Genomic DNA, 144,179 nt, shown 5'->3' on the forward strand with positions numbered 1-144,179 from the left:
GCTTGCCCCAGCAGAACCAATGCATCCCCTGCTGCAGCATCCTCTGCTGTAAGTCGCGATAGGGTAGCGAGCCCCTACAAATCCATCGAACGTGCTCCATACTTCAAAAAAAGACACAACACAACTTATATGCTTCCACCAGCATGTTTTATTGCATGGCCGCAAATCAAGGCTCAATGCATTTCAGAGCTCCTGGCTCCTTGTTCTCGATAGCATTTTGTACTGTCATGAGCTACCACACATTCTCTCTCTACAACCTATGGTAGTTTGGGAATTAAATAACTTGTGTTTGTAAAGCGCACGTCTACCTGGGGATATCTTGGAATTATAGGAGATATCTTTTGTTACTCAACTCAATGGCACTCATTTTTGCACTGCCCGAGGATGAAAGGTTGAGCAGACCAGTGAGGATATTTGCCTATGAATGGGGTGCTATGTAAGGACAGATCACTGAAGTAGATATGTTAGACTACTGCCTTTAAGTACAATGCAAAGAGGATTACTCACTTTCTCTTTCTCTTTCCTTGTAGTCAAAAATGTTAATGTTACATAGCAGTGTATTCCAAACTTTTTTGAACCATGACCCAATTTTTAGAGGGCACGCAATTGAAACCCACCTACCTTTAATGGACATAAGGCAGTGTTTTTAGATATAATTGAAGCATTGTGTGGTAACGAACTGTCATTTACAGAGATCACATTTCCCTTTGAAGTGGACACTAAATTTACACAGATATATATGTTTACTGATAAAGCTATAGTGCACACAAATGATAATGTGTGTTTGGGTTTCTGTGGACATTTATAATTTGTGCATCACAGAGTAAAGGCTCTTGATTTATTTTTTACCCTGTTAAAAAATGTGTTTCCATTGCACTGCAAAATGAAATACAATGTGCTTTATTTTTGTTTTCCAAACTGCTGAATGTGTACAATTCATTTACAGGTATTTACATTTTGTTGTTCATTACAAATAACGACATACTATAGCCTTTTCTTTCACACTCCCTATACTACAGCAAGCTTGTCAAATAACTCATTTTATTTTACTTTCTCTGATGGGAAATCGACAGGAGTTTGTAAACACCAATCCCATGTTAAGGAGACATAGCCAGATATGTGACCTCTGTCTTTGATGCACAGCTAACGTGACAAAAGGAATACAGATTTTAAAGACATTTTCATTGACTGTGCTTTCATGACCCACCAAACATTAGCTGGTGACCCAACAGTGGGCCACAAATCACAGTTTGCGAAACACTGTTCTATAGTGAAAATTGTGTACATATTTGAGTATAACGAAAGAAAATAAATTGTCTTAATCCATTATAGGCCAAAACTATAAATCTGTGGTTTCTTTTTCTCCATTAGTTTTTATTCCAGAGGTCGGACGAAAAAATGGACATTGACGAGGTAAAGTAAAACCATTGCTCATTTATTAACTCTACTAATAAAAGCATATCAGCAAAAGAGTGATTTTTCCAGGTGGTTTTAAATGAATGTCACTATTGGACACAATAGATAACATTTGTTCGATCTCATAAAGCTGAAAAGAGGATGTGATGTTCTAGTGATATAATAACACAAGACTATGTCATCACTACATTTAAAAGAATGCTAAGACAGCTTTTTAAAATTATAGCATTTACCATGTTATGAAAGTCTGATTAATACTTAAAAATTCTCAATTAGTTTTAATCAAGAAACCATGTGAGAAATGATTTCCAAGTGTGGTTAATGGTATCTATCAGTACTCAAAGTATATTCTCTTTTACAATATTTTGTGTCATATGTGTGAACTGTTTCCAATTGACCAAAGTATCCATTCCACTATTACTGTCAATAAGAAACTGTATCCTCCAAGAAAAGCACACTGAAGGATGTGATATTTTACACAATGAATTATAACTAATGTAAGGATGGAGCACTGCATGTATGACTCTAAGAGGCAGCCATTGCCATGAACCTCAAGCACTTGCTAATATCCTACTTGTGTGAATGTAGTTTTAAGGAATTACTACCTCAAATCTAACTCTGCTTCTGGCAGCAGACTTCCATCTCACTTCAGAATTAAATAAAATGTGCTTCATTTTTGCTTTCCCAACCACTAAATGTGTACAGTTCATTAACAAGCGTTTACATTTTGTTGTGTAATACAAATAAATTACATACTACAGCCTTTTTTTCAAACTCCCTATACCCCGGCAAGATTTACAAATAATACATTTTATCTTTCTTTCTCTTATGGGAAATTGAGAGTAGTCTGTAACAAAATAAGCAGCTATTTATCAGAAGACATAGCCAAATATTTGAACTCATTCTTTGAAGGACAGCAAATGTGACAAAATGAATACATAATTAAATGGCATTTTTATTGGCTGTACTTTTTTGACCCACCAAACACCGCCTGGGGACCCACCAGAGCGTCAAGAACCACAGTTTGAGAAACACCGTTCTAAAGTGAAAATGTTACGACTGAAGAACCTCTGTACATTTTTTAGTATAACGGAGGAAACAAAATTATCATAAAGAATTAAAGGTCAAAATAATAAATCAATTTTTCCTGTTTCTTCATAATATTTATTTTAGAAATATTGTGATGACGTGGAAATGGAAGATCACAGTGACATGGTGAAGAAAAAAAATTTCTTGGACGGCTCATTTATTAACTTTACTACTAAAAGCATATCAGCCAAAGAGTGTTTTTTCCAGGTGGTTTTGAATGAATGTCACATTAAAATCAACAGCAACATTCTAGTTGTATAACTATTTGGAGATAGGGCACACAGTAGACAACATTTAATGCCATCTCATAATGACAAAAAGAGGGTCTGATGTTCTAGTGATATAGTAACACAAGACAACATCATCACTACATTTTTAAGGATGCTAAGATAGCATCTTAAGATTATAGCATTTACCTTGTTATGAAAGTCTGATTAATCAACACAAATTCTCAATTCGTTTTAGTCAAGAACCCATGTGAGAAAAGATTTCCAAATGTTGTTAGTGATATATTCCAGTACTCAAAGTACATTCTCTTTTACTTTATTCTGTGTCATACGTGTGAACAATTTTCAGTTGACAAAGCACCCATTTCTGTATTGTTGTCAATAAGAAAGTTTATCTTCCAAGAAAAACACACTGAAGGAAGTCATATTCAACGCAGTGAGCTATAACTTTAGTGTGAGACTGGAGCATTGTATGTCTCCAGAAGGCAGTCACTGCCATCAACCTCAAGCTGGTGCTGATATCCTACTTGACTGAAGTGTAGTTTTAAGGTATAACTACCTCAAATCGAAAACTGCTTCTGGCAGCCCACAATGAGAATTGCTGAAGCTCACTGTACTGTTAATACAACATTGTACTGATTTTGATATTTCCCTGAGGACAATACTTGGGACTACGACGCCTCTGAAGTATGAAGCACTCAGATAGGGATAATGTGCTGCATAAATAAGGATAATTAATTAAAAGTCCTATTTTAATAAATCTTATGTGAATGAATATCTTGATTAATGAACACCGAGAAATTATGTCTCTTTTCACTCAGTGTCAATGTCAAACAACTACAGACCCAGATTTACCTTTGCACGGGGTTTACGTAAGATTTTAGGTAATTCAGAAAGGTTTCTCAGTGTATATTTTGAAGTCAACAAAAGCTGCATGGAGAAGGGCCTAGTTAAAGCATCAAGCATTCTATACTCTCATGTATTGTTGAGCTGCCACACATTCTCTCTCTCCAGCATATGGTAGTTTGGGTGTCAAATAACATGCGTGTTTGTAAAGCGCACATCTACCTGTGAAGTTTTTTGGACTTATAGGAGATATTTTTTGTTGCTCAACTCAGTGGCACTCATTTTTGCACTGCCTGTGGATGAAAGGTTGAGTGTATCAGTGAGCATATTTGCCTATGAATTAGGTGCTAAGTAAGGACAGATCAATGCAGTAGATAAGTTAGAACAATGTGAAGAGGATCACCTACTTCGTCTTTCCTTTAAGTTAGTAATTTTAATGTTATAGAGCAGTGCTTTCCAAACATTTTAGAACCACAACCCAATTTTTAGAGGGCAAATATTGACAACCCACCTAGCTTTAATGGACATGAAATGCTGTTTATCAATATAATAGAAGCATTGTGTTGTTGCATACTGTCATTTACAGAAAGCACATTTTCCTTTGAAGTGGCCACTAATTTACACATGCATACAGCTTTACTGATAAAACGATATCGCACACAATTAATAATGTGTGGGCGGGTTTCAGTGCGTATTTATCATTCGTACATCACCAAGTAAAGGCTGGTGATTTGTTTTTATCTGATTAAAATATTTGTTTCTGTCGCACTTCAGAATGACAAAAAATTTGCTTTATTTTTGCTTTCCTAACTGCTCAATGTGTACAGTTCATTTACAGGTATTTACATTTTGTTGTGTACAAATAAATGACATATAACAGCCTTTTCTTTCAAACTTCCTTCTACGCCAGCAAACTGTCAAATAATTAATTTTACTTTTCTCTCTCTGGCGGGAAATATAGAGATGTCTATAAACACCAATCCCCAATGATAACAAATGAGCAGCAATTTGTCAGAAGACATAGACAAATATTTGACCTCTGTCTGTGATGCACAGCAAATGTGACAAAATGAATACAGAATTTAAAGGCATTTTTATAGCTTTTACTTTTATGACCCACCAAACACAAGGTGGCGAATCACCAGTGGGTCACGAACCACAGTTTGTGAAACACCTTTCTCCAGGGAAAATGGTGCTACTGCAGTACCTGAGTACATATTTGAGTGTAACAAAGGAAATGAAATTATCATAATCCATTATAGGCCCAAACAATAAATCCGTGTTTTCAGTTTCTCCATTATTTTTTATTTCAGACTTCTGAAGAGGACATGGACATCGACGAGGTTAAGCAAAACCATTGCTTGGATGGTTCGTTTATTAACTCTACTACTAAAAGCACATCAGCGAAAGAGTGATTTTTCCAGGTGGTTTTAAATGAATATCACACTAAAATCAACAGCAACTTTAACTATTTGGACATAGTGCACACAATACAATTCTTCTTCTTATTCTTCTTATTATTTTATTTATTGTTTTGGCTGACAGCCTTATAATATATTAAAAATGAAAAACATGCCATATAGGGACAATTAAAACATAGAGATGTCTATAAACACCAATCCCCAATGATAACAAATGAGCAGCAATTTGTCAGAAGACATAGCCAAATATTTGACCTCTGTCTGTGATGCACAGCAAATGTGACAAAATGAATACAGAATTTAAAGGCATTTTTATAGCTTTTACTTTTATGACCCACCAAACACAAGGTGGCGAATCACCAGTGGGTCACGAACCACAGTTTGTGAAACACCTTTCTCCAGGGAAAATGGTGCTACTGCAGTACCTGAGTACATATTTGAGTGTAACAAAGGAAATGAAATTATCATAATCCATTATAGGCCCAAACAATAAATCTGTGTTTTCAGTTTCTCCATTATTTTTTATTTCAGACTTCTGAAGAGGACATGGAGATCGACGAGGTTAAGCAAAACCATTGCTTGGATGGTTCGTTTATTAACTCTACTACTAAAAGCACATGAGCAAAAGAGTGATTTTTCCAGGTGGTTTTAAATGAATATCACACTAAAATCAAGAGCAACTTTAACTATTTGGACATAGTGCATACAATACAATTCTTCTTCTTATTCTTCTTCTTATTTTATTTACTGTTTTGGCTGACAGCCTTATAATATATTAAAAATACAAAACATGCCATATAGGGACAATTAAAACATAGAGATGTCTATAAACACCAATCCCCAATGATAACAAATGAGCAGCAATTTGTCAGAAGACATAGCCAAATATTTGACCTCTGTCTGTGATGCACAGCAAATGTGACAAAATGAATACAGAATTTAAAGGCATTTTTATAGCTTTTACTTTTATGACCCACCAAACACAAGGTGGCGAATCACCAGTGGGTCACGAACCACAGTTTGTGAAACACCTTTCTCCAGGGAAAATGGTGCTACTGCAGTACCTGAGTACATATTTGAGTGTAGCAAAGGAAATGAAATTATCATAATCCATTATAGGCCCAAACAATAAATCTGTGTTTTCAGTTTCTCCATTATTTTTTATTTCAGACTTCTGAAGAGGACATGGAGATCGACGAGGTTAAGCAAAACCATTGCTTGGATGGTTAGTTTATTAACTCTACTACTAAAAGCACATGAGCAAAAGAGTGATTTTTCCAGGTGGTTTTAAATGAATATCACACTAAAATCAAGAGCAACTTTAACTATTTGGACATAGTGCACACAATACAATTCTTCTTCTTATTCTTCTTATTATTTTATTTATTGTTTTGGCTGACAGCCTTATAATATATTAAAAATGAAAAACATGCCATATAGGGACAATTAAAACATAGAGATGTCTATAAACACCAATCCCCAATGATAACAAATGAGCAGCAATTTGTCAGAAGACATGGCCAAATATTTGACCTCTGTCTGTGATGCACAGCAAATGTGACAAAATGAATACAGACTTTAAAGGCATTTTTATAGCTTTTACTTTTATGACCCACCAAACACAAGGTGGCGAATCACCAGTGGGTCACGAACCACAGTTTGTGAAACACCTTTCTCCAGGGAAAATGGTGCTACTGCAGTACCTGAGTACATATTTGAGTGTAACAAAGGAAATTAAATTATCATAATCCATTATAGGCCCAAACAATAAATCTGTGTTTTCAGTTTCTCCATTATTTTTTATTTCAGACTTCTGAAGAGGACATGGAGATCGACGAGGTTAAGCAAAACCATTGCTTGGATGGTTCGTTTATTAACTCTACTACTAAAAGCACATGAGCAAAAGAGTGATTTTTCCAGGTGGTTTTAACCCCTTCGACGCTCATGACGGAACGGTTCCGTCATGAGCGTCGGTTGGGCTGTGCTCATGACGGAACCGTTCCGTCATGAGCCCGCCCGCGCAACGAACCTTCAGCGTGGCGCGGGAATCCGCGCCGCGCTGAAGGGGTTAAATGAATATCACACTAAAATCAACAGCAACTTTAACTATTTGGACATAGTGCACACAATACAATTCTTCTTCTTATTCTTCTTATTATTTTATTTATTGTTTTGGCTGACAGCCTTATAATATATTAAAAATGAAAAACATGCCATATAGGGACAATTAAAACATAGAGATGTCTATAAACACCAATCCCCAATGATAACAAATGAGCAGCAATTTGTCAGAAGACATAGCCAAATATTTGACCTCTGTCTGTGATGCACAGCAAATGTGACAAAATGAATACAGAATTTAAAGGCATTTTTATAGCTTTTACTTTTATGACCCACCAAACACAAGGTGGCGAATCACCAGTGGGTCACGAACCACAGTTTGTGAAACACCTTTCTCCAGGGAAAATGGTGCTACTGCAGTACCTGAGTACATATTTGAGTGTAGCAAAGGAAATGAAATTATCATAATCCATTATAGGCCCAAACTATATATCCGTGTTTTCAGTTTCTCCATTATTTTTTATTTCAGACTTCTGAAGAGGACATGGAGATCGACGAGGTTAAGCAAAACCATTGCTTGGATGGTTCGTTTATTAACTCTACTACTAAAAGCACATGAGCAAAAGAGTGATTTTTCCAGGTGGTTTTAAATGAATATCACACTAAAATCAACAGCAACTTTAACTATTTGGACATAGTGCACACAATACAATTCTTCTTCTTATTCTTCTTATTATTTTATTTATTGTTTTGGCTGACAGCCTTATAATATATTAAAAATGAAAAACATGCCATATAGGGACAATTAAAACACAGAGATGTCTATAAACACCAATCCCCAATGATAACAAATGAGCAGCAATATGTCAGAAGACATAGCCAAATATTTGACCTCTGTCTGTGATGCACAGCAAATGTGACAAAATGAATACAGAATTTAAAGGCATTTTTATAGCTTTTACTTTTATGACCCACCAAACACAAGGTGGCGAATCACCAGTGGGTCACGAACCACAGTTTGTGAAACACCTTTCTCCAGGGAAAATGGTGCTACTGCAGTACCTGAGTACATATTTGAGTGTAGCAAAGGAAATGAAATTGTCATAATCCATTATAGGCCCAAACAATAAATCTGTGTTTTCAGTTTCTCCATTATTTTTTATTTCAGACTTCTGAAGAGGACATGGAGATCGACGAGGTTAAGCAAAACCATTGCTTGGATGGTTAGTTTATTAACTCTACTACTAAAAGCACATGAGCAAAAGAGTGATTTTTCCAGGTGGTTTTAAATGAATATCACACTAAAATCAAGAGCAACTTTAACTATTTGGACATAGTGCACACAATACAATTCTTCTTCTTATTCTTCTTATTATTTTATTTATTGTTTTGGCTGACAGCCTTATAATATATTAAAAATGAAAAACATACCATATAGGGACAATTAAAACATAGAGATGTCTATAAACACCAATCCCCAATGATAACAAATAAGCAGCAATTTGTCAGAAGACATAGCCAAATATTTGACCTCTGTCTGTGATGCACAGCAAATGTGAGAAAATGAATACAGACTTTAAAGGCATTTTTATAGCTTTTACTTTTATGACCCACCAAACACAAGGTGGCGAATCACCAGTGGGTCACGAACCACAGTTTGTGAAACACCTTTCTCCAGGGAAAATGGTGCTACTGCAGTACCTGAGTACATATTTGAGTGTAACAAAGGAAATTAAATTATCATAATCCATTATAGGCCCAAACAATAAATCTGTGTTTTCAGTTTCTCCATTATTTTTTATTTCAGACTTCTGAAGAGGACATGGAGATCGACGAGGTTAAGCAAAACCATTGCTTGGATGGTTCGTTTATTAACTCTACTACTAAAAGCACATGAGCAAAAGAGTGATTTTTCCAGGTGGTTTTAACCCCTTCGACGCTCATGACGGAACGGTTCCGTCATGAGCGTCGGTTGGGCTGTGCTCATGACGGAACCGTTCCGTCATGAGCCCGCCCGCGCAACGAACCTTCAGCGTGGCGCGGGAATCCGCGCCGCGCTGAAGGGGTTAAATGAATATCACACTAAAATCAACAGCAACTTTAACTATTTGGACATAGTGCACACAATACAATTCTTCTTCTTATTCTTCTTATTATTTTATTTATTGTTTTGGCTGACAGCCTTATAATATATTAAAAATGAAAAACATGCCATATAGGGACAATTAAAACATAGAGATGTCTATAAACACCAATCCCCAATGATAACAAATGAGCAGCAATTTGTCAGAAGACATAGCCAAATATTTGACCTCTGTCTGTGATGCACAGCAAATGTGACAAAATGAATACAGAATTTAAAGGCATTTTTATAGCTTTTACTTTTATGACCCACCAAACACAAGGTGGCGAATCACCAGTGGGTCACGAACCACAGTTTGTGAAACACCTTTCTCCAGGGAAAATGGTGCTACTGCAGTACCTGAGTACATATTTGAGTGTAGCAAAGGAAATGAAATTATCATAATCCATTATAGGCCCAAACAATAAATCTGTGTTTTCAGTTTCTCCATTATTTTTTATTTCAGACTTCTGAAGAGGACATGGAGATCGACGAGGTTAAGCAAAACCATTGCTTGGATGGTTAGTTTATTAACTCTACTACTAAAAGCACATGAGCAAAAGAGTGATTATTCCAGGTGGTTTTAAATGAATATCACACTAAAATCAAGAGCAACTTTAACTATTTGGACATAGTGCACACAATACAATTCTTCTTCTTATTCTTCTTCTTATTTTATTTATTGTTTTGGCTGACAGCCTTATAATATATTAAAAATGAAAAACATGCCATATAGGGACAATTAAAACATAGAGATGTCTATAAACACCAATCCCCAATGATAACAAATGAGCAGCAATTTGTCAGAAGACATAGCCAAATATTTGACCTCTGTCTGTGATGCACAGCAAATGTGACAAAATGAATACAGACTTTAAAGGCATTTTTATAGCTTTTACTTTTATGACCCACCAAACACAAGGTGGCGAATCACCAGTGGGTCACGAACCACAGTTTGTGAAACACCTTTCTCCAGGGAAAATGGTGCTACTGCAGTACCTGAGTACATATTTGAGTGTAGCAAAGGAAATGAAATTATCATAATCCATTATAGGCCCAAACTATAAATCCGTGTTTTCAGTTTCTCCATTATTTTTTATTTCAGACTTCTGAAGAGGACATGGAGATCGACGAGGTTAAGCAAAACCATTGCTTGGATGGTTCGTTTATTAACTCTACTACTAAAAGCACATGAGCAAAAGAGTGATTTTTCCAGGTGGTTTTAACCCCTTCGACGCTCATGACGGAACGGTTCCGTCATGAGCGTCGGTTGGGCTGTGCTCATGACGGAACCGTTCCGTCATGAGCCCGCCCGCGCAACGAACCTTCAGCGTGGCGCGGGAATCCGCGCCGCGCTGAAGGGGTTAAATGAATATCACACTAAAATCAACAGCAACTTTAACTATTTGGACATAGTGCACACAATACAATTCTTCTTCTTATTCTTCTTATTATTTTATTTATTGTTTTGGCTGACAGCCTTATAATATATTAAAAATGAAAAACATGCCATATAGGGACAATTAAAACATAGAGATGTCTATAAACACCAATCCCCAATGATAACAAATGAGCAGCAATTTGTCAGAAGACATAGCCAAATATTTGACCTCTGTCTGTGATGCACAGCAAATGTGACAAAATGAATACAGAATTTAAAGGCATTTTTATAGCTTTTACTTTTATGACCCACCAAACACAAGGTGGCGAATCACCAGTGGGTCAGGAACCACAGTTTGTGAAACACCTTTCTCCAGGGAAAATGGTGCTACTGCAGTACCTGAGTACATATTTGAGTGTAGCAAAGGAAATGAAATTATCATAATCCATTATAGGCCCAAACTATAAATCCGTGTTTTCAGTTTCTCCATTATTTTTTATTTCAGACTTCTGAAGAGGACATGGAGATCGACGAGGTTAAGCAAAACCATTGCTTGGATGGTTCGTTTATTAACTCTACTACTAAAAGCACATGAGCAAAAGAGTGATTTTTCCAGGTGGTTTTAAATGAATATCACACTAAAATCAACAGCAACTTTAACTATTTGGACATAGTGCACACAATACAATTCTTCTTCTTATTCTTCTTATTATTTTATTTATTGTTTTGGCTGACAGCCTTATAATATATTAAAAATGAAAAACATGCCATATAGGGACAATTAAAACATAGAGATGTCTATAAACACCAATCCCCAATGATAACAAATGAGCAGCAATATGTCAGAAGACATAGCCAAATATTTGACCTCTGTCTGTGATGCACAGCAAATGTGACAAAATGAATACAGAATTTAAAGGCATTTTTATAGCTTTTACTTTTATGACCCACCAAACACAAGGTGGCGAATCACCAGTGGGTCACGAACCACAGTTTGTGAAACACCTTTCTCCAGGGAAAATGGTGCTACTGCAGTACCTGAGTACATATTTGAGTGTAGCAAAGGAAATGAAATTGTCATAATCCATTATAGGCCCAAACAATAAATCTGTGTTTTCAGTTTCTCCATTATTTTTTATTTCAGACTTCTGAAGAGGACATGGAGTTCGACGAGGTTAAGCAAAACCATTGCTTGGATGGTTCGTTTATTAACTCTACTACTAAAAGCACATGAGCAAAAGAGTGATTTTTCCAGGTGGTTTTAACCCCTTCGACGCTCATGACGGAACGGTTCCGTCATGAGCGTCGGTTGGGCTGTGCTCATGACGGAACTGTTCCGTCATGAGCCCGCCCGCGCAACGAACCTTCAGCGTGGCGCGGGAATCCGCGCCGCGCTGAAGGGGTTAAATGAATATCACACTAAAATCAACAGCAACTTTAACTATTTGGACATAGTGCACACAATACAATTCTTCTTCTTATTCTTCTTATTATTTTATTTATTGTTTTGGCTGACAGCCTTATAATATATTAAAAATGAAAAACATGCCATATAGGGACAATTAAAACATAGAGATGTCTATAAACACCAATCCCCAATGATAACAAATGAGCAGCAATTTGTCAGAAGACATAGCCAAATATTTGACCTCTGTCTGTGATGCACAGCAAATGTGACAAAATGAATACAGAATTTAAAGGCATTTTTATAGCTTTTACTTTTATGACCCACCAAACACAAGGTGGCGAATCACCAGTGGGTCACGAACCACAGTTTGTGAAACACCTTTCTCCAGGGAAAATGGTGCTACTGCAGTACCTGAGTACATATTTGAGTGTAGCAAAGGAAATGAAATTATCATAATCCATTATAGGCCCAAACAATAAATCTGTGTTTTCAGTTTCTCCATTATTTTTTATTTCAGACTTCTGAAGAGGACATGGAGATCGACGAGGTTAAGCAAAACCATTGCTTGGATGGTTAGTTTATTAACTCTACTACTAAAAGCACATGAGCAAAAGAGTGATTTTTCCAGGTGGTTTTAAATGAATATCACACTAAAATCAAGAGCAACTTTAACTATTTGGACATAGTGCACACAATACAATTCTTCTTCTTATTCTTCTTATTATTTTATTTATTGTTTTGGCTGACAGCCTTATAATATATTAAAAATGAAAAACATGCCATATAGGGACAATTAAAACATAGAGATGTCTATAAACACCAATCCCCAATGATAACAAATGAGCAGCAATTTGTCAGAAGACATAGCCAAATATTTGACCTCTGTCTGTGATGCACAGCAAATGTGACAAAATGAATACAGAATTTAAAGGCATTTTTATAGCTTTTACTTTTATGACCCACCAAACACAAGGTGGCGAATCACCAGTGGGTCACGAACCACAGTTTGTGAAACACCTTTCTCCAGGGAAAATGGTGCTACTGCAGTACCTGAGTACATATTTGAGTGTAGCAAAGGAAATGAAATTATCATAATCCATTATAGGCCCAAACAATAAATCTGTGTTTTCAGTTTCTCCATTATTTTTTATTTCAGACTTCTGAAGAGGACATGGAGATCGACGAGGTTAAGCAAAACCATTGCTTGGATGGTTAGTTTATTAACTCTACTACTAAAAGCACATGAGCAAAAGAGTGATTTTTCCAGGTGGTTTTAAATGAATATCACACTAAAATCAAGAGCAACTTTAACTATTTGGACATAGTGCACACAATACAATTCTTCTTCTTATTCTTCTTATTATTTTATTTATTGTTTTGGCTGACAGCCTTATAATATATTAAAAATGAAAAACATGCCATATAGGGACAATTAAAACATAGAGATGTCTATAAACACCAATCCCCAATGATAACAAATGAGCAGCAATTTGTCAGAAGACATAGCCAAATATTTGACCTCTGTCTGTGATGCACAGCAAATGTGACAAAATGAATACAGAATTTAAAGGCATTTTTATAGCTTTTACTTTTATGACCCACCAAACACAAGGTGGCGAATCACCAGTGGGTCACGAACCACAGTTTGTGAAACACCTTTCTCCAGGGAAAATGGTGCTACTGCAGTACCTGAGTACATATTTGAGTGTAGCAAAGGAAATGAAATTATCATAATCCATTATAGGCCCAAACAATAAATCTGTGTTTTCAGTTTCTCCATTATTTTTTATTTCAGACTTCTGAAGAGGACATGGAGATCGACGAGGTTAAGCAAAACCATTGCTTGGATGGTTAGTTTATTAACTCTACTACTAAAAGCACATGAGCAAAAGAGTGATTTTTCCAGGTGGTTTTAAATGAATATCACACTAAAATCAAGAGCAACTTTAACTATTTGGACATAGTGCACACAATACAATTCTTCTTCTTATTCTTCTTATTATTTTATTTATTGTTTTGGCTGACAGCCTTATAATATATTAAAAATGAAAAACATGCCATATAGGGACAATTAAAACATAGAGATGTCTATAAACACCAATCCCCAATGATAACAAATGAGCAGCAATTTGTCAGAAGACATAGCCAAATATTTGACCTCTGTCTGTGATGCACAGCAAATGTGACAAAATGAATACAGAATTTAAAGGCATTTTTATAGCTTTTACTTTTATGACCCACCAAACACAAGGTGGCGAATCACCAGTGGGTCACGAACCACAGTTTGTGAAACACCTTTCTCCAGGGAAAATGGTGCTACTGCAGTACCTGAGTACATATTTGAGTGTAGCAAAGGAAATGAAATTATCATAATCCATTATAGGCCCAAACTATAAATCCGTGTTTTCAGTTTCTCCATTATTTTTTATTTCAGACTTCTGAAGAGGACATGGAGATCGACGAGGTTAAGCAAAACCATTGCTTGGATGGTTCGTTTATTAACTCTACTACTAAAAGCACATGAGCAAAAGAGTGATTTTTCCAGGTGGTTTTAACCCCTTCGACGCTCATGACGGAACGGTTCCGTCATGAGCGTCGGTTGGGCTGTGCTCATGACGGAACCGTTCCGTCATGAGCCCGCCCGCGCAACGAACCTTCAGCGTGGCGCGGGAATCCGCGCCGCGCTGAAGGGGTTAAATGAATATCACACTAAAATCAACAGCAACTTTAACTATTTGGACATCGTGCACACAATACAATTCTTCTTCTTATTCTTCTTATTATTTTATTTATTGTTTTGGCTGACAGCCTTATAATATATTAAAAATGAAAAACATGCCATATAGGGACAATTAAAACATAGAGATGTCTATAAACACCAATCCCCAATGATAACAAATGAGCAGCAATTTGTCAGAAGACATAGCCAAATATTTGACCTCTGTCTGTGATGCACAGCAAATGTGACAAAATGAATACAGAATTTAAAGGCATTTTTATAGCTTTTACTTTTATGACCCACCAAACACAAGGTGGCGAATCACCAGTGGGTCACGAACCACAGTTTGTGAAACACCTTTCTCCAGGGAAAATGGTGCTACTGCAGTACCTGAGTACATATTTGAGTGTAGCAAAGTAAATGAAATTATCATAATCCATTATAGGCCCAAACTATAAATCCGTGTTTTCAGTTTCTCCATTATTTTTTATTTCAGACTTCTGAAGAGGACATGGAGATCGACGAGGTTAAGCAAAACCATTGCTTGGATGGTTCGTTTAGTAACTCTACTACTAAAAGCACATGAGCAAAAGAGTGATTTTTCCAGGTGGTTTTAAATGAATATCACACTAAAATCAACAGCAACTTTAACTATTTGGACATAGTGCACACAATACAATTCTTCTTCTTATTCTTCTTATTATTTTATTTATTGTTTTGGCTGACAGCCTTATAATATATTAAAAATGAAAAACATGCCATATAGGGACAATTAAAACATAGAGATGTCTATAAACACCAATCCCCAATGATAACAAATGAGCAGCAATATGTCAGAAGACATAGCCAAATATTTGACCTCTGTCTGTGATGCACAGCAAATGTGACAAAATGAATACAGAATTTAAAGGCATTTTTATAGCTTTTACTTTTATGACCCACCAAACACAAGGTGGCGAATCACCAGTGGGTCACGAACCACAGTTTGTGAAACACCTTTCTCCAGGGAAAATGGTGCTACTGCAGTACCTGAGTACATATTTGAGTGTAGCAAAGGAAATGAAATTGTCATAATCCATTATAGGCCCAAACAATAAATCTGTGTTTTCAGTTTCTCCATTATTTTTTATTTCAGACTTCTGAAGAGGACATGGAGATCGACGAGGTTAAGCAAAACCATTGCTTGGATGGTTAGTTTATTAACTCTACTACTAAAAGCACATGAGCAAAAGAGTGATTTTTCCAGGTGGTTTTAAATGAATATCACACTAAAATCAAGAGCAACTTTAACTATTTGGACATAGTGCACACAATACAATTCTTCTTCTTATTCTTCTTATTATTTTATTTATTGTTTTGGCTGACAGCCTTATAATATATTAAAAATGAAAAACATACCATATAGGGACAATTAAAACATAGAGATGTCTATAAACACCAATCCCCAATGATAACAAATGAGCAGCAATTTGTCAGAAGACATAGCCAAATATTTGACCTCTGTCTGTGATGCACAGCAAATGTGACAAAATGAATACAGACTTTAAAGGCATTTTTATAGCTTTTACTTTTATGACCCACCAAACACAAGGTGGCGAATCACCAGTGGGTCACGAACCACAGTTTGTGAAACACCTTTCTCCAGGGAAAATGGTGCTACTGCAGTACCTGAGTACATATTTGAGTGTAACAAAGGAAATGAAATTATCATAATCCATTATAGGCCCAAACAATAAATCTGTGTTTTCAGTTTCTCCATTATTTTTTATTTCAGACTTCTGAAGAGGACATGGAGATCGACGAGGTTAAGCAAAACCATTGCTTGGATGGTTCGTTTATTAACTCTACTACTAAAAGCACATGAGCAAAAGAGTGATTTTTCCAGGTGGTTTTAACCCCTTCGACACTCATGACGGAACGGTTCCGTCATGAGCGTCGGTTGGGCTGTGCTCATGACGGAACCGTTCCGTCATGAGCCCGCCCGCGCAACGAACCTTCAGCGTGGCGCGGGAATCCGCGCCGCGCTGAAGGGGTTAAATGAATATCACACTAAAATCAACAGCAACTTTAACTATTTGGACATAGTGCACACAATACAATTCTTCTTCTTATTCTTCTTATTATTTTATTTATTGTTTTGGCTGACAGCCTTATAATATATTAAAAATGAAAAACATGCCATATAGGGACAATTAAAACATAGAGATGTCTATAAACACCAATCCCCAATGATAACAAATGAGCAGCAATATGTCAGAAGACATAGCCAAATATTTGACCTCTGTCTGTGATGCACAGCAAATGTGACAAAATGAATACAGACTTTAAAGGCATTTTTATAGCTTTTACTTTTATGACCCACCAAACACAAGGTGGCGAATCACCAGTGGGTCACGAACCACAGTTTGTGAAACACCTTTCTCCAGGGAAAATGGTGCTACTGCAGTACCTGAGTACATATTTGAGTGTAGCAAAGGAAATGAAATTGTCATAATCCATTATAGGCCCAAACAATAAATCTGTGTTTTCAGTTTCTCCATTATTTTTTATTTCAGACTTCTGAAGAGGACATGGAGATCGACGAGGTTAAGCAAAACCATTGCTTGGATGGTTAGTTTATTAACTCTACTACTAAAAGCACATGAGCAAAAGAGTGATTTTTCCAGGTGGTTTTAAATGAATATCACACTAAAATCAAGAGCAACTTTAACTATTTGTACATAGTGCACACAATACAATTCTTCTTCTTATTCTTCTTATTATTTTATTTATTGTTTTGGCTGACAGCCTTATAATATATTAAAAATGAAAAACATACCATATAGGGACAATTAAAACATAGAGATGTCTATAAACACCAATCCCCAATGATAACAAATGAGCAGCAATTTGTCAGAAGACATAGCCAAATATTTGACCTCTGTCTGTGATGCACAGCAAATGTGACAAAATGAATACAGACTTTAAAGGCATTTTTATAGCTTTTACTTTTATGACCCACCAAACACAAGGTGGCGAATCACCAGTGGGTCACGAACCACAGTTTGTGAAACACCTTTCTCCAGGGAAAATGGTGCTACTGCAGTACCTGAGTACATATTTGAGTGTAACAAAGGAAATTAAATTATCATAATCCATTATAGGCCCAAACAATAAATCTGTGTTTTCAGTTTCTCCATTATTTTTTATTTCAGACTTCTGAAGAGGACATGGAGATCGACGAGGTTAAGCAAAACCATTGCTTGGATGGTTCGTTTATTAACTCTACTACTAAAAGCACATGAGCAAAAGAGTGATTTTTCCAGGTGGTTTTAACCCCTTCGACGCTCATGACGGAACGGTTCCATCATGAGCGTCGGTTGGGCTGTGCTCATGACGGAACCGTTCCGTCATGAGCCCGCCCGCGCAACGAACCTTCAGCGTGGCGCGGGAATCCGCGCCGCGCTGAAGGGGTTAAATGAATATCACACTAAAATCAACAGCAACTTTAACTATTTGGACATAGTGCACACAATACAATTCTTCTTCTTATTCTTCTTATTATTTTATTTATTGTTTTGGCTGACAGCCTTATAATATATTAAAAATGAAAAACATGCCATATAGGGACAATTAAAACATAGAGATGTCTATAAACACCAATCCCCAATGATAACAAATGAGCAGCAATTTGTCAGAAGACATAGCCAAATATTTGACCTCTGTCTGTGATGCACAGCAAATGTGACAAAATGAATACAGAATTTAAAGGCATTTTTATAGCTTTTACTTTTATGACCCACCAAACACAAGGTGGCGAATCACCAGTGGGTCACGAACCACAGTTTGTGAAACACCTTTCTCCAGGGAAAATGGTGCTACTGCAGTACCTGAGTACATATTTGAATGTAGCAAAGGAAATGAAATTATCATAATCCATTATAGGCCCAAACAATAAATCTGTGTTTTCAGTTTCTCCATTATTTTTTATTTCAGACTTCTGAAGAGGACATGGAGATCGACGAGGTTAAGCAAAACCATTGCTTGGATGGTTAGTTTATTAACTCTACTACTAAAAGCACATGAGCAAAAGAGTGATTTTTCCAGGTGGTTTTAAATGAATATCACACTAAAATCAAGAGCAACTTTAACTATTTGGACATAGTGCACACAATACAATTCTTCTTCTTATTCTTCTTATTATTTTATTTATTGTTTTGGCTGACAGCCTTATAATATATTAAAAATGAAAAACATGCCATATAGGGACAATTAAAACATAGAGATGTCTATAAACACCAATCCCCAATGATAACAAATGAGCAGCAATTTGTCAGAAGACATAGCCAAATATTTGACCTCTGTCTGTGATGCACAGCAAATGTGACAAAATGAATACAGAATTTAAAGGCATTTTTATAGCTTTTACTTTTATGACCCACCAAACACAAGGTGGCGAATCACCAGTGGGTCACGAACCACAGTTTGTGAAACACCTTTCTCCAGGGAAAATGGTGCTACTGCAGTACCTGAGTACATATTTGAGTGTAGCAAAGGAAATGAAATTATCATAATCCATTATAGGCCCAAACTATAAAACCGTGTTTTCGGTTTCTCCATTATTTTTTATTTCAGACTTCTGAAGAGGACATGGAGATCGACGAGGTTAAGCAAAACCATTGCTTGGATGGTTCGTTTATTAACTCTACTACTAAAAGCACATGAGCAAAAGAGTGATTTTTCCAGGTGGTTTTAAATGAATATCAAACTAAAATCAACAGCAACTTTAACTATTTGGACATAGTGCACACAATACAATTCTTCTTCTTATTCTTCTTATTATTTTATTTATTGTTTTGGCTGACAGCCTTATAATATATTAAAAATGAAAAACATGCCATATAGGGACAATTAAAACATAGAGATGTCTATAAACACCAATCCCCAATGATAACAAATGAGCAGCAATATGTCAGAAGACATAGCCAAATATTTGACCTCTGTCTGTGATGCACAGCAAATGTGACAAAATGAATACAGAATTTAAAGGCATTTTTATAGCTTTTACTTTTATGACCCACCAAACACAAGGTGGCGAATCACCAGTGGGTCACGAACCACAGTTTGTGAAACACCTTTCTCCAGGGAAAATGGTGCTACTGCAGTACCTGAGTACATATTTGAGTGTAGCAAAGGAAATGAAATTGTCATAATCCATTATAGGCCCAAACAATAAATCTGTGTTTTCAGTTTCTCCATTATTTTTTATTTCAGACTTCTGAAGAGGACATGGAGATCGACGAGGTTAAGCAAAACCATTGCTTGGATGGTTAGTTTATTAACTCTACTACTAAAAGCACATGAGCAAAAGAGTGATTTTTCCAGGTGGTTTTAAATGAATATCACACTAAAATCAAGAGCAACTTTAACTATTTGTACATAGTGCACACAATACAATTCTTCTTCTTATTCTTCTTATTATTTTATTTATTGTTTTGGCTGACAGCCTTATAATATATTAAAAATGAAAAACATACCATATAGGGACAATTAAAACATAGAGATGTCTATAAACACCAATCCCCAATGATAACAAATGAGCAGCAATTTGTCAGAAGACATAGCCAAATATTTGACCTCTGTCTGTGATGCACAGCAAATGTGACACAATGAATACAGACTTTAAAGGCATTTTTATAGCTTTTACTTTTATGACCCACCAAACACAAGGTGGCGAATCACCAGTGGGTCACGAACCACAGTTTGTGAAACACCTTTCTCCAGGGAAAATGGTGCTACTGCAGTACCTGAGTACATATTTGAGTGTAACAAAGGAAATTAAATTATCATAATCCATTATAGGCCCAAACAATAAATCTGTGTTTTCAGTTTCTCCATTATTTTTTATTTCAGACTTCTGAAGAGGACATGGAGATCGACGAGGTTAAGCAAAACCATTGCTTGGATGGTTCGTTTATTAACTCTACTACTAAAAGCACATGAGCAAAAGAGTGATTTTTCCAGGTGGTTTTAACCCCTTCGACGCTCATGACGGAACGGTTCCATCATGAGCGTCGGTTGGGCTGTGCTCATGACGGAACCGTTCCGTCATGAGCCCGCCCGCGCAACGAACCTTCAGCGTGGCGCGGGAATCCGCGCCGCGCTGAAGGGGTTAAATGAATATCACACTAAAATCAACAGCAACTTTAACTATTTGGACATAGTGCACACAATACAATTCTTCTTCTTATTCTTCTTATTATTTTATTTATTGTTTTGGCTGACAGCCTTATAATATATTAAAAATGAAAAACATGCCATATAGGGACAATTAAAACATAGAGATGTCTATAAACACCAATCCCCAATGATAACAAATGAGCAGCAATTTGTCAGAAGACATAGCCAAATATTTGACCTCTGTCTGTGATGCACAGCAAATGTGACAAAATGAATACAGAATTTAAAGGCATTTTTGTAGCTTTTACTTTTATGACCCACCAAACACAAGGTGGCGAATCACCAGTGGGTCACGAACCACAGTTTGTGAAACACCTTTCTCCAGGGAAAATGGTGCTACTGCAGTACCTGAGTACATATTTGAGTGTAGCAAAGGAAATGAAATTATCATAATCCATTATAGGCCCAAACAATAAATCTGTGTTTTCAGTTTCTCCATTATTTTTTATTTCAGACTTCTGAAGAGGACATGGAGATCGACGAGGTTAAGCAAAACCATTGCTTGGATGGTTAGTTTATTAACTCTACTACTAAAAGCACATGAGCAAAAGAGTGATTTTTCCAGGTGGTTTTAAATGAATATCACACTAAAATCAAGAGCAACTTTAACTATTTGGACATAGTGCACACAATACAATTCTTCTTCTTATTCTTCTTATTATTTTATTTATTGTTTTGGCTGACAGCCTTATAATATATTAAAAATGAAAAACATGCCATATAGGGACAATTAAAACATAGAGATGTCTATAAACACCAATCCCCAATGATAACAAATGAGCAGCAATTTGTCAGAAGACATAGCCAAATATTTGACCTCTGTCTGTGATGCACAGCAAATGTGACAAAATGAATACAGAATTTAAAGGCATTTTTATAGCTTTTACTTTTATGACCCACCAAACACAAGGTGGCGAATCACCAGTGGGTCACGAACCACAGTTTGTGAAACACCTTTCTCCAGGGAAAATGGTGCTACTGCAGTACCTGAGTACATATTTGAGTGTAGCAAAGGAAATGAAATTATCATAATCCATTATAGGCCCAAACTATAAAACCGTGTTTTCGGTTTCTCCATTATTTTTTATTTCAGACTTCTGAAGAGGACATGGAGATCGACGAGGTTAAGCAAAACCATTGCTTGGATGGTTCGTTTATTAACTCTACTACTAAAAGCACATGAGCAAAAGAGTGATTTTTCCAGGTGGTTTTAAATGAATATCAAACTAAAATCAACAGCAACTTTAACTATTTGGACATAGTGCACACAATACAATTCTTCTTCTTATTCTTCTTATTATTTTATTTATTGTTTTGGCTGACAGCCTTATAATATATTAAAAATGAAAAACATGCCATATAGGGACAATTAAAACATAGAGATGTCTATAAACACCAATCCCCAATGATAACAAATGAGCAGCAATATGTCAGAAGACATAGCCAAATATTTGACCTCTGTCTGTGATGCACAGCAAATGTGACAAAATGAATACAGAATTTAAAGGCATTTTTATAGCTTTTACTTTTATGACCCACCAAACACAAGGTGGCGAATCACCAGTGGGTCACGAACCACAGTTTGTGAAACACCTTTCTCCAGGGAAAATGGTGCTACTGCAGTACCTGAGTACATATTTGAGTGTAGCAAAGGAAATGAAATTGTCATAATCCATTATAGGCCCAAACAATAAATCTGTGTTTTCAGTTTCTCCATTATTTTTTATTTCAGACTTCTGAAGAGGACATGGAGATCGACGAGGTTAAGCAAAACCATTGCTTGGATGGTTAGTTTATTAACTCTACTACTAAAAGCACATGAGCAAAAGAGTGATTTTTCCAGGTGGTTTTAAATGAATATCACACTAAAATCAAGAGCAACTTTAACTATTTGGACATAGTGCACACAATACAATTCTTCTTCTTATTCTTCTTATTATTTTATTTATTGTTTTGGCTGACAGCCTTATAATATATTAAAAATGAAAAACATACCATATAGGGACAATTAAAACATGGAGATGTCTATAAACACCAATCCCCAATGATAACAAATGAGCAGCAATTTGTCAGAAGACATAGCCAAATATTTGACCTCTGTCTGTGATGCACAGCAAATGTGACAAAATGAATACAGACTTTAAAGGCATTTTTATAGCTTTTACTTTTATGACCCACCAAACACAAGGTGGCGAATCACCAGTGGGTCACGAACCACAGTTTGTGAAACACCTTTCTCCAGGGAAAATGGTGCTACTGCAGTACCTGGGTACATATTTGAGTGTAACAAAGGAAATTAAATTATCATAATCCATTATAGGCCCAAACAATAAATCTGTGTTTTCAGTTTCTCCATTATTTTTTATTTCAGACTTCTGAAGAGGACATGGAGATCGACGAGGTTAAGCAAAACCATTGCTTGGATGGTTCGTTTATTAACTCTACTACTAAAAGCACATGAGCAAAAGAGTGATTTTTCCAGGTGGTTTTAACCCCTTCGACGCTCATGACGGAACGGTTCCGTCATGAGCGTCGGTTGGGCTGTGCTCATGACGGAACCGTTCCGTCATGAGCCCGCCCGCGCAACGAACCTTCAGCGTGGCGCGGGAATCCGCGCCGCGCTGAAGGGGTTAAATGAATATCACACTAAAATCAACAGCAACTTTAACTATTTGGACATAGTGCACACAATACAATTCTTCTTCTTATTCTTCTTATTATTTTATTTATTGTTTTGGCTGACAGCCTTATAATATATTAAAAATGAAAAACATGCCATATAGGGACAATTAAAACATAGAGATGTCTATAAACACCAATCCCCAATGATAACAAATGAGCAGCAATTTGTCAGAAGACATAGCCAAATATTTGACCTCTGTCTGTGATGCACAGCAAATGTGACAAAATGAATACAGAATTTAAAGGCATTTTTATAGCTTTTACTTTTATGACCCACCAAACACAAGGTGGCGAATCACCAGTGGGTCACGAACCACAGTTTGTGAAACACCTTTCTCCAGGGAAAATGGTGCTACTGCAGTACCTGAGTACATATTTGAGTGTAGCAAAGGAAATGAAATTATCATAATCCATTATAGGCCCAAACTATAAATCCGTGTTTTCAGTTTCTACATTATTTTTTATTTCAGACTTCTGAAGAGGACATGGAGATCGACGAGGTTAAGCAAAACCATTGCTTGGATGGTTCGTTTATTAACTCTACTACTAAAAGCACATGAGCAAAAGAGTGATTTTTCCAGGTGGTTTTAAATGAATATCACACTAAAATCAACAGCAACTTTAACTATTTGGACATAGTGCACACAATACAATTCTTCTTCTTATTCTTCTTATTATTTTATTTATTGTTTTGGCTGACAGCCTTATAATATATTAAAAATGAAAAACATGCCATATAGGGACAATTAAAACATAGAGATGTCTATAAACACCAATCCCCAATGATAACAAATGAGCAGCAATATGTCAGAAGACATAGCCAAATATTTGACCTCTGTCTGTGATGCACAGCAAATGTGACAAAATGAATACAGAATTTAAAGGCATTTTTATAGCTTTTACTTTTATGACCCACCAAACACAAGGTGGCGAATCACCAGTGGGTCACGAACCACAGTTTGTGAAACACCTTTCTCCAGGGAAAATGGTGCTACTGCAGTACCTGAGTACATATTTGAGTGTAGCAAAGGAAATGAAATTGTCATAATCCATTATAGGCCCAAACAATAAATCTGTGTTTTCAGTTTCTCCATTATTTTTTATTTCAGACTTCTGAAGAGGACATGGAGATCGACGAGGTTAAGCAAAACCATTGCTTGGATGGTTAGTTTATTAACTCTACTACTAAAAGCACATGAGCAAAAGAGTGATTTTTCCAGGTGGTTTTAAATGAATATCACACTAAAATCAAGAGCAACTTTAACTATTTGGACATAGTGCACACAATACAATTCTTCTTATTCTTCTTCTTATTATTTTATTTATTGTTTTGGCTGACAGCCTTATAATATATTAAAAATGAAAAACATACCATATAGGGACAATTAAAACATAGAGATGTCTATAAACACCAATCCCCAATGATAACAAATGAGCAGCAATTTGTCAGAAGACATAGCCAAATATTTGACCTCTGTCTGTGATGCACAGCAAATGTGACAAAATGAATACAGACTTTAAAGGCATTTTTATAGCTTTTACTTTTATGACCCACCAAACACAAGGTGGCGAATCACCAGTGGGTCACGAACCACAGTTTGTGAAACACCTTTCTCCAGGGAAAATGGTGCTACTGCAGTACCTGAGTACATATTTGAGTGTAACAAAGGAAATTAAATTATCATAATCCATTATAGGCCCAAACAATAAATCTGTGTTTTCAGTTTCTCCATTATTTTTTATTTCAGACTTCTGAAGAGGACATGGAGATCGACGAGGTTAAGCAAAACCATTGCTTGGATGGTTCGTTTATTAACTCTACTACTAAAAGCACATGAGCAAAAGAGTGATTTTTCCAGGTGGTTTTAACCCCTTCGACGCTCATGACGGAACGGTTCCGTCATGAGCGTCGGTTGGGCTGTGCTCATGACGGAACCGTTCCGTCATGAGCCCGCACGCGCAACGAACCTTCAGCGTGGCGCGGGAATCCGCGCCGCGCTGAAGGGTTTAAATGAATATCACACTAAAATCAACAGCAACTTTAACTATTTGGACATAGTGCACACAATACAATTCTTCTTCTTATTCTTCTTATTATTTTATTTATTGTTTTGGCTGACAGCCTTATAATATATTAAAAATGAAAAACATGCCATATAGGGACAATTAAAACATAGAGATGTCTATAAACACCAATCCCCAATGATAACAAATGAGCAGCAATTTGTCAGAAGACATAGCCAAATATTTGACCTCTGTCTGTGATGCACAGCAAATGTGACAAAATGAATACAGACTTTAAAGGCATTTTTATAGCTTTTACTTTTATGACCCACCAAACACAAGGTGGCGAATCACCAGTGGGTCACGAACCACAGTTTGTGAAACACCTTTCTCCAGGGAAAATGGTGCTACTGCAGTACCTGAGTACATATTTGAGTGTAGCAAAGGAAATGAAATTGTCATAATCCATTATAGGCCCAAACAATAAATCTGTGTTTTCAGTTTCTCCATTATTTTTTATTTCAGACTTCTGAAGAGGACATGGAGATCGACGAGGTTAAGCAAAACCATTGCTTGGATGGTTCGTTTATTAACTCTACTGCTAAAAGCACATGAGCAAAAGAGTGATTTTTCCAGGTGGTTTTAACCCCTTCGACGCTCATGACGGAACGGTTCCGTCATGAGCGTCGGTTGGGCTGTGCTCATGACGGAACCGTTCCGTCATGAGCTCGCCCACTCAATGAACCTTCAGCGTGGCGCGGGAATCCGCGCCGCGCTGAAGGGGTTAAATGAATATCACACTAAAATCAACAGCAACTTTAACTATTTGGACATAGTGCACACAATACAATTCTTCTTCTTATTCTTCTTATTATTTTATTTATTGTTTTGGCTGACAGCCTTATAATATATTAAAAATGAAAAACATGCCATATAGGGACAATTAAAACATAGAGATGTCTATAAACACCAATCCCCAATGATAACAAATGAGCAGCAATTTGTCAGAAGACATAGCCAAATATTTGACCTCTGTCTGTGATGCACAGCAAATGTGACAAAATGAATACAGAATTTAAAGGCATTTTTATAGCTTTTACTTTTATGACCCACCAAACACAAGGTGGCGAATCACCAGTGGGTCACGAACCACAGTTTGTGAAACACCTTTCTCCAGGGAAAATGGTGCTACTGCAGTACCTGAGTACATATTTGAGTGTAGCAAAGGAAATGAAATTATCATAATCCATTATAGGCCCAAACAATAAATCTGTGTTTTCAGTTTCTCCATTATTTTTTATTTCAGACTTCTGAAGAGGACATGGAGATCGACGAGGTTAAGCAAAACCATTGCTTGGATGGTTAGTTTATTAACTCTACTACTAAAAGCACATGAGCAAAAGAGTGATTTTTCCAGGTGGTTTTAAATGAATATCACACTAAAATCAAGAGCAACTTTAACTATTTGGACATAGTGCACACAATACAATTCTTCTTCTTATTCTTCTTATTATTTTATTTATTGTTTTGGCTGACAGCCTTATAATATATTAAAAATGAAAAACATGCCATATAGGGACAATTAAAACATAGAGATGTCTATAAACACCAATCCCCAATGATAACAAATGAGCAGCAATATGTCAGAAGACATAGCCAAATATTTGACCTCTGTCTGTGATGCACAGCAAATGTGACAAAATGAATACAGAATTTAAAGGCATTTTTATAGCTTTTACTTTTATGACCCACCAAACACAAGGTGGCGAATCACCAGTGGGTCACGAACCACAGTTTGTGAAACACCTTTCTCCAGGGAAAATGGTGCTACTGCAGTACCTGAGTACATATTTGAGTGTAGCAAAGGAAATGAAATTGTCATAATCCATTATAGGCCCAAACAATAAATCTGTGTTTTCAGTTTCTCCATTATTTTTTATTTCAGACTTCTGAAGAGGACATGGAGATCGACGAGGTTAAGCAAAACCATTGCTTGGATGGTTAGTTTATTAACTCTACTACTAAAAGCACATGAGCAAAAGAGTGATTTTTCCAGGTGGTTTTAAATGAATATCACACTAAAATCAAGAGCAACTTTAACTATTTGGACATAGTGCACACAATACAATTCTTCTTCTTATTCTTCTTATTATTTTATTTATTGTTTTGGCTGACAGCCTTATAATATATTAAAAATGAAAAACATACCATATAGGGACAATTAAAACATAGAGATGTCTATAAACACCAATCCCCAATGATAACAAATGAGCAGCAATTTGTCAGAAGACATAGCCAAATATTTGACCTCTGTCTGTGATGCACAGCAAATGTGACAAAATGAATACAGACTTTAAAGGCATTTTTATAGCTTTTACTTTTATGACCCACCAAACACAAGGTGGCGAATCACCAGTGGGTCACGAACCACAGTTTGTGAAACACCTTTCTCCAGGGAAAATGGTGCTACTGCAGTACCTGAGTACATATTTGAGTGTAACAAAGGAAATTAAATTATCATAATCCATTATAGGCCCAAACAATAAATCTGTGTTTTCAGTTTCTCCATTATTTTTTATTTCAGACTTCTGAAGAGGACATGGAGATCGACGAGGTTAAGCAAAACCATTGCTTGGATGGTTCGTTTATTAACTCTACTGCTAAAAGCACATGAGCAAAAGAGTGATTTTTCCAGGTGGTTTTAACCCCTTCGACGCTCATGACGGAACGGTTCCGTCATGAGCGTCGGTTGGGCTGTGCTCATGACGGAACCGTTCCGTCATGAGCTTGCCCGCGCCACGAACCTTCAGCGTGGCGCGGGAATCCGCGCCGCGCTGAAGGGGTTAAATGAATATCACACTAAAATCAACAGCAACTTTAACTATTTGGACATAGTGCACACAATACAATTCTTCTTCTTATTCTTCTTATTATTTTATTTATTGTATTGGCTGACAGCCTTATAATATATTAAAAATGAAAAACATGCCATATAGGGACAATTAAAACATAGAGATGTCTATAAACACCAATCCCCAATGATAACAAATGAGCAGCAATATGTCAGAAGACATAGCCAAATATTTGACCTCTGTCTGTGATGCACAGCAAATGTGACAAAATGAATACAGAATTTAAAGGCATTTTTATAGCTTTTACTTTTATGACCCACCAAACACAAGGTGGCGAATCACCAGTGGGTCACGAACCACAGTTTGTGAAACACCTTTCTCCAGGGAAAATGGTGCTACTGCAGTACCTGAGTACATATTTGAGTGTAGCAAAGGAAATGAAATTATCATAATCCATTATAGGCCCAAACAATAAATCTGTGTTTTCAGTTTCTCCATTATTTTTTATTTCAGACTTCTGAAGAGGACATGGAGATCGACGAGGTTAAGCAAAACCATTGCTTGGATGGTTAGTTTATTAACTCTACTACTAAAAGCACATGAGCAAAAGAGTGATTTTTCCAGGTGGTTTTAAATGAATATCACACTAAAATCAAGAGCAACTTTAACTATTTGGACATAGTGCACACAATACAATTCTTCTTCTTATTCTTCTTCTTATTTTATTTATTGTTTTGGCTGACAGCCTTATAATATATTAAAAATGAAAAACATGCCATATAGGGACAATTAAAACATAGAGATGTCTATAAACACCAATCCTCAATGATAACAAATGAGCAGCAATTTGTCAGAAGACATAGCCAAATATTTGACCTCTGTCTGTGATGCACAGCAAATGTGACAAAATGAATACAGAATTTAAAGGCATTTTTATAGCTTTTACTTTTATGACCCACCAAACACAAGGTGGCGAATCACCAGTGGGTCACGAACCACAGTTTGTGAAACACCTTTCTCCAGGGAAAATGGTGCTACTGCAGTACCTGAGTACATATTTGAGTGTAGCAAAGGAAATGAAATTGTCATAATCCATTATAGGCCCAAACAATAAATCTGTGTTTTCAGTTTCTCCATTATTTTTTATTTCAGACTTCTGAAGAGGACATGGAGATCGACGAGGTTAAGCAAAACCATTGCTTGGATGGTTAGTTTATTAACTCTACTACTAAAAGCACATGAGCAAAAGAGTGATTTTTCCAGGTGGTTTTAAATGAATATCACACTAAAATCAAGAGCAACTTTAACTATTTGGACATAGTGCACACAATACAATTCTTCTTATTCTTCTTCTTATTATTTTATTTATTGTTTTGGCTGACAGCCTTATAATATATTAAAAATGAAAAACATACCATATAGGGACAATTAAAACATAGAGATGTCTATAAACACCAATCCCCAATGATAACAAATGAGCAGCAATTTGTCAGAAGACATAGCCAAATATTTGACCTCTGTCTGTGATGCACAGCAAATGTGACAAAATGAATACAGACTTTAAAGGCATTTTTATAGCTTTTACTTTTATGACCCACCAAACACAAGGTGGCGAATCACCAGTGGGTCACGAACCACAGTTTGTGAAACACCTTTCTCCAGGGAAAATGGTGCTACTGCAGTACCTGAGTACATATTTGAGTGTAACAAAGGAAATTAAATTATCATAATCCATTATAGGCCCAAACAATAAATCTGTGTTTTCAGTTTCTCCATTATTTTTTATTTCAGACTTCTGAAGAGGACATGGAGATCGACGAGGTTAAGCAAAACCATTGCTTGGATGGTTCGTTTATTAACTCTACTACTAAAAGCACATGAGCAAAAGAGTGATTTTTCCAGGTGGTTTTAACCCCTTCGACGCTCATGACGGAACGGTTCCGTCATGAGCGTCGGTTGGGCTGTGCTCATGACGGAACCGTTCCGTCATGAGCCCGCACGCGCAACGAACCTTCAGCGTGGCGCGGGAATCCGCGCCGCGCTGAAGGGTTTAAATGAATATCACACTAAAATCAACAGCAACTTTAACTATTTGGACATAGTGCACACAATACAATTCTTCTTCTTATTCTTCTTATTATTTTATTTATTGTTTTGGCTGACAGCCTTATAATATATTAAAAATGAAAAACATGCCATATAGGGACAATTAAAACATAGAGATGTCTATAAACACCAATCCCCAATGATAACAAATGAGCAGCAATTTGTCAGAAGACATAGCCAAATATTTGACCTCTGTCTGTGATGCACAGCAAATGTGACAAAATGAATACAGACTTTAAAGGCATTTTTATAGCTTTTACTTTTATGACCCACCAAACACAAGGTGGCGAATCACCAGTGGGTCACGAACCACAGTTTGTGAAACACCTTTCTCCAGGGAAAATGGTGCTACTGCAGTACCTGAGTACATATTTGAGTGTAGCAAAGGAAATGAAATTGTCATAATCCATTATAGGCCCAAACAATAAATCTGTGTTTTCAGTTTCTCCATTATTTTTTATTTCAGACTTCTGAAGAGGACATGGAGATCGACGAGGTTAAGCAAAACCATTGCTTGGATGGTTCGTTTATTAACTCTACTGCTAAAAGCACATGAGCAAAAGAGTGATTTTTCCAGGTGGTTTTAACCCCTTCGACGCTCATGACGGAACGGTTCCGTCATGAGCGTCGGTTGGGCTGTGCTCATGACGGAACCGTTCCGTCATGAGCTCGCCCACTCAATGAACCTTCAGCGTGGCGCGGGAATCCGCGCCGCGCTGAAGGGGTTAAATGAATATCACACTAAAATCAACAGCAACTTTAACTATTTGGACATAGTGCACACAATACAATTCTTCTTCTTATTCTTCTTATTATTTTATTTATTGTTTTGGCTGACAGCCTTATAATATATTAAAAATGAAAAACATGCCATATAGGGACAATTAAAACATAGAGATGTCTATAAACACCAATCCCCAATGATAACAAATGAGCAGCAATTTGTCAGAAGACATAGCCAAATATTTGACCTCTGTCTGTGATGCACAGCAAATGTGACAAAATGAATACAGAATTTAAAGGCATTTTTATAGCTTTTACTTTTATGACCCACCAAACACAAGGTGGCGAATCACCAGTGGGTCACGAACCACAGTTTGTGAAACACCTTTCTCCAGGGAAAATGGTGCTACTGCAGTACCTGAGTACATATTTGAGTGTAGCAAAGGAAATGAAATTATCATAATCCATTATAGGCCCAAACAATAAATCTGTGTTTTCAGTTTCTCCATTATTTTTTATTTCAGACTTCTGAAGAGGACATGGAGATCGACGAGGTTAAGCAAAACCATTGCTTGGATGGTTAGTTTATTAACTCTACTACTAAAAGCACATGAGCAAAAGAGTGATTTTTCCAGGTGGTTTTAAATGAATATCACACTAAAATCAAGAGCAACTTTAACTATTTGGACATAGTGCACACAATACAATTCTTCTTCTTATTCTTCTTATTATTTTATTTATTGTTTTGGCTGACAGCCTTATAATATATTAAAAATGAAAAACATGCCATATAGGGACAATTAAAACATAGAGATGTCTATAAACACCAATCCCCAATGATAACAAATGAGCAGCAATATGTCAGAAGACATAGCCAAATATTTGACCTCTGTCTGTGATGCACAGCAAATGTGACAAAATGAATACAGAATTTAAAGGCATTTTTATAGCTTTTACTTTTATGACCCACCAAACACAAGGTGGCGAATCACCAGTGGGTCACGAACCACAGTTTGTGAAACACCTTTCTCCAGGGAAAATGGTGCTACTGCAGTACCTGAGTACATATTTGAGTGTAGCAAAGGAAATGAAATTGTCATAATCCATTATAGGCCCAAACAATAAATCTGTGTTTTCAGTTTCTCCATTATTTTTTATTTCAGACTTCTGAAGAGGACATGGAGATCGACGAGGTTAAGCAAAACCATTGCTTGGATGGTTAGTTTATTAACTCTACTACTAAAAGCACATGAGCAAAAGAGTGATTTTTCCAGGTGGTTTTAAATGAATATCACACTAAAATCAAGAGCAACTTTAACTATTTGGACATAGTGCACACAATACAATTCTTCTTCTTATTCTTCTTATTATTTTATTTATTGTTTTGGCTGACAGCCTTATAATATATTAAAAATGAAAAACATACCATATAGGGACAATTAAAACATAGAGATGTCTATAAACACCAATCCCCAATGATAACAAATGAGCAGCAATTTGTCAGAAGACATAGCCAAATATTTGACCTCTGTCTGTGATGCACAGCAAATGTGACAAAATGAATACAGACTTTAAAGGCATTTTTATAGCTTTTACTTTTATGACCCACCAAACACAAGGTGGCGAATCACCAGTGGGTCACGAACCACAGTTTGTGAAACACCTTTCTCCAGGGAAAATGGTGCTACTGCAGTACCTGAGTACATATTTGAGTGTAACAAAGGAAATTAAATTATCATAATCCATTATAGGCCCAAACAATAAATCTGTGTTTTCAGTTTCTCCATTATTTTTTATTTCAGACTTCTGAAGAGGACATGGAGATCGACGAGGTTAAGCAAAACCATTGCTTGGATGGTTCGTTTATTAACTCTACTGCTAAAAGCACATGAGCAAAAGAGTGATTTTTCCAGGTGGTTTTAACCCCTTCGACGCTCATGACGGAACGGTTCCGTCATGAGCGTCGGTTGGGCTGTGCTCATGACGGAACCGTTCCGTCATGAGCTTGCCCGCGCCACGAACCTTCAGCGTGGCGCGGGAATCCGCGCCGCGCTGAAGGGGTTAAATGAATATCACACTAAAATCAACAGCAACTTTAACTATTTGGACATAGTGCACACAATACAATTCTTCTTCTTATTCTTCTTATTATTTTATTTATTGTATTGGCTGACAGCCTTATAATATATTAAAAATGAAAAACATGCCATATAGGGACAATTAAAACATAGAGATGTCTATAAACACCAATCCCCAATGATAACAAATGAGCAGCAATATGTCAGAAGACATAGCCAAATATTTGACCTCTGTCTGTGATGCACAGCAAATGTGACAAAATGAATACAGAATTTAAAGGCATTTTTATAGCTTTTACTTTTATGACCCACCAAACACAAGGTGGCGAATCACCAGTGGGTCACGAACCACAGTTTGTGAAACACCTTTCTCCAGGGAAAATGGTGCTACTGCAGTACCTGAGTACATATTTGAGTGTAGCAAAGGAAATGAAATTATCATAATCCATTATAGGCCCAAACAATAAATCTGTGTTTTCAGTTTCTCCATTATTTTTTATTTCAGACTTCTGAAGAGGACATGGAGATCGACGAGGTTAAGCAAAACCATTGCTTGGATGGTTAGTTTATTAACTCTACTACTAAAAGCACATGAGCAAAAGAGTGATTTTTCCAGGTGGTTTTAAATGAATATCACACTAAAATCAAGAGCAACTTTAACTATTTGGACATAGTGCACACAATACAATTCTTCTTCTTATTCTTCTTCTTATTTTATTTATTGTTTTGGCTGACAGCCTTATAATATATTAAAAATTAAAAACATGCCATATAGGGACAATTAAAACATAGAGATGTCTATAAACACCAATCCTCAATGATAACAAATGAGCAGCAATTTGTCAGAAGACATAGCCAAATATTTGACCTCTGTCTGTGATGCACAGCAAATGTGACAAAATGAATACAGAATTTAAAGGCATTTTTATAGCTTTTACTTTTATGACCCACCAAACACAAGGTGGCGAATCACCAGTGGGTCACGAACCACAGTTTGTGAAACACCTTTCTCCAGGGAAAATGGTGCTACTGCAGTACCTGAGTACATATTTGAGTGTAGCAAAGGAAATGAAATTGTCATAATCCATTATAGGCCCAAACAATAAATCTGTGTTTTCAGTTTCTCCATTATTTTTTATTTCAGACTTCTGAAGAGGACATGGAGATCGACGAGGTTAAGCAAAACCATTGCTTGGATGGTTAGTTTATTAACTCTACTACTAAAAGCACATGAGCAAAAGAGTGATTTTTCCAGGTGGTTTTAAATGAATATCACACTAAAATCAAGAGCAACTTTAACTATTTGGACATAGTGCACACAATACAATTCTTCTTCTTATTCTTCTTATTATTTTATTTATTGTTTTGGCTGACAGCCTTATAATATATTAAAAATGAAAAACATACCATATAGGGACAATTAAAACATAGAGATGTCTATAAACACCAATCCCCAATGATAACAAATGAGCAGCAATTTGTCAGAAGACATAGCCAAATATTTGACCTCTGTCTGTGATGCACAGCAAATGTGACAAAATGAATACAGACTTTAAAGGCATTTTTATAGCTTTTACTTTTATGACCCACCAAACACAAGGTGGCGAATCACCAGTGGGTCACGAACCACAGTTTGTGAAACACCTTTCTCCAGGGAAAATGGTGCTACTGCAGTACCTGGGTACATATTTGAGTGTAACAAAGGAAATTAAATTATCATAATCCATTATAGGCCCAAACAATAAATCTGTGTTTTCAGTTTCTCCATTATTTTTTATTTCAGACTTCTGAAGAGGACATGGAGATCGACGAGGTTAAGCAAAACCATTGCTTGGATGGTTCGTTTATTAACTCTACTACTAAAAGCACATGAGCAAAAGAGTGATTTTTCCAGGTGGTTTTAACCCCTTCGACGCTCATGACGGAACGGTTCCGTCATGAGCGTCGGTTGGGCTGTGCTCATGACGGAACCGTTCCGTCATGAGCCCGCCCGCGCAACGAACCTTCAGCGTGGCGCGGGAATCCGCGCCGCGCTGTAGGGGTTAAATGAATATCACACTAAAATCAACAGCAACTTTAACTATTTGGACATAGTGCACACAATACAATTCTTCTTCTTATTCTTCTTATTATTTTATTTATTGTTTTGGCTGACAGCCTTATAATATATTAAAAATGAAAAACATGCCATATAGGGACAATTAAAACATAGAGATGTCTATAAACACCAATCCCCAATGATAACAAATGAGCAGCAATTTGTCAGAAGACATAGCCAAATATTTGACCTCTGTCTGTGATGCACAGCAAATGTGACAAAATGAATACAGAATTTAAAGGCATTTTTATAGCTTTTACTTTTATGACCCACCAAACACAAGGTGGCGAATCACCAGTGGGTCACGAACCACAGTTTGTGAAACACCTTTCTCCAGGGAAAATGGTGCTACTGCAGTACCTGAGTACATATTTGAGTGTAGCAAAGGAAATGAAATTATCATAATCCATTATAGGCCCAAACTATAAATCCGTGTTTTCAGTTTCTCCATTATTTTTTATTTCAGACTTCTGAAGAGGACATGGAGATCGACGAGGTTAAGCAAAACCATTGCTTGGATGGTTCGTTTATTAACTCTACTACTAAAAGCACATGAGCAAAAGAGTGATTTTTCCAGGTGGTTTTAAATGAATATCACACTAAAATCAAGAGCAACTTTAACTATTTGGACATAGTGCACACAATACAATTCTTCTTCTTATTCTTCTTATTATTTTATTTATTGTTTTGGCTGACAGCCTTATAATATATTAAAAATGAAAAACATACCATATAGGGACAATTAAAACATAGAGATGTCTATAAACACCAATCCCCAATGATAACAAATGAGCAGCAATTTGTCAGAAGACATAGCCAAATATTTGACCTCTGTCTGTGATGCACAGCAAATGTGACAAAATGAATACAGACTTTAAAGGCATTTTTATAGCTTTTACTTTTATGACCCACCAAACACAAGGTGGCGAATCACCAGTGGGTCACGAACCACAGTTTGTGAAACACCTTTCTCCAGGGAAAATGGTGCTACTGCAGTACCTGAGTACATATTTGAGTGTAACAAAGGAAATTAAATTATCATAATCCATTATAGGCCCAAACAATAAATCTGTGTTTTCAGTTTCTCCATTATTTTTTATTTCAGACTACTGAAGAGGACATGGAGATCGACGAGGTTAAGCAAAACCATTGCTTGGATGGTTCGTTTATTAACTCTACTACTAAAAGCACATGAGCAAAAGAGTGATTTTTCCAGGTGGTTTTAACCCCTTCGACGCTCATGACGGAACGGTTCCGTCATGAGCGTCGGTTGGGCTGTGCTCATGACGGAACCGTTCCGTCATGAGCCCGCCCGCGCAACGAACCTTCAGCGTGGCGCGGGAATCCGCGCCGCGCTGAAGGGGTTAAATGAATATCACACTAAAATCAACAGCAACTATAACTATTTGGACATAGTGCACACAATACAATTCTTCTTCTTATTCTTCTTATTATTTTATTTATTGTTTTGGCTGACAGCCTTATAATATATTAAAAATGAAAAACATGCCATATAGGGACAATTAAAACATAGAGATGTCTATAAACACCAATCCCCAATGATAACAAATGAGCAGCAATATGTCAGAAGACATAGCCAAATATTTGACCTCTGTCTGTGATGCACAGCAAATGTGACAAAATGAATACAGAATTTAAAGGCATTTTTATAGCTTTTACTTTTATGACCCACCAAACACAAGGTGGCGAATCACCAGTGGGTCACGAACCACAGTTTGTGAAACACCTTTCTCCAGGGAAAATGGTGCTACTGCAGTACCTGAGTACATATTTGAGTGTAGCAAAGGAAATGAAATTGTCATAATCCATTATAGGCCCAAACAATAAATCTGTGTTTTCAGTTTCTCCATTATTTTTTATTTCAGACTTCTGAAGAGGACATGGAGATCGACGAGGTTAAGCAAAACCATTGCTTGGAAGGTTAGTTTATTAACTCTACTACTAAAAGCACATGAGCAAAAGAGTGATTTTTCCAGGTGGTTTTAAATGAATATCACACTAAAATCAAGAGCAACTTTAACTATTTGGACATAGTGCACACAATACAATTCTTCTTCTTATTCTTCTTATTATTTTATTTATTGTTTTGGCTGACAGCCTTATAATATATTAAAAATGAAAAACATACCATATAGGGACAATTAAAACATAGAGATGTCTATAAACACCAATCCCCAATGATAACAAATGAGCAGCAATTTGTCAGAAGACATAGCCAAATATTTGACCTCTGTCTGTGATGCACAGCAAATGTGACAAAATGAATACAGACTTTAAAGGCATTTTTATAGCTTTTACTTTTATGACCCACCAAACACAAGGTGGCGAATCACCAGTGGGTCACGAACCACAGTTTGTGAAACACCTTTCTCCAGGGAAAATGGTGCTACTGCAGTACCTGAGTACATATTTGAGTGTAACAAAGGAAATTAAATTATCATAATCCATTATAGGCCCAAACAATAAATCTGTGTTTTCAGTTTCTCCATTATTTTTTATTTCAGACTTCTGAAGAGGACATGGAGATCGACGAGGTTAAGCAAAACCATTGCTTGGATGGTTCGTTTATTAACTCTACTACTAAAAGCACATGAGCAAAAGAGTGATTTTTCCAGGTGGTTTTAACCCCTTCGACGCTCATGACGGAACGGTTCCGTCATGAGCGTCGGTTGGGCTGTGCTCATGACGGAACCGTTCCGTCATGAGCTCGCCCGCGCAACGAACCTTCAGCGTGGCGCGGGAATCCGCGCCGCGCTGAAGGGGTTAAATGAATATCACACTAAAATCAACAGCAACTTTAACTATTTGGACATAGTGCACACAATACAATTCTTCTTCTTATTCTTCTTAATATTTTATTTATTGTTTTGGCTGACAGCCTTATAATATATTAAAAATGAAAAACATGCCATATAGGGACAATTAAAACATAGAGATGTCTATAAACACCAATCCCCAATGATAACAAATGAGCAGCAATTTGTCAGAAGACATAGCCAAATATTTGACCTCTGTCTGTGATGCACAGCAAATGTGACAAAATGAATACAGAATTTAAAGGCATTTTTATAGCTTTTACTTTTATGACCCACCAAACACAAGGTGGCGAATCACCAGTGGGTCACGAACCACAGTTTGTGAAACACCTTTCTCCAGGGAAAATGGTGCTACTGCAGTACCTGAGTACATATTTGAGTGTAGCAAAGGAAATGAAATTATCATAATCCATTATAGGCCCAAACAATAAATCTGTGTTTTCAGTTTCTCCATTATTTTTTATTTCAGACTTCTGAAGAGGACATGGAGATCGACGAGGTTAAGCAAAACCATTGCTTGGATGGTTAGTTTATTAACTCTACTACTAAAAGCACATGAGCAAAAGAGTGATTTTTCCAGGTGGTTTTAAATGAATATCACACTAAAATCAAGAGCAACTTTAACTATTTGGACATAGTGCACACAATACAATTCTTCTTCTTATTCTTCTTATTATTTTATTTATTGTTTTGGCTGACAGCCTTATAATATATTAAAAATGAAAAACATGCCATATAGGGACAATTAAAACATAGAGATGTCTATAAACACCAATCCCCAATGATAACAAATGAGCAGCAATATGTCAGAAGACATAGCCAAATATTTGACCTCTGTCTGTGATGCACAGCAAATGTGACAAAATGAATACAGAATTTAAAGGCATTTTTATAGCTTTTACTTTTATGACCCACCAAACACAAGGTGGCGAATCACCAGTGGGTCACGAACCACAGTTTGTGAAACACCTTTCTCCAGGGAAAATGGTGCTACTGCAGTACCTGAGTACATATTTGAGTGTAACAAAGGAAATTAAATTATCATAATCCATTATAGGCCCAAACAATAAATCTGTGTTTTCAGTTTCTCCATTATTTTTTATTTCAGACTTCTGAAGAGGACATGGAGATCGACGAGGTTAAGCAAAACCATTGCTTGGATGGTTCGTTTATTAACTCTACTACTAAAAGCACATGAGCAAAAGAGTGATTTTTCCAGGTGGTTTTAACCCCTTCGACGCTCATGACGGAACGGTTCCGTCATGAGCGTCGGTTGGGCTGTGCTCATGACGGAACCGTTCCGTCATGAGCTCGCCCGCGCAACGAACCTTCAGCGTGGCGCGGGAATCCGCGCCGCGCTGAAGGGGTTAAATGAATATCACACTAAAATCAACAGCAACTTTAACTATTTGGACATAGTGCACACAATACAATTCTTCTTCTTATTCTTCTTATTATTTTATTTATTGTTTTGGCTGACAGCCTTATAATATATTAAAAATGAAAAACATGCCATATAGGGACAATTAAAACATAGAGATGTCTATAAACACCAATCCTCAATGATAACAAATGAGCAGCAATTTGTCAGAAGACATAGCCAAATATTTGACCTCTGTCTGTGATGCACAGCAAATGTGACAAAATGAATACAGAATTTAAAGGCATTTTTATAGCTTTTACTTTTATGACCCACCAAACACAAGGTGGCGAATCACCAGTGGGTCACGAACCACAGTTTGTGAAACACCTTTCTCCAGGGAAAATGGTGCTACTGCAGTACCTGAGTACATATTTGAGTGTAGCAAAGGAAATGAAATTGTCATAATCCATTATAAGCCCAAACAATAAATCTGTGTTTTCAGTTTCTCCATTATTTTTTATTTCAGACTTCTGAAGAGGACATGGAGATCGACGAGGTTAAGCAAAACCATTGCTTGGATGGTTAGTTTATTAACTCTACTACTAAAAGCACATGAGCAAAAGAGTGATTTTTCCAGGTGGTTTTAAATGAATATCACACTAAAATCAAGAGCAACTTTAACTATTTGGACATAGTGCACACAATATAATTCTTCTTCTTATTCTTCTTATTATTTTATTTATTGTTTTGGCTGACAGCCTTATAATATATTAAAAATGAAAAACATACCATATAGGGACAATTAAAACATAGAGATGTCTATAAACACCAATCCCCAATGATAACAAATGAGCAGCAATTTGTCAGAAGACATAGCCAAATATTTGACCTCTGTCTGTGATGCACAGCAAATGTGACAAAATGAATACAGAATTTAAAGGCATTTTTATAGCTTTTACTTTTATGACCCACCAAACACAAGGTGGCGAATCACCAGTGGGTCACGAACCACAGTTTGTGAAACACCTTTCTCCAGGGAAAATGGTGCTACTGCAGTACCTGAGTACATATTTGAGTGTAGCAAAGGAAATGAAATTGTCATAATCCATTATAGGCCCAAACAATAAATCTGTGTTTTCAGTTTCTCCATTATTTTTTATTTCAGACTTCTGAAGAGGACATGGAGATCGACGAGGTTAAGCAAAACCATTGCTTGGATGGTTCGTTTATTAACTCTACTACTAAAAGCACATGAGCAAAAGAGTGATTTTTCCAGGTGGTTTTAAATGAATATCACACTAAAATCAAGAGCAACTTTAACTATTTGGACATAGTGCACACAATACAATTCTTCTTCTTATTCTTCTTATTATTTTATTTATTGTTTTGGCTGACAGCCTTATAATATATTAAAAATGAAAAACATGCCATATAGGGACAATTAAAACATAGAGATGTCTATAAACACCAATCCCCAATGATAACAAATGAGCAGCAATATGTCAGAAGACATAGCCAAATATTTGACCTCTGTCTGTGATGCACAGCAAATGTGACAAAATGAATACAGAATTTAAAGGCATTTTTATAGCTGTTACTTTTATGACCCACCAAACACAAGGTGGCGAATCACCAGTGGGTCACGAACCACAGTTTGTGAAACACCTTTCTCCAGGGAAAATGGTGCTACTGCAGTACCTGAGTACATATTTGAGTGTAGCAAAGGAAATGAAATTGTCATAATCCATTATAGGCCCAAACAATAAATCTGTGTTTTCAGTTTCTCCATTATTTTTTATTTCAGACTTCTGAAGAGGACATGGAGATCGACGAGGTTAAGCAAAACCATTGCTTGGATGGTTAGTTTATTAACTCTACTACTAAAAGCACATGAGCAAAAGAGTGATTTTTCCAGGTGGTTTTAAATGAATATCACACTAAAATCAAGAGCAACTTTAACTATTTGGACATAGTGCACACAATACAATTCTTCTTCTTATTCTTCTTATTATTTTATTTATTGTTTTGGCTGACAGCCTTATAATATATTAAAAATGAAAAACATACCATATAGGGACAATTAAAACATAGAGATGTCTATAAACACCAATCCCCAATGATAACAAATGAGCAGCAATTTGTCAGAAGACATAGCCAAATATTTGACCTCTGTCTGTGATGCACAGCAAATGTGACAAAATGAATACAGACTTTAAAGGCATTTTTATAGCTTTTACTTTTATGACCCACCAAACACAAGGTGGCGAATCACCAGTGGGTCACGAACCACAGTTTGTGAAACACCTTTCTCCAGGGAAAATGGTGCTACTGCAGTACCTGAGTACATATTTGAGTGTAACAAAGGAAATGAAATTATCATAATCCATTATAGGCCCAAACAATAAATCTGTGTTTTCAGTTTCTCCATTATTTTTTATTTCAGACTTCTGAAGAGGACATGGAGATCGACGAGGTTAAGCAAAACCATTGCTTGGATGGTTCGTTTATTAACTCTACTACTAAAAGCACATGAGCAAAAGAGTGATTTTTCCAGGTGGTTTTAACCCCTTCGACGCTCATGACGGAACGGTTCCGTCATGAGCGTCGGTTGGGCTGTGCTCATGACGGAACCGTTCCGTCATGAGCCCGCCCGCGCAACGAACCTTCAGCGTGGCGCGGGAATCCGCGCCGCGCTGAAGGGGTTAAATGAATATCACACTAAAATCAACAGCAACTTTAACTATTTGGACATAGTGCACACAATACAATTCTTCTTCTTATTCTTCTTATTATTTTATTTATTGTTTTGGCTGACAGCCTTATAATATATTAAAAATGAAAAACATGCCATATAGGGACAATTAAAACATAGAGATGTCTATAAACACCAATCCCCAATGATAACAAATGAGCAGCAATATGTCAGAAGACATAGCCAAATATTTGACCTCTGTCTGTGATGCACAGCAAATGTGACAAAATGAATACAGAATTTAAAGGCATTTTTATAGCTTTTACTTTTATGACCCACCAAACACAAGGTGGCGAATCACCAGTGGGTCACGAACCACAGTTTGTGAAACACCTTTCTCCAGGGAAAATGGTGCTACTGCAGTACCTGAGTACATATTTGAGTGTAGCAAAGGAAATGAAATTGTCATAATCCATTATAGGCCCAAACAATAAATCTGTGTTTTCAGTTTCTCCATTATTTTTTATTTCAGACTTCTGAAGAGGACATGGAGATCGACGAGGTTAAGCAAAACCATTGCTTGGATGGTTAGTTTATTAACTCTACTACTAAAAGCACATGAGCAAAAGAGTGATTTTTCCAGGTGGTTTTAAATGAATATCACACTAAAATCAAGAGCAACTTTAACTATTTGGACATAGTGCACACAATACAATTCTTCTTCTTATTCTTCTTATTATTTTATTTATTGTTTTGGCTGACAGCCTTATAATATATTAAAAATGAAAAACATACCATATAGGGACAATTAAAACATAGAGATGTCTATAAACACCAATCCCCAATGATAACAAATGAGCAGCAATTTGTCAGAAGACATAGCCAAATATTTGACCTCTGTCTGTGATGCACAGCAAATGTGACAAAATGAATACAGACTTTAAAGGCATTTTTATAGCTTTTACTTTTATGACCCACCAAACACAAGGTGGCGAATCACCAGTGGGTCACGAACCACAGTTTGTGAAACACCTTTCTCCAGGGAAAATGGTGCTACTGCAGTACCTGAGTACATATTTGAGTGTAACAAAGGAAATTAAATTATCATAATCCATTATAGGCCCAAACAATAAATCTGTGTTTTCAGTTTCTCCATTATTTTTTATTTCAGACTACTGAAGAGGACATGGAGATCGACGAGGTTAAGCAAAACCATTGCTTGGATGGTTCGTTTATTAACTCTACTACTAAAAGCACATGAGCAAAAGAGTGATTTTTCCAGGTGGTTTTAACCCCTTCGACGCTCATGACGGAACGGTTCCGTCATGAGCGTCGGTTGGGCTGTGCTCATGACGGAACCGTTCCGTCATGAGCCCGCCCGCGCAACGAACCTTCAGCGTGGCGCGGGAATCCGCGCCGCGCTGAAGGGGTTAAATGAATATCACTAAAATCAACAGCAACTATAACTATTTGGACATAGTGCACACAATACAATTCTTCTTCTTATTCTTCTTATTATTTTATTTATTGTTTTGGCTGACAGCCTTATAATATATTAAAAATGAAAAACATGCCATATAGGGACAATTAAAACATAGAGATGTCTATAAACACCAATCCCCAATGATAACAAATGAGCAGCAATATGTCAGAAGACATAGCCAAATATTTGACCTCTGTCTGTGATGCACAGCAAATGTGACAAAATGAATACAGAATTTAAAGGCATTTTTATAGCTTTTACTTTTATGACCCACCAAACACAAGGTGGCGAATCACCAGTGGGTCACGAACCACAGTTTGTGAAACACCTTTCTCCAGGGAAAATGGTGCTACTGCAGTACCTGAGTACATATTTGAGTGTAGCAAAGGAAATTAAATTGTCATAATCCATTATAGGCCCAAACAATAAATCTGTGTTTTCAGTTTCTCCATTATTTTTTATTTCAGACTTCTGAAGAGGACATGGAGATCGACGAGGTTAAGCAAAACCATTGCTTGGAAGGTTAGTTTATTAACTGTACTACTAAAAGCACATGAGCAAAAGAGTGATTTTTCCAGGTGGTTTTAAATGAATATCACACTAAAATCAAGAGCAACTTTAACTATTTGGACATAGTGCACACAATACAATTCTTCTTCTTATTCTTCTTATTATTTTATTTATTGTTTTGGCTGACAGCCTTATAATATATTAAAAATGAAAAACATACCATATAGGGACAATTAAAACATAGAGATGTCTATAAACACCAATCCCCAATGATAACAAATGAGCAGCAATTTGTCAGAAGACATAGCCAAATATTTGACCTCTGTCTGTGATGCACAGCAAATGTGACAAAATGAATACAGACTTTAAAGGCATTTTTATAGCTTTTACTTTTATGACCCACCAAACACAAGGTGGCGAATCACCAGTGGGTCACGAACCACAGTTTGTGAAACACCTTTCTCCAGGGAAAATGGTGCTACTGCAGTACCTGAGTACATATTTGAGTGTAACAAAGGAAATTAAATTATCATAATCCATTATAGGCCCAAACAATAAATCTGTGTTTTCAGTTTCTCCATTATTTTTTATTTCAGACTTCTGAAGAGGACATGGAGATCGACGAGGTTAAGCAAAACCATTGCTTGGATGGTTCGTTTATTAACTCTACTACTAAAAGCACATGAGCAAAAGAGTGATTTTTCCAGGTGGTTTTAACCCCTTCGACGCTCATGACGGAACGGTTCCGTCATGAGCGTCGGTTGGGCTGTGCTCATGACGGAACCGTTCCGTCATGAGCTCGCCCGCGCAACGAACCTTCAGCGTGGCGCGGGAATCCGCGCCGCGCTGAAGGGGTTAAATGAATATCACACTAAAATCAACAGCAACTTTAACTATTTGGACATAGTGCACACAATACAATTCTTCTTCTTATTCTTCTTATTATTTTATTTATTGTTTTGGCTGACAGCCTTATAATATATTAAAAATGAAAAACATGCCATATAGGGACAATTAAAACATAGAGATGTCTATAAACACCAATCCCCAATGATAACAAATGAGCAGCAATTTGTCAGAAGACATAGCCAAATATTTGACCTCTGTCTGTGATGCACAGCAAATGTGACAAAATGAATACAGAATTTAAAGGCATTTTTATAGCTTTTACTTTTATGACCCACCAAACACAAGGTGGCGAATCACCAGTGGGTCACGAACCACAGTTTGTGAAACACCTTTCTCCAGGGAAAATGGTGCTACTGCAGTACCTGAGTACATATTTGAGTGTAGCAAAGGAAATGAAATTATCATAATCCATTATAGGCCCAAACAATAAATCTGTGTTTTCAGTTTCTCCATTATTTTTTATTTCAGACTTCTGAAGAGGACATGGAGATCGACGAGGTTAAGCAAAACCATTGCTTGGATGGTTAGTTTATTAACTCTACTACTAAAAGCACATGAGCAAAAGAGTGATTTTTCCAGGTGGTTTTAAATGAATATCACACTAAAATCAAGAGCAACTTTAACTATTTGGACATAGTGCACACAATACAATTCTTCTTCTTATTCTTCTTATTATTTTATTTATTGTTTTGGCTGACAGCCTTATAATATATTAAAAATGAAAAACATGCCATATAGGGACAATTAAAACATAGAGATGTCTATAAACACCAATCCCCAATGATAACAAATGAGCAGCAATATGTCAGAAGACATAGCCAAATATTTGACCTCTGTCTGTGATGCACAGCAAATGTGACAAAATGAATACAGAATTTAAAGGCATTTTTATAGCTTTTACTTTTATGACCCACCAAACACAAGGTGGCGAATCACCAGTGGGTCACGAACCACAGTTTGTGAAACACCTTTCTCCAGGGAAAATGGTGCTACTGCAGTACCTGAGTACATATTTGAGTGTAACAAAGGAAATTAAATTATCATAATCCATTATAGGCCCAAACAATAAATCTGTGTTTTCAGTTTCTCCATTATTTTTTATTTCAGACTTCTGAAGAGGACATGGAGATCGACGAGGTTAAGCAAAACCATTGCTTGGATGGTTCGTTTATTAACTCTACTACTAAAAGCACATGAGCAAAAGAGTGATTTTTCCAGGTGGTTTTAACCCCTTCGACGCTCATGACGGAACGGTTCCGTCATGAGCGTCGGTTGGGCTGTGCTCATGACGGAACCGTTCCGTCATGAGCTCGCCCGCGCAACGAACCTTCAGCGTGGCGCGGGAATCCGCGCCGCGCTGAAGGGGTTAAATGAATATCACACTAAAATCAACAGCAACTTTAACTATTTGGACATAGTGCACACAATACAATTCTTCTTCTTATTCTTCTTATTATTTTATTTATTGTTTTGGCTGACAGCCTTATAATATATTAAAAATGAAAAACATGCCATATAGGGACAATTAAAACATAGAGATGTCTATAAACACCAATCCTCAATGATAACAAATGAGCAGCAATTTGTCAGAAGACATAGCCAAATATTTGACCTCTGTCTGTGATGCACAGCAAATGTGACAAAATGAATACAGAATTTAAAGGCATTTTTATAGCTTTTACTTTTATGACCCACCAAACACAAGGTGGCGAATCACCAGTGGGTCACGAACCACAGTTTGTGAAACACCTTTCTCCAGGGAAAATGGTGCTACTGCAGTACCTGAGTACATATTTGAGTGTAGCAAAGGAAATGAAATTGTCATAATCCATTATAAGCCCAAACAATAAATCTGTGTTTTCAGTTTCTCCATTATTTTTTATTTCAGACTTCTGAAGAGGACATGGAGATCGACGAGGTTAAGCAAAACCATTGCTTGGATGGTTAGTTTATTAACTCTACTACTAAAAGCACATGAGCAAAAGAGTGATTTTTCCAGGTGGTTTTAAATGAATATCACACTAAAATCAAGAGCAACTTTAACTATTTGGACATAGTGCACACAATATAATTCTTCTTCTTATTCTTCTTATTATTTTATTTATTGTTTTGGCTGACAGCCTTATAATATATTAAAAATGAAAAACATACCATATAGGGACAATTAAAACATAGAGATGTCTATAAACACCAATCCCCAATGATAACAAATGAGCAGCAATTTGTCAGAAGACATAGCCAAATATTTGACCTCTGTCTGTGATGCACAGCAAATGTGACAAAATGAATACAGAATTTAAAGGCATTTTTATAGCTTTTACTTTTATGACCCACCAAACACAAGGTGGCGAATCACCAGTGGGTCACGAACCACAGTTTGTGAAACACCTTTCTCCAGGGAAAATGGTGCTACTGCAGTACCTGAGTACATATTTGAGTGTAGCAAAGGAAATGAAATTGTCATAATCCATTATAGGCCCAAACAATAAATCTGTGTTTTCAGTTTCTCCATTATTTTTTATTTCAGACTTCTGAAGAGGACATGGAGATCGACGAGGTTAAGCAAAACCATTGCTTGGATGGTTAGTTTATTAACTCTACTACTAAAAGCACATGAGCAAAAGAGTGATTTTTCCAGGTGGTTTTAAATGAATATCACACTAAAATCAAGAGCAACTTTAACTATTTGGACATAGTGCACACAATACAATTCTTCTTCTTATTCTTCTTATTATTTTATTTATTGTTTTGGCTGACAGCCTTATAATATATTAAAAATGAAAAACATACCATATAGGGACAATTAAAACATAGAGATGTCTATAAACACCAATCCCCAATGATAACAAATGAGCAGCAATTTGTCAGAAGACATAGCCAAATATTTGACCTCTGTCTGTGATGCACAGCAAATGTGACAAAATGAATACAGACTTTAAAGGCATTTTTATAGCTTTTACTTTTATGACCCACCAAACACAAGGTGGCGAATCACCAGTGGGTCACGAACCACAGTTTGTGAAACACCTTTCTCCAGGGAAAATGGTGCTACTGCAGTACCTGAGTACATATTTGAGTGTAACAAAGGAAATTAAATTATCATAATCCATTATAGGCCCAAACAATAAATCTGTGTTTTCAGTTTCTCCATTATTTTTTATTTCAGACTACTGAAGAGGACATGGAGATCGACGAGGTTAAGCAAAACCATTGCTTGGATGGTTCGTTTATTAACTCTACTACTAAAAGCACATGAGCAAAAGAGTGATTTTTCCAGGTGGTTTTAACCCCTTCGACGCTCATGACGGAACGGTTCCGTCATGAGCGTCGGTTGGGCTGTGCTCATGACGGAACCGTTCCGTCATGAGCCCGCCCGCGCAACGAACCTTCAGCGTGGCGCGGGAATCCGCGCCGCGCTGAAGGGGTTAAATGAATATCACACTAAAATCAACAGCAACTATAACTATTTGGACATAGTGCACACAATACAATTCTTCTTCTTATTCTTCTTATTATTTTATTTATTGTTTTGGCTGACAGCCTTATAATATATTAAAAATGAAAAACATGCCATATAGGGACAATTAAAACATAGAGATGTCTATAAACACCAATCCCCAATGATAACAAATGAGCAGCAATATGTCAGAAGACATAGCCAAATATTTGACCTCTGTCTGTGATGCACAGCAAATGTGACAAAATGAATACAGAATTTAAAGGCATTTTTATAGCTTTTACTTTTATGACCCACCAAACACAAGGTGGCGAATCACCAGTGGGTCACGAACCACAGTTTGTGAAACACCTTTCTCCAGGGAAAATGGTGCTACTGCAGTACCTGAGTACATATTTGAGTGTAGCAAAGGAAATTAAATTGTCATAATCCATTATAGGCCCAAACAATAAATCTGTGTTTTCAGTTTCTCCATTATTTTTTATTTCAGACTTCTGAAGAGGACATGGAGATCGACGAGGTTAAGCAAAACCATTGCTTGGAAGGTTAGTTTATTAACTCTACTACTAAAAGCACATGAGCAAAAGAGTGATTTTTCCAGGTGGTTTTAAATGAATATCACACTAAAATCAAGAGCAACTTTAACTATTTGGACATAGTGCACACAATACAATTCTTCTTCTTATTCTTCTTATTATTTTATTTATTGTTTTGGCTGACAGCCTTATAATATATTAAAAATGAAAAACATACCATATAGGGACAATTAAAACATAGAGATGTCTATAAACACCAATCCCCAATGATAACAAATGAGCAGCAATTTGTCAGAAGACATAGCCAAATATTTGACCTCTGTCTGTGATGCACAGCAAATGTGACAAAATGAATACAGACTTTAAAGGCATTTTTATAGCTTTTACTTTTATGACCCACCAAACACAAGGTGGCGAATCACCAGTGGGTCACGAACCACAGTTTGTGAAACACCTTTCTCCAGGGAAAATGGTGCTACTGCAGTACCTGAGTACATATTTGAGTGTAACAAAGGAAATTAAATTATCATAATCCATTATAGGCCCAAACAATAAATCTGTGTTTTCAGTTTCTCCATTATTTTTTATTTCAGACTTCTGAAGAGGACATGGAGATCGACGAGGTTAAGCAAAACCATTGCTTGGATGGTTCGTTTATTAACTCTACTACTAAAAGCACATGAGCAAAAGAGTGATTTTTCCAGGTGGTTTTAACCCCTTCGACGCTCATGACGGAACGGTTCCGTCATGAGCGTCGGTTGGGCTGTGCTCATGACGGAACCGTTCCGTCATGAGCTCGCCCACGCAACGAACCTTCAGCGTGGCGCGGGAATCCGCGCCGCGCTGAAGGGGTTAAATGAATATCACACTAAAATCAACAGCAACTTTAACTATTTGGACATAGTGCACACAATACAATTCTTCTTCTTATTCTTCTTATTATTTTATTTATTGTTTTGGCTGACAGCCTTATAATATATTAAAAATGAAAAACATGCCATATAGGGACAATTAAAACCTAGAGATGTCTATAAACACCAATCCCCAATGATAACAAATGAGCAGCAATTTGTCAGAAGACATAGCCAAATATTTGACCTCTGTCTGTGATGCACAGCAAATGTGACAAAATGAATACAGAATTTAAAGGCATTTTTATAGCTTTTACTTTTATGACCCACCAAACACAAGGTGGCGAATCACCAGTGGGTCACGAACCACAGTTTGTGAAACACCTTTCTCCAGGGAAAATGGTGCTACTGCAGTACCTGAGTACATATTTGAGTGTAGCAAAGGAAATGAAATTATCATAATCCATTATAGGCCCAAACAATAAATCTGTGTTTTCAGTTTCTCCATTATTTTTTATTTCAGACTTCTGAAGAGGACATGGAGATCGACGAGGTTAAGCAAAACCATTGCTTGGATGGTTAGTTTATTAACTCTACTACTAAAAGCACATGAGCAAAAGAGTGATTTTTCCAGGTGGTTTTAAATGAATATCACACTAAAATCAAGAGCAACTTTAACTATTTGGACATAGTGCACACAATACAATTCTTCTTCTTATTCTTCTTATTATTTTATTTATTGTTTTGGCTGACAGCCTTATAATATATTAAAAATGAAAAACATGCCATATAGGGACAATTAAAACATAGAGATGTCTATAAACACCAATCCCCAATGATAACAAATGAGCAGCAATATGTCAGAAGACATAGCCAAATATTTGACCTCTGTCTGTGATGCACAGCAAATGTGACAAAATGAATACAGAATTTAAAGGCATTTTTATAGCTTTTACTTTTATGACCCACCAAACACAAGGTGGCGAATCACCAGTGGGTCACGAACCACAGTTTGTGAAACACCTTTCTCCAGGGAAAATGGTGCTACTGCAGTACCTGAGTACATATTTGAGTGTAACAAAGGAAATTAAATTATCATAATCCATTATAGGCCCAAACAATAAATCTGTGTTTTCAGTTTCTCCATTATTTTTTATTTCAGACTTCTGAAGAGGACATGGAGATCGACGAGGTTAAGCAAAACCATTGCTTGGATGGTTCGTTTATTAACTCTACTACTAAAAGCACATGAGCAAAAGAGTGATTTTTCCAGGTGGTTTTAACCCCTTCGACGCTCATGACGGAACGGTTCCGTCATGAGCGTCGGTTGGGCTGTGCTCATGACGGAACCGTTCCGTCATGAGCTCGCCCGCGCAACGAACCTTCAGCGTGGCGCGGGAATCCGCGCCGCGCTGAAGGGGTTAAATGAATATCACACTAAAATCAACAGCAACTTTAACTATTTGGACATAGTGCACACAATACAATTCTTCTTCTTATTCTTCTTATTATTTTATTTATTGTTTTGGCTGACAGCCTTATAATATATTAAAAATGAAAAACATGCCATATAGGGACAATTAAAACATAGAGATGTCTATAAACACCAATCCCCAATGATAACAAATGAGCAGCAATTTGTCAGAAGACATAGCCAAATATTTGACCTCTGTCTGTGATGCACAGCAAATGTGACAAAATGAATACAGACTTTAAAGGCATTTTTATAGCTTTTACTTTTATGACCCACCAAACACAAGGTGGCGAATCACCAGTGGGTCACGAACCACAGTTTGTGAAACACCTTTCTCCAGGGAAAATGGTGCTACTGCAGTACCTGAGTACATATTTGAGTGTAACAAAGGAAATTAAATTATCATAATCCATTATAGGCCCAAACAATAAATCTGTGTTTTCAGTTTCTCCATTATTTTTTATTTCAGACTTCTGAAGAGGACATGGAGATCGACGAGGTTAAGCAAAACCATTGCTTGGATGGTTCGTTTATTAACTCTACTGCTAAAAGCACATGAGCAAAAGAGTGATTTTTCCAGGTGGTTTTAACCCCTTCGACGCTCATGACGGAACGGTTCCGTCATGAGCGTCGGTTGGGCTGTGCTCATGACGGAACCGTTCCGTCATGAGCCCGCCCGCGCAACGAACCTTCAGCGTGGCGCGGGAATCCGCGCCGCGCTGAAGGGGTTAAATGAATATCACACTAAAATCAACAGCAACTTTAACTATTTGGACATAGTGCACACAATACAATTCTTCTTCTTATTCTTCTTATTATTTTATTTATTGTTTTGGCTGACAGCCTTATAATATATTAAAAATGAAAAACATGCCATATAGGGACAATTAAAACATAGAGATGTCTATAAACACCAATCCCCAATGATAACAAATGAGCAGCAATTTGTCAGAAGACATAGCCAAATATTTGACCTCTGTCTGTGATGCACAGCAAATGTGACAAAATGAATACAGAATTTAAAGGCATTTTTATAGCTTTTACTTTTATGACCCACCAAACACAAGGTGGCGAATCACCAGTGGGTCACGAACCACAGTTTGTGAAACACCTTTCTCCAGGGAAAATGGTGCTACTGCAGTACCTGAGTACATATTTGAGTGTAGCAAAGGAAATGAAATTATCATAATCCATTATAGGCCCAAACAATAAATCTGTGTTTTCAGTTTCTCCATTATTTTTTATTTCAGACTTCTGAAGAGGACATGGAGATCGACGAGGTTAAGCAAAACCATTGCTTGGATGGTTAGTTTATTAACTCTACTACTAAAAGCACATGAGCAAAAGAGTGATTTTTCCAGGTGGTTTTAAATGAATATCACACTAAAATCAAGAGCAACTTTAACTATTTGGACATAGTGCACACAATACAATTCTTCTTCTTATTCTTCTTATTATTTTATTTATTGTTTTGGCTGACAGCCTTATAATATATTAAAAATGAAAAACATGCCATATAGGGACAATTAAAACATAGAGATGTCTATAAACACCAATCCCCAATGATAACAAATGAGCAGCAATTTGTCAGAAGACATAGCCAAATATTTGACCTCTGTCTGTGATGCACAGCAAATGTGACAAAATGAATACAGACTTTAAAGGCATTTTTATAGCTTTTACTTTTATGACCCACCAAACACAAGGTGGCGAATCACCAGTGGGTCACGAACCACAGTTTGTGAAACACCTTTCTCCAGGGAAAATGGTGCTACTGCAGTACCTGAGTACATATTTGAGTGTAACAAAGGAAATTAAATTATCATAATCCATTATAGGCCCAAACAATAAATCTGTGTTTTCAGTTTCTCCATTATTTTTTATTTCAGACTTCTGAAGAGGACATGGAGATCGACGAGGTTAAGCAAAACCATTGCTTGGATGGTTCGTTTATTAACTCTACTACTAAAAGCACATGAGCAAAAGAGTGATTTTTCCAGGTGGTTTTAACCCCTTCGACGCTCATGACGGAACGGTTCCGTCATGAGCGTCGGTTGGGCTGTGCTCATGACGGAACCGTTCCGTCATGAGCCCGCCCGCGCAACGAACCTTCAGCGTGGCGCGGGAATCCGCGCCGCGCTGAAGGGGTTAAATGAATATCACACTAAAATCAACAGCAACTTTAACTATTTGGACATAGTGCACACAATACAATTCTTCTTCTTATTCTTCTTATTATTTTATTTATTGTTTTGGCTGACAGCCTTATAATATATTAAAAATGAAAAACATGCCATATAGGGACAATTAAAACATAGAGATGTCTATAAACACCAATCCCCAATGATAACAAATGAGCAGCAATATGTCAGAAGACATAGCCAAATATTTGACCTCTGTCTGTGATGCACAGCAAATGTGACAAAATGAATACAGAATTTAAAGGCATTTTTATAGCTTTTACTTTTATGACCCACCAAACACAAGGTGGCGAATCACCAGTGGGTCACGAACCACAGTTTGTGAAACACCTTTCTCCAGGGAAAATGGTGCTACTGCAGTACCTGAGTACATATTTGAGTGTAGCAAAGGAAATGAAATTGTCATAATCCATTATAGGCCCAAACAATAAATCTGTGTTTTCAGTTTCTCCATTATTTTTTATTTCAGACTTCTGAAGAGGACATGGAGATCGACGAGGTTAAGCAAAACCATTGCTTGGATGGTTAGTTTATTAACTCTACTACTAAAAGCACATGAGCAAAAGAGTGATTTTTCCAGGTGGTTTTAAATGAATATCACACTAAAATCAAGAGCAACTTTAACTATTTGGACATAGTGCACACAATACAATTCTTCTTCTTATTCTTCTTATTATTTTATTTATTGTTTTGGCTGACAGCCTTATAATATATTAAAAATGAAAAACATACCATATAGGGACAATTAAAACATAGAGATGTCTATAAACACCAATCCCCAATGATAACAAATGAGCAGCAATTTGTCAGAAGACATAGCCAAATATTTGACCTCTGTCTGTGATGCACAGCAAATGTGACAAAATGAATACAGACTTTAAAGGCATTTTTATAGCTTTTACTTTTATGACCCACCAAACACAAGGTGGCGAATCACCAGTGGGTCACGAACCACAGTTTGTGAAACACCTTTCTCCAGGGAAAATGGTGCTACTGCAGTACCTGAGTACATATTTGAGTGTAACAAAGGAAATTAAATTATCATAATCCATTATAGGCCCAAACAATAAATCTGTGTTTTCAGTTTCTCCATTATTTTTTATTTCAGACTTCTGAAGAGGACATGGAGATCGACGAGGTTAAGCAAAACCATTGCTTGGATGGTTCGTTTATTAACTCTACTACTAAAAGCACATGAGCAAAAGAGTGATTTTTCCAGGTGGTTTTAAATGAATATCACACTAAAATCAACAGCAACTTTAACTATTTGGACATAGTGCACACAATACAATTCTTCTTCTTATTCTTCTTAATATTTTATTTATTGTTTTGGCTGACAGCCTTATAATATATTAAAAATGAAAAACATGCCATATAGGGACAATTAAAACATAGAGATGTCTATAAACACCAATCCCCAATGATAACAAATGAGCAGCAATATGTCAGAAGACATAGCCAAATATTTGACCTCTGTCTGTGATGCACAGCAAATGTGACAAAATGAATACAGAATTTAAAGGCATTTTTATAGCTTTTACTTTTATGACCCACCAAACACAAGGTGGCGAATCACCAGTGGGTCACGAACCACAGTTTGTGAAACACCTTTCTCCAGGGAAAATGGTGCTACTGCAGTACCTGAGTACATATTTGAGTGTAGCAAAGGAAATGAAATTGTCATAATCCATTATAGGCCCAAACAATAAATCTGTGTTTTCAGTTTCTCCATTATTTTTTATTTCAGACTTCTGAAGAGGACATGGAGATCGACGAGGTTAAGCAAAACCATTGCTTGGATGGTTAGTTTATTAACTCTACTACTAAAAGCACATGAGCAAAAGAGTGATTTTTCCAGGTGGTTTTAAATGAATATCACACTAAAATCAAGAGCAACTTTAACTATTTGGACATAGTGCACACAATACAATTCTTCTTCTTATTCTTCTTATTATTTTATTTATTGTTTTGGCTGACAGCCTTATAATATATTAAAAATGAAAAACATACCATATAGGGACAATTAAAACATAGAGATGTCTATAAACACCAATCCCCAATGATAACAAATGAGCAGCAATTTGTCAGAAGACATAGCCAAATATTTGACCTCTGTCTGTGATGCACAGCAAATGTGACAAAATGAATACAGACTTTAAAGGCATTTTTATAGCTTTTACTTTTATGACCCACCAAACACAAGGTGGCGAATCACCAGTGGGTCACGAACCACAGTTTGTGAAACACCTTTCTCCAGGGAAAATGGTGCTACTGCAGTACCTGAGTACATATTTGAGTGTAACAAAGGAAATTAAATTATCATAATCCATTATAGGCCCAAACAATAAATCTGTGTTTTCAGTTTCTCCATTATTTTTTATTTCAGACTTCTGAAGAGGACATGGAGATCGACGAGGTTAAGCAAAACCATTGCTTGGATGGTTCGTTTATTAACTCTACTACTAAAAGCACATGAGCAAAAGAGTGATTTTTCCAGGTGGTTTTAACCCCTTCGACGCTCATGACGGAACGGTTCCGTCATGAGCGTCGGTTGGGCTGTGCTCATGACGGAACCGTTCCGTCATGAGCTCGCCCGCGCAACGAACCTTCAGCGTGGCGCGGGAATCCGCGCCGCGCTGAAGGGGTTAAATGAATATCACACTAAAATCAACAGCAACTTTAACTATTTGGACATAGTGCACACAATACAATTCTTCTTCTTATTCTTCTTATTATTTTATTTATTGTTTTGGCTGACAGCCTTATAATATATTAAAAATGAAAAACATGCCATATAGGGACAATTAAAACATAGAGATGTCTATAAACACCAATCCCCAATGATAACAAATGAGCAGCAATTTGTCAGAAGACATAGCCAAATATTTGACCTCTGTCTGTGATGCACAGCAAATGTGACAAAATGAATACAGAATTTAAAGGCATTTTTATAGCTTTTACTTTTATGACCCACCAAACACAAGGTGGCGAATCACCAGTGGGTCACGAACCACAGTTTGTGAAACACCTTTCTCCAGGGAAAATGGTGCTACTGCAGTACCTGAGTACATATTTGAGTGTAGCAAAGGAAATGAAATTATCATAATCCATTATAGGCCCAAACAATAAATCTGTGTTTTCAGTTTCTCCATTATTTTTTATTTCAGACTTCTGAAGAGGACATGGAGATCGACGAGGTTAAGCAAAACCATTGCTTGGATGGTTAGTTTATTAACTCTACTACTAAAAGCACATGAGCAAAAGAGTGATTTTTCCAGGTGGTTTTAAATGAATATCACACTAAAATCAAGAGCAACTTTAACTATTTGGACATAGTGCACACAATACAATTCTTCTTCTTATTCTTCTTATTATTTTATTTATTGTTTTGGCTGACAGCCTTATAATATATTAAAAATGAAAAACATGCCATATAGGGACAATTAAAACATAGAGATGTCTATAAACACCAATCCCCAATGATAACAAATGAGCAGCAATATGTCAGAAGACATAGCCAAATATTTGACCTCTGTCTGTGATGCACAGCAAATGTGACAAAATGAATACAGAATTTAAAGGCATTTTTATAGCTTTTACTTTTATGACCCACCAAACACAAGGTGGCGAATCACCAGTGGGTCACGAACCACAGTTTGTGAAACACCTTTCTCCAGGGAAAATGGTGCTACTGCAGTACCTGAGTACATATTTGAGTGTAGCAAAGGAAATGAAATTGTCATAATCCATTATAGGCCCAAACAATAAATCTGTGTTTTCAGTTTCTCCATTATTTTTTATTTCAGACTTCTGAAGAGGACATGGAGATCGACGAGGTTAAGCAAAACCATTGCTTGGATGGTTAGTTTATTAACTCTACTACTAAAAGCACATGAGCAAAAGAGTGATTTTTCCAGGTGGTTTTAAATGAATATCACACTAAAATCAAGAGCAACTTTAACTATTTGGACATAGTGCACACAATACAATTCTTCTTCTTATTCTTCTTATTATTTTATTTATTGTTTTGGCTGACAGCCTTATAATATATTAAAAATGAAAAACATACCATATAGGGACAATTAAAACATAGAGATGTCTATAAACACCAATCCCCAATGATAACAAATGAGCAGCAATTTGTCAGAAGACATAGCCAAATATTTGACCTCTGTCTGTGATGCACAGCAAATGTGACAAAATGAATACAGACTTTAAAGGCATTTTTATAGCTTTTACTTTTATGACCCACCAAACACAAGGTGGCGAATCACCAGTGGGTCACGAACCACAGTTTGTGAAACACCTTTCTCCAGGGAAAATGGTGCTACTGCAGTACCTGAGTACATATTTGAGTGTAACAAAGGAAATTAAATTATCATAATCCATTATAGGCCCAAACAATAAATCTGTGTTTTCAGTTTCTCCATTATTTTTTATTTCAGACTTCTGAAGAGGACATGGAGATCGACGAGGTTAAGCAAAACCATTGCTTGGATGGTTCGTTTATTAACTCTACTGCTAAAAGCACATGAGCAAAAGAGTGATTTTTCCAGGTGGTTTTAACCCCTTCGACGCTCATGACGGAACGGTTCCGTCATGAGCGTCGGTTGGGCTGTGCTCATGACGGAACCGTTCCGTCATGAGCCCGCCCGCACAACGAACCTTCAGCGTGGCGCGGGAATCCGCGCCGCGCTGAAGGGGTTAAATGAATATCACACTAAAATCAACAGCAACTTTAACTATTTGGACATAGTGCACACAATACAATTCTTCTTCTTATTCTTCTTATTATTTTATTTATTGTTTTGGCTGACAGCCTTATAATATATTAAAAATGAAAAACATGCCATATAGGGACAATTAAAACATAGAGATGTCTATAAACACCAATCCCCAATGATAACAAATGAGCAGCAATTTGTCAGAAGACATAGCCAAATATTTGACCTCTGTCTGTGATGCACAGCAAATGTGACAAAATGAATACAGAATTTAAAGGCATTTTTATAGCTTTTACTTTTATGACCCACCAAACACAAGGTGGCGAATCACCAGTGGGTCACGAACCACAGTTTGTGAAACACCTTTCTCCAGGGAAAATGGTGCTACTGCAGTACCTGAGTACATATTTGAGTGTAGCAAAGGAAATGAAATTATCATAATCCATTATAGGCCCAAACAATAAATCTGTGTTTTCAGTTTCTCCATTATTTTTTATTTCAGACTTCTGAAGAGGACATGGAGATCGACGAGGTTAAGCAAAACCATTGCTTGGATGGTTAGTTTATTAACTCTACTACTAAAAGCACATGAGCAAAAGAGTGATTTTTCCAGGTGGTTTTAAATGAATATCACACTAAAATCAAGAGCAACTTTAACTATTTGGACATAGTGCACACAATACAATTCTTCTTCTTATTCTTCTTATTATTTTATTTATTGTTTTGGCTGACAGCCTTATAATATATTAAAAATGAAAAACATGCCATATAGGGACAATTAAAACATAGAGATGTCTATAAACACCAATCCCTAATGATAACAAATGAGCAGCAATTTGTCAGAAGACATAGCCAAATATTTGACCTCTGTCTGTGATGCACAGCAAATGTGACAAAATGAATACAGACTTTAAAGGCATTTTTATAGCTTTTACTTTTATGACCCACCAAACACAAGGTGGCGAATCACCAGTGGGTCACGAACCACAGTTTGTGAAACACCTTTCTCCAGGGAAAATGGTGCTACTGCAGTACCTGAGTACATATTTGAGTGTAACAAAGGAAATTAAATTATCATAATCCATTATAGGCCCAAACAATAAATCTGTGTTTTCAGTTTCTCCATTATTTTTTATTTCAGACTTCTGAAGAGGACATGGAGATCGACGAGGTTAAGCAAAACCATTGCTTGGATGGTTCGTTTATTAACTCTACTACTAAAAGCACATGAGCAAAAGAGTGATTTTTCCAGGTGGTTTTAACCCCTTCGACGCTCATGACGGAACGGTTCCGTCATGAGCGTCGGTTGGGCTGTGCTCATGACGGAACCGTTCCGTCATGAGCCCGCCCGCGCAACGAACCTTCAGCGTGGCGCGGGAATCCGCGCCGCGCTGAAGGGGTTAAATGAATATCACACTAAAATCAACAGCAACTTTAACTATTTGGACATAGTGCACACAATACAATTCTTCTTCTTGTTCTTCTTATTATTTTATTTATTGTTTTGGCTGACAGCCTTATAATATATTAAAAATGAAAAACATGCCATATAGGGACAATTAAAACATAGAGATGTCTATAAACACCAATCCCCAATGATAACAAATGAGCAGCAATTTGTCAGAAGACATAGCCAAATATTTGACCTCTGTCTGTGATGCACAGCAAATGTGACAAAATGAATACAGAATTTAAAGGCATTTTTATAGCTTTTACTTTTATGACCCACCAAACACAAGGTGGCGAATCACCAGTGGGTCACGAACCACAGTTTGTGAAACACCTTTCTCCGGGGAAAATGGTGCTACTGCAGTACCTGAGTACATATTTGAGTGTAGCAAAGGAAATGAAATTATCATAATCCATTATAGGCCCAAACAATAAATCCGTGTTTTCAGTTTCTCCATTATTTTTTATTTCAGACTTCTGAAGAGGACATGGAGATCGACGAGGTTAAGCAAAACCATTGCTTGGATGGTTCGTTTATTAACTCTACTACTAAAAGCACATCAGCAAAAGAGTGATTTTTCCAGGTGGTTTTAAATGAATATCACACTAAAATCAACAGCAACTTTATCTATTTGGACATAGTACAAACAATACAATTCTTCTTCTTATTCTTCTTATTATTTTATTTATTGTTTTGGCTGACAGCCTTATAATATATTAAAAATGAAAAACATGCCATATAGGGACAATTAAAACATAGAGATGTCTATAAACACCAATCCCCAATGATAACAAATGAGCAGCAATTTGTCAGAAGACATAGCCAAATATTTGACCTCTGTCTGTGATGCACAGCAAATGTGACAAAATGAATACAGAATTTAAAGGCATTTTTATAGCTTTTACTTTTATGACCCACCAAACACAAGGTGGCGAATCACCAGTGGGTCACGAACCACAGTTTGTGAAACACCTTTCTCCATGGAAAATGGTGCTACTGCAGTACCTGAGTACATATTTGAGTGTAACAAAGGAAATGAAATTATCATAATCCATTATAGGCCCAAACAATAAATCTGTGTTTTCAGTTTCTCCATTATTTTTTATTTCAGACTTCTGAAGAGGACATGGAGATCGACGAGGTTAAGCAAAACCATTGCTTGGATGGTTCGTTTATTAACTCTACTACTAAAAGCACATGAGCAAAAGAGTGATTTTTCCAGGTGGGTTTAAATGAATATCACACTAAAATCAACAGCAACTTTAACTATTTGGACATAGTGCACACAATACAATTCTTCTTCTTATTCTTCTTATTATTTTATTTATTGTTTTGGCTGACAGCCTTATAATATATTAAAAATGAAAAACATGCCATATAGGGACAATTAAAACAAACATGTGCACATCAATCTATCAATGAATTCATAAAAAAATGTAAAATGCAGAAGACAGAAAAGTGACATTTCACTCAGGGCACACATCCTGAGAAGAAGAGATTGGTTGAATTCTTCAACCACAGTAAAGTGCAAGTGCAATGGGAAAGGGTACATATTACCGTCAGAGGCTACCTCCTAAATATAAAAATATACATCACTCTTGGTTAAAAACATAAAGAGTTAAGAATTTACTTTTCTTCCAGTTGTGAGCAGTTTTTTCCCCCACCTAAGAAGTAAAGGTGCAGTGCAAAGAAATAGTGCAAAATTATTCGACTTATACGTAAAATAATGGTATGTTCCCTGAGTTCTTCTGGCATAATAAGGTACAATTGCATTGGGGAAGGTAAATATTACAGTCGAAGGTCACCTCCTAAATATAAATGATATGCAACACTTTTAATTATGGAAACATAGGGAGTTAAAGATTGTCTTTTTCCAGTTGTAAACAGTTTGTCCATCCACCTAGGAAGTAAGAGTGTGGTACTTTAAAGTAATACAAAGTTATTCTACTGATAGATACAATTATAATGTGTTCCATGGTAGAAACAACCAAGTTCATAAAGCTTACCTACTTAAGCATAATCCTAGAGTGAAGGGCAACTCTTTCAAGCATGGCCACGTAACCCATAAATATGACGCTAAAGAGGTAACCACATTCACATCATCTGATTTGATACATACAGCCTTTGCTGGTTTCACACATCTGACCCTATAGTGTTTGATAAGGGGAAGAAGCCATCTCCGCCAGGCGGCTACATATTTTTTGCAAAGCAGCATAAAGTGGGTTAGATTATCCAGACCACCAACACTCATAGCAATCAAATCGGCCATCAAACATATGTATACCTATCAAGAAATCCCTAGTTGGAAGGATACCATGCCGGAATGTTAAATACAGTGTTCGATTTAATTCAGGCTATACCATGTCCAGGTATTCTGGGCATGAAAGACCATAGGTGTTGTTGAAGTAAATACTCATCAAAGATCCCGGCTTTAGCTCCCAGAATTTTTTATCTGCATATAATCATGGTACCGTTCTTTAATCATAGCTGCAGTATCCTGTCTAACACTTCCAGAAGCATCCCACAGAGATATCAACTGTAATTCCTTCAACCTTTTTTGTACATGTGATGACCATGTATATCCTCGACAGAGCAACTGGCTGTGACTTCCTCAAGAGTTTCTAAAAAACTGTGATCTTAGGGTTTCTTACCAATCTCACCCAGTAGAGAATTTGCCTAAGAGCAATAGTTTCTGATATCGGGATAAAATTAAACTCTGTGTACAGTTCCGCTAGAGGGGTACCCGGCCCAAACCCCAGAAATTATGGAGGAAATTTTTCTCAGCAACTTGGAGTGGGCAGACATTCCAGAATCCCCATAATTCTGCACCATACAGTGCGGCTACCACTACCCTTTGCTTATATATTTGTAAAATAACACTTATACTTCTGGCACCAGCCTGGTGTCTAAACTTTAAAACTGCTCCAGTCAATTGCCTCAGCACTAGCGTGGCCTTCTATATTTCGCTATCCCATCGCAAATTCTCTGTAAATCGAATACTCAAATAGTCAAACTGCTCGACAATATCCAGTGGGATACCTTCGACGAAAGGCTTTCGCTTGAAGCAAGAGGAGGGCCTCAATACCATACAGTTTGTTTTACTACCATTTATGGTTAATGACTTCTTGTCGCAATACTCCACAAAACGTGTTAGTAGTCTATGGGTGGCGTTTTCTGTTTGTGCCATCAATATTGCATCATCTGCGTATAGTAGTAGTATTGGCACCCTCTTCCCAGCTACAGTTGGAATATCTTTGGTGTCTACCATCAAGTGGTCATCTGCATAATTTAAAAAGAGGCTAAATAGCATGGGAGTCAATACTTCTTTTGACCTGGAAGGGTGCGGTGCACTCCCCCCTGGCCCGTACAGTACTTTGGCTGTGTTATCAATATGCAGAGCCTGTATGGCCATTATTAGCAAGGAGTCAGCACCCAATTTCTCCAATGATCTCCACAGCTTCTCTCTATCTACTAAATGAAAAGCTGCTTTTAAGTCCACAAATATTAGGTACAGCAATGTCATCCTCACCATTGTAAACTTATAAGAGATCATATACAACCGGAGAGCTTGATCAATGGTTCCAATGCCAGGCCTAAACCCAGCTTGCACTTCAGTCAAGATGTTATGAGCATCGACCCACCCCTGAAGGCGGTTGAGCACAACTTTCCCCAGAATTTTTCCTTTGCCATCTAGAAGGGAGAACTGACGGTAGTTGGATGAACTAGATCAATCGCCTTTCTTATCGATCAGCACAAGAACGGCCGAGCTCCATGAAGGGGGAGCAGCGTTTCCAGCAAGTGCTGAATTAAACACTTTAGTAAGGATGTTACCCCCATAAGTTTGGCTCTTCGCAATATATATCAGTGGGCACCATATCAGGGCCTAGGGCTTTGTGTTTTTTTACATCAGTCAGGACTCTCACCAGCGCTGGTACTAAAATATCAATGACACAAGGCCCAGAGCAGATGTTCTCTCGGGCTGTCAGAGGTGTTATGGGGTTGACACTATATAAATTACTAAAGTGACCAGACTAGACATATGGCCCAATAGGAGTTTCACTGGTGTGCACTAAGCCCCTCTCAGCCCATGATAGCAATTGCCAGAGTTTTTGCAGTTTTTTTCCTGTGCCGCCTCCTTTAATGCTACCCAGAGAGTTAGTTGATACTGCAATTTCTTAGTTCTCAGGAGCCGTATATAATCGGCCCTACATTCTCTGAATAGTAATTTGCTGTATAGGCAATGGTGTTGTTGTACTAAGGCAGATAATAAAACTCCCTTCATTCTATAGCATTCCTCATCATGCCGAGTAACCCATCAACCAAAAAGGCGCCTGCAGGCCCAATGGGCTTTGACCAAAGGGCTTTCAGCTCCTCTGACATCTTTTTGTAGGCTACTAGGGTTACACCATTATCACCACATAGAAAATTCAGAATTACCCAACCATACTTAATCACTACACTCTCCAGCAATGGCAGTATTTGTAGATATTTCTCCCTGCTCCATCGTATCTTTTTCTACAGTTCGATGCCACACTTCCAATAGGCTGTTTTTGACAACTCCCTCCTGCACAATTCTACGCAGAGTACCACAGGATCATGATCACTCTCCACTCTCACGACAACTGTCATATCGCGCACATATGCCAAGCACTCTATATTGATTGAGATATAGTCTATTATAGAAGCGCTTCTCCCATTGTTAACGGTTACTCTAGCAGCACTATCTGAGGGGGTGCGACCATTAATAAAATACAGGTTGCAGTTTATCAGAAGCTCAGAGAATACACCTCCCTTCTTAGTGGATTAAGAATTGCTCAAGGCAATAGATAACATTTAATACCATCTCATAAAGATAAAAAGATGGTCTAATGTTCTAGTGATATAATAACACAAGACAATGTCATCACTACATTTTAAAGAATGCCATGATAGCATTTTATGATTATAGCATTTACCATATTATGAAAGTCTGATTAATACTTACACATTTTCAATTAGTTTTAATCAAGAAACCATGTGAGAAATTATCTCCAAATGTGGTTAATGGTATATTTCATTACATGATGTACATTCTCTTTTACTTTATTTTGTGGGTTATGTGTGAACAGTTCCCACTCGACCAAAGTATTCATTCCACTATTACTGTCAAAAAGAAAGTGTATCTTCCAAGAAAAACAAACTGAAGGATGTGATATTCTACACAGTGAATTATAACTAGTGTAAGTATGGAGAATTGTATGTATGACTCTAAAAGGCAGCCATTGCCATCAACCTCAAGCTCTTGCCAATATCCTACTTGAGTGAATGTAGCTTTAAGTGATTACTATCTCCATCTAAAACTGCTTCTGGCAGCAGACAATTAAACTTTCTGAAGCTCACTGAACTTTTAATACAATAAGGTACAGATTCTGATTTTCTCCAAGGACGATACTTGGGACCACATCTCCTCTAAAAAATAAGGCACTCAGATGAGGATAATGTGCTGCACGAGTAAGGGTAATTGGTTAAAAGTCCTTTTGTAATATATATCTTTAGTGAATGAATATCTTGATTAATGAACACTGAGAAACTATGTTTATTTTCTCTCAGTGTCAATGTCAAGTAACTACAGAGCCAGGTTCACAAAACTAGTTTGTAAATCTGCAGTTGCAGGGCGCACCTTTGCACGGGTCGATGTAAGAGTTCAGGTAATTCACAAAGGTTTCTCAGTGTATATTTTGAAGTCAACCAAAGCTGCATGGAGAAGGGCCTAGTTAAAGCATCAAGTAATCTATTTTCTCATGCGTTGTTGAGCAGCCATGCATTCTCTATCTCCAGTACATGGCAGTTGGGGAATTAAATAAAATGCGTGTTTTTGGAAAGTGCTCATCTACGCGGGGATTTCTTAGACTTATAGGAGATGTTTTTGTTATTCAACTCAGTGATACTCATATTTGCTCTGCCCTAGGATGAAAGGTTGAGGAGGCCAGTGAGGATATTTGCCTATGAATGGGGTGCTAAGTAAAGACAGATCACTGCAGTAGATAAGTTAGTCTAAAACCTGTAAACACAATGTGAAGATTATTGCTTACTTTTTCTTTCCTTTAAGTTAATCATTTTAATGTTGTATAGTAATGCTTTCCAACATTTTTAGAACCACGACACATTTTTTAGAAGGCAAATATTTGCAACACACAAGCTTTAATGGACATGAGGTGGTGTATTTTATTATAATTTATGCATCATATGGTAGCGCACAGTCATTTACATAGACCAAAGTTTCCTTTGAAGTGCCCACTAATTTACACATGCATACAGTTTTACTGATAAAACTATATCCCACACTAATGATAATGTGTGGTTGGGTTTCAAAGAATATTTATCATTTGTGCATCACCAAGAAAATAGGCTATTGATTTTTTTTTTATCCAATAAAAATATTTGTGTCCGTCGCACTTCAGCATGTCAAAAATGTGCTTTATGTTTGCTTTCCTAACTACTGAATGCGTACAGTTCATTCACAGATATTTACATTTTGTTGTGTATTACAAATAAATGACATACTTTAAGGTGAGAAAATACTGATATCAAGCCGCACGAAGAGAGGTTTTAGATTTAGGTTCAATCGTGTGAAAACCTTTCGATTAAGAACAAAGAATAATAACCTTTGGTTTATTGGCACGGTAGAGGAATAATTGCCCTCATAAATACAAGCAAATGTATTTGGGAATAGGAAGAAGGGAGCATAGTAGAATAGCAGCTATCAAAGGATTGTTGGGATTGATAAACAACAGGCCTATTGTAAAGAAATGATGTAAAGGCATATACCACTTGATTCTCTAAGAAGTGATCATTATAAAACTGTCCCTCATATTAGTAAGGTGCAAGTGAACTCTTGAAGTGAAGTAACTGACAATAACAAGAGGCTAACCAATACTAAAGGAATAGCACAGCAACTATGAGATTGTTGTAAACAGCAACTATATGTACTATGTGGATCAGTAACTGTATATATTTGGTTTTTAGGAAAACACTAATTGTGGTGGGAGACAGAATTATGTGGTCTTGACAAAGATGGTAATATCAGTTTAAGCCATCAAACGCGTCGACGCTGAGGATAAGCACGATCAAAGGACTAACACAGATAATAATATACCGATTTATCAATGTATATCAAACTGTTGTTGAGTTCATTTTGATGTGCACGTGTAAAGAAGAGAAATTGGGCTTTACGTTTTTTTGTCTGTCTCCATATTATGCTGGTCATAATTGTGTTATATTGTTAAATGCAAATGAGATTGAATTGACATGTATTGTATGATGTTTTTTTAATAACTTCATTCGAATTATCATGAAATGTTTTGTGATTTTTATTTTGTCCATACAATGAGAAATATGTTTTTAAATAAAAAATAATTTTTTCACAAGAAAAACTTTTTGAGACATAATACGTTGTGCTGTTCAAATTGTAGAATCAAGGGAATCCTCTCTCTTTTCTGGTTTATATACCTTATTTCCCTTTTTTTTTTTTTTTTTTGTCCTCATGTGCCGCTTTCCACCCATTCTATCTGTGTAACGCCCAAGGGTGTAAGTTATCTTATATTCAAGGAGGTCTGCTAAACAGAGAGCTGGAGAAGCGACGATACAAGATCCTCACTCCAGCTTCCTACCGCAAAATTCTCCAAAAGATAAAAAGCAACTTAATCATAGGACTGGAAGTCTCCACCAACACAATATTTCAATATTAAAAGCAAACTTCCCCCAACCCATCACCCATAATGATCAAAAAATAACAGCCAAAATCTATGTTTCTTTTTCAGGGGAACTACCAAGTCCAATTTACCAATGTCTCTCATAGCTCTAATCCACATGAGATCTGTGGGGGAGTCAGGAGAAACCCAAAGTTTTCAGATTTCCCTTCGGGCCAACAGTATGGCATAAAACACCAATTTTGCTCTATCGTCCAAGCCCTTACCTTGTAGATCCAGTCTACCTGTGATAATGTTCTCAGGGCTTACCTCAATCTTTTGCTTGAGCATAACTGCCAAACATTTACTTACAGCGTCCCAAAAGATCTTGATCGCCGGGCATGTTACAAACATGTGAATGTCATCTTCATTTGGGCTATTACACTTAGGGCATCTTACATTACCACCTTCTTTGAATTTTGCCAGCCGCTTTGGAGTCCAATATGCCCTGTGGAGAGTGAACAAGTGGTTTCTTCTTAAATTCGCAGGTTTAACCACTTTATATAATATCGACATAGTTACTTGCCATTGGTCTTCTGTCGCGATCTTCGGCAAGCTCTCTCCCCATAGTTCCTCCGGCAGAAGAAAAGGGCCATCTTCCAAGTCAATTATAGCCCAGTACCATGTCGCCACTTCTTTTTTAAAACAAGCTTCCAATGCCAATTTTGCCTCAAAGTCATTGTATCGACCTATAAGATGATTTTTCCCAGTGGCCCAACTTTGAATTTGAAAATATTTGAATTTAGAAAAGTTAGGACCCCAACTTGAGTCACATTCAAACCATGGCAGCAAACAACCGTCGACAAATACCTCATTTCCCTTGAGTTTCAAGGGGTCACTCTCAATCTTTTTATATACATATTTGAGTATACCAGAGGAAATTACATTATCATAAAGCATTAAATGCCAAAACAATAAATCAATTTTTCCTCTTTCTTCATAATTTTTTATTCTAAAAAAATTGTGATGATGTAGAAATGGACGATTACAGTGACGAAGTAAAGAAAAAACAAGGCTTGGACGGCTCATTTATTAACTTTACACCTAAAGGATATCAGCCAAAGATTGTTTTTTCCAGGTGGTTTTGAATGAATGTCACATTAAAATCAACAGCAACATTCTAGTTGTATAACTATTTGGAGATAGTGCACACAGTAGACAACATTTAATGCCATCTCATAATGACAAAAAGAGGGTCTGATGTTCTAGTGGTTTAGTAACACAAGACAATATCATCACTACATTTCTAAAGAATGCTAAGATAGCATTTTAAGATTAAAGCATTTACCTTGTGATGAGAGTCTGATTAAAACGCACAAATTCTCAATTAGTTTTAGTCAAGAACCGATGTGAGACATGATCTCCAAATGTTGTTAATGGTATATTCCAGTTCTCAAAGTACATTTTCTTTTACTTTATTCTTTGTCATACGTGTGAACAATTTCCAGTTGACAGAGCACCCATTCCAGTATCATTGTCAATAAGAAAGTTCATCTTCCAAGAAAAACACATTGAAGGAAGTCATATTCAAAAGCAGTCATCTATAACCTTAATGTGAGGCTGGAGCAGTTTATGTCTCCAGAAGTCAGTCATTGCCATCAACCTCAAGCTATTGCTGATATAAGGTATTACTACCTCAAATCTAAAACTGCTTCTGGCAGAACACAATGAGACTTGCTGAAGCTCACTGTACTGTTAATACAATAATGTACCGATTTTGACATTTCTCTAAGAACAATACTTCGGACTACAACTCCTCTGAAGTATAAAGCACTCAGATAGGGATAATGTGCTGCATGAATAAGGATAATTGATTAAAAGTCCTATTTCAATACATCTTATGTGAATGAATATCTTGATTAATGAACACTGAGAAGTTATGTCTCTTTTCACTCAGTGTCAATGTGAAACAACTACAAAACCAGATTTACAAAACTAGTTTGTAAATCTGCACTTGCAGGGCATACCTTTGCACGAGGTTTACGTACGATTTTAGGAAATTCAGAAAGGTTTGTCGGTGTATATATTGAAGTCAACAAAAGTTGCATGGAGAAGGGCCAATTTAAAGCATCAAACCTTCTGTGCTCGCATGTACTGTTAAGCTGCCACACATTATCTCTCTCCAGCACATGGTAGTTTGGGTGTTAAATAACATGTGTGTTTATAAAGCGCACATCTACCTGGAGATTTCTTTGACTTATAGGAGATGTTTTTTGTTACTCAACTCAGTGGCATTCATTTTTGCACTGCGAGTGGATGAAAGGTTGAATGCACCAGTGAGGATATTTGCCTATGAATGGGGTGCTAAGTAAGGACGGATCACTGCAGTGGATAAGTTAGTCTAAAGCCCGTAAGTACAATGCAAAGAGGATCACCTACTTTGTTGTAGGAAAGTAGGATCTGCAGTTATGGTTACCCCCAATTTTTGCTTGATGTAATGCTGTTTCTGGCTAGTCTGACTGGGATCCTGGTAATCAGGACCCCAGTCTCTGTGCTTTCTCCCCTCAATTGGTATGGTAAGTACTTATGTACATCCCAGATTGGACACTAGTGTACACTTATCAGTCCCTAGTATATGGTACTAAGGTACCAAGGATATAGGCACACCAGGGTTCTCCCATGGGTGACATGTATTATGTCACCCATGAGAGACCTCTCAAACTGTAACTACAGGCCTCCCATTGCAGCGTGTGTAATCTGGTGCTAGCACCAATTAAAAAATATATAGGTTTACCTCTATCTTAGGTCAATGCACTTAAAACCTATAAGTCACCCTTATAGCAGGCCTTTCAATCCTGAAGGCAGGGTGCTCGGTTCTAAGTTCAAGGGTGGCCCTGCATGAGGAGGACACCCCTACAGCCTACGAGGTCTATTCTCCCGGGTTGTAAGTTAGACAGCCATTTAACATATAGAGGGGCACTGTGTCATTATGCGTTGACCACCTCGACACTGGCTGTAATGTACCCTATCATGTTTGGTATCCAACATGTTGAAATCATACCCCCACAGCCATAAACAGTGTGGGAGGTATGATTCCATACACTGTAAAGCTCCTCTGGAAGGACCTCGGTGTTCTCGGTACCAGTCTTCTTGGCCCGGACAGCACAACATGGCTGCTGCCGACCAGAGACAAGATTCTGCCCTCCTGCTGCTGAGTGAACATCGAGCAGGTAAAGCCAGAAAAATAGGTATCCTGTCAGAGGGAGGTGTGACCACCTCCCAGACAGGGTTTAGTGTATTGGGGCTGGGTGGGAGTGCTTGCCAGCTTGAGGGGCACACTTGGTACCCTCCTTGCATAGTTCAGTTCAAACCAGCTCAGGGAGCTGTTGGCTCCCACTCTGGCGTGAAACTGGACAAAGGACATGAGAGTATCCTCCCACTGTCCGACCCCTCCCTTGGGAGGGAACCCTGAATCATCCCAACCCTTTCCTAAGGGTACATAAGGGCTTACATGAGGGTGGGTCCCTAGATTTGTCGATGGGCAAGATTAATTTCAGATACCACTTCTTTTTCAACCATCTGGGCACTCTGGATTTCGCTGGACTTCACCCTGGCATTAAGGCTGCAACCAGGAAGACTCCTGCTGCTTCTGATCTACTCACCCTGCTTGTCTGCTGCAACGTCCATGTCTGTGCATCATACAGTAACCTTCTATAGCCTGTGGGCATCAAAGACACCTGAAGGAATCTCCCTTCAAGTGATGGGGTCACTCTCCTGCATCCACTGGCCCCGCAACTAAGCTGATCGGTCTGCTGATCCTGGACTCCCATGGACTCCGAAAGGCGCAGCAACACAGGTGGTGTTTCTCCACATCCTTCGAGGCCTGCCCTGTCCTCTCACCAAGTTTGAGTCCAGTATCTCTCGTTCGAGCCGCAGGAACCAAACCCTGTGCACTTCATTGACTTGCAGTTGCAAAGGCTTGTTGGCTTCCTTCCACCAAGATCTTCGGGCTCCAAGTAGCCTCAAGCATCTCTAGTGACCAAGTTATTTGTCCTTACCACATCACTTGCACCGTGGTCCTGCATCTTTGGTGAGCTGCTCGAATTCCTCTCGCAACTCCAGTGCCTCTGGCCTGTGGGTCCTCTTGAGAGTCTGCCCTGACTCCCCTGCTTGTGGTGAGTCTCCTGGACCTTGATGGTTCCGACATTGTAACTTCTTCGACTTCTACATTAGTTGCAGTTGTCAAGGCATTTTGGTGTTCCCGACAGATAATGACCCCTCAACTCTCGACATCTGAAGTGGGAAAGCTGGTACGCAGCTCCTGGTTATCCACAGCATTGCCTGGTCTGCACAGCTGTAGTGTCAAAGTGACCGTCAGCCTCCCTGCAATACTCAAAATCGGTGGGCATTTTTCTTCCGTGCCTCTGGGTCACTCCTGAATGACATAGACTCTGTCCCCTCTGCTTGCAGATATTTCCCTTCCTGAATGCACCTTTGGGTTCCATTGGACACTTTCACTTTCTCCAGCACCGGCATCTTCCTGAAGTCCTACATTGAGTTCGACAGCAGTTTCAGACGACACTTCACACCTATGCACAAGGCTTCCCTGGAGTAGGTATCTTTGTTCCTAGGGTCTCCACGAATGGGGTGGCTTTCCAACCTTCTGTCTTCCATGGGGTTTCTTCAGGGTCAACTGGAAAGGGTCCTTCTTTAAAATTGCAACCACGACTTACTCATTGACTTGCAGTGATCCCGCGGTCGAGTTCCTACTCTGCACTCAGCCTACATGGGGTTTCTGGTTACTTACCTTGGGTAGTTCCTTGGGTCCCCAGCACTTCTACGTCTTCTGGGTATAGTCTTAACTTGAGTCGTGGTTCGCATACCAATATTTTAGTACATGGTTTGGTCTCCCCCTGGTGACCTCTTTGTATTTTGTGCTAATTACCTGATTCTATTGAAAAATATTGTGTGCATTGTGCATGTCTCCGGTTATGAGATATCTGTATGTGTTAGTGAGTGTCTTATAATAAATACGTATTCTTATAAATACACTACGTGGTTCATTTTTTACTTAATCTGTGCCTATAAGATTATGTTCTGGTAAAACAAGCTGATTTACACTCCTCCTGGCCTAAGCCTGAAGGCTGCTCTCTACAGCTACCACTCTGAGAGCTTTCTAAAGTTGTTTAAGACCACTAAAATCATCATAAAGGTTATCTGCATTGGTGCAGGGTGCCCACTTACATAAGTTTGCATCATATACCAAGCCAGCATTTCACATTCATCATTCCTTTAAGTTAACAATTTTAATGTTATATTGCAGTGCTTTCCCAACTTTTCAGAACCACGACCCAATTTTTATAAAGCAAATATTGGCAACCCACCTAGCTTTAATGGATTTAAGATGGTGTTTATCAATATAATAGAAGCATTGTGTGGTAGCACACTCTTATTTACATAAAGCACATTTTCTTTTCAAGTGGCCACTAAATACATATGCGTACAGCTTTACTGATAAAACTAAATCGACCAATTGGTAATGTGTGGTCTGGTTTGACTGAGTATTTATCATTTCGGTATCACAAAGTAAAGGCTCTTAATTTGTTTTTATCCTACTAAAATATTTGTTTCCATCGCACTGCAGAATTAGAAGAAATATGCTTTGTTTTTGCTTTCCTAACTGTTAAATGTGTACAGTTCATTTACAGATATTTACATTTTGTTGTATGTAAATAAATGAAATAATGTGAGAAGTTGGCCTGGCATATGCTGTCTCCTAGTTATAGGGACACCTTGCACCAGTCCAATTTCGACTCTTATTGATGATAGGTTTAAGACAACCTTTAAAGAAAGCTATCCTAGTGGTAGCTGTGGAGAGCAGCCTTCAGGCTAAGTCTTGAAGGAGTGTTAAGCTTATTGTTTTACCATAATAACCTCTTGAATAACCAAATGAAAGAGTAGCCCACACAGGTATATATATAAAATATATGTATTTATTCTAGACAGAATCCCACAGTCTCTTTATGAGGCTAGTGGCAAAGTTACAATTCAAACAAGCATTTATAAACACAATAAATAGCACAGGAATCAATGGACCCCAGGGGGGGACCAAACCATATATCAAAAAAGTTGTATAAGAACCACAACAATTCTACAGACAATGCCTAGGGCATTTAGGATCGCTGGCCCCTTAAGAATCCACCCCAGGTTATGAGGAAGGGGACCCACGGGAGGAGCGTGCAGTGGAAATAGCTGCTATTGGGATCTCTATTATAGTCTATAGAGAATGTCACGGTTGAAATTACACAGATTAAAGTCACTTCTAGCAGGAGTACAAAGTTAAAACTTTAGACTTAAGCTTTTGAGGAGCCCACTACCACGAGAGTACCGAGGTACCACTATTACCTGCCCCAGGGAAGCCGGGTGCATAGGTCGATTCTGGTGTCGGGTCGCGGGCTGATTTTCTATAGGAAAATGTTCAAAAGTGCTGCTAGCCAAAAGTGTTGATGATGCCGTGAAGATCAAAGATGTGAAGATTGTAGAGAAGAACCTGAAAGCAGAGGGGACAGAGTCTGGGTCACGGCAAAGTGACCAGGAGGCTCAAAGCAAAGAGCCCTTCGATGTCGGGTGCTTCAGGTGCGAAGTGCTGTAGCTTGGATCTGCAGCCACGGGCTCCGGGAGGCTTCAAGGAAGGCCAGCTTCTGGAGGGTGACTGTCCCACGTCGGATAAGGGTCGCTGCGGTGTTAGTGTCCGGATTGGATCCACTAAGCCTTGGCAACCGCAACCCTCGAAGAATAAACAAATCGGCTACAGTGCAAACCCACGAGGTCTGGGAGAGGTCTCCTTTGGAGAGACTGTAGAGCAGGCCTGGAGCAACCAGGGGAACTCTTGATTGTTGAAATAGACCTCCGCTAGGGCCCACAAGTCGAGCAACAAGGGACCGCGGGAGGCGGCAATTTGGCGTGCGTAAAAGGGCACCCATGGGCCTCCGGAGGGGGCTAGGGTGCTGGTCTTTGGCACAATTGCTGTAGAGTGGTTGGCTCGAAAACGAGCTAAAGCTCAACTTCCCCACTGGTCAGGGTCGTGTGCTACGCAAGAGGTGGCCGGTGTCCTGGGGTATTGGGGATCTCGGCACCCACGCGGTCCACGGTGCCCAAACTCGTTGAGCACACTCACTGGCCTCTGGGATGCGCTGGAAACCCACCTCAAGGGTGCTGGAAGTCGTCGAAGTCCGTAGGAGCACCAAGGTTCCAACCGGGTCACTTGCAGTGTTTCAGGTGCCTGCCAAGCAGGGGGATAACTCCTTTATCCCAAGGGAGATTTCTTCCGTCAGCTGGGCAGCAGCAAGTCGAAGGTCAAGACTGTAAAGTTCAAGATTATTCACCTTTATCCCCAAGATTAGGGGAGTGTCCAGAGTAGTGTCCACCAATGAGTGGTGAGGCGGGAAAGGGTGGCTAAACCCTCTCCTCTTTGTGTGTTTCCCGCCTGGGCGAGGGGCAGGATGCCCCTGAACCGGTTCCAAGCGGTGTATGCAGAATGAGGTCTCTGCAGCTGCCTACGTGCAACTCTGAAAGGACATTTGGTGCACCCACCCTGTTCCAATCCACATTATCCTGTCTGGGGAGATGCTAGCACCTCCCTGCCACAGGAGCCCTATTGTCCAGCTGGGGAGGCTGGGGTTTTCCCCAGCAACAGCCAGCCAGGGTCGTGTAGGTGGCGGGCAGTAGCCATTTTGTGTTACTTGTGCACTTTTAAATTGGTGTCTCAATTCCTCCGCTTTTCCCATATCGCCCCTCTAGCAGGTGGGAATCGTACCCTCATGCCCATGGCTGGACTGGGGGTATGATTCCTACATGTTTGACACCAAACACGATATGGTTCTGTGTAGCCATTCTCAAGTTATCGCGCTATCGCGATAGACTTATAATGCCGTTAAGAGTATATGGTATGGCTACACTACAAACAACCCAGCAATGATTTTACGAGGGTTGCAGAGAGGCCCTACTCAGGTAGGGGTCCCCCTCACACATATCTTAGCACCCTGCCCTGTAGGATTAGCAAGGCCTGCTATAGGGGTGACCTATGAGAGTACATGTGTTGTAATGGGGTGGGATATAGGGTACCTATATCCCTGTAAGGGGTGTTAGCACCACCTTACCCAGACTACAGTAGTGGTCTGGTGGTGTCAGTTTGTATGGCTGTCCCAGGGTGGCACAATAAGTGCTGCAGCCCTGGTAGGCCTACTGAAGGACCCATGCCCTGGGTACCTAGGGTACCATCTACAAGGGACTGTCAGGGCATCCTCAGCATCCAATTGGTTTGTACCTAGGGTACTTCACATTAGTTTTAGGGAGAAAGCAGATAGGCTGGGGTCCTGGATAGCAGGATCCCAGCCAGACTAGTCAAAAACCACTCAAATACCAGGCAAAAAAGTTGGGGGCAACCATTAGTCAGAGTCCACCTTCCTACATAACCCCCCCCCCCCACCCCAAACGAAAGGAGATAAGGCTACTCTTGTCAAGATAAGCCTTTATTTCCTGAGTAGCCATATAAGGAAGAACCTGCACTAGCATGGTTGCTCCCTGTCTCATGGTCCACTTGGGAAATACTAGCCCAAGGGGTTCTAGAGTTTCTCCAAAGTCTAGGGGAATTACCTGTATTGGTTTTTGGTACAGAGGTGGGCTGGTGGGGTGTCTGAGTCTGGAAGTGAGTCCCTGTTTGGGTTGGTCTCAACCTCCTCAGGTCACTGGTCACCATGGTAGCCTTTCTGCCCATGACTGTGTCATATCTGGCCCTAAGGGTCAACCTCTGGCTGCCTACAGCTGGGGGTTGGGTCCCTTTGGTTGGAATAGTGGAGGGCACTGGAATGTTTGGTGCAACTATGCCCCAGGTTTCCCTGTGCCCAACAACATCCAGGTGAGGGGTACCTATACCTAGGGGTAAGGGGGATCCCTCAGTTTGTACAGGAATATTCACCTGGCTAAAACTATTCTGCTGGGTGTCCCTAATCTGCTGATGAGGGGGTCCTCTGGGCAGGGGCCCATTAAGAGGGTCCACTGACCTCCCTGACCACTGCAGCCCTGGGCTGACTGAGGCAGGGTAGAGAGGGGCAGGATACCTGCTCCAGACTGGGTACCACCTTGGAAGGGTCCCCTGCCATCAGAGAGATGGCCAGGCCAGGCCTGTCCACTTCTGGGGCAGTTACTTCACAAGGGGCAGGATCAGTTCCCTGAGAAACTTGACCCTTACCTTTAGTCTGGTGGGGGGAGGACTGTTCCTCTCTCCCTATGCTCTCTGTTTGGGTAGAGTGATCCATTGTTTCAGGCTTCACTCTTTTTTACTTCCTCCTGGGGTGGAGGTGAGGCCTTTAAGGGCTCATCCACTCTCTCAGGAATGCCTACCATTTTCAAGTGGGCCTTGTGATCCACCTCAGCCCAGGCTGAGATTTCCAGATCATTCCCCAGTAGACAATCTACAGGCAAGTTTGGGGACACTGCCACTCTCTTTGGGCCAGTGACCCCTCCCCAGCTGAGATTTACCACTGCCATGGGCTGGTTTGTCCTTATTCCATCTATATTGGTCACCTGATAGCTAAACCCAGGTAAAAGCTGTTCTAGGGGCACTAGCCTCTTGGTCACCATGGTGACACTGGCCCCTGTGTCCTTGTAGGCCACAGCCTTCTGACCATTGATCATGGGCTCTTGTCTGTACCTGCCCAACATTTTGGGATCCATGGTAAAGTTGGCAAACCCCATGCCACCATCACAGACTAGAGTTGCTTGTGCAGGGGACCTGGTTAGGCCAGAGTCCACCTGCGTTCCCCAAGAAAGCCCAACTAAATTTTTGGGTGCACTCCCACCACCTGGGGGATTACTACTAGTAGTAACAGGAGGTGTTGGAGCTGCAATGGGAGGAACATTTTCTTTATTGCCATTCTTTGGACAGCTGGAGGCAGTTTTCCAGTGGCCAGGTTGCTTACACACATGGCAATATGGTTTCTTGGTAGAAGAGGAAGTATTTTGGGACCCACCCCCAGCACTGGGTTTTTGGGGCCCTTCAGGGGACTTTTCTGTTTTATTATCCCCACCTTTCTCTTTGGGCTTGGTAGAATCTTTCTTCTGGTCACCACCTTGGTTCTTGGGCCTGATCCTGGTTCTGACCCATTTGTCTGCCATCTTTCCCAATTCTTGGGTCAGATCAGAGTCCACCAGATGCTGGTGTAAGAGTTGGTTATGACAATTATTAAGAATATGCTCCCTCATTATGAGATTGTACAATCCTTTATAATCATTAACTTTACTGCCATTTAACCAACCTTCCAATGCCTTGGTAGCACAATCAACAAAGTCTACCCAATCTTGATCCTGTGCTTTTTGGGTGTCTCTGAACTTAAGTCTGTATTGATCAGTGGTTAAGCCAAACCAATCTATTAAAGCATCTCTCAAGATATAGTAATCATCTGCATCCTCTTCTCTTACAGAGAGGAGCTTGTCTCTACCTTTGTCTGCAAAGGAGAGCCACAGGATTGCTGCCCACTGCTCTACTGGGACCCTTTGTACTTTACAGGCCCTCTCAAGAGCAGAGATCCATTTGTGGATATCATCCCCTGTCTTATAGGGGGGCACAATCTTGTGGAGGTTCCTATTGTCAGGGACTTTTTCTCTAACTCTAGGGGTTTCATCACTGCCATATAACAAAACGAAACCTACCCCGGGGAAACAAATTGTAATATTTTTATATTTATTTTTGCTCTAGGTACCCAATACTTGATGTGCCGATCTCACTCAAAACCTCTTGTGTTTCTGCCACGTAAGTGGAAATCTAATATTATACACAGATCGTGTCTATTATTACAGCCTGTGAGAAGGGAAGCTCCTCTGTGTCTATGCGTTTCCCTCCACTAGTGTGCTGTGAAGTACTATTAGTAGTAAAACGGGGAACAACCTTTACAACGCAACTTTTACAACGCACTACCTTTACAACGCATTTTTTACAACGCATAATCCATTACAACGCATGACATTACAACGCATGACACTACAACGCATTTTTAAAAACTACCTTTACAACGCATTCCATTACAACGCATACTACCATTACAACGCATACCATTACAACGCATAATATTACACTACACTATCCAACACTTACCCTACTGATGCACCCCCTGGAGTTAGAATAGTAATTTTTACCCCTATACTATCCAACACTTACCCTACTGTTGCACCCCCTGGAGTTAGAATAGTAATTTTTACCCCTATACTATCCAACACTTACCCTACTGTTGCACCCCCTGGAGTTAGAATAGTAATTTTTACCCCTATACTATCCAACACTTACCCTACTGTTGCACCCCCTGGAGTTAGAATAGTAATTTTTACCCCTATACTATCCAACACTTATCCTACTGTTGCACCCCCTGGAGTTAGAATAGTAATTTTTACCCCTATACTATCCAACACTTACCCTACTGTTGCACCCCCTGGAGTTAGAATAGTAATTTTTACCCCTATACTATCCAACATTTACCCTACTGTTGCACCCCCTGGAGTTAGAATAGTAATTTTTACCCCTATTCTATCCAACACTTACCCTACTGTTGCACCCCCTGGAGTTAGAATAGTAATTTTTACCCCTATACTATCCAACACTTACCCTACTGTTGCACCCCCTGGAGTTAGAATAGTAATTTTTAACCCTATACTATCCAACACTTACCCCACTGTTGCACCCCCTGGAGTTAGAATAGTAATTTTTACCCCTATACTATCTAATACTTACCTTAAATGTAATTTAATATTATGCGTTGTAATGGTATGCGTTGTAAAGGTAGTATGCGTTGTAATGGAAATGCGTTGTAAAGGTATTTTTTAAAAATGCGTTGTAGTGTCATGCGCTGTAATGTCATGCGTTGTAATGGATTATGCGTTGTAAAAAATGCGTTGTAAGTGCATGTGTTGTAAAAGTGTGCGTTGTAACGTCATTCATCCTAGTAAAACCAAAGGTGCAAAGCAAAAAAGGTGTGAAAGGCCGGCAGTGCCTCACGGAAGCAGCCCCAACGAGGTTGTGTAGACAGGTACTCGCCTACTACCTCCTGTTATCATCATAGGCTACTGCCGCCCAAACAGAAAAAAAGAAGGAAGGAAAAAAGGAGTGCTGGAAACATCATACTAATCCTAATGTCTAGTGTCTGGAAAACAATTCATATAGTGACATGTGTCTAATTGTATAGAAAAAAAGAGGAAATGTCGACCCAACAGCGGGGGGACTGAGTCTGATCAGGACCCAAGTCACTCCAATTAAAACCGAGCAGCACTACACTAGCTATGTGAAGCTTTATTCTGTGCTGTGTAGCTGCTCATTAAAACCAACATGTTTCGTTGCCCAATGAAATTTGGTGGCAACTTCTTCAGGGCTAGGGTTGACTGGTCTCTCTGAGTCGCTAGTACAGACCAGCGGTTAGTTTATCAGCACCTGGGGGAAACACAATTAAAAACACACACTTTGTGGATGGTCGTCTGAAGGTTCTTGGTGGGGTCCCTCATCAAAGGTTGATAGTTTTGGCGAACGCCTAGAAGCCTAGCTACCTCGGTTTCATAGTCAGCAGTGTTGAGTACTACCACTGCTCCGCCCTTATCAGCAGGCTTGATAGTGATCGTACTGTTCTGCTGGAGGGATTGTACTGCTAGCCAATCAGCATGTGTCATGTTGCTACGGCTGTGACTGTGCTGTTGTTCCTCCAGAGCGGTGATGTCCTGCATCACCTTCTGTTCGAAGACTAGGACCTCGGGGCCAACGGAATGAGTAGGAGGGCAGAATAGTGAAGGACGTCGTAAGTTGGTAGAAAAAACCGAAGGGGCTTCAACCTCCTTCCCCTCAAAGAATTTTTTGAGTTTGATTTTCCTCATGAGACCATGTAATTCGCCCCGAAGCCTAAAGCTGTCATGTTTAGGTGTTGGCACGTATCCCAGACCCTTGTTCAGAACCCTATGCTCATCAGCTGTTAAGGCATGTGATGATAGGTTGACCACAATGTCGTTCTCCTTTCTTATTATAGGGGTGTTCTGCCCCTGCTGCGTGTGATCCTGGGTGAAAAATTCTGCCATTGTGCGTTGTTGTTGTGGCGTGCTCTGCCTCTGCCCCTGCCCCTGTGACTGATCCCTCTCTGATCCGGGGGGCGTTGTTCTAAAAAATTCCTCAATAAGACACCTAGATCTTCATTGGACCTGTCTGTGGTGTTGAACCTCACTCTTTGGTTGGTGGTTGGAATGGTGCTAGAGGTGGAAGGTTGTTCAATGATGTCATCATCCTCACTGCTCGTATTGTCGATCGTCCAATTGTTGAACTTGCATCTACCTAGGCGTCTTCCCCCCCTGGACCCTCGTGAATAAGTTGGTGCTTCAGGGGGTTGCTGGTAATGACTGTCCTCAACATAGGGGAATGCCCATTCATGGCTAAATCTCTCAAGATTTCTTTTGAGGCCCTTCATCTTTTGATTCACCATATAGATTTGATATTCCGCCACATCATTCTGAATTATGGTAAGCTGTTCCTTAATGTCTTTTATGGTGGTATCTGCTTTCAGGGCTGTTTCTAGATCTAATATTTCCTTGAGCAGCTCCTCACTTAACCTCTTTGCAGTGTTGATAATTAATACCAACCAGTCGCGGGTACATTTATTTGCTATGTAGCTCCAGTCTACCCGGAACCGTTTATCCTCTAGAAAGATTTTGGGTTCTATACGGACCAGTAGACTGGCTGGAGCAGCCCCCGCCCGTAGGTATTCAGTCATGAGGGCGCCGTGTAGGGCTATTCTGATTTGTTGTTTTCTAATACTGGACAGTTTTTCCCATTCTTCCCTGGCTGAACCTATGCCACTCAAGGGCGCATTTGGGAGCAGTGACGGCCCTGCTAGGATAGAGGCGATATGGTCGTCTGTAAAAGCCAAACAAAAACGGTCCATGTTGAAAGGAGGACCTGACCACGTGGAGGCAGCCGGACGGAAATGGGCAGTGGCTCAACTGCGATGTACTGGAAGGGCAAGGTTGACGAGGACTGAAAAGACTGGATTTACCTCCCATATACTATGGGGGTAATCTGGTGTGTGTACCTAGTGATTTATTTTCAAGTAAAAAAGCTCTCACGGCTATGCTGCCGTTCTCATAACTCTCAACAAAAAGGGAGCCAAGGGGGTCAAAGGGTAGGTAGCCCCCCACTCAGGACCATATAACAAAACAAAACCTACCCCGGGGAAACAAATTTAATATTTTTATATTTATTTTTGCTCTAGGTACCCAATACTTGATGTGCCTATCTCACTCAAAACCTCTTGTGTTTCTGCCACGTAAGTGGAAATCTAATATTATACACAGATCGTGTCTATTATTACAGCCTGTGAGAAGGGAAGCTCCTCTGTGTCTATGCGTTTCCCTCCACTAGTGTGCTGTGAAGTACTATTAGTAGTAAAACCAAAGGTGCAAAGCAAAAAAGGTGTGAAAGGCCGGCAGTGCCTCACGGAAGCAGCCCCAACGAGGTTGTGTAGACAGGTACTCGCCTACTACCTCCTGTTATCATCATAGGCTACTGCCGCCCAAACAGAAAAAAAGAAGGAAGGAAAAAAGGAGTGCTGGAAACCTCATACTAATCCTAATGTCTAGTGTCTAGAAAACAATTCATATAGTGACGTGTCTAATTGTATAGAAAAAAAGAGGAAATGTCGACCCAACAGCGGGGGGACTGAGTCTGATCAGGACCCAAGTCACTCCAATTAAAACCGAGCAGCACTACACTAGCTATGTGAAGCTTTATTCTGTGCTGTGTAGCTGCTCATTAAAACCAACATGTTTCGTTGCCCAATGAAATTTGGCGGCAACTTCTTCAGGGCTAGGGTCGACTGGTCTCTCTGAGTCGCTAGTACAGACCAGCGGTTAGTTTATCAGCACCTGGGGGAAACACAATTAAAAACACACACTCAGTCTATCACCCAAATGGTCAATACGGGTCCTTCGCAAGTACATAAGAGCAACTGCTCGTCCACTATGGTGCCTGCACCACAACTGACGTTCATATTTACCATCATAGATGATGTCTGTCAGCATACCTGAACCTTTGGTATGTATGGATGTATGTGGTGTCATAAAAACCTGGACTGCTTGCTCAGAGGCTGCGGAATCGCGTTTCTGGAAGGGCACAAAGATATAACAGTTATTAAGGTGCCCCGATATGGGCTATCAAGTCCCCTCTGCTCATGTATCATTTATCAACTCGTTATTAATAAGCCATCATGTCGTGTTTCCAGGGCCCAGCAATGGTAACAGCATTGTAGTCTTCCCCTGATTGTGTTATAGCTTAATATATGTTCCATATCATTGCATGTCCATACGTTTGATATTCGATCGCTGCGCTGTGTGTTCATGGCACTGCGACTGCCTGCTGCTAAGGGAAACATAGCCTACCCCAATACAAAACAGTCCTTCGCTAAGCGCTTGCCGTATGCTAACGCTGGAATAGGAATACAGCCCTCATTAGCGTGCACGAGTAGGGCCTGCTCCTGTAATCACCCAGTATGGTCTTACCTCGTCAGCCTGCTCGTCCGGACGTAGCTCATCCTCCATCACGGAGGGGAAGGCTACTTCCTGCTTAAATGCGTCACGCGCGCTGTGATACGCTCATGTGCAGTTGTGTACTGAAGGTACTGGCGGCCATATTGTGTAAACCGCCCGTACTGATTCCACTCCACCTGATGTCTCCCTTGTTATAGTTAGGGTATCCTGTGGTGTAAACTTGGACTCTCAGATTGGTATTTGTAGGGACCTCAAGCACCACTACAAAGAATGTTTCAAAAAAATAATTGATCAGGTATTGATGTACTTCGCCTGCAGTCATATTTGTCTAGATTATGAGGGCTGTTAAGGATGGGTTACAAATGCGCTAGAATCACTAATCTCATGTATACACCCATCTGCTCATGTATAAATTTCTGGCATATTCGATACAGCTGGTAAGTGGGGTTATATATGCGTGATCAGCAGCCTTATATGATGATACCCACCACAGGTACTAGATGTACTGCCTCACTGTGCTACCTTACCCCACTCAATGAAATCGTTAAGGCCCTGTTGGTCTGCTTTCTCTTGGTAAATCCAACGAGCCTCCTTGGTCGACAACCTGGCTTCCATGTTGTAGGTGTCACCAAACACTCGCTCCAGTACCACCCAGCGTATATCTCTTGGGTTATGTCCGGCTGCCAGGAAATGCTAGACCAATTTCGTGGTCAGTTTTCCCACCCTGATAGTACTCAGGTGTTCCTGTACTCTGATCTTTACTTTGCGTGTGGTGAGACCAATATACTGCAAACCACATGGACACGTCAGTCTATAGATGACATTATTTGTATTGCAGTTACTGAATGTGTTCAAGTGCCAGATCTTACCACCTACCAAGATGACACTTTTGGTAGGGGTAGTGAGATCACACACTGTACATCCGCCGCATTGGTAGTGCCCCGGCGGGATGCCAGTGTCCTTGGTCTTAAACTGGGGTCGTGAATGCACTAAGCGGTCGCGCAGGTTGGTGGACCGCTTGAAGGCAAATCGTGGATGTGGCATCGTCATAGTCGGAGTGTTGAGCAAGGGCCAGTGTTTCCTGATGACCTGTCTAACTTTGGTGGACAAAGGACCAAAGGTTGTAACCACCGGGATACAATCCCCTTTGGTTTTGGGTGTTCTTTCTAAAAGAGCAGCTCTGGGAGTATTCAGGGCTCGTTTCCGGGCTTGTTTGATTATCTTCGTGGGGTATGATCGTTCCTCCAGTTTACAAGATAAGGCTTCAGCTTGTGTGACGAATTCCTCTGTGGATGAACAGTTCCTGCGATACCGCAAGAACTGTCCCACGGGCAGATTGTCTCTCAAGGCCCTAGGGTGGTAGGATCTGTAATGCAGCAGGGAATTCTTGTCTGTAGGTTTTTGATGGACATTAGTGACAAGTAGCTAGGCTTCTAGGCGTTCGCCAAAACTATCAACCTTTGATGAGGGACCCCACCAAGAACCTTCAGACGACCATCCACAAAATGGTCGCTGAAGCTAAAGAAAAGAAATGGTTGACGGCAAAGGAAGCTGAGTTTTTGATTAATGAGAAGCCCAGGATCCCGGCTTTTTATATTGTCCCGAAGATCCATAAAGCACAGAGGCCCCCCCCGGGACGTCCCATTGTCTCGGGGATTCAATCGATTCTGGAACCACTGTCCCAGTATGCCGACTTTTTCCTTAGGGAATGTGTGATCACTCAACCATCATACGTTCAGGACACTACCGATGTTTTAAGGACCCTAAATGACATCAAGTATGACCCTCAACATCAATTCCTGGTGACAATTGATATAGAATCGTTATACACGAGTATCCCCCAGGAAGCCACGCTGGTGGCAGCAGCACGCGCCCTGGGGTCTTGTGAATGGTTCTACGATGTTCCAAAATCCTTTGTGCTCCAATGTGTTGAACTGGCTCTTACAAAAAAATGTTTTGCCTATAAAGATCAGCTATATCTGCAAGTGTCCGGGACATCTATGGGGGCTACATTTGTCCCCAGTCTGGCTTGTATTTACGTGGGCCAATTTGAGACCGGCTACGTCCTACATCGCAATAATCCCTTCCAGATGAATATTGCCCTCTGGAGGCGATATATTGACGATGTCTTGTGTATATGGACGGGATCAAGGACTGATCTGGATGAATTCCTCGTCTGGCTCAACAGCCTGGACGAGTGCCTCAAATTCACATGGACCATCAGTGATACGGCAGCCACATATTTGGATTTGGGCATCAGGGCGGAAAATCATAAACTTGTCACTAATGTCCATCAAAAACCTACAGACAAGAATTCCCTGCTGCATTACAGATCCTACCACCCTAGGGCCTTGAGAGACAATCTGCCCGTGGGACAGTTCTTGCGGTATCGCAGGAACTGTTCATTCACAGAGGAATTCGTCACACAAGCTGAAGCCTTATCTTGTAAACTGGAGGAACGATCATACCCCACGAAGATAATCAAACAAGCCCGGAAACGAGCCCTGAATACTCCCAGAGCTGCTCTTTTAGAAAGAACACCCAAAACCAAAGGGGATTGTATCCCGGTGGTTACAACCTTTGGTCCTTTGTCCACCAAAGTTAGACAGGTCATCAGGAAACACTGGCCCTTGCTCAACACTCCGACTATGACGATGCCACATCCACGATTTGCCTTCAAGCGGTCCAACAACCTGCGCGACCGCTTAGTGCATTCACGACCCCAGTTTAAGACCAAGGACACTGGCATCCCGCCGGGGCACTACCAATGTGGCGGATGTACAGTGTGTGATCTCACTACCCCTACCAAAAGTGTCATCTTGGTAGGTGGTAAGATCTGGCACTTGAACACATTCAGTAACTGCAATACAAATAATGTCATCTATAGACTGACGTGTCCATGTGGTTTGCAGTATATTGGTCTCACCACACGCAAAGTAAAGATCAGAGTACAGGAACACCTGAGTACTATCAGGGTGGGAAAACTGACCACGAAATTGGTCCAGCATTTCCTGGCAGCCGGACATAACCCAAGAGATATACGCTGGGTGGTACTGGAGCGAGTGTTTGGTGACACCTACAACATGGAAGCCAGGTTGTCGACCAAGGAGGCTCGTTGGATTTACCAAGAGAAAGCAGACCAACAGGGCCTTAACGATTTCATTGAGTGGGGTAAGGTAGCACAGTGAGGCAGTACATCTAGTACCTGTGGTGGGTATCATCATATAAGGCTGCTGATCACGCATATATAACCCCACTTACCAGCTGTATCGAATATGCCAGAAATTTATACATGAGCAGATGGGTGTATACATGAGATTAGTGATTCTAGCGCATTTGTAACCCATCCTTAACAGCCCTCATAATCTAGACAAATATGACTGCAGGCGAAGTACATCAATACCTGATCAATTATTTTTTTGAAACATTCTTTGTAGTGGTGCTTGAGGTCCCTACAAATACCAATCTGAGAGTCCAAGTTTACACCACAGCATACCCTAACTATAACAAGGGAGACATCAGGTGGAGTGGAATCAGTACGGGCGGTTTACACAATATGGCCGCCAGTACCTTCAGTACACAACTGCACATGCGCGTATCACAGCGCGCGTGACGCATTTAAGCAGGAAGTAGCCTTCCCCTCCGTGATGGAGGATGAGCTACGTCCGGACGAGCAGGCTGACGAGGTAAGACCATACTGGGTGATTACAGGAGCAGGCCCTACTCGTGCACGCTAATGAGGGCTGTATTCCTATTCCAGCGTTAGCATACGGCAAGCGCTTAGCGAAGGACTGTTTTGTATTGGGGTAGGCTATGTTTCCCTTAGCAGCAGGCAGTCGCAGTGCCATGAACACACAGCGCAGCGATCGAATATCAAACGTATGGACATGCAATGATATGGAACATATATTAAGCTATAACACAATCAGGGGAAGACTACAATGCTGTTACCATTGCTGGGCCCTGGAAACACGACATGATGGCTTATTAATAACGAGTTGATAAATGATACATGAGCAGAGGGGACTTGATAGCCCATATCGGGGCACCTTAATAACTGTTATATCTTTGTGCCCTTCCAGAAACGCGATTCCGCAGCCTCTGAGCAAGCAGTCCAGGTTTTTATGACAACACATACATCCATACATACCAAAGGTTCAGGTATGCTGACAGACATCATCTATGATGGTAAATATGAACGTCAGTTGTGGTGCAGGCACCATAGTGGACGAGCAGTTGCTCTTATGTACTTGCGAAGGACCCGTATTGACCATTTGGGTGATAGACTGAGTGTGTGTTTTTAATTGTGTTTCCCCCAGGTGCTGATAAACTAACCACTGGTCTGTACTAGCGACTCAGAGAGACCAGTCGACCCTAGCCCTGAAGAAGTTGCCGCCAAATTTCATTGGGCAACGAAACATGTTGGTTTTAATGAGCAGCTACACAGCACAGAATAAAGCTTCACATAGCTAGTGTAGTGCTGCTCGGTTTTAATTGGAGTGACTTGGGTCCTGATCAGACTCAGTCCCCCCGCTGTTGGGTCGACATTTCCTCTTTTTTTCTATACAATTAGACACATGTCACTATATGAATTGTTTTCTAGACACTAGACATTAGGATTAGTATGAGGATTCCAGCACTCCTTTTTTCCTTCCTTCTTTTTTTCTGTTTGGGCGGCAGTAGCCTATGATGATAACAGGAGGTAGTAGGCGAGTACCTGTCTACACAACCTCGTTGGGGCTGCTTCCGTGAGGCACTGCCGGCCTTTCACACCTTTTTTGCTTTGCACCTTTGGTTTTACTACTAATAGTACTTCACAGCACACTAGTGAAGGGAAACGCATAGACACAGAGGAGCTTCCGTTCTCACAGGCTGTAATAATAGACACGATCTGTGTATAATATTAGATTTCCACTTACGTGGCAGAAACACAAGAGGTTTTGAGTGAGATAGGCACATCAAGTATTGGGTACCTAGAGCAAAAATAAATATAAAAATATTAAATTTGTTCCCCCGGGGTAGGTTTCGTTTTGTTATATGGTCCTGAGTGGGGGGCTACCTACCCTTTGACCCCCTTGGCTCCCTTTTTGTTGAGAGTTTCATCACTGCCACCAGGGGTCTCTAGACCCCACTTTCTTGAAGCTTTCTGTAGCTCCAGGGACTCCCTGTCCAATGCTAACTGTTCTCTCATGAGCTGTAGTTTTGCCTGCTCAAACTGGATCAGTCTGCATTTCCTCTCTTGGGAGGATTCTCTCCTCTGAGGAGAGGCAGAGATGGAGAGAGTGCCATGTTGTGAGTGGTCTGGTTCTTCCAGGTCAGGATCTTCATCCTCTTCCTGGTCCTCACCAGAGTACTCTCTAGGAGGGCCCTCTTCTGAGGGGTGCCCACCCAACCTATCTACCCCATCAGACCCTAAAGTCTGCTTAAAGTCTGCTATGAGCAGGATCTCCATGAGGCGTTGAGTATTGGCACCTTTGTTTGTCTTCAGTTTCCTAAAGGTGCACATCTCCCTAAGATCAGCAAAGGAGAGATGATCATATTTGTCGACTGGAACCCTTTGGGGTCCTTCCAGAGCCTTATGGGCACCTGAACCTAAAGGCATTGCTAGTGTAGTTCAGTAGAACTTATTGTATTCTAGCTTGAATTTATATGTACCTTTGGTACCAAGTGGCTTTCACTTTAGAAATTCAATTTGTTATCTGGTAAAACAATGGCAAGCTTGAATCCCACCGCTGCACACCAATGTGAGAAGTTGGCCTGGCATATGCTGTCTCCTAGTTATAGGGACACCTTGCACCAGTCCAATTTCGACTCTTATTGATGATAGGTTTAAGACAACCTTTAAAGAAAGCTATCCTAGTGGTAGCTGTGGAGAGCAGCCTTCAGGCTAAGTCTTGAAGGAGTGTTAAGCTTATTGTTTTACCATAATAACCTCTTGAATAACCAAATGAAAGAGTAGCCCACACAGGTATATATATAAAATATATGTATTTATTCTAGACAGAATCCCACAGTCTCTTTATGAGGCTAGTGGCAAAGTTACAATTCAAACAAGCATTTATAAACACAATAAATAGCACAGGAATCAATGGGCCCCAGGGGGGGACCAAACCATATATCAAAAAAGTGGTATAAGAAACACGACAATTCTACAGACAATGCCTAGGGCATTTAGGATCGCTGGCCCCTTAAGAATCCACCCCAGGTTATGAGGAAGGGGACCCACGGGAGGCGCGTGCAGTGGAAATAGCTGCTATCGGGATCTCTATTATAGTCTATGGAGAATGTCGCGGTTGAAATTACACAGATTAAAGTCACTTCTAGCAGGAGTACAAAGTTAAAACTTTAGACTTAAGCTTTTGAGGAGCCCACTACCACGAGAGTACCGAGGTATCACTGTTACCTGCCCCAGGGAAGCCGGGTGCATAGGTCGATTCTGGTGTCGGGTCGCGGGCTGATTTTCTATAGGAAAATGTTCAAAAGTGCTGCTAGCCAAAAGCGTCGATGATGCCGTGAAGATCAAAGATGTGAAGATTGTAGAGAAGAACCTGAAAGCAGTGGGGACAGAGTCTGGGTCACGGCAAAGTGACCAGGAGGCTCAAAGCAAAGAGCCCTTCGATGTCGGGTGCTTCAGGTGCGAAGTGCTGTAGCTTGGATCTGCAGCCACAGGCTCCGGGAGGCTTCAAAGAAGGCCAGCTTCCGGAGGGCGACTGTCCCACATCGGATGAGGGCTGCTGCGGTGTTAGTGTCCGGATTGGATCCACTAAGCCTTGGCAACCGCAACCCACAAAGAATAAACAAATCGGCTACAGTGCAGACCCACGAGGTCTGGGAGAAGTCTCCTTTGGAGAGACTGTAGAGCAGGCCTGGAGCAACCAGGGGAACTCTTGATTGTTGAAATAGACCTCCGCTAGGGCCCACAAGTCGAGCGACAAGGGACCGCGGGAGGAGGCAATTTGGCGTGCGTAAAAGGGCACCCACGGGCCACCGGAGGGGGCTAGGGCGCTGGTCTTTGGCACAATTGCTGTAGAGTGTTTGGCTCAAAAACGAGCCAAAGCACAACTTCCCCACTGGTCAGGGTCGTGTGCTACGCAAGAGGTGGCCGGTGTCCTGGGGTATTGGGGATCTCGGCACCCACGCGGTCCACGGTGCCCAAACTCGTTGAGCACACTCACTGGCCTCTGGGATGCGCTGGAAACCCACCTCAAGGGTGCCGGAAGTCGTCGAAGTCCATAGGAGCAGCGAGGTTCCAACCGGGTCACTTGCAGTGTTTCAGGTGCCTGCCAAGCAGGGGGATAACTCCTTTATCCCAAGGGAGATTTCTTCCGTCAGCTGGGCAGCAGCAAGTCGAAGGTCAAGACTGTAAAGTTCAAGATTAATCTGAGGCTCTGGGGCCACGTTATTCACCTTTATCCCCAAGATTAGGGGAGTGTCCAGAGTAGTGTCCACCAATGAGTGGTGAGGCGGGAAAGGGTGGCTACACCCTCTCCTCTTTGTGTGTTTCCCGCCTGGGCGAGGGGCAGGATGCCCCTGAACCGGTTCCAAGCGGTGTATGCAGAATGAGGTCTCTGCAGCTGCCTACGTGCAACTCTGAAAGGACATTTGGTGCACCCACCCTGTTCCAATCCACATTATCCTGTCTGGGGAGATGCTAGCACCTCCCTGCCACAGGAGCCCTATTGTCCAGCTGGCGAGGCTGGGGTTTTCCCCAGCAACAGCCAGCCAGGGTCGTGTAGGTGGCGGGCAGTAGCCATTTTGTGTTACTTGTGCACTTTTAAATTGGTGTGTCAATTCCGCCGCTTTTCCCATATCGCCCCTCTAGCAGGGGGGAATCGTACCCTCATGCCCATGGCTGGACTGGGGGTATGATTCCTACATGTTTGACACCAAACACGATATGGTTCTGTGTAGCCATTCTCAAGTTATCGCGCTATCGCGATAGACTTATAATGCGGTTAAGAGTATATGGTATGGCTACACTACAAACAACCCAGCAATGATTTTACGAGGGTTGCAGAGAGGCCCTACTCAGGTAGGGGTCCCCCCTCACACATATCTCAGCACCCTGCCCTGTAGGATTAGCAAGGCCTGCTATAGAGGTGACCTATGAGAGTACATGTGTTGTAATGGGGTGGGATATAGGGTACCTATATCCCTGTAAGGGGTGTTAGCACCACCTTACCCAGACTACAGTAGTGGTCTGGTGGTGTCAGTTTGTATGGCTGTCCCAGGGTGGCACAATAAGTGCTGCAGCCCTGGTAGGCCTACTGAGGGACCCATGCCCAGGGTACCTAGGGTACCATCTACAAGGGACTGCCAGGGCATCCTCAGCATCCAATTGGTTTGTACCTAGGGTACTTCACATTAGTTTTAGGGAGAAAGCAGATAGGCTGGGGTCCTGGATAGCAGGATCCCAGCCAGACTAGTCAAAAACCACTCAAATACCAGGCAAAAAAGTTGGGGGCAACCATTAGTCAGAGTCCACCTTCCTACATAACCCCACCCCAAACGAAAGGAGATAAGGCTAATCGTGTCAAGATAAGCCTTTATTTCCTGAGTGGCCATACAAGGAAGAACCTGCACTAGCATGGTTGCTCCCTGTCTCATGGTCCACTTGGGAAATCCTAGCCCAAGGGGTTCTAGAGTTTCTCCAAAGTCTAGGGGAATTACCTGTATTGGTTTTTGGTACAGAGGTGGGCTGGTGGGGTGTCTGAGTCTGGAAGTGAGTCCCTGTTTGGGTTGGTCTCAACCTCCTCAGGTCACTGGTCACCATGGTAGCCTTTCTGCCCATGACTGTGTCATATTTGGCCCTAAGGGTCAACCTCTGGCTGCCTACAGCTGGGGGTTGGGTCCCTTTGGTTGGAATAGTGGAGGGCACTGGAATGTTTGGGGCAACTATGCCCCAGGTTTCCCTGTGCCCAACAACATCCAGGTGAGGGGTACCTATACCTAGGGGTAAGGGGGATCCCTCAGTTTGTAGAGGAATATTCACCTGGCTAAAAGTATTGTGCTGGGTGTCCCTAATCTGCTGATGAGGGGGTTCCTCTGGGCAGGGGCCCATTAAGAGGGTCCACTGACCTCCCTGACCACTGCAGCCCTGGGCTGACTGAGGCAGGGTAGAGAGGGGCAGGATACCTGCTCCAGACTGGGTACCACCTTGGAAGGGTCCCCTGCCATCAGAGAGGTGGCCAGGCCAGACCTGTCCACTTCTGGGGCAGTTACTTCACAAGGGGCAGGATCAGTTCCCTGAGAAACTTGACCCTTACCTTTAGTCTGGTGGGGGGAGGACTGTTCCTCTCCCCCTATGCTCTCTGTTTGGGTAGAGTGATCCAATGTTTCAGGCTTCACTCTTTTTACTTCCTCCTGGGGTGGAGGTGAGGCCTTTAAGGGCTCATCCACTCTCTCAGGAATGCCTACCATTTTCAAGTGGGCCTTGTGATCCACCTCAGCCCAGGCTGAGATTTCCAGATCATTCCCCAGTAGACAATCTACAGGCAAGTTTGGGGACACTGCCACTCTCTTTGGGCCAGTGACCCCTCCCCAGCTGAGATTTACCACTGCCATGGGCTGGTTTGTCCTTATTCCATCTATATTGGTCACCTGGTAGCTAAACCCAGGTAAAAGGTGTTCTAGGGGCACTAGCCTCTTGGTCACCATGGTGACACTGGCCCCTGTGTCCTTGTAGGCCACAGCCTTCTGACCATTGATCATGGGCTCTTGTCTGTACCTGCCCAAAATTTTGGGATCCATGGTAAAGTTGGCAAACCCCATGCCACCATCACAGACTAGAGTTGCTTGTGCAGGGGACCTGGTTAGGCCAGAGTCCACCTGCGTTCCCCAAGAAAGCCCAACTAAATTTTTGGGTGCACTCCCACCACCTGGGGGATTACTACTAGTAGTAACAGGAGGTGTTGGAGCTGCAATGGGAGGAACATTTTCTTTATTGCCATTCTTTGGACAGCTGGAGGCAGTTTTCCATTGGCCAGGTTGCTTACACACATGGCAATATGGTTTCTTGGTAGAAGAGGAAGTATTTTGGGACCCACCCCCAGCACTGGGTGTTTGGGGCCCTTCAGGGGACTTTTCTGTTTTATTATCCCCACCTTTCTCTTTGGGCTTGGTAGAATCTTTCTTCTGGTCACCACCTTGGTTCTTGGGCCTGATCCTGGTTCTGACCCATTTGTCTGCCTTCTTTCCCAATTCTTGGGGAGAGGTCAGATCAGAGTCCACCAGGTGCTGGTGTAAGAGTTGGTTATGACAATTATTAAGAATATGCTCCCTCATTATAAGATTGTACAATCCTTTATAATCATTAACTTTACTGCCATTTAACCAACCTTCCAATGCCTTGGTAGCACAATCAACAAAGTCTACCCAATCTTGATCCTGTGCTTTTTGGGTGTCTCTGAACTTAAGTCTGTATTGATCAGTGGTTAAGCCAAACCCATCTATTAAAGCATCTCTCAAGATATAGTAATCATCTGCATTCTCTTCTCTTACAGAGAGGAGCTTGTCTCTACCTTTGTCTGCAAAGGAGAGCCACAGGATTGCTGCCCACTGCTCTACTGGGACCCTTTGTACTTTACAGGCCCTCTCAAGAGCAGAGATCTATTTGTGGATATCATCCCCTGTCTTATAGGGGGGCACAATCTTGTGGAGGTTCCTATTGTCAGGGACTTTCTCTCTAACTCTAGGGGTTTCATCACTGCCACCAGGGGTCTCTAGACCCCACTTTCTTGAAGCTTTCTGTAGCTCCAGGGACTCCCTGTCCAATGCTAACTGTTCTCTCCTGAGCTGTAGTTTTGCCTGCTCAAACTGGATCAGTCTGCATTTCCTCTCTTGGGAGGATTCTCTCCTCTGAGGAGAGGCAGAGATGGAGAGAGTGCCTTTTGGGCCATAACCTCCATGTTGTGAGTGATCTGGTTCTTCCAGGTCAGGATCTTCATCCTCTTCCTGGTCCTCACCAGAGTCCTCTCTAGGAGGGCCCTCTTCTGAGGGGTGCCCACCCAACCTATCTACCTCATCAGACCCTAAAGTCTGCTTAAAGTCTGCTATGAGCAGGATCTCCATGAGGCGTTGAGTATTGGCACCTTTGTTTGTCTTCAGTTTCCTAAAGGTGCACATCTCCCTAAGATCAGCAAAGGAGAGATGATCATATTTGTCGACTGGAACCCTTTGGGGTCCTTCCAGAGCCTTATGGGCACCTGAACCTAAAGGCATTGCTAGTGTAGTGATAGCGGTGTATCTACCTACTCTAGGTGTGGCCTACTGGACCCTTTCTTGAGTTGTAGTCAGGGTGTGCTAAACCCTCTACACACAACTTCTAAGTTCAGTAGAACTTATTTGTATTCTAGCTTGAATTTATATGTACCTTTGGTACCAAGTGGCTTTCACTTTAGAAATTCAATTTGTTATCTGGTAAAACAATGGCAAGCTTGAATCCCACCGCTGCACACCAATGTGAGAAGTTGGCCTGGCATATGCTGTCTCCTAGTTATAGGGACACCTTGCACCAGTCCAATTTCGACTCTTATTGATGATAGGTTTAAGACAACCTTTAAAGAAAGCTATCCTAGTGGTAGCTGTGGAGAGCAGCCTTCAGGCTAAGTCTTGAAGGAGTGTTAAGCTTATTGTTTTACCATAATAACCTCTTGAATAACCAAATGAAAGAGTAGCCCACACAGGTATATATATAAAATATATGTATTTATTCTAGACAGAATCCCACAGTCTCTTTATGAGGCTAGTGGCAAAGTTACAATTCAAACAAGCATTTATAAACACAATAAATAGCACAGGAATCAATGGGCCCCAGGGGGGGACCAAACCATATATCAAAAAAGTGGTATAAGAAACACGACAATTCTACAGACAATGCCTAGGGCATTTAGGATCGCTGGCCCCTTAAGAATCCACCCCAGGTTATGAGGAAGGGGACCCACGGGAGGCGCGTGCAGTGGAAATAGCTGCTATCGGGATCTCTATTATAGTCTATGGAGAATGTCGCGGTTGAAATTACACAGATTAAAGTCACTTCTAGCAGGAGTAAAAAGTTAAAACTTTAGACTTAAGCTTTTGAGGAGCCCACTACCACGAGAGTACCGAGGTACCACTGTTACCTGCCCCAGGGAAGCCGGGTGCATAGGTCGATTCTGGTGTCGGGTCGCGGGCTGATTTTCTATAGGAAAATGTTCAAAAGTGCTGCTAGCCAAAAGCGTTGATGATGCCGTGAAGATCAAAGATGTGAAGATTGTAGAGAAGAACCTGAAAGCAGTGGGGACAGAGTCTGGGTCACGGCAAAGTGACCAGGAGGCTCAAAGCAAAGAGCCCTTCGATGTCGGGTGCTTCAGGTGCGAAGTGCTGTAGCTTGGATCTGCAGCCACAGGCTCCGGGAGGCTTCAAAGAAGGCCAGCTTCCGGAGGGCGAATGTCCCACATCGGATGAGGGCTGCTGCAGTGTTAGTGTCCGGATTGGATCCACTAAGCCTTGGCAACCGCAACCCACAAGAATAAACAAATCGGCTACAGTGCAGACCCACGAGGTCTGGGAGAGGTCTCCTTTGGAGAGACTGTAGAGCAGGCCTGGAGCAACCAGGGGAACTCTTGATTGTTGAAATAGACCTCCGCTAGGGCCCACAAGTCGAGCAACAAGGGACCGCGGGAGGCGGCAATTTGGCGTGCGTAAAAGGGCACCCACGGGCCACCGGAGGGGGGTAGGGCGCTGGTCTTTGGCACAATTGCTGTAGAGTGGTGTTCTCAAAAACGAGCCAAAGCACAACTTCCCCACTGGTCAGGGTCGTGTGCTACGCAAGAGGTGGCCGGTGTCCTGGGGTATTGGGGATCTCGGCACCCACACGGTCCACGGTGCCCAAACACGTTGAGCACACTCACTGGCCTCTGGGATGCGCTGGAAACCCACCTCAAGGGTGCTGGAAGTCGTCGAAGTCCATAGGAGCAGCGAGGTTCCAACCGGGTCACTTGCAGTGTTTCAGGTGCCTGCCAAGCAGGGGGATAACTCCTTTATCCCAAGGGAGATTTCTTCCGTCAGCTGGGCAGCAGCAAGTCGAAGGTCAAGACTGTAAAGTTCAAGATTAATCTGAGGCTCTGGGGCCACGTTATTCACCTTTATCCCCAAGATTAGGGGAGTGTCCAGAGTAGTGTCCGCCAATGAGTGGTGAGGCGGGAAAGGGTGGCTACACCCTCTCCTCTTTGTGTGTTTCCCGCCTGGGCGAGTGGCAGGATGCCCCTGAACCGGTTCCAAGCGGTGTATGCAGAATGAGGTCTCTGCAGCTGCCTACGTGCAACTCTGAAAGGACATTTGGTGCACCCACCCTGTTCCAATCCACATTATCCTGTCTGGGGAGATGCTAGCACCTCCCTGCCACAGGAGCCCTATTGTCCAGCTGGCGAGGCTGGGGTTTTCCCCAGCAACAGCCAGCCAGGGTCGTGTAGGTGGCGGGCAGTAGCCATTTTGTGTTACTTGTGCACTTTTAAATTGGTGTGTCAATTCCGCCGCTTTTCCCATATCGCCCCTCTAGCAGGGGGGAATCGTACCCTCATGCCCATGGCTGGACTGGGGGTATGATTCCTACATGTTTGACACCAAACACGATATAGTTCTGTGTAGTCATTCTCAAGTTATCGCGCTATCGCGATAGACTTATAATGCGGTTAAGAGTATATGGTATGGCTACACTACAAACAACCCAGCAATGATTTTACGAGGGTTGCAGAGAGGCCTTACTCAGGTAGGGGTCCCCCCTCACACATATCTCAGCACCCTGCCCTGTAGGATTAGCAAGGGCTGCTATAGGGGTGACCTATGAGAGTACATGTGTTGTAATGGGGTGGGATATAGGATACCTATATCCCTGTAAGGGGTGTTAGCACCACCTTAACCAGACTACAGTAGTGGTCTGGTGGTGTCAGTTTGTATGGCTGTCCCAGGGTGGCACAATAAGTGCTGCAGCCCTGGTAGGCCTACTGAGGGACCCATGCCCTGGGTACCTAGGTACCATCTACAAGGGACTGTCAGGGCATCCTCAGCATCCAATTGGTTTGTACTTAGGGTACTTCACATTAGGTTTAGGGAGAAAGCAGATAGGCTGGGGTCCTGGATAGCAGGATCCCAGCCAGACTAGTCAAAAACCACTCCAATACCAGGCAAAAAAGTTGGGGGCAACCATTAGTCAGATTCCACCTTCCTACAAATAATACAGCATTTTCTTTCAAACTCCTTGTACCCCAGCAAGATTGTCAAATAATTAATTTACTTTTCTCTCTCTGACGTGAAATTGAGAGGACTTTGTAAACCCCAATCCTCATGTTAACAAAATAAGCAGCAATTTATCAGAAGACATAGCCAAATATTTGACCTCTGTCTTTGATGCACAGCAAATATGATGGGATGACGACATAATTTAAAGGCATTTTTAGTGCTTGTACTTTTATGACCCACCAAACATCAGCTGGCGACCCACCAGTGGGTCACGAAGCACAGTTTACGAAACACCGTTCCATGGTGAGAATGTACCACTAAAGAACCTGTGTACATATTTTAGTATAACAGAGGAAATGAAATTATCATAATCCATTAAAGGCTAAAACAATTTACCTCTGTTTTCTGTTTTGCCATTATTTTTTATTCCAGACTTCTGACAACTTTGACAGGACGTTGACTAGGTAAGGAAAAACCATTGCTTGGATGGTTCATTTATTAACTCTACTAATAAAAGCACTTCAGCAAAAGAGTGATTATTCCAGGTGGTTTTGAATGATTGTTAACATTGAAATCAACAACAACTTCCCAGTTATATAACTACTTGGAGATAGTGCACACAGTAGATAACATTTATTATCATCCCATAAATACTAAACGAGGGTCTGATGTTCCAGTGATTTAATAACACCAAACAATGTTATCACTACATTTTAACCCCTTCGATGCGCGTGACGGAGTGGTTCCGTCACGCGCGTCGGTCGCGCTGTGTGGGTGACGGAACCACTCCGTCACGGCCCCGCACCGCGCAAGAACCCTTCAGCACAGCGCGGTAATCCACGCCGCGCTGAAGGGGTTAAAGAATGCCAAAGTAGTATTTTAAGTTTATATCATTTACCTTGTTATGAAAGTCTGATTAATACTCACTAATTGTCATATAGGTTTGGTCAAGAGCCCATGTGAGAAATGATCTCCAAATGTGGTTAATGTTATACTCCAGTATTAAAAGTACATTCTCTCCTACATTATTCTGTGTCATATGAGTGAACATTTTCCAGTTGACCGAGCATCCATTCCACTATTGTGGTAAATTAGAAACTGTATCTTCCTAGAAAAACACACCGAAGGTTGTCATATTCTTTGCAGTGAATAATGGCTCTAATGTAATGATGGACCATTAAATGTCTCTAGAACGTAGTGATTGCCATCATCCTCCAGCTCTTGAAGTGTAGTTTTAAGGAATCACTATCTCAAATCTAAAACTGTTTCTGGCAGAGCACAATTAGACTTGCTGAGGCTCACTGAACTGTTAATACAATAATGTACTGATTCTGACCGTTCTCCGAGGACAATGCTTGGGACTACAGCCTCTCTGAAATATAAGGCACTCAGATTGGGATTAGGTGCTACAAATTAAGGAGAATTGATGAAAAGTCCGATTTTAATACATGTTATGTGAATGAATTTCTTTATTAATGAACACTGAGAAATGATGTCTCTTTTTACTTAAAGTCAATGACAAACAACCACAGACTCAGACTCACAAAGCTAATTTGTAAATCTGCACTTGCAGGGAACAACTTTGCATGAGCGTTTATGTAAGGTTTTAGGTAATTCAGAAAGGTTTCTCAGTGCATAATTAAAGTCAACAAAAGCTGCACGAAGAAGGGCCTAGTTAAAGCATTAAGCATTCTGCATTGTTGAGCTGCCACACATTCTCTCTCTCCAGCACATGGTAGTTTGGGTATTAAATAACTTGTGTGTTTGTAAAGCGCACATATACCCTGGGATTTTTTGGAAGATGGTCTAGGGGGGAATCTGTACCCCGGGCGACACCTACATGCCTACAGGGCCCCACCACTGTAGCCGTATCAGTACCCGGGGTGGTCGTGGCAAATGTTCCCGTTGTACATCCTGTGGCTTCCTCTGGGGCCGCCCGGAAGTCAGGGTTGGCCAAAACGGATGACATAGTTCGACCCAAGATACCTAAGGCTAGTACCATCCCTACTAAAAGGACCGCACGGTCAAAGGACTCTGGTAACAGTTGTCCAGCCAATTCAAAGAATTCTGGAAATAGTAATGGCCCTGAGACGAATAACCCTAGTATAGACAATCTGATGATAATCCCTACCCCACAGCCAGGAATGGATTCTGACGCAGGTCCGGCCCTTACTGTCAATTTACCCCCTGACTGCCAGCCCTTTGTGGCAGTTCTTACCGGGGTGCCAGTCCTTAAACCAGGCAAATATGAGACTTATGCCGAACTTAAGAACAAAACAGTATTCTGGCTAAAGGAAAATAGACCCTTGCCTAGCTCGATGGGTGGCCGGGTCATCCACGTAAGGAGGGTCAGCTGGATTGGCACTAGGCCGAAAGATATAAGGGGGGACTGCATTATAATTAACTTTGATGATCCTAGGGTTGCCAGCTATGAGTGTAGTCTTTCCACTAGAGAGGGCAGTTTAATTGGAGGTAGCGGAGATATTGGCATATATGACCTCAGCTACTTTAATCCCCGAAAAACCTTTGCTGGGCCAGTCAGAACCCCCATTTGGGAGGGATGGGCCGGTAGACAAGCCCACCTTAACCTGTCACAATTTAGCCTGTTTCGTAATAATCCATGTCCACCGCCCAATTGGTCATGGCATGGCTATTGACACGCTGTCTGCCACTCAACAGCGAAGCCATTTGCAGTGCTTGGGGAGGACGATTGCGGTAGTTTAGCCACAAGAATGGAAGTAGTGAGGCCATTTATTTACCATCCTTCACCTCCTGTTACCAATGTCGGCCTTTCAGAATGGGAGTGTACTGAACATCCTGAGCCTGCTACGCCCATCTTGGTGGTCCCTAGAGGGGAGGGCCTAGTTACAGGTGTGACATTTAACTCTGGCCCTCGGGATAGCTCTTTTGCAAAAGAGTCTTCACCGGGGCAGGCTGTAGATGGCAACAGGGCCTTGAAAGTTGTCAGCTGGAACATAGCTGGTTTGGCTCGCAACATCGACATACCCGAATGGAACTCATTTATTGAATCATTCGGGATATGTATGTTCCAGGAAACCTGGTGCTTGGAGCCCCGACACAAAGTGGGCTATATTAGTTACGTTGTACCGGCTATCCCATCGCCCGGAGGGAGAGGTCGCCCTTCCGGCGGCCTACTAACCTGGGTAAACATTTCCTTGGGCTATTCTATTCAGTGCATAGATACTAAGTCCCTGGACTTACAGAGACTAACAGTTAGAGGGCCACGTGGGGGGAGGGCGCTTGAGATTCTTAACATTTATGTTAGAGGTACTAGGGGTGGTATGCCGACATTGTCCCTTACGGGCGTTGATGACGAGCTTAGATCTTGTGGTTCTGACTCGTTCGTCATGCTCGCTGGGGACTTTAATTGTACCTTTGAACCCCTAGCAGCCGAAGATATACTGGGCACCCAGGAGGACGACGCTAGGAGAGGCATCCCCCATCTCTCAGTATCACCAATTAAGAGATGGACTCAAAGCGCCATTGATCTTAATGCCCTCTCCTTGGAACACGATGTAAGGGCTGCAAATGGTAGGACAAAGTCAGATTCTTGCGGGGCACATACGTTCAACAGGGTAGGTCAATCCTCCAGAATTGATTATATCCTGTTGAACTATAAACTTTGGGGGCACTTGATGGATATGGTGGTTCTCCCCTCTACTGATAGCGACCACAATCCCCTGTCCTTGACACTGTCCCTTTTGTGGTCGGCAGGGACTAATGAACAAACTCCATATGATTGGAAGTCAACACGCGAAGTATGTCCTTCAAATTGTGGGAGGCGGCTAAAATGGAGGAATATTGTTGGCAATGAGGACAAGATGCTGGAAGCAAGATCAACCATGGCAAGCGTCCAGTCCAGTTTGGACCTTGCCACAATTAGCGCCCACGAGATCTCCACGTTGTTTGTCCAAACTACCAAAGCCCTAGGCGACCTCTTTACAGTTCGCAATGCAAGCTCTAGGGCCAACAACAGATGTCGCCCTAAGGGCAATCCTGGTTGGTATTCGCCTGCCTGTCGTAACGCTAAAAGGGACCTAATCAATGCAGTTAAACTTAAGGACGGTGGTTTGATTAGTACTGCTAGGAAAAGTTATAGAGGTGCCGTCTCTAGGGCAAAGCTAGAGTGGGAGAACCAGTTTTGGTGTGATCTGAAACTGGCAAGCTCTGCTAGGGACTCGAAGGGCTTTTGGGAACTGATTAGAGCTAGAGACAAACCTGTGGACTCGCTCATAACATGTAATATCCCTGAGGCCTTGTGGTTCGACCACTTTTCCCATCTATATAATGTGGTAACGGGTAATGGGGAAGTTTCTATTTATGCCCCTTTATTAGACCACCTTGAACTGAGTATAGACTCTTTGTTTACGGTCAAGGAAGTGGTGGACGCAATTAAGTGTCTTGTCCCCAACAAAGCTGCGGGCCGGATGGCCTACCAGGGGACCTGTTACGCATCAGCCCGATAGAATGGGGGAAACTCATTGCCTCATTATTAAATGCTAGTTTTGCAGACGCAGCTCTCGCAGAATCCTGGAGGGGTGCTGAGGTCGTCCCGATTGTCAAGAAAGGGTGTCGGGACGACCCAGCAAATTATCGCCCTATAAATTTACTAGACTCCACGCAGAAGGTGGCAGGAAAGGTGGTCCTGGGAAGGGTTTTGCAGTGGGTAGAGGAGAAGGGTATCCTGTCCGATTTCCAGGCAGGTTTTAGAACAGGTACTGGGACCATTGAGCAAATATTCCGGTTGATGATGCTCTACTGGAAAGTGGTTGTTCTGGGCAAAGGCAGTCTGTACCTTGCATTTATAGACTTGCGGACTGCCTTTGACCTGGTCCCCCGTAGCCATCTCTGGAGGGTGTTATCTGGGCTGGGTTTGCCCCCATATTTATTGTCCCTGTTAATCAAGTTGCATGCTGAAAACTTTGCGCAGATCAGGTGGGGAAACCAGGGTCAAAAGACATCACGATTACCTGTAAATAGAGGTGTCCGTCAGGGATGCGTTTTAGCCCCACTCTGTTTTCATTGTATGTGAACAGAGTGGTGGACCACCTTTTACAAACCCCCTCAGATGCCCCATCGTTGGCAGGCAGGAGGGTACCCACCCTTCTGTTTGCAGACGATACCCTCCTGATTTCCAAGACCCCGGCAGGGCTACAGAGCCTTTTAACTAGCTTCCAGTCTTTCTGTGACTCGAGGGGATTGGAAATTAATACTGGAAAGACCAAGTATTTGGTCCTGAATCCCCCAAAGAAGATTGGTAGGCCACCCATATTAAAATCAGTCCCCCTAGAAAGGGTCAAAGAATTTGACTACCAGGAATTCGCCTCTGTGACACCATGAGATGGAATTGCCGCCTCCACAAGATGCTGTTGAGCCATAAGAGGGTGGCGGGGGCACTACTTAAAGAACAACGGGCCTCCTCCCTTAAACCAATTGCCCCGGTACTCGATATTTATAGGGCAAGAGGCGTGAGTGCGGCGCTTTATGGGGCGGAACTTTGGGGTGCGCAAAATGTGGACCAGCTGTCTTGCTCAGAAAATAAATTTCTCAAGGACTTAATGGGGCTTCCATACAGCACTCCAACCTTACCACTACTGCTTGACATGGGTAGTTGTCCCATTAGTGATCAGGCAAGGTTGCGTCCTCTCCTTCTTTGGGCTCGCATTTGGAGAGTCCCCGAACTGGCCAGCTACGCAGACGGTTTGAAAGAGGTCCTATCGATGCCTGGTTGGCCCAAAATTAGATGGCTGAGGGAAGTCAAGCGACTACTGGTAGAATTGGGTTTAGAAGAAGCTTGGCAGTTAAGAACTGCTCCCCCCAAGTCTGTCTTGAAAAAACTGTACTGAAGATGGGTGTTAGACGGGCGAAACACTAATCCCAAACAATGTAGGTCCACTGCTGAATTTCTTTTAGTGAAGGAGGTCCCATTTGGCGAGCCCTACCTTGATATTGTATCAAAACCCAGAGACAGGGCATTGTATTTTAAATTTAGAGTAGGAACACTTCCCGTGGGTGATCTAACTGCTAGGTGGAAGGCCCCAGCCCAGACGATTCCTTTTTATGCGCATTGTATGACAAGGATAGAGTCAGTTCCCCATTTCCTATTCGAATGCCCTGCTTATGAAGCTCCACGTCGCAGGTGGTTGAAACCTCTTTGTAGAGAGCTAGGCACCAGACACCATAGGGAGGCCTTGCGAATTTTGAAAACGGATTCACTGCCCGTTTTTGCCTGTGGCTTGGCGAAGTTTTTAAGCTGGGCTTGGCTGATCAGATCAAATAGGCTTTTGTATCTTGTTTAATCCTGGTTTTACAATGTATCTTTTTATGTAATTTATTGGCGCCTTCGTACTATGAATTGTATGCATTTTTTGCTATGAACTGGCTCCTTTTATCTTTAAAAAAAAATAAAAAATGTGTTGATATGTATTGCTTTTTAAGACATGCTTTTTGTCGAAATAAAGCCTCTTTGGATTGGAAATTAATTCTTGCTTGTTTGAGAATGAGGGTGAGGGGTTCCATGAAGAGGTTAAATAGAGCGGGAGACAGTATAGTACCCTGGGGTACACCCAAGGAGATGGTCATAGGTTTAGAAAGGCAATCATTGAGTTTAATTTGTTGGGTTTGGTGTTGGAAGAAGGAGGTGAACCATTTGAGGACAGGACCATTGAAGCCAAAACGATCTTTGAGCATGTTGAATAAAGCGGAGTGGTTAACAGTATCAAAGGCAGCAGAGAGGTCAAGATGAATGAGAAGGGAGGTCTCCCCCTTGTCGAGGGAGTGGTGATTGTCATCCATAATGTTGAGCATGGCAGTTTCTGTACTGCAGCCCTTTCTAAAGCCTGACTGTAATGGGTCCAAAAGGTTGAAAGAGTCGATGTGTTTGTAAAGTTGGAGCTGGGCGCATTTTTCAAGGGCCTTGGAAAGAAGAGGCAGGTTGGAGATGAGTCGCAGATTGTTGAGGTCATTAGGATCTGCTATAGTATTTTTGAGAGTGGGGGTGATTTGCCCCATTTGGAGGGAAGCAGGGACACAGCCCGAGGTCAAGGAGGCATTGAAGATGGTGGTCCAAAGTGGGGCAATAATGTATTTTGAATCTTTAATAAGGTTAGTGGGGAGAGGGTCCCTGGTATGAGAGGAAGGTTTAAGCTTAGTGATGATGTTGAGGACATCATTCTCAGTAACTGGGCAGAAGTTATGCCAAGATGCATTATTTTTGAGCTCGGGTTGGCGGAGTAGGGTTTGGGCGAGACAACAGCGAGTGGAAGAGGAACCGCGTCTGGAGAAAGAGTAGGGATGAGGAGGGGTGTGGTGGAAATTTTGTAGGCGGGGAAGAGCAATGTGGAGGGGGGGTTAAAGCAAAGGACTGGTCAATCTTGGCGATTTTTTCCGAGAAGATTTTCGCGATTTCTTCGCATCTCTCACTAGTTGCAATCATTTTAGGTGGTGCAGAAGCTGATTGGTTTTTAATAATGCTGAAAAGTTCCTTGGGTCTACTTTTAGCCCAGTCAAGTTGGGCACAGAAGAAGGCGGCCTTTTCTTTAAGGATGTGTTTTTTGTGATAAGCCCTTGCAGTTCTAAGGAGAGCAAGATTAGAGGGTGAAGGGTGTTGTCTCCATGTACGTTCGGTCATCCTAAGGGAGTGTCTCTCATTGTTGATATCAGCATTAAACCAGTATTTAGCGGGGTTATTTTTTTGAAGTTTTAATTTGGCTGGGGCTATTTGGTCCAGGACTTCGATGATGGATTTGTTGTAATGTTCGGCAACGACGTTTGCGTTTTGGGAGGGAGGGGTAAGCTGAAGTTGTGCTTTGATCTTAGTCTCTAGCTGGCCTGGAGGAATAAGGTGAAGATTTTTAGTTAATTTCGTGTGTTTGATGCTTTTGTGGGTGGGGGAAGGCTTGGCACTGGAGATCGTGAAGAGGATAAGGTGATGGTCGGACCAATCAATGGGTACAATGCGGGAGAGGGAAGCCAAATCTTTGCTTGTAACCATGGCGTCAAGCGTTGCTCCTTTGAAATGTGTTGGTGCCTGGCAGAGTTGTATCAAGTGAGGAGGTCAGACAGTTCCTCCACAAAGGGGAGAGGGTCACCAGGGGGATGGTAGATATTATGTAGTCGGATAGGAGGGGAGCCCTGTACTCTGAGTTCTGCACCGATGTATTCAAAAGTAAGATGCTCAGGGATCTGAACAAGTGAGAGTTGAAGTTCATCCTTTTAGATAATGGCAAGGCCCCCGCCAATTTTATCACGTCTATCTTTTCTGAGAATGGAGTAACCCAGAGGAGCGAGCAGGTCGAGAATCGAAGAGGAGTGGGCATTGAGCCAGGTTTCCGTGAGAAATGCTATGTCTATGGTTTCATTATGAATGGTTGCAGAGATTTCTGAAGCATGTCGGACAGCCGATCGGCAATTTACCAGCATGCAGCGGAGGGGTTTAGGGTTGTTTTTAGGGGGGGAGCAAGAATGGATGGTAGTGAGTTGTGAAGGGGGTCTGGGTGAGACTGGGGGGCGTGGGAGGCGGCCTTTTCCCAGAATCACAGGAATAGTTGAACGGAGAGTGGGAGAGTCGGTCGTCTTGGAGATGGGGGGGCAATATTGAGTTCCTGGGGGTCAGGAGAGGAGAGATGGTTCAGGGCATGGGATGGTCTAAGAGAACAGTTACCATGTGGTGGTCCGCACGAAGAGGTATCGCAAGCTGTAGTACTCCCTTGCTGAGGGAGGGAGGTGTTGGATTGTGTTAATGATGCGATTGCTAAGGGTGAGGGAGTTAAAGTCTTGTCTGAGGGATGAGTTCCAAAGCCAGGATTGAGAATTGAAGTTCAATATTTAGAAGGGACTGGGTTAGAACTGATGAGGGTAGGGTGGCAGGGAGGATGGGGGAGAAGGGTATGTATCATTTTAGCCGGGGAAGGGGTTCTGGGGGGAGGACGTGGAGGAAACCTCGGTGGTGGATCGGGATGGGTGTTGTGGAAGCAAGATTGAATGTAATGGGAAGGCCAGCCTCCACGGGGGTCGCAAAGGGGTCATGAGATGAAGTGGGGGTGTACGGCGAGTGATGAGGGATGCCATCTTAGTTGTGGGGGTGGCGGTCAAGTAGATTGCAAGCAATTGGAGTCCGCAGAAGGGTAGTAGAGGGATTAGTGTGAACGGGCTGGGAGGAAGGGGAGGGAAGAAGGGAGTGATTAGGGTTGCGTGGGGAACAGTCAGGTGGAGGAGAGGGGGTTGGGGCAGCCGGGTGTGCTGTAGGACTGTCAGGAGAAGGAAGAGAGACAAGCGAGGTGAGAGGAGAGAGGGTTTGGTCGACTGGGTATGAAGTAGGAATGTCGGGCAGGGGAGAGGATTCTAAAGGGGTCAGAGATTGGGAGGTTTCCAAGGTTATTGCTATGTCAGGGAGCGGAGGGGTTATCGTTACGGGGGGAGAGGACGGGAGGACTTCCTGGGTTGAAGAGGTTGAAGGGATATGGGCAGGCGTAGACAGAAGGTAGGATAAAGTGCTAAAGTTGCATTCAAAGATAGTGAGGTAGTTTACGGAGGCTTGGATTAGGATATTTCCAGATTTGAAAATGTATATGTCAATTTCGCCTGGAAAGGTGGCGGAGGGGGAGGTAGACAATTTTACGCCGTAGGGGATTTTGCAAGATTTTGTTATGGGGAGGTGATGAAGAAGGATGCTTTTCCATTTAGAGGGGCTTTTGGAGTAGCAGATGTAGTTGGTTTTGATAAGGGAGGTGAGGCTAAGATAATTATCTACGAATAAGGTTTCTTTGTGACCTATTAATAGTTTGTGTTCAAAATTTTTCTTAACAGTTTTGGATAGGTTGGGTGGGTAAAGGATGGTCCAGGAGTTCGGGCCATGTTTAGTGATGGGAGAGTCTGATGCCATGAGGGTGTGATTGCGGGGAGGCATGGTCGTTCGACACACGAGATCCAGGGGATAGGGAAGGGTGAGAGGGAAGGAGAAAAGGAAGGGGGCACTGGGTGGGGGAAGAGTGGTAAGGGGGCACAGGGGGGACAGGGGAGAGGTCAGTGAGTGAGAAATTAGCCCCAAACGAGGACGAAGGCCGTGATAAGATGATGCATGAAACAGGGATACGTTGGGGGGCCAGGCGGACGGGGAAAAAGGGGGGGTCCAGCAGTCGAGTCAAAAATCAACATCAGCCCAGTGCGGTAGGCGAGAAGAGAATGGAAGTGCCCCGGTAGAAGGGATCAACTCATATAGCAGAGAGGGAGACGGAAAGGGACACACAGAGGAGAGGGGGACAATGACAGGGAACAGTTCAGTAAAATACTAGGGTGCAAAGTGGAAAGTGCTATTGTAGGGCTAATTTAGTAGCCAGCCATTCCACAATCAAGAACATTGATCAGAACACGAAGGGCGGGTTTGTTAGGGGGCAAGAAGTGCATTAGGTTAAAACAAATTGTAGCAGTTCAGAGTACACGTGCAGAAAAACTGGCAGCAGGCTAAGGTTCAAATTGAAATCTAGCAGCATCACACTGAGGTAGTTCAAATTGGGTGTACGTAGTGCCATAGATTCAGAACATCTTATCGCCGTTCATGGAACATATGAAATGAAAGAATATCACAATGAGGTAGATTAATTTGTAAACAGATAGCGCCATTAGGCTAAAACATCATGGAGCCCAACCCTGAAACAAACAGATTGTCAAGCAGTCAGCGAGGAAACATTAAAAATTATACAGGCGTCAAGATGAGGTAGAAAATGTTTAGTGCATAACTCACATTAAGTTAAAAACATCCCTGGGCTGCTCTGAGTAAAATGGCGAGTGTCAAGCAGCAGATGAAGAGATGATTGAAATGTGAAAGCAACACAATGAGGTAGATCAATATTAGTGTGCATGGAACAGTAAATAAGAAGCAACTAATAATGATTCAACAAAAATACAGTTAAACAATAAAAGGGTGAGAAACAATTAAAATCTATGATAAAATATGAAATTATGAAAGTGTGTAGCGCGATGATTGGGGGGTGAGTAAATTTGGGTGTGCTTAGCATAAGAAGAATAAAATTGCTACAATTGCTCAGGTTGAATCAAAAGATGTACTTATAGCAAACCTCAGTGCAATATGTGCTTAAGCTGCACGAGCCAAAAAAGGGATACCATGATTAATGTAATGTGGGATCAAGGGAGCAGTTTGTCCTCTTTGACGAGCTCCATTACAAGATCGCCACCCCAGGAGGGGAGTGGAGGGGGAGTTAAGTTAGTCTAAATTCTCTAAGTACAATTCGAAGAGGATTACATTATCGGCAATCCCCCCAGCTTTAATGGACATGAGGTGGTGTTTATCAATATAATAGAAGAATTGTGTGGTAGCACACAATAATTTAAATAAAGCACATTTTCCTTTGAAGTAGCCACCAAATTACAAATGCATACAGTTTTACTGATAAAACTATATCATACACAAATGATATTGTGTGCTCGGGTTTCAGTGAACATTTATAAAAAATGTGCTTCATTTTTGCTTTCCTAATTGCTGAATTTGTACAGTTCATTTAAAGGTATTTACATTTTGTTGTGTATTACAATTAAATGACTTACTACAGCCTTTTCTTTCAAACTACCTGTACCCCAGCAATATTGTCAAATAATTCATTTTACTAACCCCAATCCTCATGTTAAGAAAAGAAGCAGCAATTTGTCAGAAGACATAGCCAAATATTTGACCTCTGTCTTTGATACACAGCAAATGTGACTAAATTAATACAGAATTTAAAGGCATTCATAATGCTGGTACTTTAATGACCCACCAAACATCGACTGGCGACCCACCAGTAGGTCACGAACCACAGTTTGTGAAACACCGTTCGATAGTGGAAAGGCACCACTGAAGAACCTGTGAACATATTTGAGTCGCACTGAGGAAATGAAGTTGTCATAATACATCATCGGCTAAAACAATACATTTGTGTTTTATGTTTCTCCATTATTTTTTATTCCAGACTTCTGATGACTCAGACATGGGCATTGGCTAGGTAAGGCAAATCCATTGCTTGGATGGTTCATTTATTTACTCTACTAATAAAAGCACATCAGTAAAAGAGTGATTTTTCCAGGTGAGTTTGAATGAATGCCACATTAAGATCAACTTTGTAGTTGTATAATTATTTGCAGATAGTGCACACAGTAGATAACATTGAATACCATCTCACTATTACTAAAAGAGGGTCTGAAGTTCTAGTGATATAATGACACTGGACAATTTCATCACTACTTTTTAAAGAATGCCAAGACAGCATTTTACGATTGCAGCATTTACCTTGTTATGAGAGTCTGATTAATACTCACAAATTCTGATTTAGTTTGAGTCAGGAGCCCACGTGATAAATTATCTCCAAATGAGGTTAATGGTATATTCCAGCACTCAAAGTGCATTCTCAATTCTCATCTACATTATGCTGTGTCATTTGTGTCATCAGTTTCCAATTGACCAAATCATTTGTTCCAGTATTGTCAATATGAAAGTATATCCTCACTTCTGATGACTCAGACATGGGCATTGGCTAGGTAAGGCAAATCCATTGCTTGGATGGTTCATTTATTTACTCTACTAATAAAAGCACATCAGTAAAAGAGTGATTTTTCCAGGTGAGTTTGAATGAATGCCACATTAAGATCAACTTTGTAGTTGTATAATTATTTGCAGATAGTGCACACAGTAGATAACATTGAATACCATCTCACTATTACTAAAAGAGGGTCTGAAGTTCTAGTGATATAATGACACTGGACAATTTCATCACTACTTTTTAAAGAATGCCAAGACAGCATTTTACGATTGCAGCATTTACCTTGTTATGAGAGTCTGATTAATACTCACAAATTCTGATTTAGTTTGAGTCAGGAGCCCACGTGAGAAATTATCTCCAAATGAGGTTAATGGTATATTCCAGCACTCAAAGTGCATTCTCAATTCTCATCTACATTATGCTGTGTCATTTGTGTCATCAGTTTCCAATTGACCAAATCATTTGTTCAAGTATTGTCAATATGAAAGTATATCCTCAAAGAAAATGCACTGAAGGATGACATGTTCTACCCAGTGAACTATAACTCCAATGTAAGATGAACGATTGTACGCCTCTAGACATCAACCTCAAGTTCTTGCTAATATGCTACTTAAGTGAAGTGTAGTTTTAAGGAATTAGGACCTCAAATCTGAAACGTTTTCTGACAGCACACAATGTGACTTGTTGAAGTTCAGTGTTCCATTAATACAATAATATACTGATTCTAACCATTCTCCAAGGGCATAACTTAGTACTGTGAGTCCTCTGAAGTATAAGGCTCTCGGATTGGGATAATGTGCTGCATTAAAAACGATAAAAGATTGAATCAATCCGTCAAACATTTATAGAGCGTTGTAAATCACCTGTGATTTAAAATGAGTTAAAAGTCCGATTAAAATACATGTGAATGAATATCTTGATTAATGAACACTGAGAACTTATGTACCTTTTCGCTCATTGCCAATGTCAAACGTTTACTGACCCAGATTCCCAAAACTAGTTTGCAGATCTGCAGTTGCTGGGATCACCTTTTCACAGGAGTGGATGTAAGATTTTAGTTAATTCACAAAGGTTGCCATGTGTATATATTAAAGTGAACCAAATCTGCATAAAGAAGGGCCCAGTTAAAGTATCAAGCATTCTGTACGGTCAGCATTTTCTGTCTTCAACCCATGGTAGTTTGGGAATTAAACAACGTGTGTTTGTACAGCACACATCTACCTGGGGATTTCTTGGAGCTATAGGAGATTTTGGTACACATGCATCAACCTAATTTGAGAGCGCAAAAATTGCAAATCTGTAAAACAGGCCCTTAGCGTTCGCAAATTAGCCCTTTGCAATGCATCAAAACAAATCTGCAAAAAATAAGAAAATCGCAACAATAAGGAATCGCAATTATGCGAGGTCTAAAATTGTGATTCCTTATTTGCGAATCGCTATTACAGAGTCGCAAAGCTATGCTAGAAAAGTCGCAATCGCAAATTACCGAATTTTACAGGCAGGTGGTAAACAGGTGAAAACAATCAAAACAGGTGGTGAACATCAGCAAAGTATTTAAACAGGCCCAGGAGGCCTCAGAATGTATCACAATGGAGCGCTCTACGTCATGGGGAGGAGGATGAGGCTAGGAGCAGCAGCACAGAGAAGGAGGATACAGTAGCGCATTTTTAGAGTGCGCATTACATTGTTGGGGCAGACAGAGGAAGAGATATAAGACAAGTATAGGTTAAATGCTGACTTGATCCATGATCTGATAGCTGAACTGGATCCCCTACTGCAGCGCCAGACTCCCAGGACACATGCCCTTCCCACTCATGTGCAGGTCTTATGTTCCCTGCATCTACTAGTCAGGTAGCTTCCAGGGTGTTGTAGTTGACCGGGATACACCACCACATTAGCTTTCCCTCAATCCCACGAGATTAGCTTAAGACAAAACTAGACTTCTATCAGGTAGCCCGGTTTCCCCTTGTAATAGGTTGCATTGATGGAACGCATGTAGCCATTTGTCCACCATCAGTGAATGATACATCTTTAGGAACCGTAAATCCTACCATTCACTGAATATCCAAGTAGTCTGCAATGCTAAAAACATCATCACTGACATAGTGGCACAATACCCTGGCAGCACACATGACTCGTACACACTCGTCTCCTTGGGGGTGAATTTGGAGAAGGATATCTGCTAGGTAAACAGATGTTGTAATCTCTCTGACAATATATACAAATGGTAATGGATATCTGTCACTTACTTTTTGCTTACTACCCTGTAGGTGACAGCACATACTCCGTGCGCAACTACATCCTTACACCATACCTCAACCCAAGTACCCCAAGTGAGCAGCGTTAAAATGCAGCGCATATCTCAACACGAAACGTCATCGAGTGCACCTTTGGCCTACTGAAAAGTAGGTTTCGCTGCCTCCACAAGACTGGTGGGCCATTGCAGTACCGACCTGAGACCTGCTGCAGAATTGTGGCCACCTGTGCCATGTTGCACAATATCGCTAGTAAGAGAAGCAGACCCCTGGAAATGACAGCGAGCCTGAGGAGGACAACCAGCCAGGGCACCCCTACAAGCAGCAGCTGGAGCAAGCTTAGCAGAAGGGAGAAGGACACGTGCAGAAATTACACAGCATTATTTTTGAGATGGGTAATGATGAGACAAGACACTGCATGGTCGAACTGTGCAGGAATTATTTTAATGTAGAAATGTGGTAGTGTTAATACACGCATACCAGGTGCTTAATAGCACAGTGGGTGTAAACCCAAAAATAAAAACAAGACATCATCCTTGGACTTGATTGTCAGTCACAACTTTGGTAATGATTATGGTTACATCACCATATACGAGGTTGTCTGCCAACGCCACCCTATTTTTATCATCCAGGCATTCCCAAACGCCTTTCAGTGGCCTCATCCACCTCCCTCATGGAGCCTTCAGAAGCTGTGGTGCTCCTAGTACTGCGCCTCCAGCATGTAGTCTCTGGCACCAGAGACTACTGAGGCTGGGCGCCTCCTCGCTCCCAGTACATTGCTGCCCCCCTAGATGCAGTCTGAAGAACAAGTTACTTACCTTCGGTAACGCTTTTTCTGGTGGATACAGTCTGCCTGTGGATTCCTCACCTTGTGAATAGAATCCCACAGCAGTACCTCTCCCGTAGGTGGGTGTCCAACCTTCTATACCATCATAGTTTTTTGACGTATTATGTGTACTGACGCCGACGAGGTTGTCACATCGTCATGGCTCCGTACGGGACTCCGCATGACGTCACAGGAGCCATAAGAAGACCACGTCGGCGTGATGACGTCAGTTCGTCGGCCAGTATGACACTGAAATCCACCAATGCAACTTCTCTATTGAGTTGATATATTCACGCCCTTATGGACTCTGCCAAGCAGATTCTCCCTAAGCTATCGGGTGAGGATCGGAGCAATTTAGGTGAGGTCTTGATGGACTCTCAGGCGGCTGCTCGCCAAGTAATCCAGTCGGGTCTGGACACTGCAGATTCGGTGGCAAGGGTGATGGGTTCGTCTGTTGCTACTAGGAGGCATGCATGGTTAAGATCTTCAGGCGTTTCACCTGATGTGCAAGCTGCTCTTTTGAATCTTCCCTTTGACGGTTCTAAGCTCTTCGGGGAAAAAGCTGACTTAGCGTTGCAGAGATTTAAGGACAGTAAAGCCACAGCAAAATCCCTGGGTTTACAGTCTGAGGGTATGGTTACAGAAGATACCGTGGTTTTGGGAAATCTTCCTTTCGTTCCCGTCAGCCTCAGCAACAACAACAACAGCAGCAAAACCCTCTGTATAAATCCTACAGAGGTAAAGGCAGAGGTTGCCTTCGTGGAGCTGGACGACATCCCTCTTCCGCCTCCTCCTCTACCTCCCCTCCCTCTCCCGGTAATGCAGGAAAGCAGCCCTAGATCTGCCATCCTGGATCATGTGGGTCCTGTGGGAGGCCGGCTTACCCATTTTCTACAAGACTGGAAATAAATAACTTCAGACCTTTGGGTTCTAGATCGTATGGAAAATGGGTAGGCCCTTCCCTTCAGGGAATTCCCTCCTCCATACCCTCCTTGTCAAGGGTTTTGCACGGAGGATCATTTGCTTCTCCTTCAGAAGGAGGTTCTTACCCTGTTACAAAAAGGTGCGATAGGGGTGGTTCCGGAGCAGGAAAGGGATCATGGATGCTACTCCCCGTATTTCCTGATTCCCAAGAAGGATGGCAGGCTATGTCCTATCCTGGATCTCAGAATCTTGAATCTATTTCTCAAGCAGGAGAGGTTCAAGATGCTCACTCTATGATTCCCTTGTTTTACAATGGAGCGGTTGTTCCAGTTCTGAAGGTCCTTCGCCTGCTCGGTCTGTTCGCTTCCTGCATCCTGTTGGTCAACCATGCATGAGGGCGCTCTAGTGGTGTCTCCGCAGTTAGTGGTATCAGCACAGCGGAGATCTCAGGGAGTCTGTGAGGATCTCCAGAGAAGCTGCAGCGGATCTGTCTTGGTGGAGCGTGGAGGGCAATCTGTCTCAAGGAAAACCTTTCCATCTTCCTCCATCGGTGGCCACAGTGATAACGGATGCCTCTACCCTAGGGTGGGGAGCACATCTGGGGGATCTGGAGATCAAGGGCCTTTGGTCTCCAGAAGAAAGGTTGTTTCACATCAACCTTTTGGAATTGCGGGCGATACGTTTGGCGCTCAAGGCCTTTCTTCCTTCCCTTCACAGTCAGACGGACAACACTGCTGCGATGTGGTATGTCAACAAGCAGGGAGGAGTAGGGCTGTACTGTCTCTGCAGAGAGGCGTTGCGACTCTGGTCCTGGGCTCAGGACCATCGGATTTGCTTGATGGCGAAGCATTTGGCCGGGGTGCTAAACGTGCATGCGGACAGTCTAAGTTACCAGTTTTCCGCCGATCACAAATGGAGGCTTCATCCGGAGGTAGTTCAACATATCTTCCTGACGTGGGGAACTCCTCTGGTGAACCTGTTTGCCAGTCATGAGAACGTGCACTGCCCGTCATTCTGCAGTCTCCAGTTTCCGGGGCAGGGAGGGTTGGGGGACGTGTTTTAAATGAGTTGGGGCTCACAACTGCTTTACGAGTTTCCTCCCATACCCTTGATTCCTCAGGTTCTGGCAAGATTCGCCAAGACCGGGCCCAAGTTATATTGATCGCCCCGGATTGGCAAGGAAGGGTGTGGTACAGGGACCTTCTTCACCTCTCGTCACACCCTCCGCTCCATCTCCCTCTCAGGACAGACCTCCTCTCTCAGATGGAGGGGCAAGTTCTACACCCCCACCTCCAGAGCCTGCACCTTCATGCCTGGAGATTGAACGGGGCAACTTGAATTCTTTTTCTCTCCCGCCTGACGTGGTAGACGTAATATTATTGGCCAGGCGACACTCCACCAAGTCTGTCTATTCATACAGGTGGTCTAAATTTGTTAAGTGGTGCGGAGAGAAATCTATTGATCCCTTAAAAGCTCATCTATCTCATGTTCTTTGTTATTTTCTTCATTGGGCCCAGCAGGGTTTTGCTGTGGCCACTGTAAAAGGGTATTTGTCGGCTTTGACGGCTTTTTTTGTGTTTGCCTGATCATCCTTCTTTATTGAAGTCTCCTATAGTCTTAAGATGTATTAAGGGGCTGACAAACATGTTTCCTCCCACTCCTTTTATAATGCCCCAGTGGGACTTGAATTTGGTGTTAACTTTTTAAATGGGTTCGTCATTCGAACCGATGCATAGTTGTCCTTTAAGACTTTTAACTTTTAAAACGGTCTTCCTGGTAACTATCACCTTGGCCAGGAGGGTGAGTGAACTCCAGGCTTTGAGTTCAAAGCCGCCTTTTCTGACCATATATGCTGAAAGGATGGTACTTAGGACCAGGGCTGCTTTTCTGCCTAAGGTGGTGACTCCCTTCCACCTAGGTCAGTCCATTACCCTTCCTACTTTCTATCCTCCCGCTCACCCTTTCAAGGAGGAGGAGAGACTTCATCGTTTAGATCCAAAGTGAGCGATTAGCTTCTATTTGGACAGAACAAAGGACTTCCGTCAGGATGACAAGCTCTTTGTTGGATATGCTGGTCGTATGAAGGGCAAGGCGGTGCACAAGCGCACTTTATCACGATGGATCATCTTGTGCATCAAGATATGCTACTCCCTGGTTGGTAAGGAGGCTCCTGTGGGCATTCAAGCTCATTCCACCAGGTCTAAATCATCTACGTCTGCATTGTCTAGAGGTGTTCCTGTTATCGACATCTGTAAGGCCGCAACTTGGGCCTCCCTCCACATTTTTACGAAGCATTACTGCTTAGATTCCGAAGTGAGGAGGTATGGCCATTTTGCACGTTCTGTTTTGCAGGACTTTTTGGTATAGAAGGGTGGAGACTGCAGTGGGATTCTATTCATAGGTTGAGGAATCCACAGGCAGATGTATCCATCAGAAGAACAAGTTACTTACCTTCGGTAACACTTTTTCTGGTGGATACAGTATCTGCCTGTGGATTCCTCACAGACCCACCCACCTCCCCGTTGTCCACCCTTTTATACCATAAAAGCTGAGGTTTTAGTTTTTTGACATATTATGTGTACTCAAGACTTTGTTACCTCTGTTTATTTACTATTGTTTTGTTTGAAGTGCAAGCTTTCTTCTTTCTTTATACACTGAGTGTATTTGTGTGAATTCTGTATACTATGTATACGTTGTCTCTATGTCGGTCCGCCCGTTTTGCCTCGGTGGCACGGAAAAAACGGGTGGAACTGAAGTCATCATGCCGACGTGGGCTTCTTATGGCTCCTGTGACGTCATGCGGAGTCACGTGCGGAATCGCGTGCAGAGCCATGACGATGTGACAACCTCGTCGGCGCAGAGAGCTGCGAAAAATGTCCAGAATGCTGACGCAGGGGGATATTCATAAGGTGCAGAATCCACAGGCAGATGTAGCCACATCCCCACAGCAATGGCTCATTTCCACCTGCATGGCCCCAGAACGACGGTACAGCAGAGCTGTGTTGGTGCTCAGCCTGTTGACAGATCTTGTGTAGCCATCTAGGCACCCTAAGAATTGGCAATGCCATTTTCATTGGGACACCTGGTCCTCCTGCATCACCCTGCATAGCTCCTGTATGGCCTCATTGGACTGTCTATGCCCTTCCACCACTGCTGTAATCAGCTTTTTCAAGCAGTCCCTCATGTCTGCCATGTTGCTAGACATAGTGCAATGCTGTGCCTGCATTAGCCTCATGTTCTTTGCTTGCAGTTGCTGCACCCTCAGCATTTGGCTCTCCAGCCATCCCCAGACATTTGGATTTTCATCCTCTAATGTTGTCTTCTGTGTCCTTGACCTGCACCTCCGGGTTTGATTATTGCTGCACCGGACCTGTGACTGGGGTATTGTTGTGGGTGTAGGTCCAGGCTGAGATGTCTGGGTATCATGTTCGCTCTCTTCCCCAACTTCCATGGCAGGTAGTGGTGGTACTGTGGACCTGCTTCTAGTGGATGCAGGGTTTTTGGTTTGTGGGGCCATGGGTGTCTCCACGTCTGCCTCAGCCGGAGTCTTCTGTGTGTCTCCGCCATCATTTCCCTCTGACTCCTGTGCAGCCGCATCTGTGATGTTAAACAGTGCAATTTTCAGTTATTATGTAAATATTTATGTCTCACATAGTGCATTTTTGAGTTCCATTAAATTACTAACTGACACACAGTGCCCATATGTTTTGCTTCCTTGTTGTACTTGTGGCCAACAATGCTGTTTTCCTATCAACTTCCCTTCCCTGCCTGTTCCTCCCATAATGCATTTGGGTGTAGCAAGTAAAATGTGGACTGGAGTAGGATTCTGCACACTGAACCTGATCTAATATGATGTTTCTAATTTTCTATTCTGTATTAATTTGTCATTTACATGCATCTTACCTTGTGATGTACTGGCCGGTGCAGAGGTGTCCAACTCCGTCACTCTGACTACAGCTTCAGGCTGGACTGTGGACTCCACTAGGTCCTCCAGGGGTGTTTTCCCAGGCAGTGTTGCAGGTCCACCTCCAGTCTGCTTTGCCTCCGATAGCCTTTCAACAACCCTCTCCTTTGCATGGCTGCGCAGGTCATAACACCGTTTGCGCAGGTCTTCTATTGCGCGGTGGGTGACCCCCACTGCATTCACTTTGGCTTATATCCTGAGCCAGATTTTTCACTTCTCTTACTCATGGACCTGGAGTGATAGTTTGCCAAACACCTTGTCATGGCTCTTCACTACCTCCTCAATGAGGATTTCTATCTCCTCCTCACAGAATTTCAGTTTCCATTTTCGATTAGCTGCCTGCTTCGCAGTTGCTCCTGAAGCCATGCTTTTGTTCCAGGACAGTTTTGCCAAATCAAAAATTGGAACTTCAGCTGGGCTCCTGCACTCTGCCTCCTCCTCTAACTCTCTCAGTATACTGGAATCAGCATGGGATGCATCACTTCCTGATTGTGATGTCATCAAGCTGCACCAAAAGCGACTCGCAATTTGCGAGCTCGCTAATTGCGATTTTACTATTAGCGAGTCGGTAATATGTAATCATTAATAGCGATTGCGAATATTAGCGATTCGGTTTTTTTTAGCAACTTTTTGGGTGCATTGAATTTAGTGATTCCTTATTAGTGATTCCTTAAAAATCGCTATTAAGGAATCGCAAAATAAAACTTTGATGCATATGGGGGTTTATTTGTTACTAAACTCAGAGGTACTCATTTTTCCACTGCCCGAGGATGGCAGCTTGAGGGAACCAGGTAGGATATTTGCCTATGATTGAAGTGCTAAGTAAGGACAGATCACTGTGGTAGATAAGTTAGTCTATTGCCTGTAGGTACAATGCAAAAATAGTACTCACTTTCTCTTTCATTGTAGTTAACAATTTTAATGTTATATATCAGTTCTTTCCAAAGTTTTCAGAAACATAACCTAATTTTTATAAGGCAAATATTTGCAACCCACCTTGCTTTAATGGCGGTGTTTTTTTTTATATAATTGAGGGATCGTGTGTTGGGCACTGTAATTTACTTACATCCCATTTTTCATTAAAGTGGCCACTAAATTTGCCAGACATGCAGTTTTACTGATACATCTATATCGCACACCAATAATAATGTGTGGTCGGGTTTCAGTTAATATTTATCATTTGTGAATCACGATGGAAAGTGTTTAGATATTTTTTGATCCTAGTAAAATATTTTTTCATTACACTTCAGAATTACAAAATGTGCTTCATTTTTGTTTTTCTTAGTGCTGAATATATACAGTTAACTTAGAGGTATTTACATTTTGTTATGTGTTACAAAAATTGACACCATAGAGCCTTTTCTTTCACACTACCTGCACTGCAGCAAGATTGCCACATAATTCACTTTACTTTTCTTTCTCTGACTTCAAAGTGAGAGGGATTTGTAAACACCAATTCCCAAGTTAAAAAAATAAGCAGCAATTTGTCAGAAGGCATAGCCTGACATTTGACCTCTGTCTATGAAATGCAGCAAAAGTGACGATAGAAATACAGAATTTAAAAGCAACTTTATTAACTGCTTGGCCTTTTGTCACCTACCAAAAATAGGCTGGGAAACCACCAGTGGATTGCGCCCCACAGTTTGAGAAAGAGTGTTCTATAGTGAAAATAATACCACTAAAGTACTTGTGCACATATTTAAGTATCAAGAAGGAAATATAATGATCATAATCCATTCTAGACCAAAATGATAAAGCTGTGTTTTATGTTTTGTAATTATTTTTTATTCCAGATATGTATTTCTGTTGACTCAGACACGGACATCGACATTAATCAGGTAAAGCAAACCCATTGCTTGGACTGCACATGTATTAACTCTACTAATAAAGAACACCAGTAAAATAGTGATTTTTCCAGGTGGTTTGAACAAATGTCTCTCACTAAAATCAACAACTACTTCATACGTATGTATCTATTTGGCGATAGTGCTCACAATAGATAATCTTTAATACCGTCTCATAAAGACAATAAGAGTGTCTGATGCAGTAAATGTAATGAACCCTAAGATAGCATTTTAAGACTATAGCATTTACTTTGTCATAGAGGAAAAGTCTGACAAACACTCTTAAATTCCCAATTAGTTTCTGTCAACAACCCACATGTGGAATGATCTCCAAATTTGGTTAATAGTTTGTTACAATACTCTAAGTACACTTTTGTCTATTTTATTCTGTGTCATATGTAAGAAGAGTTTCCAATGTTGCAGAGCATTGCTTCCACTGTTGTGTAATATGAAAGTGTATCCCCTGAGAAAAACACACAGCAATTTTATATTCTATGCAGTCAACTGTAACTCTAATGGGGCATTGTACATGTCTAGAATGCAGCCATTACCACCAGCCTTAAGCTCTTGCCAATATCCTACCTGAGTGAAGTGTAGTTTTAAGGAATTACCACTTCAAATCTAAAACTGCTTTAGGTAGCACACAATGAGACACGTTGAACCACGGGTTAATTGTAAACCCGATCATACACGGATTCTAACCTTTCTCCGAGTACAATACTTGGGACTGTGACTTGGTTGTTTATGCTGCACGAAATAGGATAATTTATTATACATTCTAATAAAATACATCTTTTATAAAAGAATATCTTGATTAATGATCACTGAGAAATGATTTACTTTGTAACCCAATATCAATGTCAAACAACTATAGACCTAGATTTATAAAACTAGTTTGTAAATCTGCACTTGCAGGGCACAGCTTTGCACCGGTGTGGGTGTATGACTTTAGGTAATTTAGAAAGGTTTCCATATGTATATATTGAAGCCTATAAAATTTGCATAGAAGAGTGCCCAGTTAATGCATAATCCATTCTAGGTCAATACTGGTTTCTTTTATTATTTTTTATTCCATATTTGTTCTTGCTGACAGATCAGAGATGGACATGGATCCGGATCTGATAAATTAAACTCATGGCCTGGTCAGTTCATTTATTGACTCTACTAACAAACAAAAACAAGCATTTGCAATGCAATAGGTCTCGCATTTACGCGAGTTTGAGCTATTAACATTGCAAATACCAATGCCTTTTATTTTTAAAAATATAAATAAATGGCATTGGCATTTACAATGCCAATAGCTTAAACTCGGGTACATGCCAGGCCTATTGCATTGCAAACGCTTGTCCTTTATGGGTTCCTGTCCTGCCTTTGTAATGGCATAAACAGAACTGCAAGTCCAGACACCTAAACCGAAATCTGAACTCGATGCACACACAAATCTGGCTAGGGTGCTGCGCCATTACCAGTTTCAGTAACGACCTCCTGAGGAGAAGTACAAATCATGCATTCCATACTATGGGATAATTGTACCTAGTAAAATATGAAAATAACAAAAGAGTTATGACAAGTTTAATAATTTTCAATAGTCCATAACATTTGTTGGAGCGAATACAAAACTTTTGCCCTGTTTAGCATAGCCCCCATTATCTTCTAAAAGGCTGGGCTCCTGTAGTGTCAGAAGGGGGGAGATGCTGCCAGAGCATAAGTTACTTTCGTGTGCTCATTTATTCGGCTGGCTTTATAGAAGACCTCGGATGCTAAAGCCAAGGACCTTTTAAACTAAAATCGTATGATTTTGGACAAATCACTTTATATGCGTGCGGCTCAAACTATAAATGTGTGCAGAAATGCAACTGTGTAACGAAAAAAAATGTTTCATGCTAGTAACTCAAACCTGATTTGATGTGTATACATTTGAATGGTTTCCCAACTGCCCATTGAGCAGTCTGTTGCTTGCTAGGTAGCGTTAAGCTGCATAAATACGAATATATACTCAAACATGCATTCTTTGATGTCATTGCTGCCCACGCCCCCAAGCTATCGAGACCGGATTGGAGCTCTATTTACGAGCAGCTCTGCAGAACATAATAGAAACAGTTTAATAATTAAACTGCAACTCTGCATGCCAGTGCTCCTGCACTCTCCCTGTGACCCGCCATCGGCCATGACTGCAAGGTCCTGCGTTGTTCCTTTACCCACATGTTTAGATTAACCGGGTCAAACATGTTAAGCATGGCAGATTAAAAGGGATTTAAACGAGTGGCCGGAGATGCAAAATGTGGTGGGGAGAAGCGGGAGTTGTGTGTGCGCGTGCGTCATTGCGATCGCTCTGAAAGCGAAAGTGATCGCGATGACGCACACTAGTTTTCAAAGTGCTGCTGGCGGTCGGCTGCGCGCGTTCACGATCGCGTGAACGCAAGCGTTAGGCCAGCCAGCAGCACTTTGAAAATCCCACATACAAAATGTCTCTTCGAGCCAGCGCAAACGCTGGGGCTCAGCGAGACCTAAAAACAGCAAAGGAGTGATCTTTCAGGTTGTTCTTAAAGAAGGTCAACAATGGGGGCATGACCAACAAGATGGCTGAGTGGCAGCACTAAACGTGCGCTCTGGCCCCAAAAATAAGATCTTATTATTTCCCACCACCCCCGGGCCCCAAAAATGCCTGAAACTATGTCAGCTTATTGTGGTGCATACTGGGGGGGAGGAGAGGGTGTAAACATGCAAGATACCCAGGGCGATTGAGGGGTGCATCTGCGATGCAGCAGTGATGTGTAGGTCACCCGTTCCTGACTACTAGAGGCCTAGTTGTGCTCGGAGCCTCTTGGCAAAAAACAGTCTGCTGGGGGTGAGCAATGATAGCGGGCCCGACAAGTGGTGCAAGAGGCACAATGCCCTTTTCCTCAGTGGAGACGAACACTGAAGGAGCCAGAGCTGAGGAGGCTGACCCTGGTGCAAGCAGCGTGGTTCTGGCCATATGGGAGACAAAGGCCCTATACCATGGTGCTGGAGCCGGTGGTGAGATCTCTCACCCTGTTTCCCTGGCAGATCCTTAGGCCAGAGGTGAAGGGCAATGAAGCTGCTGATCCTGGCCTGGCTAGCTGCTGATCCTGAGGCCCTGGGGCAAGCCAGACTGGCATGAGCCAAATCATGAACAAACAGTGCCAGGCTTGGCGGCAAGGAGGTATGTGGTGAGGGGGCCCCATATGGGATGCTTGCAGGGCACTGGGGCCCACCCTGCATGCCTTGCCTGTGAGAGGTAAAGGAAAACAAGGGTACCCCAGTAATCAAACCTAGGGTGGAATAAAGTTCATAGAAACAATGGTTCAGAAGGTGGCCAAGGGAGAAGCAGTGTGAGGCGCCCGAATGGAGGACACAGTAATTATAAGAACAGAGACAATAAATGTTGGAGGGAGCAAGTAAAAGTGTGGCCAGGGAGAAGTTATGATCAGGATAACAATACTTATTTATTTGCAATAGTACGCAGAGAATAATCCTCGTGCAGGTGCTCACATAGGAAAGTGACAACAAGGACTGTTGCGCTGTTTGGCCTGCACTGGAATTTGCCCTGACCAGACTAGAAGCAAGATGGCGGCAAACTAGGCTACCGCTGCAGCACAACCGGCATGATCCAGTGAGCCCTGTGAGAATATAGATGCCCTAAAACCCCCTGGAACATGATTTTGCCTACGCTGAACTTCATACTGAAAATACTTGAAGGGAGGATCAATCACGGTGTTATTAATTCAGAAGTGGCGGCAGTAAAACAAGAAGCAGCCCTTACCTGCTGGCGGATTTGGCAGTCCTTGAGCCTTGGTAACGATTCGGGCTGTGGACAAATAAAGATCCCAATCTGCTTGCAGAGGCTGCAGTGTTACAGACCTAGAAAGGCAATGAAGCCCGCAACGATACGCTCAAAGACAGGAAAAAACTTGATCTCTGAGAATCCATCTCTGAGGGCCAATGTGACCCCACCAGTGAAGCCCCAAATAGTAGAAGATGGATAAGCGGTAATCGGAGCAGCAACTGGAGCAGGCGCATCTCGATTGCTAGGACGACGTGGGCAAAATCCGATCCAGAACGACCTTCCGGGAAAGGTAGCGCCCCAGCAACGTCAGGCCGATCCCTTTATTGCAGAACTGCTTCCCGGATCAAAATGGCCAGAGAAGCAAGCAGTACAGATGACGGAGAATGTGGAGAATGAGGAAGGTGGAGAAGAAATTATCAATGCACCGGAGGAGGTAATGCAGGTGGCAGAGGAGTCGGCTACTGGACTTCAAACTATGGGAGAAATCCGACAGGTAATGGAGAAGGGGGGGATGCTGCCTCAACTGTGTTTAATTTACTGAAGACAAATGACATAACTGGTGCACAGACGGTATATGAATTAAATGCCTCTAAAGGAGTAACTGTAGCAGGGTCTGGACTGACATGGGGGGACCAGTTAGATGCCCTCACTGCCAATACTGCCATTAATGCCGCTGAGGGGGTGCTGGATGAAAGAGAAAGTGTACAGCAGGATATGGGTTTGTGTTTTCAGGATGGTGATAATGTGGATTCAACAACTGTGACAGAAGATGAATCTAGTAACCGTCCAGATGCTGAGGGTGAACAAGATTTGAGGAAAGGAAAAAACCTTACCTATTCTCCAAGGTCTAGTCAAATGTAAAGAACATAGGCAATAGGCTTCAAGTGTGGGAACCCACCCCATGCTCAGTCAAAGCATTTTGCCCAAAAGGTTCATCCTGGGAAAGAAACAGATATGGAATCAACTGACTATTTTTATTCTCTTTCGGAAGGCACAGAATCGATGGTTGACTCCATATCACAGGCGAGTGGCAGTGAAGAGGAAGAAAGTGAAAGTCCTCATGATGCTAGTGGAAAAGATTCCTCTGCAACGCTTCGACAATCGAAAAAAAGCAGCAGCTCTTTCAGCCCGAACAAGGGTGGGGGAACAGGATTGGAATTGGGACTATTCACCATCTAATTTGCTAATCGGAGATTAAGAAAATCAGTCCCTGCAACGGAAACAGTGCCCACTACAACACTAGATGCCATTCTTCAATCAGTTATGGCCCATCATGAAGAGTCTAGGCAAGACAATAGACGTTCTCAAGCGGCAATTCGTAAAGTCCAGGCCTCAGTTCGTACAATAGCGAAGGTATGCAGTGAAATTTCGGAACGATTAACTGAGCTTGAAGCAAGAACAGGTACTATCGAGGCTGATTTGGTGTCAGTCCAGCAGCAGACCACCTCTCATGAGGCCAGACTAGTGGATGTGCAATGGAAATTTGAAGATCAAGAGAATCAACAACGTAAAAAGAATTTACGGTTTCTAGGTATTCCGGAAGATTTAGGTGGAAAGGATGTCCATCTTTATATGGTGGATCTTTTGGGCCAAGGCATTTCCTGAGGTTGAGGCCCAGGAAATACAATGAGCTCATCGAGTTCCGCTGGTGACGAAACAGCACGCAGGTGCTGACACTAGACCCCGTGCAGTACTCGTCTTTTTTGGAAACTACCTCCTCCGACAGACCGTCTTTGGGGCGCCAGGGGAAGAAAAGCCAGTCAAGGAACAGAGAATTGCTGAGTTTAATGGAAAATAGAGAAAAGGAAGAAATACATAGTAGGCAACATAGATGGTTCTCTCAAGGAGTAGGATATGGATAAATTAAGGATTTCTTCTGTTAATGTGGCTGGTTTAAATGAATAGAGAGCCAAGATATTTGAGGTCTTGCTCTTTATTAATCCTGACGTTATTTGCCTACAGGAGACCAATATTCCATGGAACAACAGGGGGGTCATCCAGATTAATGGGTATGACCTGGTGGTTTGCTCAACACAGACCACCATGATAAGAGGAGTAGTGATACTTATGAAATGACAAGTGGGTATTATTAATCGGACTATGTCGGATAAGTGGGGTCGTTGGGCCATTGTTGCATTAAATTCGGGGCTGACCATCGGGACAATTTATGCTTCAAACCAGGATGATCCCGAGATCTGGGAAGAGCTGGAAATAGAACTTGCTCTGTGGCCAAGCCCGCTAATATTATGTGGTGATTTTAATGTTCATCTTGAGATCTCAAGCGGAAGTGGGTATAGTGGGAGAAAACCTCGGGTCAACCGGGCCTTAAACAGTCTGAATATTAGTCATGATCTGGTGGATGTTTGGACAGCCAAAAATAATACAGACCCAGGATATACATTCTTTTCATGTCCTCACTAAAAATATGTTCGCTTACATTTTTTTTTGGACCTCAGCTACTAATCTTGGCAAGGTTGAGATAACTAAGCTCCCGTAATTCTTTTGAGATCATAACCCACTTTTGCTGGAAATAAGGCGCCAATGCAGGGAAGGGGAACACCGCTCCTGGACCTTCGATAGGAAACTATTAGTAGATGAAGACTTTATAAAGTATATTAAAAAATGGTCTAGAGAATTTTTGTAAATCAATCGATACAGTGTATCCCGCACAACTGTTTGGGATATCTACAAAGCATGCTTAAGGGGCGAAATCATAAGCTATGTTGGCCAGCAACGTAAGATGCGAAGGGATCAGACCACCTCTCTCATGACTAGATTGGAGCAGCTAGAGATAGTACATACTAAGATGCTGCTGCAGGGGGGATCAGCGAGACTAACTGAGGTTAGGAATCAAATAACATGTGTCAAAATAGAGCTAAACTGCTATTTTCAAACTGAAGTAGCCCAGACATATCAAGCACACAGTAGTGAGATGTATGAATATGGAGAGAAGGCGAGTAGACTCTTGGCTCTTAGGATCAGACAAAAGGTCTCCTGTAATAATACAATAGAGATTAAGAAGTCAGAGGGACAGCTGGAAACTACCCCGGCAAAGATCATGGGGTTTTTGAGCAGTTTTATAAAAAATTGTATCAATCTGATCCCTCTTTTAATGGTACACACTCAGCCACGGCAGGGCAGTATCCACAATTGAGCAGACTTTTTTTTTTTTTTTTTTTTTTTGAAAACCTTTATTTCAAAATTCAGGACACAGCTATTCAGCCGACAGCCCGAAGGTTCGGCAGCATTGAGAGTGAGATACAGTGATGTGTCCCCAATACAGCTCAAAGAGTAATGCGAAGGTCCAATTTTTAAATAAACACAGAAAAAACTCACAACAAACCCCAGCAAGGCAGAACATTGAAAGCCCATGGCGAAAGCCCCCAGGGGAGGCCGGACCCCACTCATCTACTAGTTACAAGACTGTGTACGGAGGAAGAAGGGGGACAGCAGAGGCCCAAAACGGTTCCTAAAACCAAACTGTGCTGGAAAGTAGGTCAGGGGGAGAGCTGTTCCTCGGGAGGTTCCAGATCCGGGGCAAGACATATTCCCCCCCTGTATTGGTTCCACCGCCCCCAGATGGCGTGCCACTTCCGGGGGCGACCTCTAGAGCAGTAGACCGTCTTCTCCCTAAACATGCTCCAGTCCATGTTCTCCTTCCACGCGGTCAGTGTAGGGGGTCCCGAGGAGCCCCACAATCGCGCGATATCCCTTTTAGCTACCATGTTACCCAGAGTCACCCATTGGGTCTGCGCCTCATCGAGGTCAGTGGGCCCCCAGACGTTCAGGAGGCAACACCGCGCCTCCGGCTGTACCGCAGTGCCCGTCACCTCCCCCATAACTGCATGGACTCTCCTCCAGAACTCCACAATGACACCACATTCCCAAATGATGTGCAGGAAGGTACCCACCATACCACATCCCCTTCTGCACAGGCCGTCCTCCGAAAATCCCATGTGGACCAGCCTTGGCCCCGTCACATACACCCGGTGCAGTATTTTAAGCTGCACCAGCCTCAGACGCGACGGGATCGCAACCTCCTTAGGAGAAGAAACCGCTGACTGCCAGTCCTCATTATCCAACTCAAGGCCATCCCTAGTCCACTGTTCTCTCAGCCCCAAAAGCATATCTGCCCGGACGTTAATCAACTTCTTATATATGAGCGAGATCGTGCTCTCGGGCATATGACCATCAAGGACTCGGTCCTCATTGGGAGAGGACTCCGGCACCTTTTCACCCTCCACGAGGACTGATCGGAGGGCGTGACGCAGCTGGATATACCTGAAATACTCTGAGGGCCCTAGCTCATACTCAGTCTGCAACTCCTCGAAGGACTTCACCCTCCCCTTATGCAGCACATCTCCCACCTTGGATATACCTATCAGGTCCCACTTATCAAAGCCCTTCGTATGCCAGAGTCTTCCCAATCTCTCCGATTCAAACAATGGGGTAGCGAGGGTGAGCCTATCCTTCCAGCCCAACGAATCAGTCGCCATCTTCCATACACGCACCGCCACACCTGTGGGCCCCGTGAGGGACGAGTCTAAGGACCGCGAATACAACGCCCTGTAGTAGTTGCCGCCACGAAGCAGCCACCTATCCAGGGCATACCCAGGGCTGAGGGCAGGGCCATAAAACCCATGGTTGATCGCGCTCAGCTGCGTGGCCCAATAGTACCGTCGGATGTCTGGGAGCGCAATGCCCCCATCGTACCATGGGAGCGTCAACTTTGAAATAGCTATTCGCGGCCGCCCATCCCACAGCAACGTCCGTTGGAGGCCTTCGACCTCCCGAAAGTATTTGGCCGGTACCCAGTCCAAGGAGTTCTGGAGGGCATAGAGGAAGCGGGGAAGAGACATCATTTTGAACAGGGCCGCACGCCCAACAAGGGAGAGCGGCAGCCTCCGCCAACCTTCAACATCTCGCCTCAAGCGCGCCAAGGGGGGGAGCAGATTCCTCTCATAGCGCACAGCAGGATCCATGGATATAAAAATCCCCAAGTACACGAAACCCTGCTGGGCAACCTGTATCGAACATGTTCTAGGGATCGGTGGGACCTCGCCACTAAGAACGTACAAGTACGATTTGCCCCAATTAATCACAAGCCCCGAGTTCCTACCGAACGATGCGAGTATGTCACAGACCACTATAAGTGACTTCTTAGGTGAGGCAAGATACAGTAGGATATCATCGGCATAAAGCGAAATACGGTCCTCGTGATCAGGCGACCACCGAAGGCCCCGTATATCCGGGTGCCAACGTATCCACGCAGCCAACGGTTCAAGGGCGAGGGCGAACAACAGAGGCGACAGGGGGCAACCCTGCCGAGTACCCCTACCAAGCTGAAACGGAGTAGATGCCCGACCATTCACCACAACATTCGCTAGTGGCCCCTCGTACAGCAACCGAACCCAACTCACAAAACCGCGACCGAATCCAAACTTGGCCAGCACGGCCCATAAGTATGCCCACTCCACCGTGTCAAAGGCCATCGTGGCATCAAGAGATGCCACAATAGCCGGTTCACGCAGCGTGCCCGCCCTGGCGATAACGCCATGAAGACGCCTAAGGTTTAATGCTGTGTTTCGGTGCGGGATGAAGCCAGATTGATCCGGATGGACCAAATCGCCAAGCACCCTACTCAAACGGGTAGCCAGAAGTTTGGCCAGAATTTTCGGCTCAGCGTTGAGGAGGGAAATGGGCCGATAGGAGGCGCACCTATCTCGGGGTTTACCCTCTTTATGTATCACCACGATCGACGCCAGCCGCTGATCCAACGGAAGGATCCCATCCCCCCGCGCCTCCAAAAACATGGCGCGCAGGTGAGGGGCGACCCTATCCGGGAACAGTTTATACAGGTCGATCGGCAGTCCATTCGGTCCAGAGGCCTTACCCGAGTTTAACGCGCGAATCGCCCCCGCCACCTCGTCAACCGTTATGTCACCATCCAAATCATCCCTATCTATGTCAGAGAGGCAGGGCAACTCGATATCACGGAGGAGCTCAGACGAGTCCTCGGGCGGCCTGTCCGACACAGAGGAATAAACCCTACGAAAATACTCCGCGAAACACTTCACAATCCCCTCAGGTTCCACAATCGCCTCTCCCCACTCCCCCGTCAACTCTGGCACCACTCTATTGACCCGTTCTTTCCTGTCCAACCACGCCAGGAGTTTCCCTGCCTTATCACCAACATCATACAGGCGGCCCTGTTGTTCCCTACTGAGGGTCTTAGCGGCGTTCGTAACCAGGTCCCTATACTCCGCCTGCTTCAAGCAGAGCTCATGCAGTGAGGACTCTGTAACCTCCTCCTCCATAGCCCCCTCAAGGGCCGCGATCTCCTCCTCCACTTGCCGCACCTCGCCATCCCTCCGATTCTTGGCAGCCACCACCAGGGAGAGGGCTTCCCCCCGAAGCACGGTCTTAAAGGCTTCCCACAGCGACACCGCCGAGTCCACGGTTCCCAGATTGTCCTTAAAGTAATTATCCACCTTCTTTACCAGGGCGCTGCGCATCTTGGGGTCTCGGAAATACCATGGATTGATGGGGGCCACCCTCCCTCCTCCCTCCCGACCTAGATCCAGCCGGATCCACACTGGCGAGTGGTCAGAGAAACCGCGTGCCATGTGCCTCGCCTCGGATATCAACGAGGCATGTGCGGCCAGAGTAAGCAGGTAATCAATCCTGGAGAGGCTGCCATGCGCCCCGGAGTGAAACGTGTATTGACTCTGTGTGGGGTGCCGGAGCCTCCAGCAGTCTATCAGGCCAAACGTATCCAGGAAGTCTGGAAGCCATTTCTGAGCCCCCCCTGTGTCCCTGGGCGGGTATCTATCCAACAGTCCGGAGCCCACAGCGTTGAAATCCCCTCCCACTACCAGCATTCCCCCCGGAAGAGTCAGCAAAGCCCTGCCCAGTTCAGCAAGTGTGGAGGCCTGCAGGGCCGGCGGGACATAAACCGAAACCAAAACCAAAGTCCTTCCTTCCCACCGCCCCGCCACCGCCACAAACCTCCCCCTATCGTCAACAATGGTGGAGTCCACCTCAAAAGGCAGCGATGCTCTAACAAGGATGCCCGCACCCCTGGACCCAGAAGAGAATCCCGAGTGTGCAATGAATTTATACCCCTTCCTATTCAAGGCATAGCACATATTACCTATGAGATGCGTCTCCTGCAGCAGGACAACATCTGGCAATGAGCGTTTCAAAAATTGCAAAACAATCCCCCTCTTGATGCGATCCCCCAAACCATTAACATTCCAGCTTATAACACTTAAGCCCCTACCCCCCATCCTCAAACGGAAAGAGGCCCACCCCACACCCGAGGAGCCACCATGGAACAGCCCTGAGGATAATCATCATGCCTTGCAGAAATAAACCCCCCAACAACAAACACAAAATCCCCAAAACTCCCCCCACCCTGCACCCCTGCTGCAGCTTACAAAGCCCCCCCAACTTGCAGTGTGCCTGTCGCCCTACAAAAACAAAAAATCTACAAAAAGTACCCTAAGGGAGGAAAAGAGCACCCCTCGTCCTCCCGCAACCCTCCACAGTTACTGCACTCTGTTCGAATCTTCAGGTATGGTCAAAACAAGGCAGGCCGGCTCTGAGATCTCAGCCCTGTCCATCCCGGCCACTGTCTCCATGCTCGGCTGTGGCATCCCCCGTCCGTCGCCGGGGCAAAGCGTCCAGCGATTCGTCGGCCATAACAGGAGAGTCAAAAAAGAATGTCCGATCTTCATGCACCACCCGTAGTCTGGCAGGGAAAAGCATGGCATACTTCAGATCCAGTTCCCGAAGTCTCCGCTTCACCCCCAGGAAGCCCTGTCTCTGCACCTGCTGGGTGAAGTCCGGATAAAAATTCACCGACGCATTCTGGAAGGGGACTGGGCCCGTCACCCTCGAAGCTTGCAGGATAGCGTCCCGGTCTCGAAAATGAAAGAGCCGGGCGACAATCGGCCGCGGCGGGGCACCCGCCTTAGGCCGCCCGCCCGGCACCCTATGGGCCCTTTCCACCGCAAAAAACTTTCCAAGGCCCTTAGGCTTCAGATGATTGAGGACCAAATCCTCCACAAGCAGGTCCGCCGAAGCCTCATCCGAGGACTCCGGGACCCCGATGACGCGCACATTGTTGCGCCTGGCCCGGCTCTCGAAGTCCTCCAGCCGGCGGGCGGCGAGGTCACTCTCGGCCCTCAGCTTCCGAACCTCGGTCTGCAGATCCGCAACATCATCAGTGAGGCCCGTGGTCTTGTGGTCCAGGTTCTTAACGCGCTCGTTCGTCTTGCCCAGGTCCGAGCGGATCAGATTGACATCTACCAGGATGGCATCCACCTTATGCGCCAGGGCCTCGAACTGTTTCCCCATCGAGGTCTGCATCCCGTCGAGCGCGCCCATGACATCCTGTAGGGAGAGCTCCGGTGTCCCAGGCGAGTCCTCCTTCTGGGCATCCGGTGCCTGGCTCGATCCACTCGGTGATGCTTTCAGGAGGGCATAGCGGTCCATACTGTTGACTTGGGAATACGTTCCCCGCCTGGTGGACTTAGTCTTCAGCCGATCCCCTTCTGCTTTGCCCGACATAATGGACTCCGGGCAGTCCAGTGCAGTTAAGACTGTTCCCTCTCAGAGAGAGGGATAAGGAGTGAGCAGCCCGCCGAGCGTCCCTGGGGTAATAAAGCCACCCAGAGCTCTACAGTGTCCGGGCAGACAAAGGGAACGAGATCGAAAGTGAAAGTGCGAGGACCTCCGTCCGACAGTTCACACCTCGCCAGGCCGTTGTTGATCCACTAGGAGTCGGGCATCCTGCCAACTCTAGCCCCTGGCATCCCCGGGAGTTAGGCCGCAATCTTCCGCCAGTCGTAAGTCCGGTTCCCGATGGGCGATCCGACCGCGGGTAGCATCAATCGCCTCCCTGACAACTCAGCAACACGGTGCCATGCATACCATCAGGATTAGAGACAGGATAGTCGACGGAGGGCGCGAGGGTCTCGGGAGCTCTAAGCTCACGCGGCCATCTTGGTCAAGCGCTAGGCTCCTCCCCCCAATTGAGCAGACTTGATTTAGAGCTACGCTTGGAGTTGGAAGAGGTGTTTACATTGGAGGAAACTGTGGCGGATTTAAAATCCCTTTCTTCAGGGAAAGCATCAGGCCCTGATAAAATCCCGGTTGAGTTATATAAACTTCTCCAGGCGGATTTGGCTATACTACTCCACAATCTCTTTTTGGATGTGCAACATCGGGGGGTCCCTCCTAAATCATGGCAGGAAACGGACATAATAATATTTCATAAAAAGGGGAAACCGCCGATGCTGCCTGGTTCATACCGTCCCATATCATTAATAAATTTGGATGCAAAAATGTATTCCAAAGTTTTGGCATTTCGGCTTCAGAGGGTCATAGCCAAGTTCGTTTTGCCATGGCAACATGGATTTGTGCCTGGTAGAGGAACCACAGATCACATCCGGCATGTGATTACCTTGTTGGATATAGCGAAAGTTAGGGGAGATGAATTGGCTGTGATCCTCTTAGATGCCGAGAAGGCTTTTAATGTGGTGTCATGGCAGTATTTGTGGGGAGCCTTAGCTGCAAGAGGGTTTGGCACTAAATTGATTACAGCTGTTCAAGCAATGTATTACGAACCATTTGCCAGACCACAGCTGATGGGGAAGTCTTCAGATTCAGTTGCGGTGGAGAGGAGTACTAGACAGTGATGTCCGTGTTCCCCAATTCTCTTCACCATATATTTGGATCCTTTTATCAATCAGATAATTAAGAATTCTACTATTGAGCCTTTTAAAACAAGGGGATATGAGACCAAGATACTGGCCTATGCGGACGATATTGCTGTAGTTACCTCTATCCCAGTAACAGCATTAATTGAAATTGAGAAGATGGCGGAGGAATTTGGGGGCAGGTCAGGATATCGCCTCAATAAGGAAAATACTCAGGTAATCTTTACCAAACAATGTAACCTACAAGTTCAGTGACAGGTGGAGTGGGCAACATACTTAGGGGTAAAGGTAGGGTTGGATCTGGAAACACTGTGGGCAAATAACCTGGATCCAATGTTGGAAGATACTACTACGGAGCTTCGACGGGTGGACAAACTACATTTAACAATCGTAGGTAGGGTGAATGTGTTGAAAATGAAGTTTTTTCCTAGAATATTATATCAACTGCGCTCTATCCCCTTAGAATTACCTGGAAATGCAATTCAGAAAATTAAATCTATCGTTTCAAACTTTATTTGGAATTATCAGAAGACGAGATGAGCTCTGAGCACATTAACCCTTCCACGGGACAGGGGTGGCTGGGCTGATCCAAATATATTATATTATTATTGGGCATCTACTCTGCAACAGATGGGTGCCTTGCTGGATGCAGACAGGTCTGGTAGGGAGGAAGACCTACCATCTATTTATCATTTAGCTATTGGGGAGGAAGCAGCAGGGCTCTTTTTAAGACAGCTAGAGCCCAGCTATTATAAAACAATTTGCTTTAAGTGCTTGAAGGCAGCCAGAGTAATATAGACTAAAGCTAGCAGGGTATTGAAAATTCCCAAGCTTAATGAGTATACCCCCTATGGAGATCCTCGCTTTTCCCTGCGGAATTAACCAATGGTATGGCTAGAGACTGGGCGCAGGCCGGTATCCTTCGGGTAGCGAGCCTACTTAGCGTCATTTTAGAAATAATATCCTTTTCGGAGTTAGTTCAGAAATTTGGGATCAATAACAGCTCTTATTTCAAACATATTCAGATAAGGGGAGGTCTAAAAAAAAATGCTGTTGAAATAAATAATTGTGGGCCGATACTCATTTTGGATAAGATTGTCAGGTTACTAATTCACTCTTTTTTTTGATAATCAAGTTTATTAAATTTTTCAGATCACAAACACATTGGTAGCATTCATACACATTATACAGGTACATTGTATTAAATGGGATACGATTAAGACTCAAACGACACTTGTGGGCGAAACCCTGCCCTCGCCCGTTGCTCAGCACATACACTACCATTTAGACCTTTCACACTGGCGATAAATTAAACCATTTGCCCCATATTTTGCCAAAGAGTTCAGGGCAGCCTCGGGCCTCGAAGAGGGGCTTCTCTTGGGTACCACACCAGTCCACCCCCCGCCTCCAGACCCCAACGGTGGGCTGTCTGGCCTGGGACCAAAGCGCAGTGATTTCACACTTTACCACCGCCACTGCCGTGCCCAAAAGACACTTGTCGGCCCGTGATCCATCAAGACCATCGAACACTCCGAGGATCAGGTGTAGCGGGTCATGAGGGACCTCCCGCCCTAGAGCTTGCTTAAGTTCGCGCTCCACCCCTGCCCAGAACGGTGCAAGAGCGGGGCATTGCCACACCATGTGATAAAGATCGGCTGGGGCGTGCGTGCAACGCGGGCATGCTGGAGGGGACCGCAGGCGAGCGCTGAACATACTCGCCGGGGTGAGGTATGCCGTGTGGAGGTAGTAGAGTTGGACTAGACGCAGCTTGGAGGAAGTCATCAGGGTCTTGGGTGCCATAAGGGCGTCCCTCCAGTCTGCGTCTTCTAGGGGGCCCAACCACCCCTCCCACCAGTCACGGAGTGAGTCTAAGGATACTGGACCGTTGTTCACCAAGGAGCGGTAAATCCGGGACACCCCCCCTCTACCCAGGTTCCCCATCATCACTTGGGCCTCCAGGGGACTAAATTTGGGGAAGGAGGTGGGGGCCGAGATGTGGACTTGGAGGTCGTGCTTCAACTGCAAGTATTTGTAGAATTGAGAGGGATGTAGGGAGTGGCGGTGTTGTAGGTCTGCAAACGATCTGACATGGTCCCCCACCCAAACATCCCCGAGCTGCGAGATCCCGATGTGGTCCCATTTATGGAAGTGCTGGAGGGACGAGACCTCCTCTAGCCAAGCCCCACTCCACAGCCGCGTCTGCCTGGTGAGTTTCTGATCCCATTTAACGTACCATAGGGCGGTTCGCCATGCCATGAGCACCTTTCTTGTGATAGGGGGATATCCCGGGGGACTGGGCTCCTGTACAGGTATGCCTGGAGTTTGCGCAAAATCTGTCGTCCGGAGCTCCACTCGGTACGCCGGGTCGGACCAGCCGCCCGCGAACCAGTCGTGGATCACAATCAGCCTCGTGGCCAGATAGTAGAGCTGGAGATTGGTCACCCCCATTCCTCCATCATAGGGGGGTATGCGGCAATGCGCTAGGGACACACGTGTTCTCCCTCCACCCCATAAAAATCGGGAGAGGACGCCGTCCAGCTCCTGAAACCAACCACCTGGGAAATTAATGGTCACGTTTTGCAAGATGTATAGGAAGCGGGGGAGGAGCATCATTTTGAAAAGGGCACTCCTACCGAGGGGATTAAGGGGAAGGGTCTGCCATCTTCTGAGGTCCGCCTTGGCTTTAGTGACCAGGGGCGTGCTGTTCAGGGGGGGAACAACCTTTACAACGCAACTTTTACAATGCACTACACTTACAACGCATTTTTTACAACGCACAATCCATTACAACGCATGACATTACAACGCATGACACTACAACGCATTTTTAAAAACTACCTTTTCAACGCATTCCATTACAACGCATACTACCATTACAACGCATACCATTACAACGCATAATATTAAATTGCATTTAAGGTAAGTATTAGTTAAATTCATTTAAGGTAAGTATTAGTAATTTTTACCCCTATACTATCCAACACTTACCCTACTGTTGCACCCCCTGGAGTTAGAATAGTAATTTTTACCCCTATTCTATCCAACACTTACCCTACTGTTGCACCCCCTGGAGTTAGAATAGTAATTTTTACCCCTATACTATCCAACACTTACCCTACTGTTGCACCCCCTGGAGTTAGAATAGTAATTTTTACCCCTATACTATCCAACACTTACCTTACTGTTGCACCCCCTGGAGTTAGAATAGTAATTTTTACCCCTATACTATCCAACATTTACCCTACTGTTGCACCCCCTGGAGTTAGAATAGTAATTTTTACCCCTATACTATCCAACATTTACCCTACTGTTGCACCCCCTGGAGTTAGAATAGTAATTTTTACCCCTATACTATCCAACACTTACCCTACTGTTGCACCCCCTGGAGTTAGAATAGTAATTTTTACCCCTATACTATCCAACATTTACCCTACTGTTGCACCCCCTGGAGTTAGAATAGTAATTTTTACCCCTATACTATCCAACATTTACCCTACTGTTGCACCCCCTGGAGTTAGAATAGTAATTTTTACCCCTATACTATCCAACACTTACCCTACTGTTGCACCCCCTGGAGTTAGAATAGTAATTTTTACCCCTATACTATCCAACATTTACACTACTGTTGCACCCCCTGGAGTTAGAATAGTAATTTTTACCCCTATACTATCCAACATTTACCCTACTGTTGCACCCCCTGGAGTTAGAATAGTAATTTTTACCTCTATACTATCCAACACTTACCCTACTGTTGCACCCCCTGGAGTTAGAAAAGTAATTTTTAGCCCTATACTACCTAATACTTACCTTAAATGCAATTTAACTAATACTTACCTTAAATGCAATTTAATATTATGCGTTGTAATGGTATGCGTTGTAATGGTAGTATGTGTTGTAATGGAATGCGTTGTAAAGGTAGTTTTTAAAAATGCGTTGTAGTGTCATGCGTTGTAATGTCATGCATTGTAATGGATTGTGCGTTGTAAAAAATGCGTTGTAAGTGCATGCGTTGTAAAAGTGTGCGTTGTAACAACATACATCCGTTCAGGGCCCATTCGAGCTCCGGGAGGAGGGCCACCCACACCCCCAGATATTTGAAGGATTGCCTCCGCAGGGGGATGTTCGTTTGCCAGTCGAAGCACGCCCGAGAAGAGTGCAAGGGAACTAGGGTGGACTTCGCCGGATTAAGCCTAAGGCCGGAGACCCGTTCAAAGGCCGAAAGGGCGTCTAGACATCGCGGGCCCAAGCTCTTCGGGTCTGTCAGGAAAAGGAGGACGTCATCGGCGTACAGGGCAATTTTGTCGATCTGGTGCGGATCCCAGGCCGAGCCGTGGATGAGGGGATCCTGACGGATGAGGCAAGCCAGGGGTTCCATTGCTAGTGCAAATAGAAGCGGCGAGAGCGGGCAGCCCTGGCGGGTGCCCCTCCGGATAGGGAATGCCTCTGAAACCACACCGTTGATGAGGACCCTCGCCTTGGGGGTGGAATAGAAGACCCGGATGAGGCGTCGGAAAGGGGGGCCGAAGCCCATCCTCTCCAACACGTCCCCCAGGTAACCCCAATCCACCGTATCAAATGCTTTTTCAAAGTCTAGGAAAAGCTGTGCAAGATACAGGGCCAGGAGATGGCGATGCGCAAGGGCAAGGTGGAGACGGCGTATGAAGTGTCGGGTCCCCTGGACGGGCATGAAGCCGCATCAATCGGGATGCACCAGTTCTTGTAAGTGGGGACGGAGCCGTTGGGCCACCACGGTGGCGAAGAGTTTAATTTCTGTATTGATAAGGGAGATGGGGCGGTAGTCCGTACACACGAGGGAGGGCGGCTGCGTCTTCGGGAGGACTACGATGGTGGCCACATCAGTCTCTGGTGGGAAGGCCCCCACTTCAACTACGTGCTTAAACAGGTCTTGTATGTGCGGAACCAATGTGTCTCGGTAGGCCGCGTAATATTCTTGGGGGTAACCGTTGGGCCCGGGCGTTTTGCCGGAGCGCAACAGTGAGATAGCCCCGTGTATCTCTTCCGGGGTGAATGGCCAGTCTAGAGCCTTGGAATCCGTTTGGGAGAGGCAGGGTAGTTGAGTCCCGATCTTGGTCAGCAGAGCCGCCAGTGAGGACTGGGGGGGAGGGGGGCTGCGTAAAGGGTTGCGTAGTAGCCCGTGAACGTCCGGGCAATGCCTTGGGAGGTGGTGTGGTGAGTTCCGATTCCATCCCGAATCTCGGGAATAATGAAATTGGCTCTAGGGTAGGACACCAGATTGTGGAGAAGTTTGCCAGTTTTGTCACCCCTACCATACACCCGTGCAAGCATTTTAGCGGACTCCATCGAGATCCGGTGAATTTCTTCTCCGATCAGAGTAAACTGTCGGGTGGAGTCATCATTGTCATTGGTAGCCTGGGCCTCCTCCAGCTGCGCAGCCTGGGCTTCCAGCTGCATGAGTCGGGCAGATTGTTCCAGGCGTTTCGCGTGGACCAAACCTCTAGCCACCCCGCGTATGACGGCCTTGCTGGCCTCCCACAGGGTGCCCGACGAGGTGACCGAGCCTGCATTCATGGAAAAATATTTCTGCAGTTCCTCCCCGAGGGACTCCACGAAGTTGGCGTCCTGCAGGAACCAGGCATTCAATCGCCATACCGTTTCGGCGCTGCCGGGGGGGTTGCCGAGACGAAGGGAGACGGGTGAGTGGTCTGAGACACCCCTGCGTAAGATTGTGGACCCGGACATCAATTGACAGTCTACGGCCGATAGCAGATAAAGAGCGATACGAGAGTGGGTGTGGTGAGCCGCCGGCATGTGGGTAAATTGGACCTTGCGGGGGTTCCACACCCTCCAGGCATCGCAGAGACCCAGGGCCGAGGACCAGTCAGATAATCGTTTTGCAGAGGCAAGGCGGGCCGCCGATGGGGTACCCGTTGTGTCACATGAGGGCTGTAAAACGGCATTGAAGTCACCTCCTATCACCGTCCGGCCTTGTGGAAAGGAGTAAAGCACCAGTGTGAGGCAGCGGAGGGCAGGGACCATGACAGAGGGAGGGATATATGTGCATAGGAGATTAAAGGGATGTCCCTCAATCCTACCCGTCAGGGCCACATATCGGCCTTGTGCGTCCGTGTCAGCTTGTGTCAGGGGGAAGGGCAGCCCTTTCCAGAGTAGAATGGCCACCCCCCGGGAGCCCTGCGTGAACCCAGAGTGCCAGACCCTGTCGAACCCGTACCGGGTGAGGAAATGACATTGTGTGCCCAGAAGGTGCGTTTCCTGCAGGAACAGGATATCTGGTGCATACCGGCGGGTGCTTCGAAGGACAGCGGTGAGTTTTATGCGGTCTAGTAGGCCGTTGACATTCCACGAAACCACGTGCAGGGCCCTAGATAGGGTAGACGCCATCGTAGTGAGCAGTATAGGGAAGAGGAGGTTCAAGTGCAGGCAGTGTCTGGTCCCGGTGTGAACATGATCCCTTGGCTGGGACCTCTGGGCAGGAGTTGTGCATCAAGGTGAGTCTTGTGTCGTCGCTAGCAGCGTGTATGCATGTGTAGCTACCAAAAGGAACAGAGAACAGAGGCCCGTGGGCGGCTACAAACAACAAACGAACTAGAGACAACGGTCTTCCTACCCCCCTTTGCCCCCCACTTCCCCCACCCTACACTTCTGAACGTGAAGCATCTGTCGCCCTGAAAAGGAAAAACAAGTTTAACAACAAGAGACTGGTCGCTAAGCTAAAACGATTAGCGGAACATGACTGTGGCAGAGATGGAACCCCTCCATAAGTTCGGCTAAGATAATCGTGAACAACTGCAACTACACGTTGGGCAAGTAAACAACAAAGAATGCAAGTTGAGTCCATGGAGTGAAGGAGGGAATAGTTCTTGGAGTCGTTGGTTTAGAGGAGATTAGATCACCCCCTTCCTGGGATGTTCGAAGACCATTACCTTTGGGGCGCCTCTGAGGGTTATGAGAAGCGCTCTTGCTGTGTGTTATCGTTCAGGTGACCTCAGATTCTCCGGTTCCTCGGAGCATCGGGCTCCTAGACAGGTCAGAGTCGGAAAGGGCGTGGCGCAGACTGTTCGAGGGACCCAGGTGGGCACTCAAGTCAATCAGTGAGGAGGTCGGGCTAGGAGTGTTGGAACCCCGGACCGAGGCTTGAGACGGATGGTGCAGGGACGTCGCACCCAGAGAGCAGGACGTCTCCCCACGGCACTCTGTCTTTCTGCGGGACCTTGTCCGGCGCCTCTGGGGTTTGGGGAGGGCCCAACACGGCTATTGAGGAGCCCGTTGGGTGGGGGAGGAGGCTGGCCGGGGCAGGAGGGGCCTTTCCTCTGTGAGCTAGGTCCACGCCGCCTGGAGGCTGTCAAAGAAAAGGGTCCTATTTTGGAAGATGACCTTGAGCCGGGCGGGGAAGAGGAGACCATATCAGAGCCCCATGTTGCGAAGCTTCTGCTTGACCTCTTCGTAGGTCCGACGTTGGGCCTGCACCTCCCTGGTGTAGTCCGGGAAGACCATTATCTTGCTGGTCTGGTAATGCAGTGGACCCTGTGCCCTGGCTGCCCCAAGGATGGCGTCTCTGTCTCGAAAGTTGAGGACCCTCAAGATTATGGGTCGGGCAGGGACGCCAGGCAGAGTCTTGGGCACCAGGGATCGGTGAGCCCGTTCAATAGCAAACCATGGTGACAAGGCATCCTTGGGAATCCAGGAGCACACCCGGGTCTCCACAAACATGTCGGCACGGCACTGCTCCACTCCTTCGGGAAACCCCAGGAGGCGCAGGTTATTCCTCCTTGATATATTTTCAGCGTCCTCGGCCCTACAATGGAGTTCCGAGGTCTGGGTCTGGAGGCGGGCCACCTCGGTCTTAAGCTGGGTGATGTCATCCTCCGCCGTGGAGATCCGGGATTCCGCCTCCGTGATGTGCGCTGTGGCGTTGCGCAGGTCCTGGCGAATGAGAGCCACATCCACCCTCACCTCGCCGATCTTAGATTCTATGGGGGCCTGAGAGGTGCTTTTCGCCTGGAGGATGGTGGAGAGATCTCCCCCGGCTGCGCCCGGCGTGACAGGTGGTTCACCTCCCGGGTCCCAGTCCGACGTGGTAAATTGGTCCATCTTCGTTTGGGTTGGGGGAGACCGGATTCTGGACGGGCGGCTTCGGCCCATCTCGGGGCAGGCGGCGGATCCGCTGGGGAGCGAGTGCAGGAGGGGGGAAGACATCCGCGGTGAAGGCTCTGGTGGCAGGTGTTATCAGGCGCGGCCGCCAGGCAGGGGAGCACCCGCCTAGGCGCGGGGAACCACCGGGGATGCCATTTTGAGGGCCGGGGCCGATGGAGGGAAGAAGACAGGTCTCAGCGAGGAGGAGTCCGATCCGCTCGCAAGAGTGCCCGGTACGAAGCAAACAGTGTGGGGGAACAAGATCTGCTTCTGGAGACGGTAAGTTGCAGCTGAGGACGGGCGGATGCCAGGCGGATGACGGAGGGGGTCCAGAGCACTCTTAGAGTGCTTTCGCCATCTTGACGCCTCAGGCCACGCCCCCTACTAATTCACTCTTACCTGCAAGATGTTGTTTTCTTACCTCCCAGAACCACTAGAGTATAACCAGAGATTTGTGCAATACACTATGGCTATAAAATAGAAACTAGGGGGGAGGGCTGGACTCAGACGCTGATGAATTCCTGTTGTCAACCTCGTTTTTTTCAGGAATCGTGGATGCTGCAGAAGCTGCAGTCCCAGGAATCCGGAAACGCTCTGGTAAGCCGAGACTATGTCACCGCAACCGCAGTCAGAAGGCTAAACGCCTTCTGGAACTCGGGTGTGGCTTTTATAGCCCTGCCACACCAGAACCACATCCAAATGACTACTACGCTGCACGCGTTCTGACGCGAGGCCACGTGCAGTCGAACCAAGTCACAATCTTTCATGCGCGCGTTCAGCGCAAGGTTTTTCTACCGTTTTGTCTTAAAAGCAAACCAAGTTCTTTCTAAAATCAAAGCGCTATCATTACAAATATGCAACTACGCATGAAGCATCACAATAGTCGCAATATACGCCTAATTAAATAAACAGTGATAAACCAAGCAATATTCACTTGATCAAACAAGCATTGATAAAACCAAAAGCAATATACACTTGATTAAACAAGCAGGATGCACGGAGTAGGGGTGTTTTTTTTAATGGGAATCTCAAAAGAATAGACACCCTGCAGACTCTATGTCTGTGCTATCATGTAAGGGCTTTTAAGAGTCTAGTTTTGGAGGTTTTACTACTGTCCAGGCGTGGAATCATGAGGTTTTACGACTGTCCAGGTGTGGAATCATGACAAAGATATATCGCGAGGATGGGGGGATTGGAGACCTGTACCGTATACTGATCGAAACAATACCAGATGACTTAAGCAAAACTGAGACAAGATGGGCGACCAAAATAGGGGATGATGAGATAAATTTGGAGAAATCACTAGAACTAAGCCAAAACATCTTTTGGGCGGCAAATCATAAAGCTCAACACTACAAAACTTTATTTAACTTATATTATACCCCAGCAAAACTTTTTGGCTGGGGGAAACGAGAATCGGACAAGTGTCCAAGGTGCCAGCATAGCCCAGCTGATAGCATACATATGTTTTGTACATGCGAGTCGTTGACCCCGCTTAAAAAAGGTATTGAGAAATGTTGGCAAGATGTAATTAACTGTGCGATTGGAATTAGCCCAACAATTATGTTATTTGGGTATGAACGCCGAATTGGGCTATCAACAGCACATAGGGATTTTGTGTTTATTTCCATAGCAGTAGCGAGACTACTGATAGCCACAGCATGGAAGGATACGGAACCACCTGTGTATAAAGCTTGGCTACATCTTCTATTGAGCATACATGGTCAGGAAATGGCTCTATATAAAAACAAGGGCTGGCGGGCTAGAGAGAAGGGGGGTAAAATCTGGGCACCCTTGATCAATTGGCTCAAAAGGAACAGCGAGGAAACCCAAAGTAAAACAGGGATTGGTTAACTTATTGTATTTTATTTTATTATTTGTTTTTTCTATGCTATTCTATGATGTACTTGACGGCTTAATAAAAAAATTAAAAAAGGAAGGTGATAACAAGCGTGAGGTGCTCAGTGAAAGTGATTTTAAAATATGTACATCGCATTGACAAGACACTAGAGAACTCCTTAAAAAATAAAATAATGCATATGGTGTTCTGATTGTAAAGGTTTGACGCCGTTTCGATCTCGATTAGTTAGAGATCATCTTCAGGAAAAAGTATATGTGAGCAATCCGAATCTATAAGAGATACATGATATTAGGGTAACATCCTGGTCATGGAGTATTAATTCAAACTCCCAACTAGCGAGGCGTCTAAGTAGTGGATGCAAAGATTGTAGATTTGCCTCCACTACTTAGACGCCTCGCTATGTAATTTCCTCTGCTTACTACATGCTCCATGCCTCATATGTCCTTTCTGCTCTATCGACTTTGATTAGTTCATTCCTTTTCTCTGCATAGTTTTTATTAATGATAGCCTTCACCGAAGCATTACGTCTAAATCACATAAGTTGAGTAGGCTTAATTCTGCAATGTATATATTAGTATGTCATGTCGCTAAAGTGTGCCTTACATTTAAGTGACTATATCACACTGCCTCTCCCTTGGACCAATCTTTGGCCACCTTCTGAACCATTGTTTCGATAAACATTGCCTGTGAGTGGAGCCTTGCAACTGCCAGAACTACACTGTAACCTATAGATACCCCATATGAGGAGAAACATGTGACCTGGGTGACCCAGGAGCGAGCCCAGCCTGAACCATTGGAGAGTGGTGGTCCTGCAGCCTACGAAGCATGATCCCTGCGAGGTTCACTGCAGGTTTCTATACAGTTGGCTGTGGGCTGCACACGATATACAGGCTCATAATTA

The sequence above is a fragment of the Triturus cristatus genome, chromosome 10 (genome assembly GCF_964204655.1).
Source record: "Triturus cristatus chromosome 10, aTriCri1.1, whole genome shotgun sequence".
NCBI classification, from domain to species: Eukaryota; Metazoa; Chordata; class Amphibia; order Caudata; family Salamandridae; genus Triturus; species Triturus cristatus.